The sequence below is a fragment of the Protomyctophum bolini genome, assembly GCF_963924005.1.
Source record: "Protomyctophum bolini genome assembly, chromosome: 18".
NCBI lineage: Eukaryota > Metazoa > Chordata > Actinopteri > Myctophiformes > Myctophidae > Protomyctophum > Protomyctophum bolini.
Window position 1 is genome coordinate 34,632,689 of NC_137879.1, and position 144,179 is coordinate 34,776,867.

The 144,179-nt window shown below is 45.5% G+C and overlaps 4 protein-coding genes across 7 annotated transcripts in view; 1 reads left to right on the forward strand and 3 right to left on the reverse strand.

Moving 5' to 3' along the window:
* The window catches only part of LOC308332878 (serine/threonine-protein kinase tousled-like 2), a 31,636-nt gene extending 28,152 nt beyond the window's left edge, over positions 1 to 3,484 (reverse strand). For both annotated transcript variants that reach the window (XR_013965761.1, XM_080789000.1), the window contains exon 1: positions 2,519 to 3,484. The gene's annotated coding sequence lies outside the window, so the exon portion shown is untranslated. The remainder of the gene's footprint in view (positions 1 to 2,518) is intronic.
* Positions 3,485 to 8,683: 5,199 nt separating this feature from the next.
* Positions 8,684 to 58,181, reverse strand: LOC308332876 (integrin beta-3-like). Of its 2 annotated transcripts, none has more exons than XM_080788998.1 (16): positions 58,063 to 58,181; positions 57,177 to 57,262; positions 52,140 to 52,347; positions 50,587 to 50,839; positions 46,217 to 46,379; positions 44,690 to 44,851; positions 43,643 to 43,738; positions 43,287 to 43,376; positions 40,416 to 40,547; positions 39,151 to 39,234; positions 37,253 to 37,634; positions 25,919 to 26,141; positions 24,651 to 24,751; positions 23,397 to 23,516; positions 12,939 to 13,105; positions 8,684 to 9,902 (listed from the first exon to the last, which is right to left on the reverse strand). In XM_080788998.1, the coding sequence occupies exons 1-16, from the start codon at positions 58,139 to 58,141 to the stop codon at positions 9,834 to 9,836; spliced, it is 2,415 nt and encodes an 804-aa protein (XP_080645124.1). In that variant the 5' UTR covers positions 58,142 to 58,181; the 3' UTR covers positions 8,684 to 9,833. The 2 variants fall into 2 exon arrangements, with proteins under 2 accessions (XP_080645124.1, XP_080645123.1); XM_080788997.1 differs by having other exon boundaries at positions 40,416 to 40,550.
* On the reverse strand, positions 15,188 to 17,064 carry LOC308333075 (heat shock 70 kDa protein 1-like; the record flags this gene model as incomplete). The annotated part of the gene is made up of 1 exon (XM_080789271.1): positions 15,188 to 17,064. The coding sequence occupies exon 1, from the start codon at positions 16,847 to 16,849 to the stop codon at positions 15,188 to 15,190; it is 1,662 nt and encodes a 553-aa protein (XP_080645397.1). The 5' UTR covers positions 16,850 to 17,064.
* Positions 58,182 to 74,766: 16,585 nt separating the features above from the next.
* cpn1 (carboxypeptidase N, polypeptide 1) lies at positions 74,767 to 113,529 on the forward strand. Of its 2 annotated transcripts, none has more exons than XM_080789525.1 (9): positions 74,767 to 75,414; positions 80,714 to 80,910; positions 83,626 to 83,781; positions 99,899 to 100,075; positions 102,032 to 102,143; positions 105,698 to 105,837; positions 109,581 to 109,680; positions 111,233 to 111,351; positions 112,532 to 113,529. In XM_080789525.1, exons 1-9 carry the CDS (start codon positions 75,174 to 75,176, stop codon positions 112,643 to 112,645), a joined length of 1,356 nt encoding a protein of 451 aa, XP_080645651.1. In that variant the 5' UTR covers positions 74,767 to 75,173; the 3' UTR covers positions 112,646 to 113,529. The 2 variants fall into 2 exon arrangements, with proteins under 2 accessions (XP_080645651.1, XP_080645650.1); XM_080789524.1 differs by having other exon boundaries at positions 74,768 to 75,414; positions 83,599 to 83,781.
* The last annotated feature ends 30,650 nt before the right edge of the window (positions 113,530 to 144,179 follow it).

The following is a 144,179-nucleotide window of genomic DNA, read 5'->3' on the forward strand; positions in this document are numbered from 1 at the left end:
CGTCTTAGTTTTAGTCGACGAAAACAACACTGCCTGGAACAACATATTTTCAGATGGGGGTCGGCGGCCAATAATTACAATAATCTTTGGGGGTCCTCGACATTAAAATGTCTGACATAGAAACAGGTTTTTTTCACAGGTCCAAATGCGTTAAAGGGCACCAATATAAAATAGATGGAACCAGGTTCAAGACTGTCTATTAGGCGGTGTTTTGGTTGCATTACTGTACATGCTGGAAACAGCAACACATACACAGCACAAGTCAAATCGCCCTACTGGGGTAACGTGGAATTCTGGAAAAATCTATCAATCACTCTTCTCGTTACCTACCAACTACTCTCTCCTCCCAGGAAGCATCTAAATATGGCTGGTAGGTCTGAAACAGTTAATCAAACTAATCGATGTACTCAATTATGGAAATATATATATTTTTATTTTTATTGTTGTTCCAGGGACCTCCCCAGAGGCAAAGATTTGAGTTAAAAACATTCGCCCTGAAGGAATATATATATATATATATATATACACACCGGTATTCAAAGATTTGCGCCACATTTTCACGATTTTTCAAAAATAGCAGACCTACAAGTTCCTAGCGCGGCACCTATGAGCTTGTAGATCTGCTATTTTTCAATAGCTAAAGTATAAAATAATGCTTAAAACACCAAAATGGGTTAACGATTCCTATATAGACAGTTCCAAATGGACCCTTTAGAGCTCTGTAAAGCTTTGAGACTTACAGGTCTGTAACTCAGAGAGTGTACAACTGGAACCAAATGGACCCGGTACAGTACACTCTCTTAAGGCTCATTCATAGTCTGGTATTTTCGGTGGTGAGGTGACCACCGCTCCGGTGGTGAGGTGACCACCGCTCCGGTGGTGAGGTGACCACCGCTCCGGTGGTGAGCTGACCACCGGAACTGAAATAACGTTGAGCGGTGTGGTGAGTAAAAACAGAGAGAAGGGCTGGGGGGTGGTGGCGGTGGTGGTGGTTTGCTCTTCACCGCGGCTCAGTGACGTCATGTTGTAGTTCGGTGGTCACCCCACCACCGAAAATCCAGACCCTGAATAACGCTTCAGGGTTATGATGGTCCTTGAAATGTTGAAGGTTTGTGAACCACCGTATTGCAAGAGTATAGCCGACATGAAGTTAGTCCACATGCCAGCTTCTGACAAACCGGATCAATTCTGATCAAACCGGTTCCAGAAACGGTCCCAGAAACGTGATGGAAACCGATTCCGGTTCCTCGATGTCGGATCCGGCTCCTCCCATTCCAGATCCCAACCCGGCCTACACATGTCATAAGTGAAATGTTTCCACCCGGAAAGAAATGCACCTTCTTTCAAGCATCGAGGTAGATTTTTGCACCGACCCTGTGCAAATAAGTATAGCATAATGCATAAGTGGAAACATGGACATATACCGGTATATATCTTCTTTTTTTTTATACAGGTTTAATGTTTGTTTTTAGTTCAATGTTGGTTTTAAAAACGCCATTGACAATGAAGGGAACATTTACGTCATCTTGTCTCTTTATTGTTAATGGCGTTTGATTGTTTGTTTTACATCACCACCATTACATCACCTAATCAACACGAGTTAGACTTTAATATATTAGCGCCCCTCACTTCACACGGGTGTGATTTTTGTATTTACAAACACGCTTCTCAATTATTAATTAAAAGGGTTACTCGATGGAATAATTCATCACTAAGGAAATCGATAGTTGCAGCCATAAATGAAAAATAAGCTTCTATTCTCTTTAGCATCTCTCAGTAACCTGACTGACACCAACACGAACAAGTACACAGTAGGCTACACAGCAGCATTTGGGCTGGCTTTCAATAAACAGTCATAGCAGCTTTCCTTTATTAATCTAGGAAGTAACTGAACCTTTAACAAATACTACATGTGACACTCACTGTAGTGTAGAGGATTATGAAGCTGTGTGAACACGCACGCTGCATGCACACAAAGTGTACTGGTCTACATGAGATGCTGTCGAGTTTGTGTACTAAAAGTTAACTCTAGTCTAAAAACCCAGTTCTTAGGCTAATGAATCAATAATCGTGGGAGTGGTGCATGTTCATGGGCTAGACTCTAGAGATATGGTTCTCAAAGTGGGGTCCGACAGGGCGGGGACCCCCAGTGGGGAGCCCCATGTGGTCCTTGAAGGGGTTCCAGGCAGCTAGACGAAAATAGACGATCCACAAGGAAAAGCACCTCATGGATTTGCCTCTAATAATAAGCTACACATCATCTATTTCTAGAAAGCTGGTCCATCCATGGCTGCAGTATAGGACCCCATGGCTGGCAACATCCTTTCAAAGGGGGGGAGGGAGGGTCCGTGGACAAATACATACATACACATGTTGGGGGTCCTTGACATAATGATACATGGCAATGTTTGAGAACCACTAGCCTAACTTCTAGCCTTGGACCAAGACGATCAAAGTCAGACTCGATAAAAAAAATACATCTTTGATAGTGTTGAGAAAGACTACAGTATCAACTCACCTAAAAGGGAGGTCGACTCGTGTCCAGGTACAGCAGAAACCCTCTCTCTCTCCTCCTTTATTATGATTATGACTCCTAAATCTCTCTCAAAAGGATCCTTCCTCCTCGCCGTGTTCAGATCATCATGATCCGCTGTGTTTTTCCAGACATCATGGTGGCCGTCCTGTCCTCTCCTCGTCTCTCTCTCTCTCTCTCTGATCTGATGTGATCTCCTCCTCCAAGGCTGCTAGCTGCGGGCTGCTGTCTCTCTGCTCTGTTCGGCTTCGGCTGCTGCTGGTGGCATCGGGGAGGCCGTTGATCCTCGGCCTTTCCTCGGCCCCACCGAGCGGGGTGAACCACCGCTTCCTCTCTGGAGGGAGGAGGAGAGGGAGGCCGACACGACCCGTCCCGTTGTGGTGGATGTAGTAGTTGTTGTTTTTCGGTGTGTGTGTGTGTGTGTGAGACTGTCTGCGAATCGTGATCACTATTTAAGAACGACTACAACAACAACAACAACAACAGTCACATCCCTGCTTTCTTTCGTTCCCCGTCCTCTTAACTTTTGATTCGTGTCCGTTTATGTATTATTATATATCGCGGTACAAACACGCACGCATGCCACGATGATCACTGACTGACTGACTGCACCGTGGCGGTGACACCTTTTTGTTAATGTTTTCGTCCCCCCCGTTACTACTTCACTTCCTCCCGGAGTTTTACGATAAAGGGCGGCGATCATGAACCGAACCTCAACCCCCTCCTCTGGGGGTGAGGGGTGCTGCCGACTGCTGCTCGCTTTGTGCGGATCATTTCACTGCTGAGTGGATCATCCACAACCTACCGGTGGAATACAATAAACTACACAATTCCACACACACACACGCGGTGCAAAATGGACAGCTTTGTGGAGAAAAAAAACTATTTCAGAAGTGTCAAGTTTGCCTAAAATGGGTTCGGAATCAGCCTCGCGACAGCGCAAAGCCCACCTACCTATACATCTCTATACACACCAATGTTTACAACGTTCACTCTCTCTCACTGACAACACTCTAGTTGCGAGTACATGTTCTGCCCAGCAGATGGAGCCAGTGCATTACTTTACAATACGTATACATACCGGTACACAAGTCCACTGACTGGACCTCTGCATTCTCAACCTTTATGAGTGGTGCTAGCCGCTCCTATGAACAGCTATGTGTGTCCCTATGTTTTTATGTTTTATTATTATTATTTTGATTTAAATATAATAATACATATAATTAAATCTACTTACGAGACTGTACAAATATAACGAAATGGACACTAAAAGGTGCCATTGTTACTCCATTTGGTTCCTAGCTGCTGTATCACTCTAGTCTACTGTATCCATGCAGGGACTGACCCAGGGGCCCTTGGCTATCAGGGGCCCTTCGGGAAAATTGGACCGTGAGGTACTAGGTTTGACGCCCTGAAAAGGGCTCCTGGGGCCCCTTCATTGGCTGTTGATTTAGTTAAATTTAGGTTAAAAGGTTGATAAAAACACGGAAATGCACTGAGGGGGCCCTGCAAATATTACCGGCACAGGGGCCCTCGTTGGGGTTAATCCGTCCCTGACTGTATATCCGCCATTCAGCTGGGGACGTCCCCCTGAAACCTCCCAGGACCCCATGGGTTTGAACTATAGTGATGAGAGATTCACCCATTCTGACCTGAGATCAGATTCATACGAGGTTTCCAACTGGACACACACTGGTCTGATTAACCCATTCTGACCTGAGATCAGATTCTAAAAAATGTCAGTCGTTCTTCGATTTTTCAAAAATATCATGCAGACCTACACAAGCTCGTAGCGCGCCACTCGGTGGCGCGCTATGAGAAGACATTGTGGATGTACATTTGTTTGACTTTTTTAAATAATATTTTCAATGTTTGTGCAGTAATCCCTATATACACCGGTAATAATCTATTCAAATTAGAATACAAAAAATGTATAATCCAAGGCCTTATGTTACAATTACAAAAATAAATTCTACACTGTCATTTGTATTCAGTAACTGAGTACTTACACAAACCTTGAGTTCCTACTGCCAACAGAATGATACGAGCATCTCATTTAGACCCACTTCAAACATAATTATTATTATTATTATTAAAAAAAAGAGACTTCCCTGGAAACAAGAGGTTTACATAAACAATACAAACTTTATTAAGGCAAAGAAATACGATTGTCAAAAAAACCCCACATTGGAATGTTAAAAGTAAAACATCAAAACATACAGTATTCACTGACTTGATGATGTGCATTAAGTCCAATTGTACAGTATGGGAGGAACTTCGGAAGTGAGACCTGCCCCGTGAAGGAGCTGTATATACTATTTACAACAGCAAGACAAATCGATCAGAAATATCACTACAAATATGCGGTCTTTTGCAGGGAAAAAAAGCCTTTCCATTCGAACACTGTTCTACTGTAGATGTATACAGATAAATATATTTCGAGAGACGTTATTTGAATACTGGCATCTTGACCACTTAAACCCTCATTGACTGGGGGCCTGCGTCACATTGCGAGAGCTTGGAGATCTGCTATTTTTTTTTGCAGAATGTCTGCCCACAGAATAGGGACAGTATAGTAAATGAAATGGTCTGCGAGTCTAAGATCTTCATCAAAGTGCTTTGCAATGTGTGTTACAGCCATCCGCGCACGCACGCACACACGCACGCACACACACATGGTGGCAGCCATGCATGACGGTCCATCGGGAGCAGTTAGGGCCTTGCTCAAGGGCACTTTGACACAAACCCCGAAAGAGCCCAGAGCTTGAACTTAGTCTAAACCTGGTCCCATCCTTCTTTGAGGGGCACGCATGTATGTATAGGCTACTACGAATGGACAATTTTGAGTGTTTGTGTAAACACAAACATTGTGTAACATTGTGCGACGACGAAGGTGAGGAGGACGCAAATTGTAATTGGCCGGAATGAGATGACGTACGATACTACGATGATAAGAGCGCCCCTCACTTCACACCGGTGTGATTTTTTCCCCTCTACACACCAAATGCCTTCGCTTGTAAAAAAATGACAATCTTCGCCGTTGTATACGTGTACGACATGCGTATAGGCGGGCTTAAGTGGTTATCAATCGTGCTTGGGAAAAAATCACACCCGTGTGAACCGAGTGGTGCAACTCCGTGTGGGCGGGGGTCCCCGGAACGTCCAGGCCCACAGGAACGCGCCCACGTCCGAAAACGGTCGAGAAATGACAGAGTTACTGTGTGGGGGAATTAGCATTTAGCAGACACCTCTCCCCCTCACTCTCTCTCTCTCTGTAATTAGCAGGCAACAGTGCAACAATATCTCTCTCTCTGTTTCTAGCACAAGAGCGCCACTTTTGCCCCTACTGGTAGGTACTCTAAACATAGGGACGGACATAGGGACAGGTACGTGGACAATAGGGACATTGCTGTTCCTTGGAGTGGTTGCACCACTCAAAAGGTGTGTGCATTCGCACAAGTATACATGTGAGCAGATATGGGGTGGTACGGGGGTGGGGGAGGTGTACTCCTATATAGCAGAAGGGTGGAGGAAAAGAGTTTGGGAACCGTCGTTGCTTTGGATTGGCCCTGATTACTGGCCATAATTCAGCTGCTTCCATCCTTCCATGTGTTGAACATACTGTTCCGTCCTGTATCAGAAGATGTCGGCTTTACATTTCCACGCAAAAAAACATTATACTCTTTATGGAAGCGGTGGTTCTGCACACAGGAAATGGCTTATCTTTGGGGGGGGGGGGCGTCTGTTCCTTAGACTCGGTTTCTTTTTTAGGACAGTGACAGACGGCGCTCTCAAAACCACATTTTTATCCATATTGAAATGCCACTTATCTGGAAGTTGGCAGAAAGCATTATCTCACCGTATAGTCCAAATAACAGGAAACCACAACAGCTTGATATAGGAAGGGAATTGTGAGTGTGTCACTTTATAATGTAGGCTATTATGTGTGTTTTTTGCACAACACTATCTGCTTCTGGTCATGAGCTAAAGAATGCGCTCGGCATTCCTCCAGTCAAAGTTGATTGGACTATTGGCATTCCCAGTCTCCCATATATCGTACGACGTTCAGGCAAAAATCTTTATCGCCGCCAATTGGAAGTGGAACGGCGGAAATCCCTTGTACATGTACATGTCATTGGAATCATTTTATACATATTTACAGGCACAAATAATTTTTTACATCTTCGTCCAGTGACAGTAGAGACCTGCACATGATATACACAAATCCACAGTGTTCATCTCAAAGCATTTGTATAACTCTGGAGAGTGTATAATGTTACATCTGTACACTCTCAGAGTTAACGGGAGGGAGTGTGTAAGTGATAGTCATTTTGTTAAAATAAGCTGAAACTATCTCGATATTCCGATCATTGAGTGTTTAGTCTATGGCAGGGTCTGTGTGTGTGTGTGTGTGTGTGTGTGTGTGTGTGTGTGTGTGTGTCAGTCTCTTGTCCGAAGTTAATCTCGCAAACCGCTGGAGAAGCTTATAATAGTTTTGGATTTTTCATTATAGTTTTATAAGTATAGTTTTGTTTTTGTTTTCTAAATTTTTATCCCACGATTTTGTAACCCAGTTTTCTTTTCACCCAGTGCCAATTATCTAATGTAATCCTGGGCGCTACACCTCCTCTGCCAACCTGGGGGGCAGCGGACTGACCTCATGCCTCCTTCTATGCATGAGGAGTCCAAGCTGCTTCTTTTCACCTGACAGAGGGGAATTTCCCCGGCCGGACGTAGCGCGTGGAAGGGACACGTTATTCCGACCAGTTCCTTTCCCCTCCATCAGGCGCCCCGGCTGGCCAGGGGGAGGCAGTTTAGAGACCAGGATTACGGCATGTTTTTGTGAGGGTATCTACCCTAGGGGACACGGGGAGAACATGCAAACTCCACACAGAAAGGCCCTTTCGCCAACCCCCGCCTCGGGTATGGGCACTGATGACGCGGAGGAGGGAACACGCCGCCGGTGCCCACAGCGTCCCCAGCGGGAATCGAACCCAGGACCTTCTAGCTGTGAGGCGACAGCACTACCAACTGTGCCACCGTGCCCCCTTATAGTTCAGTTTTAGTTATTATTAGTATAGTTTCGCAGTATGGGTCGGCGCCCCAGACTGTGTCTTCCGTGAGGAGGATCAGGCCCAACAGACCCACGCTGATCGAGGCCTTTAGGAGGGCCATTCAAGCCGCAAACGGAGCCCTTTGCAGCACCACCGTTGGCCCCCGGTGGAGCCTTGCGGGAACCATTGCGGAACACTCAGATCTTCATCCACTCCTCTATTAAAATGACCCAAAGCTCAACACAAGAACACCGGTGAGGCCGCTTTCTGGGTCTATGGCCCCAAGTTGTGGAACACCCTACCACTGCACCTTAAAAGGGCTTTCTGGGTCTATGGCCCCAAGTTGTGTAACACCCTACCACTGGTGGTAACACCCTACCACTGCACCTTAAAAGGGCTTTCTGGGTCTATGGCCCCAAGTTGTGTAACACCCTACCACTGGTGGTAACACCCTACCACTGCACCTTAAAAGGGCGACCTCCCTTGATGTTTTTATAAGAGCAAGCTGAAAACTTATTTTTTCAACTTGGCATTTGTTTAGTTTTATGTTGTGTTCTGGTACAAATGTCCTTACCATTTTTAATGTTCTATAGTTTTGTATTGCTATTTTTATTTGCTAATCGTATATACTGTGTATTGTAATGATTGACCTATACTTTTGTTTCCGGGCATTCCGCTGCTTGTTATTTTTATTTTATTTTATTTTTATGTGAAGCACTTTTGAGTTGCATTTTATGTATGAAAATGTGCTATATAAATAAAGTTATTATTATTATTATTATTATTATACGGCTCAAGAATCCGCCACTCCTGAACGAAAGTGTCTGGTGTTTTGGAGTCTGGTGTGTAACGCACAGGTCCTGGGCCTGGTGAGAGCAGGAGTGGACCTGGTTGAGACGTACTGCTAGGAGGGGCCCGGGACAGGAGTCAACCCACAGAGCCTATATAGTCCTTCCACATGCCAGGGTCACCACGAGTGAGGGGCATGATGTTGGGAGACCCGGAAACCCCGATGACCTCTGGATACGTCACTGAGGACACGTCCCAGGTGCATCCATGCAATGTTTTTTTTCCGTTCCTAGTTAGTGTTGACGTATTCTAATTCAGTTAGTTTTTCGTTCGTTTTTAGAGCGGGTTTGCTAGTTTTTATTTAGTTTTTTATTTATTTTGTTTTAGTTTTCAATCCTGCATCTGACGGATAAGTCAGTTGCAGGATTGAAATGTAATAAAAACTCAAGAAAAGATAGCATTTAAAAAATACATATATTCAGTTACAGATTAAGCTAAAAAGAAAAAAATTGACAAAAACTAAAACTAAGGCGTTTTTGTCTATTAGTTAGTTTTAGTTAGTTTTGTAAACACACAATACAGTGTTTAGTTATCGTTTTTCTTTTCTAGTTTTTATTTAGTTCGTTTTAGTTAACTATTAATAAGCTCGCGCCGGAACCGCTTAGTGCCAAACGTCGTATGCACACACTGCCAGTATAGGCCACAGAAGTACCTCCAAACTAATATTATTGTCCACATGTTTTATATATCTAAATATTTAACAGCAGTCAATGGGGCCGTGATCGAGCTGAAACCTCGCCCAGATGCGGCGTCAATACGTCAAAGATATGTCATATAGATGACCGACATCATAAGACGTCCGAGATCCACTGAGACACACCGTTCCCTTTTCCCATTTTGGTGCTATTGAAAACTAGCAGATCTACAAGCTCATAGCTCACGAGCTTGTAGGTCTGCTATTTTTCAAAAATCCGAAGAACGACTGACATAGAAACGTAGCTTTTTCAGAAAACTGTCAGGATGTAGAAGACAATTTGTAGAATCTGATCTCAGGTCAAAATGGGTTAAGGACCCCTGAAATCCACAATGTGTCCGAGCTTCTTCTTTTTTTTTTTGAGGCCCCCCTCCTATGTCCAGCTTTCGGTGTGTGTAACCCACATTTTGTCCCGACACAAAGATTGAATGCCATTGACAATGAATGGACAATTTTGAGTGTTTGTGTAAACACAAACATCGAAGACGAAGGTGAGGACGCAATTTCGGATTGGCCGGAATGAGATGACGTATGATGATGTACGATGATGATAAGAGCGCCCCTCACTTCACACTTTGACAAAAACATATCACTTACACCCCATTTAAATGAACACTGTGTGTTGTTCTTTTTACACTGTATGGTGCCATTCCAGATAGAACCAGCAGAGTCCATGGCAATGGTCCCTGGTCGTTTGTCGGCATCAGTCCTTGCCTCTGTACGTGATGTTTGTGAACGTGGACGTGGCTCCTTTGTACAGAGGGTTGTGTCCCTGTGGAGCAAAATGACAGAGAGTTATAGTTCAGTCAGACGACTCACGAACAGATTTAACCAATATTTGTCGTAGAATGAGTTCGCAGACGGTGTGTGACGGGCTTCAGTATATAGCCCGCCCGATTGGTCAGCTGAGTGCCGCATCAGCGAATGACGTGTGGGTCTTGCACACACGTATGCACCCACATAGAAATGCAGCATGTTAACCCCTTGAGTATATGTATGCGCCCTTGAGCACGGCATGGAACCCCTCGAGTATGTATAGCTGACTGAACTAACTCCGCAAGCTACGTATCCTTTAACCATTTAACGTCACCTATAGGGCCAGTGACAGGGACGTCGTGCACACATAGACATCAAAGGGGGCCCCCCTGCCCTTCCCCCCCCCCCCCCCCCCCCTGTCTGTAAAACAACTGACCAGACCATAAATGCAGCATTTACTACACGGTGAAAGAAATGCAAATGCCACTACCTTACCTTTCCGTGCCATGACGGAAGGCATGCATTCAGGAGAATTGCTTTTTTTCCCCCCAAAGTCTCCTGAACTTGAACACGCAGTATTTTGCGTTGAACAAATTTGTTTCGAAATCCATGTCGTCACACACACCATGGCATCTCCACTATAGCTAAAGAGTGCTGGGTTGCGCACCGAAAACAGCTGATCTGCAAGCTCTCAATGCGTCGCAGCACGACGCGTTGTGAGCTTGTAGATCCGCTATATTTCGCTATACGTCTGTCCAAAAGTGCCCTCTCACGGGATGTCAGCCCCTCTAACACTTGGAATTCGAGTGTACACATACAGTTACTTACTGTATGACTTTAAAGAATTTCAATATCTTCTAGGAGGGTCACGTCCCAATGTTATAACCATTTTTTAATCATCCCTTTTGTCTCCGTGTTGTCGCCTTTCCAGCACCCTATAGTATACGCCCTTGTAAGGGCCTATATAGTTCAGTTGTTACGAGTCCTTCTCTGACCACAGACGGTTCACGTCCTGTTCTATGGTGACAGGGTGTGGTCTACAGTAAAGACACGGTAAAGTCTACAGTAAAGACACAGTAAAGACTACAGTAAAGACACAGAGGAGAAAACGGCAGTGGTATACTTGACTTAAGGTACCGGTACACAAGTATTGGCATCAAAATGCACTTGAGGTACTCTGTGTGTGTGTGGCGTTTTGTATAGCACTGTATAACATGCGTATGTGCATATGTGCGTGTGACGCGTGTGCATATGTGTGTGTGTGTGTGTGCATAGTACTGTATGTGCGTGTGTGCGTGCCTGTGCGAGGCCACAGCTATACTACCAGTAAAGGAGGCTAATTAGCATCAGTTAATTTCAGAGACTCAGCCCTTCCCCCGGGGAGCCTTTTGTTCTTCTAACAGCATGGTAACAGCATGCCACAAAGAAATAATTCAAAACGTGTGTGTGTGTGTGTGCGTGTGCGTGTGCGTGTGCGTGTGTGTGTGCGTGCGATACAGACAGACAGACGGATAACACGGCAATTCCTTGAACTCAAAAAGGGTCAACAAAATGGACCTATAAGGTTTTTGTTACTCAAAATAAATGCTATATGTTTCCTCCCCCTAAGGGACTCAAACGTACAGAAATACATTATGATTGTTCTTTGATCTGATGTATTTATTTAGTTTGGAAAATGTTTTTCAAAAAACTAAAAGGATATTTCACTTGAATGTATAGTGAGAATGAACAGAGGGGGGGAGGGCTGTGGTATATACAGGTCGGGTATACATTCATAAAAAAGTCCAACATCAACAACCAGATGGTGTTACATGGTGTTGGCATGGTGACCAGATTTGACAGAGAGCCTGCCATCGGACAACCTCCAGCTTTTCACCAGAGGAGTTTTCTTTTTTGTTTGTTAATCCAAAATGAGTTAATAGCACAGGCAGACTCTTCACACACACAAGTACGTCTGAAATAAGTGTCAGAGCTGAAATCGACATGCAAATATGAAATAAATGCTTAGACATGTAGCTAGGGGTAATGTTAAGAGTCCACAGAAGTGAACCTTTCAAGCCTTTTTTCTCAACTCGCTGTTTTTACTCGCTGATGTTCTTACTATTACTCTATATAAGCCATATCTCCAAAACTGTTGGGTCAAACTGAACAACCAATATGTCAATTTGAAGCTATGATTCCCCTGAGAAACGAAAAAGATCCAAAATCCAAAATCCAATAGCAGCCCCATAGTCAAATTTGGCCACATAATATCCTCACACAGCATTCAGACATCACTTTCCTCAGTCATATTTGAGCTACAACCGTAAGTAGCAGAAGTAGCAACGAAAGGCAATGTGACAACGATGGAAATGGTCGTGTAAACACGTCAAAAGAACGATTTTTCCCCCCCTTCCCCCTTTTTTCCCCCAATTTAGTAGTCATGCCAATTTCCTGTATTCCTCCGCACACTTTACTGTTGTTACTGTGTCGTTGGATCCATACTGGCGCACCTGCCCGGTGAGGAGCCTCCAGTGGGAGGAGGACGCAGTGGTGTTAGTTTCCATCCAATTACTCCTGCCCGCTTCCCTCCCTCCAACACGCTTAGGGCCGATTCATACTCCTATTTTACCGCTGTAGTGCCGAAATGATTTCGGCTCGTCAGAAACTTTCAGTAGCACCGAAGAGGCGACTTTAGGACGGTACCCGCCCCCCCACCCCCGAACCTCAAATTACGTCACATTGTAGGCTCTACAGAGCCGAACCGACTTTTATTCGGCTCTAAAATAGGAGTATGAATCGCGCCTTAGGATTCGAACCCCTAGACTCATCCGCGATGGTGGACAACACCCCACCCCCTGTGCCACTATAGAGAACGTACTCAACAGGAAGCATCATTTGATCTGTATACAGCTAGATTCCTGTTCAAACATCTCAGTCGGATTCCTTCATTTCTTTTGCCAATAAAATAAAATTAAAACATAGAATCCAACGCCTCCAGATTCAGAGAAGAAAAAGAACCAAAACGATACACGGTGTACAGTACAGTACAGTAAGAAGCCGTCGACCTCACCGTGTCCCACTTGGCCCGAGCTCGCTCCTCCTCGAACTTGGCGAACTCGCGGCGGTCGTGGATGGTGACCAGCAGCTTCCAGATGAGCAGCGCGGCCAGGCCCAGGAACAAGATGGCGCCGGCCACCGACAACAGCACCACCAGGATGTCTGGGCCCTTGGGGCAGTCTGGTGGACATGGAAGAAGGAAGGAAGGCAAGGCAAGATGAGAGACTATACTTCAACTCAAGGTTCAAGAAGATTCAAGGCCTTGAATCCGTTTTTCCTCCCGGAATTTTCACCAGTGAGGGGGATAACTTTGTAATACGCTATTGGCTGTTTGAATTATTTTTGGAAAAATATAACAAGATACTCATGTGGAACGGCTATATTATTTTACTTATATTGACCCATATAAACAATTTAGTATTATTTAGTATTATGTAAGGTTTTGCCCACTCAAATGGTACCTCGTCAGATAATCCCCACATATCCTACACAACAACTTCTGTGAACAGACTTCACTGTAGTAGCTTTTCATAAATTATATTTGTACTTAGGCTGTTCTGCTGTCATGAAAGTGTTATAGTTAGAGAAATTCAAAGTCCAGCCGTCTGCTGTCCAGCCTCTCCCGCCCCTCACTGGGGAAGATTCTGGGAGGAAAACAGAAACGGGGTGAGTTGTCTTGTTACCTTTTTGAGGGGCTCTATAGGCCCTCCTATATGCACCACTTTGTGTGTTTGTGTGTACGAGCCGTGTCCGTGTTTGTAGCACGGTATGTGACGATTTGATTGGCATATAGCGAATAAACAGGAAATCATCATCTTAAAGGAGGTAAAAGGGGTTAAGAAAACATATACAGTGAGGGGGGGGGGGGGGGGGGAAGGGGTGGGTGGGGGATTGAACTAAAAGCTGGATATACTGTAGGAGGGGCTATAGCGCCCCTCAGAAATCACACTTGTGTGAAGCGAGGGGCGCCCTTATCATCACGCATCATCATACCACCAGCCAGCCAATCAAATCATCACATTCCGTGCTACACAAACACAAAGCTGTGTGTATAGCTTGTGTGAATTGAGCGGCGCTCAAAAATATAAAGAATACGTATGTATGCTTTGGAAAATTGTCAGAAAGTATACACGATTATAACACGCACGGTATATCATTATCAGACCTAAATGTACCCTTCAACTTCTTTGAAGTTTATTTATCCCCAAAGTGACCGGATATCACAGGTTGAGTAGCAATTATTATATGTAGTTGGCCCCTCATTTGTAAAAATAAATGTGGATATAAAATAAATAAAAAAGGCCTATTTAAAAACTATATGAAAATTCCCAACGATCTCAGGGGCCCACTGTTCTGGTATAGACCGACGATGATGAGCGCCGACACAGAAGAGTAAAGGGAAAATAATCTGATAAGCTTTTGATAAAACCTGTATACATTTTACTTTTCTTTTCCTAACTTATTGCACTCAAATCCGTTTGCCAACCACCTATAAGGGAGCGTAGATGATCGTATAGTAGACAGGTGCAGTGGAGAGCCGGTTTATATAGAAATACACCGGCATACATTAACTTAGACATTACATAATGAATTATTTCTCTATCCCTCCCAATTTAGCAAAAATATAAAGTACAGTAAATTATTCATGAACAACAACAGAACTCAAATTACAGTAATGGCAACAACCCATAATCAGATATTGGATTTACAATGTATGGATTCTTTAAAACGGTGAAATAATAATACATTATGTATAAATAATAATAATTAGACCGATTTGATCCCGCAAGGGGGATGGAATTAACCTGACGCTGCCAGATCCAAGAAGCTTGCTACACATGTTTGTTTCACAGCTTATTGGGATCTGGGATCGCGGAAGCAAATTCGATGACGGGGCTGTTCCTTTTTTTCAAGATACATGGTAGATGATTGGATGGGACCGTTTGTCTATCACCGTGTGGGCGTGAAAACACAACCAATCATATTGACGTGTCTGTATAGCTTCACATCCTGTTTCGCACATATCCCGCCCTTAGCTCACGCCGATTGGTTCGGTATGGAGCGGTTCGGCATTAGCTCAACTCCCTGCGAGATTCCAGATGGATGTGGTGTTGGGGAACATGGTGACCCAATACCGCCCCCAGCTGGCAAAGTCAGGTTAGGATGGAATGCTGCCCAAAATGATTAGAGATCAGACTTGAGCGCAAGGGGAGTGACCACTCGCAACTGAAGGAGCGTCAAGTGAAGTCCATCACTTCGTTTTTAGTCGACCTCCTCAATGGTCGGGCCCTGAGACGTCCCCTGTGCGTCGCCAGCGCTGTAGCTTCCGCCCGCGGGGGGCGCTGCTGCGCCCGCCTTGCTCGCGATGGGTCCGCACACCTTCTCCAGCTCTCTGAGCCGATGCTCGTACTCGTCCTTGTCGGCCAGCTGGTTGCTCTCCATCCAGGCGATGGCCTGGTCGCACAGCTCCACGACCCTCTTCCGATCCTCCTCGCCGATCTTCGCGGCGTCCTCCAGCACGGACTTCTTCGTCTGGTAGGCGTAGGACTCCAGGGAGTTCCGGGCGGTCACCCTCTCCCGCTGCGCGTCGTCCTCGGCCCGGTACGTCTCGGCGTCGCGCACCATCCTCTCGATGTCGTCCCGGCTGAGGCGGCCCTTGTCGTTGGTGACGGTGATGCTGTTCTTTTTCCCCGTGCGCTTGTCCAGCGCCGACACGTTCAGGATGCCGTTGGCGTCCACGTCGAAGGTGACCTCGATCTGCGGGACGCCGCGGGGCGCGGCGGGGAGCCCCGCCAGGTCGAACGTGCCCAGCAGGTTGTTGTCGCGGGTCATGCCGCGCTCGCCCTCGTACACCTGGACGTGGACGCCGGGCTGGTTGTCCACGTACGTGGTGAAGGTCTGCGTCTGCCGGGTGGGCACGGTGGTGTTCCGCCGGATGAGGCTCGTCATGACGCCGCCGGCCGTCTCGATGCCCAGGGACAGCGGCGCCACGTCCAGCAGCAGCAGGTCCCTCACGCTGCCCGACGTGTCGCCCGACAGCACGGCGGCCTGCACGGCGGCCCCGTAGGCCACCGCCTCGTCGGGGTTGATGCTCTGGTTCAGCTCCTTGCCGTTGAAGAAGTCCCGCAGGAGCCTCTGTATCCGGGGGATCCGGGTGGAGCCGCCCACCAGGACCACCTCGTGGACGCTTCCCTTGGCCAGCTTGGCGTCGCGGAGCGCCTTCTCCACGGGCTCCAGCGTCCCCCGGAAGAGGTCCGCGCACAGCTCCTCGAAGCGAGCTCGGGTGAGGGAGGTGTAGAAGTCGACGCCGTCGCAGAGGGAGTCGATCTCGATGCTCGCCTGGGAGCTGGAGGACAGCGTCCTCTTGGCCCGCTCGCCGGCCGTGCGCAGCCTCCGCAGGGCCCTCTTGTTCTGGCCGACGTCCTTCCCGTGCTTCCGCTTGAACTCGTCCGCGAGGTGGCCGACCACGCGGTTGTCGAAGTCCTCCCCGCCCAGGTGCGTGTCGCCGGCCGTGGACCGCACCTCGAAGATGCCGTCCTCGATGGTCAGCACGGACACGTCGAAGGTGCCGCCGCCCAGGTCGAAGATGAGCACGTTGCGCTCCTCCGCCCCCGAGCCGACCTTGTCCAGGCCGTACGCGATGGCGGCCGCCGTGGGCTCGTTGATCATCCGCAGCACGTTGAGCCCCGCGATGGCGCCGGCGTCCTTCGTGGCCTGCCGCTGCGAGTCGTTGAAGTACGCCGGCACCGTGACGACGGCGCTGCTCACCCCGTGGCCCAGGTAGGCCTCGGCGACCTCCTTCATCTTCGCCAGGACCATGGAGGAGATGGCCTCCGGGTCGAAGCGCCGCCGCTCGCCCTTGTACTCCACCTGGATTTTGGGCTTCCCGCCGTCGCTCACCACCGCGAAGGGCCAGAGCCGCATGTCCGACTGCACCACGGCGTCCTCGAACCGGCGGCCGATGAGCCGCTTGGCGTCGAACACGGTGTTGGCGGGGTTCACGGCCGCCTGGTTCTTGGCCGCGTCTCCCACGAGCCTCTCCGTGGCGGTGAACGCCACGTAGCTGGGCGTGGTGCGGTTGCCCTGGTCGTTGGCGATGATCTCCACCTTGCCGTGCTGGTAGACGCCCACGCAGGAGTAGGTGGTGCCCAGGTCGATGCCGATCGCGACGCCGCCTCCTCCTCTCGCGTCGGACATCTCGAGTGACTACACCTGAATTTAGACTTGAGCCGCACTACGACGCTCTATTTTAAAATAATAAACATCTAATTACTGCTATAGCTCCGTACCGTATAACGCATTAAAGCGGCACAAGCTTTTTATAAGTGTGACAGTGTGACATCACAGTTAAGTTTCCGACCTCGCAATTGTGATTGGCTGAGAGGCAGAGGGGCTGTATTTTGCGTGTCTTATAAGTACCAGGTCTTATTACCTAACTTGAGTAAACTAAAGACCTGGAGGCGTGATCAATGCTCTTTGGCCATTCTGAGTGGCCAAAGAGCATTGATCACGCCTCCAGGTCTTTAGTTTACTCAAGTTAGGGAATAAGACCTGGTACTTAAGACACGCAAAATACAGCCCAGAGAGTGTTATAGAGAGGCAGGGGCTGAAATCCCGTAAGTGGGCACTTTTTGGACCAAAACAGCGAAAATAGCAGATCTACAAGCTCACGACGAGTCACGCTGCGACGCATCGAGAGCTTCTCAACAGAACTCTTTAGCTGGTGGAGATGTGGCGTGTACGGTTTTGGGTTTTGAAACAAATCTGTTCAACACAAAAATGCTATACGTTTCCGAGTTCAGGAGACTTCGGAGAGAAAAAAAAGCAATTCTGAATGCTTTGCCTTCTTCCGGCATGGCATGGGAAAGGAGTGGCATGTTGCCATTTCTTTCACCGTATAGTAAAAATGCTGCATTTCGTGGTCTCTGGAGGAGAGGGCAGTCCCCTCAGTTCGTTGTTTTACAGACGGGTGTAAAAGGGCAGGGGCTGAAGGAGCCCCCTTTGATGTCCATGTGTGCACGTCCCTGGTCGTGCATATACCATACATCACCAAGTGAACTCGGAGGCCATCTGTGATGTGTAATATAAGAATCAGCAGCAGGAGTCACATCGAGTGAAGTTAAAGAAGAGGTTCTCGCGGCTGCAGGCACACAGTCAGCTTTGCCTTAGAGAGAGTGTGTGTGTGTGTGTGTGTGTGTGTGTGTGTGTGTGTGTGTGTCTGTCTGTCTGTCTGTGTGTGCGTGCGTGCGTGCGTGCGTATACTGCGTGTGTATGTGTTGTGGTTTCCGTTTGTCTGTAGCCAATGGCACAGCGGCACCATCGTTTATGGCCGACATCAAAGGCCCCACTCCTCCGGCTGGCCTCGCGCCATCACTCTTCTCCTCCTCCGTTATTGGCCTCTGTCCATCATTCTTCTCCTCCACTATACCTCCGTGAACGCTCTCTCTCTCTCTCTCTCTACCACCACTTCCTGATCTTCTGTCCCCCGGCGTCTCCTCCAGTTCACTGTCATTATTATGGCTGACATGTTGCAGTGGTGGAAAAAAGCTCTCAAATGTTTTTACTCAAGTAAAAGTTGAAATACCGGCAATGTAGATGTATTTACTCGTAGTTACAAGTATAGAAGTGCCGTGTTAAAAAAACTTACTCAAGTAAAAGTGCAAAAGTATAGCGGCATCAAAATGTACTTAAAGTACTAAAAGTAAAAGTGCTCATGTTGCAGAATGTTCAACAATGTGTACAAAACCTTTTGAAAATAGCCGATCTACAAGCTGCACAATGCAGATTTTGTAGATCTTGCCATTTTCGAGTAACTATAGTAACTAGTACGTTTTCAAATAAATGTATCGTGGAGTAAAAGTATACAATATTTGGATCCAAAATGTAAGTGAAGTAGAAGTAGAGGAAATTGGAAATACTCAAGTAGAAGTATTGGAAATTGGAAATACTCAAGTAAAGTACAAAATCCTGTACTTAGCAAATTGTACTTAAGCACAGTACTTAAGTACATTTATTTAGTTACTTTCCGCCACTGCCGACATGCTGTACTATACCAGGCCTTCCGAAACAAATCACTGCGACTGCCCGTGCGTTTTATCAACTAACACTTTCCACTTTCTTAAGTTTGTTTCCATTTTTAGACATATAGTCTAGAGCATTTATTTCTTGGCTTCAAATCTAACTAGGGATGTCCCTAATACCGAATACCGCGTGATCTCGTGTTGTGTTTATAGCTATCTAGCTATATTAAAAAAAAAAAAAACGGAAGACACGCGAGATGTTCTCCAGCGCACCGCTCTGCCCTGCAGCACACCTGATCCCAGTCCAAACACTGACCTGCAGTGCACCTGATCCCAGTCCAAACACTGACCTGCAGCACACCTGATCCCAGTCCAAACACTGACCCGCAGCGCACCTGATCCCAGTCCAAACACTGACCTGCAGTGCACCTGATCCCAGTCCAAACACTGACCTGCAGCACACCTGATCCCAGTCCAAACACTGACCTGCAGCGCACCTGATCCCAGTCCAAACACTGACCTGCAGCACACCTGATCCCAGTCCAAACACTGACCTGCAGCACACCTGATCCCAGTCCAAACACTGACCTGCAGCGCACCTGATCCCAGTCCAAACACTGACCTGCAGCGCACCTGATCCCAGTCCAAACACTGACCCGCAGCGCACCTGATCCCAGTCCAAACACTGACCCGCAGCGCACCTGATCCCAGTCCAAACACTGCAATGACCTCCATGAGCGTCTGACAATGTGCTCCGTCAGCCAAGCCTCATGCCCGAAAGAACGCTTTAATAGCGTTCTGCTCGTTTGTCTCCTCCTGCGCCACACTTCCTCTTCTATCACTCCAGTCCTCGCTATACGCCTCTGCCTTGTTCGGATACATTACTTTTAGAGAGGGTGTGGTTTAACGTGATTATTGCCACGACAGTGATGCGGTATAAGGAACGAGACGAAGTCGAGTTCCGCAAGCATCACTGAAGCGTCACTGAACAGTTACCCTTAAAACGAAGGAAATGGCTGAAAAAATATATTGTTTTAATGACAGATGTATAGTCACTATACGACCACAAATGTCCCAAGAAACTAGCTATAGCCTATAGCCACCGAGTTTGCTAAGCGCTCTGGGAGAACAGAGCAGCTGAATTCTTGTTCCGTTTTGATTAGGTGGTGAACGGTGCTGGTTTGACCCACGGCTAGAAGGCCGTTTCAACCAATCAGATTGCTTTTCCTCGAAACGACCCGTATGTTACAGTATGTTATCAATACAATCTTATCCCATTTTGAACGGGAACCCATTTTGGTGTTAGCATCATGTTATGCTTTAGCTATTGAAAAACAGCAGATCTACAAGCTCGTAGCGCGCCACCGAGTGGCGCGCTACGAGCTTGAAGGTCTGCTATTTTTGAGAAAATCGAAGAACGACTGACATTTTTTTTTAAATCTGATCTCAGGTCAGAATGGGTTAATCAGACCAGTGTGTGTCCAGTGGAAACCTCGTATGAATCTGATCTCAGGTCAGAATGGGATAATCCCCCCTCTATTCCCCCCCTCCTCTCCTCTCCTCCCTCCTCAGGATTGTGTGGCATCAGCGCGTTCGCTCCTCCATAGCGGGACACGGAGGAGCGACGCGCCTTTTTTTTTTTTACGACCGTCTTCTCCCCAGCGGGGGGCGCTATATATACCCACGTTCAATGGGATGTGCGTGGCGAGCTTCCTCCCTACCTAGGCGCTCCCTAAATGAAACCCACGCGTCCATTAAACCCCCCCCCAAAACCCTGGCCCATGCAGGACAGACTTTACCTATACCCCGCAGGCACCGGGGGTGATTAGACACACACACACACACACACACACACACACACACACACACACACACACACACACACACACACACACACACACACACACACACACACGCACACACACGCAAGCACACACACACACACACACACACACGCACGCACGCACGCTCGCGCGCACGCACGCTCCTCCTTAACAAGAAGAGGAAGGAGGTGAAGGGTGAAGAGGCACGCTCAACACTCAACAGGATGGAGTGGAGAGCAAGAATGCGGGGAGATGAAAGTTTGTGTTAACCCATTCTGAACGGGAACTCATTTTGGTGTTAGCATCATGTTTTGCTTTAGCTATTGAAAAATAGCAGATCTACAAGCTCATAGCGCGCCACTCGGTGGCGCGCTATGAGCTTGTAGGTCTGCTATTTTTTGAAAAATCGAAGAACGACTGACATTTTTTTAATCTGATCTCAGGTCAGAATGGGTTAATCAGACCAGTGTGTTGTCCAGTGGAAACCTCGTATGAATCTGATCTCAGGTCAGAATGGGTTAATGTCTGGTAATAATGAGGCCCAGGGTGGGCTTTCTGCCCGCGCTATATATTCACCGTGTTACCGCCAAGGCAACGCGGACGAGACAGGGTGGTTTTGTATACAGTGTTCTGTTGTTATCCAAACTATATAACCCGCCGTGGAAGATCTATTTTTTTGGGCATGGCATAAACAAACAATAAACACCCAATTGTCGTTTAGCCCCGAAGTATTAAAAAAAATAGGGTTCAGACTCATTGACATGAGTTTAACGACCCATTCTGACCTGAGATCAGATTCATATTCATAACGAGGTTTTCCACTGGACACACACTGCAGGTCTGATGAACCCATTCTGACCTGAGATCAGATTCTAAAAAAATGTCAGTCGCTCTTCGATTTTTCAAAAATAGCAGACCTACAAGCTCTTAGCGCGCCACTCGGTGGCGCGCTACGAGCTTGTAGATCTGCTATTTTTCAATAGCTAAAGTGTTCTTGCATACTGTACAATGTACTATAATGCAATAGTTCACAGTTCACACACACACAAACACACACACACACACACACACACACACACACACACACACACACACACACACGTCTGCTATTTTTGAAAAATCAAACTGTCAGGATGTAGAAGACATATTTTTTAGAATCTGATCTCAGGTCAGAATGGGTTCATCAGACCAGTGTGTACGTCCAGTGGAAACCTCGTATGAATCTGATCTCAGGTCAGAATGGGTCAAGGCGACGGGCGACCGAAGGGCTGACACACTGTATCCGGAATGATGTCACTTCGTTATGTCAGCACTGCAGCACCGTCATGGAAGTTTCATTTTAACCCATTCTGACCTGAGATCAGATTCATACGAGGTTTCCACTGGACACACACTGGTCTGATTAATCCATTCTGACCTGAGATCAGATTCTAAAAATGTCAGTCGACTCTTTCGATTTTCCAAAAATAGCAGATCCACAAGCTCGTAGCGCGCCACCGAGTGGCGCGCTACGAGCTTGTGGATCTGCTATTTTTCAATAGCTAAAGCATAACATAATGCTTACACCAAAAGGGGTTCCCGCACAAAATGGGTTAAATTGTCTCATATAAGCAGGGTATACTTATAATATCTATGAATCTGGCAAGACTCTCCTAAAAAGTATCCACCTTACAGGACACGGCTGTTCGCCTTTTTCATATTTGCGTTTGTGTGTGTGCATAAGTTCATCTTTCTCTTGCCGTGTTGCCAGTTTTGCAAGAGAAACAAGTGACCAGGTCTGTGAAAACATGAACCTGCACACATGAAAATAGCTGATCTATACAAGCTCACACAAGCGACACATTGTGAGGTTGTGTACATCTGTTATTTAAAAACACATTGAGAATAAATCGAAATATTTTGAATATTTTTTTTAAAATTAATTAAAAAAAAGGCACAGTTATATATGTTCAGATGGATGTCTGTGGACAATCACATATTAATCTGGGGTTCCTCGATGTGAAGAAATGTGGAAGCCAGCCCAAATAAGCAACTACTGTACACTCTAGAATCAAGCACCAAAAAAAAAAAACAATTCAAAGGTTGCTTATAATAAGCAGACATGGTAACGCGGCCTGAAGGAAGCAAAGCGCACACACACAAGGAGCCCCAGTGCCTTAAAGGGACACTTCACCCTTTTTGCAAAAATATATATGTTAATGACGTTTAGGAGCTTTAGAACACTTTCCTGGGGGTCTTTATGCGTGTAATATGTGGTTTTAGATATTTTAGATTGTAGCAGTGAGCCTGTTGTCTCTGATGTCATGGACACTGGGCTCACTTCCTTCCTGGACTACATGTTGTCTCAGTAAGACAGCTCTATCCACAAGGAGGAGCAGTGCACCAAAGAATTATGGGAATTGTAGTCCAGGAAGGTAGTGAGACCAGTGTCCATGCCATCAGAGACAACAGGCTCACTGCTACAATCTAAAATATCTAAAACCACATATTACACACATAAATACCCCCAGGAAAGTGATCTAAAGCTTCTAAACGTCATTAACATATATTCTTTTGCAAAAAGGGTGAAGTGTCCCTTTAAGTTGGCGAGGTAAAAAAGAAAACATGGATAATATCTGTGATTCTTACCAGGCTCTTTGACCACGAACAGGATGGACTTGCCGCTCGTGTCTTCGTAGTACTGGAAGCGTTCAACGCAGTCGTTCTCGTCTTTGTACGTACAGTTCACTGCATTGGTGTCATGGAACACTGGAAGGACGCAAGAAACATGAGATATAATGCTTAGAAATCATTTTAACTGGCATAAACATCCACTATACTATCTCCGCGGTCCAAAAGACTTGGAGCTATACGGCGAACAGCGAGGCTGCAAGTGGCTCCGGAGGTATAGAGCGACCGACTGGGAACCGGAAGTACGTTCCAGGTTCGATCTCACAGGCATCGCTTTTCCACCGGTTGGTTCCCAGTGGGGGAACCGGTTCAGTTATTTTTTTGGTTCTCTTAGTCCATGAGCCAGAGCTCCAAAAATATGCAAAAAAAAAAAAAAAAAACATGCAAAAAATAGAAAATATGAGAAAGCTACTATACTGTGGAAGGGTTATCATATATTAATGTACGTATATTGATCCTATAAACAATTTAATATAGGTGTTGTTTTAGCCCACTCAATTCATAATTAACGTTCCAATTTTGGAGCTCTGGCTCATGGACTATAAGAAACAAAAATAACTGAACCGGTTCCCACTGGGAACCGACCGGTGGAAAAGGGTCAAAGTGCCTCGCATGGCGCGTCCAATGAGAAGGTCGGTGCCTCGCATGGCGCGTCCAATGAGCAGGTCGGTGCCTCGCATGGCGTCCAATGAGCAGGACGGTGCCTCGCATGGCCATCCAATGAGAAGGTCAGTGCCTCGCATGGCGTCCAATGAGAAGGTCGGTGCCTCGCATGGCGCGTCCAATGAGCAGGTCGGTGCCTCGCACGGCGTCCAATGAGCAGGGCGGTGCCTCGCATGGCGTCCTATGCCGTTGGCGCGCGTCGTATGAATAAATAAATATAAAATGCTACATAAATGCGCCATCTATAATGGAATGGAATAACGACAACCAGCGAACATTCCCGGCGACCGAACCAGGGAACGCGCTGTCCTTTTTGGCCAATGAGCACCAACCCAACTATCGGGTCAGTTGGGTTAGTTAGTGCTCATTGGTTACACACGGCATGTCTGGGGGGGCAGCCCGTGTGTTGAACAAAGCCAAGGCATGGACACTGTACATGTTTTTAATAAATGATTATAGGGCATATACAGTATAGCCGTGTGCTTCCATGTGTGTTCTGGTTCCGTCAGGTCGGTCGGGTCACGTCGGGTCGGGTCAGAGTGCTCTTACCTATGTTGTCCACCAGCTCTATCTCGTCACGGCAGATTCGGGAGCAGCTGTTGTCCTCGAACAGTTTGCCTCTCTTGAAGTGCTTACACTCCACGCACTCCCTGCAGACGCGCGCACGCACGCAGACACACACACACACACACGCACGCACGCACGCACGCACGCACACACACACGCACGCACACACACACACACGCACACAAGGAGACCGTCAGTGCATGTCTATTATACATTTGAGAAGTTGTACCCAACATTTTTTTTAGTTTAGTTTAGTCGCACAATAAAAACAGTATACAAAGAGGTAACATCAATAAAAGAGAAGTGTGTGCAGGTGAGAAAAGAAACCCAGGGAGGGCTTATATGTTATATGTTGTACCCGACACACGGACAAGCTAGGACCCAAAGTCAACAGCTATACGCCATGCCGAGACCGCCCTATACTCACTACTGCAACGTCGTCCTTCACATGCGGCAGTGTGACGTCACACACTTATATACCCTCCGCGTCGTTCGTTCGTCCGCCGTCTCCTCGTGTCGCGCCGAACGCCGAGCCTCGACGCCACCCGCGGGAAAACAATGGTCATTGCACTGCCGCCAATGTCGCCTCCCTTCCACACTCACGCCGCGCCAATGCATTTGTTTACTACTAACACTATCGCCCCCCAAGCGCCCACACCCCCGCACGCACACGCTCACACGCGGAACACTCCAAAAGGATTAGTAGGCATGTAACGATGTATCGTATATCGCGATATATCTATATTATATCCCGACGATGTGTATCGATTTATTTTAAAAAAAAATCGATAAAAAAAAAAAAAAAAAAAAAAACCTAGTGTGTGATAAGAAATGTCAGCTGTAATCACATCATATTCACATGATTTTGGAGAGAAATGAGACAGTAGAGGCCTGGAGAGAGGGGAGCTGTATAATGTGTCTGTGACTGTGCCCCAGGTGATGGTCGTTATTGATGCTCATTAATACATCAAGGAAGGCAATTATCTTTGCAATGAAGTTAAATAAAAATTGTGAAAAAAGCTTTGGGGGGCGGGGGGAAGATAAATCTAAAAAAATAAAAATAAATTGGTCATTGGTCTGGAAAATCATTGTGTTGAAAATATCGTTAAAAAAATCGTATCGTGAACCTCATATCGTGATATACGTATCGTATCGTGAGTTGAGTGTATCGTTACATGCCTAGTAGTAGTACCGTACTCAGTGTGTGTGTGTGTGTGTGTGTGTGTGTGCGTGCGCGTGCACAGTCTCACTTCTTCATGGTGCAGGCGTCGGGGCAGGTGGGGCACTTGTCGCAGGTGGCCCCGTAGGCCCCCGGCTGCGTGCACTCGCAGGCGCCGCACACGCACTGGCCCCGGCCGCTGCACAGCAGGCCCAGGCCCGACATGCAGGTGTCCGTGCGCCGCGAGCAGTTGCAGTTCTCGCCCTGCCAGTCCGGAGCGCACTGGCAGAAGCCACAGTCGCACGCCCCGTGTCCTGTGTTGTGTTATATAAGGGAAATGATTCAATACAGTATATACCATGTTAACCCATTCTGACCTGAGATCAGATTCATACGAGGTTTCCACTGGACACACACTGGTCTGATTAAGCCATTCTGACCTGAGATCAGATTCTAAAAATGTCAGTCGTTCTTCGATTTTTCAAAAATAGCAGACCTACAAGCTCGTAGCGCGCCACTCGGTGGCGCGCTATGAGCTTGTAGATCTGCTATTTTTCAATAGCTAAAGCACGACATGATGAGAACACCAAAAGGGGTTCCCGTTCAGAATGGGTTAAAACCATTACCGTTAGCATTATGCTATGCTTTAGCTATTGAAAAATAGCAGATCTATACGAGAGAGATAGTTACATGACAAATAAGACACATGAAGTAGAATAAAATAGAATAATGTAATGGAGCAAGGTTAAAGGGGCGGCTGGAGTCCCCGGGAAAGATAAGAAATAGAACTGAATGGAATAGAATGTTCACACAAATAGGCTTTATATAGCCAGAGAAAAAGACAGAGATATCAGTGCATCCAGAACATAATAATTATTCTAGTTGATATTTACCAACGACCACTTCGACATGGACGAGAAGAGAACAGCATTACACACATTTTTAACCCATTCTGACCGGGCACCCATTTTGGTGTTAGCATCATGTTATGCTTTACCTATTGAAAAATAGCAGATCTACAAGCTCATAGCGCGCCACCGAGTGGCGCGCTACGAGCTTGTAGGTCTGCTATTTTTGAAAAATTCGAAGAACGACTGACATTTTTAGAATCTGATCTCAGGTCAGAATGGGTTAATCAGACCAGTGTGTGTCCAGTGGAAACCTCGTATGAATCTGATCTCAGGTCAGAATGGGAGTGGCCTCGCGGTGCCAAAACAAAACAGGGGTGGTTGTTACAGTATGGCCCCAGACATTACTCACAGCACAATCACGGGTGTTCATTCGACCCTTAAAGGGACACTTCACCCGTTTTGCAAAAACATATATGTTAATGACGTTTAGAAGCTTTAGAACACACTCCTGGGGGTCTTTATGTGTGTAATATGTGGTTTTAGATATGTCTCTGATGTCATGGTCTCACTACCTTCCTGGACTACAATTCCCATAATTATTTGGTGCACTGCTCCTCCTTGTGAATAGGTGGAGGGCTGTCTTACTGAGACAACATGTAGTCCAGGAAGGAAGTGAGCCCAGTGTCCATGACATCAGAGACACCCAGGCTCACTGCTACAATCTAAAATATCTAAAACCACATATTACACACATAAAGACCCCCCAGGAAAGTGTTCTAAAGCTTCTAAACGTCATTAACATATATTTTTTTGCAAAAAGGGTGAAGTGTCCCTTTAAGAGAGTGTGAAAATGGACCCATAAGGGTCCTTTTTCACAACCTTAAGAGTTAAATGAAAACTTATAGGATCAGTCCTGCATGGCCAAGTTACCCAGGAAAAGTAATAATATTACCTTACGTTTTACTTGGCATTCACAAAAGCAACACGTTACATCAGAAGTTATGTTACTGTATTAGTTTACACGGTACACGTTCCGTCATTCTCGCCATGGTTTTGATAATAACGCAGATGTTCTGTTGGTTATTTCTAATTAATGCTTCTAGAGAGACATACGACGAGGTAGCGTTATGGTACTAATTATGCCTCCCGGTTTTGGGAGTGTATAGCAAAAGAAGTGTTAAAAAGAACAGATCTACAAGCTAATAATAATACCGGTAATGTGTCAAAACGCAACGTGTTGATAGCTTGTAGATCTGTTATCTTTGGTAGGAGCCTATAGGAGGTAACACCCTCCTATTATGGATATATTGTACAATTGTACAAGTTATATTGGATCGACATATAATACTCTAAAAGTCTAAAGTAGTGTGTGGATCTGCTGAGAGTGTCAATTTAACCCATTCTTTCCTTTTGGTGTTTTAACTAAGCATTATGTTATTCTTTAACTATTGAGAAATAGCAGATCTACAAGCTCGTAGCGCGCCACTCGGTCTGCTCTTTTCGAAAAAATCGTAAAAGATGCGGCACAGATCTTTCAATATTATATTCTTTCGGAACGAACGTTTTTCTTATTTTGACGTCAGGCCTAAATGGGGGAAAAGGTTTCATGACATTTTTTTTTTTTTCCGTGTTTCTTTTATGACCTCAATTGAACCCACACAACCTGAACTTTGAATTGGGATTTTCTCAGCCTTTTTCTTCCGAAGCCTTTTGAGCTGCACTGAAAACAGGCAAAACAGGCCTCAACGGTGACATCTGCTGGCAAAGTCTTATGTCATATAATGGGATTTGTGGACTGTTACATCACAGTCCACAGGAAAATCTGAGCACTTGTTTTTTTTAAAATATATTTTTTATCCCACGATTTTGTAACCCATTTTTCACCCCTGTGTCAATCATCTAATGTGATCCTGGGCTCTACACACCCTCCACCAACCTAGTCCCCCATATATGGGGGACAAGGGGAGAGCAACGGACTTGAACTCATGCTTCCTTCATGCCCGAGTGTACTGAGCACTTGTTTGAGCGTATAATTATTTAAAACAAAACCCCAGACCACGGAAAATCTCGTACTGAATGTTCAAAGTTCAGGTTTCTTGGGTGCAATTGAGCTCAGAAAACATAAAAAAAATATATATATATATATACAAAAACTTTTTGTTACGTCGCGATCCCTTTAAAAACATGAAGATAAGAGCTTTTCTGCCCGACGACTATAGCGACGACGTCACTCAGTAAAGACCGTCCACCATGTGATTGTGCTCTCTCTCTCTCTAACGCGTCGCGCGCTATAGCTCCGTCTCCCTGGCGACGCCGCGTTAAACGTTGCGTGACCCGGGCCGTGGATTACATAAGTCTGGCTCGACGCGAGCATTCCACACGTCTGTGTTCACACGTTACGTTCATTCCCAGAGAGACACAGAGTACAAGCTTAGACGCTGAAGCTTTCTTCTTCCTTTCCACATGAAGAAAAAAAAAAAAAAAAAAAACGTTTAATCTCTCTCACACACACACACACACACACACACACACACACCGAGTCCTTTTCTATGTCTAAAAATGGGCCGATCTTGGCTAGACTGCACCACTCGCTTTGGCTTGGGAGGTCAGACAGACGCTTGGAAAGCAGAAGTGTATACGCACACCTCACAAACACACGCACGCACGCACGCACGCGCACACAGACACATACACAGAGCGGTGCGTTTGAGGAACTGTTGGTACAGATCTGGACTTAATTCCATTGTTTTGCTAAAAATGAGAATTCGTGTTTTTTCTTTTGTATGTGTGCATAATGTGTTCCACTTGTGGTGTCTGTCTTATACGGGTCTGGTTTTACTGCTCAGCATGATTCAGTGTTTCAATGTGTGACTCGCACTGTCTGTCTGTCTGTCTGCCTGCCTGCCTGCCTGCCTGTCCGTGTGCGTTCATAATTATGTGTGTATGCATGTGTGTAAGAATGTGTGGATTGTGCATGGATGTCTGAATGTGTGTGCGTATGTCTGTGTCAGGCTGTGTGTGTGTGTGTGTGTATGAGAGAGAGAGAGAGAGAGAGAGAGAGAGAGAGAGAGAGAGAGAGAGAGAGAGAGAGAGACATCTATTCTGAGTGTGTGATGCATGCAGTGACAGTGCTGTTGTGGCGTATACTCCACTGATAAAACAATGAGAAGCGGAACGCAGCCTCTGGAGCGCTTGATAAATGATTATCCACAAACAAACAGCCTGCAGACCACAGACCTCAGCACTGTAATTACACACCCCTTCTGACTGCGGAGAACACACACACACGCGCGCACACACACACACACACACACACACACACACACACACACACACACACACACACACACACACACACACACAACAGAACAAGACCCATTCGGCGGTGCCGTTTCTCTCTTGGCTCGTCTTTGACCAAACTTGGGGGTTTTATTTTTAGCACAGTGACACCCATCATGTCAGCCCTGCAGCCTAGTGAGTTAAGCACTGTGGTATTTTTCGTGATAATGTTTTGGGTTCTCGAGGGAGCACGGCAAAACATGGTGCTGTGACAGCACAGCACACAACAGAGAGGGGCTTTAAGCCATTCTGACCTGAGATCAGCTTCTAAAAAAAAAATGTCTTCTACGTCCTGACAGTTTTCCATTCTGACCCGAGATCAGATTCTAAAAAAAATGTCTTCTACGTCCTGACAGTTTTCCATTCTGACCCGAGATCGGATTCTAAAAAAAAATGTCTTCTACATCCTGACAGTTTTCCATTATGACCCGAGATCAGATTCTAAAAAAAAATGTCTTCTACATCCTGACAGTTTTCCATTCTGACCCGAGATCAGATTCTAAAAAATGTCTTCTATGTCAGTCGCTCTTCGATTTTTTAAAAAGATAGCAGACCTACAAGCTCGTAGCGCGCCACTCGGTGGCGCGCTATGAGCTTGTAGATCTGCTATTTTTCAATAGCTAAAGCATAACGTAATGCTAACACCAAAAGGGGTTCCCGCGCAAAATGGGTTAATGGTTTGGAGGAGGAGGAGGAGGAGGAGGAGGAGGACCAGCCTGAGGTTTGGGTGAAGTCATGTTAAGTTATGTGCCAGGCCAGGGAAACATTTCTGCGTGCCACTAGTAGTATAACAAAACAAAAAGAAAACCCCTTCTGTACGACCTGAGACATACAAAGAGCACCAGATGAACCCTGCTGGAGCCGTCCATGTTCTCTCGAAACCAGAAAGCAGCTAATTTTCAGATTTGAGTTTTCGGTCACAGTCTTTTGAATGGTTTCCGTCTAGTTTTATAGTCAATTTTTTTTAGTCACCGGGAATGTCTAGTTTTTAGTCGACTAAATGCGATAGGATTTCAGTCGACTATAAATCTACAGTTGATTCAGTCGACTGAAATGTGTTTTGGCGGTGCCTTGATGCCGTCGCAATGACTGTTTTCACACTCGCTGAAAATAGCCGATCTACAAGTCCACAACATGTCGCACTAATTGCAAAATGACTTACACTGGTCCACTCTTGTCCACTATAGTCCCTTCCCAACATTTTAGTCAAGTTTTTATTTGTTGACGAAATTGTCAGTATATTTAGTCTCATAGTTTTAGTCGTCATAGCTTAGCTTTTATTAGGTTTCCATTTCGTTTTGGTCAGTGGAAAAAGGTATAGTCGACGGACATGTTTCGGCTCAGTTCTAGTCGAAGAAATCAACACCGTCTCAAACATGTTCACGTCAAGGACCCTCCGAATGGAAAATAGCAGATCTACAAGCTCGTAGCGCGCCACCGAGTGGCGCGCTACGAGCTTGTAGGTCTGCAATTTTTGAAAAAATCCCAGAACCACTGACACAGAAACATATCTTTTTCAGAAAACTGTCAGGATGTGTAGAAGACATTTTTTTTTAGAATCTGATCTCAGGTCAAAATGGGTTATTTGAGGTCGACGTTCAACACTCATTCTGAACATTTTTCCACTTTTTTTGCAGTGACTCATGCGGTTGCACTGTTCCCGTGTCCCATATACTCTCCCCTCTGTCTTACATCCTCATATGGGAAAAACAAAAATATTCACACATACTGTAGAACACTGTACACACGGGGGAAGGGAACAGCGTCCTGACGAGACGGAACGTCGACCCCCCCCCCCGAGCAACCTACAATGAACCGAAAAGGTCTTGCTGTAAGGTTTCCGACAAACCGCCTGCGCCTTGCATGCATTCTTCGCTGACTAGGTCGGTCGAGGCGTCATGTCCGAAGCATGTGTACGCACGCCGGTGTTACGCTATATAGCAGCAGCAGCACAGCGTATACACCACAGCATGTGTCAAAGCATTTTAACCCATTTAGACCGGCTGAGGGCCGATTCTATAGGTTTCTGGAAGGAAAAAAAAACTCATGTTTCTATTATGTCAGTTGGTGCTCAACCTTTTTTTCATGCCAAGGACCCCCAGAATTGTCTGTATATTTGGCCACGGATCCACATCTGAAAATATGTCGTTTCAGGGACACCTATATATACACCAGATGCAAAGATTTGAGTTAAAAACGTTCGCTCCGAAAGTATATATTATTCAAAGATTTGCACCGCATTTTCAAGACTTTAAAAAAAATAGCAGATCCACAAGCTCATTATAGCGCGGTGCCGCGCTATATTGAGCTTGTAGATCTGCTATTTTTCAATAGCTAAAGTATGACATAATACACCAAAAAGGGGTTATATATATATATATATACCGTCCTGGATGGGTTAAGGGTTTTAAAATGGATGTTATATACGACAAAACGGTTTCGCCGTTAAACGACATTGACAAACCGAACCAAAAATGTAATTTCAGGAGCACGGCGTCCAGAAAGGTCGGAAGTTCAAATGCTCTCAACTCTCTGGCCTAGAGAGAGAGAGCTATAGATGAAAGGAAAAGCCCCTCCGAGGGGAGAACTCCAAGCACACTCAGGGATAAAGTTACAAAGCCGTGATTGTGTCTCAGGGCATACAAATTAAAATAAATTATACAAACGCCCAACAAGGACGCATGCTGCCCAATGGTTTTGACCCATACAGGGTCTATAACCCTGGGGCCATGTGGCTAAAGGGGTTGGCGTCGTGCTTATTCTATTCTATTCCTCAGGAGGAACTGCCGGACTTTTGATTTAAAAGTATATACTGTGATTGGATTGCTGTGATGTAATGCGGATTATGGATGTATCATGCACCTATGATTGTTTATAGGATGTTGTGTAGCCTACTGTCGTTTTGTCTGTTTTTGTCTGCCGTTTATTTTTCAACTTTTACTGATCCTGTATTTAAGGTTTGTTTGTCTCGTTTTCTGTTGTGTCCTTTTTCTTTGGGGTGAAAATTCAACGCGTTTACTCTTTTGTGTCATATACCTTTGGGGTTTATTTAAGAGAAGCTGTTAATGCCACCATTTATTATTTTTCAAACTCAGTATTTAAATAATGCTTCTGTGGAAAAAAAACAATAAACAAAGCAACAAAAAAAAGCAACGGAGGAAAAAACAAGGAAGCAAAAAGCCCCACATGGCATTTAAAAACAAATCCTCACCTTAAAGGTAGAGTAAGTGATTTCACTCAAAAAACCTTAGGTTTCGTTTTTGGCTGTGGGACCTATAAGCCTTCGTCCAATCAGGATAGAGAGTCAAAAACGAAACCTACGGTTTTTTGACCCCCAGGGGTTAACTGGGGACAGGGAGGAACTCCTTATATGGTCAGCACACTCTATAGTAGAGAGGATTATCACAACAAAACAAAAAAATAAGTGATATTTGAATTAAGTGAAATCACTTACTCTACCTTTAATGAACTGTAAAAAACCACAGCAGCGAATAGAGTGTATCTGTGCACCGGCATGCAGCCAGCGCATGTAGTGCAGCTGAAACTGGGATCATGTGCTCAGATCTCCACCGGTGACGCTTAGCCATATAGCTGCTGCATTCCGTGGCGCAACTGCAAGCGATGCAAAGAGCTTTGAAACCCATTTAAAAAAACTTTCACTTTGAAAGAATATATTAGATTCAAAGGTTTGCGCCACTTTTTTCTTTTTTTTACGATTTTTCAAAAATAGCAGACCTATACAAGCTCGGTGGCGCGCTATGAGCTTGTAGATCTGCTATTTTTTAAATAGCTAAATTATAACATAACGTTTAAAACACCAAAAGGGGTTCCCCCGGCCCCACCACCACCCTGACAAGCACTCGGGACTTGTAGGAGTCGAGGCTTTTAGATTTAGTTTGACTCGTTTCCCGCAGATGAATATCGCTGAAGATAGCTGATCTTACATGCTCACAGCGCCTCGCAACGCTGTGAGCTTATTAGGAATGTCCCGATCATGTTTTTTTTCCCACCGATTCTGATCATTTGATTTTGAGTAGGACCGTATCTGCCGATACCGATTTCCCCCCCCCCCCCCGATCCGATATCCAAAATCACAGACAATAATCCAGTCTAATATCATGATATTGGATAATAATAATATCGATTGACCGAGTTTTCTTTTGTGCTCCCGCCGCGATCCTTTGAAAATGACGTGATCGGACCAAAGGCTTCACTGAAGACGACGTCACTTTGCTGTCATCTATATAGGGACCCCCTCCAATATCATGTATAGGCCGGGTATAGGGTAACCCCCCCTGGGGGGGTCTCGACCCACAGGTTGAGAACCGCTGGTCTAAAGCAGAGAAGACTATAAAAGACATCTGGAGTACAGCAGGGCTTCAGTGTGTATCGGTAAAGTCATCTTCATGTAAGTCACTGGCTGGCTGCACATGACTCAACCTCTCTCTGTGTGTGTGTGTGTGTGTGTGTGTGTTGAACTCTGCTGAACTGGCTCACGTAAGCCAATGGCCTGGCCGGCACTCGCTCTGTCTGCACCTTGGTTCAAACACGAACACACAAAACTAACGCATGGCTGAAACCACACACACACACACACACACACACACACACACACACACACACACACACACACACACACACACACACTTTAAATACGCCTCTAAATTGACAAATCATGACAATGATGGCCTGTCACGTGTCACCCCCACTGTAGTGCGTGCATGTGCACATCTTGTTACCGGGGCGGACCGGAAGGGTTTTTCCAAATCACTGAATGCTCCTTTAAATAAATCTTTTTTTTTTTTTAAACGTCTATGGGGAAAAATGAACGGGAAATTATTTTGTGGTGCCTTCGCCGTTGAAAGTGGGGGCGGGACTGCGACGCTCTACAGAGCCTAACCTAAGCCCAGTCCCTAACCCATTCTGGGCAGGGAACTCCTTTTGGTGTTAGCATTATGTCGTGCTTCAGCTATTGAAAAATAGCAGATCTACAAGCTCATAGCGCGCCACCGAGTGGCTCCGCTCCTCTTTGCGAGGACGTTTTTGACCAGCTCACACATAACAGGGCCAGTAGTGTTTGTTTGTTATGAATTGCATGTTCCCCGAGGCAGAAGCATGGACTGTTGTTGTAATGTAATTCCAGCCAGATGAGGTGGCGGTGGTGCAGAGAGGGAGTGATGAGAGAGACTGCCAACACTGGCCGTCAGGCCAGGGCTACTCTCTCTCTCTCTCTCTCTCTCTGTCTCTCTTTCTCTCTCCGTCTTTCTGATTAACCCATTCTGACCTGAGATCAGATTCTAAAAATGTCAGTCGTTCTTCGATTTTTCAAAAATAGCAGACCTACAAGCTCCACTTGACTCGGTGGCCACTCGGTGGCCACTCGGTGGCCACTCGGTGGCGCGCTACGAGCTTGTAGATCTGCTATTTTTCAATAGCTAAAAGCACGACATGATGCCAAAACCACAATGGGTTCCCGTTCAGAATGGGTTTAAGTGGTTCAAATATCCGTGTAGGACGAAGCCGCTGCCTTCAAACGAAGTGAAATTGCGTTCATATTTGACCGGTGTGTATATAGAGCGTCGCAGTCCTTCCCCCCTTTCAGAACGACGAGTGGCCCAGGAAATGATTCTCCGTTCATTTTCTCCATAAAGGCTTTTCAAAAAGTATTTATCTAAAGACGGTTATACGCCGCGGACGAAGCCAACTCGGATCGGGACAAATCACGACAATAATTGCAATGTTTATTGCAATAATTTGTAGGAAGAAAAACTAAACAAATAAGTGTTGTGTATCCTGCCTTTATTTTCTTCTTTCAAATTATTTGATCGGCACAAAATGTTGTGTTTGTTGTCATGATTTGTCCCGATCCGAGTGGGCTTTATCCGCGCGGTGTAACCGTCTTTATATAAATACTTTTTGAAAAGCCTAATGGAGAAAATTAACGGAGAATCATGTCCTGCAGGGCCACTCGTCGTTCTGAAAGGGGGCGGGACTGCGACGCTCTGTATGTTTTTGTTTTTTGTTTTGTTTTGTTTTGTTTTGTCTTGTTTTTGTTTTGTTATGTTTTGTTTTTCTGTCTGTCTGTTTATTTTTATTTTTTTCCTTTTTATAGCTATTCTGAATATTAAAAGGGACTGGCATTATAAGCTGAGGCTTCTGCCAAACACTCCCTTTTGGTAAAAAAAAAAAAAACCCTGAATACATTGTATAAGGCGTGTGTATTTTAAATGACCAATAAACTTGAACTTGAACTATATGCGGCCGTGTTTGGGATACATTTGGGTATCACGGTTTCAACTCAGCCCCGCATGGACAAATATTGGACTGTTTTCACAAACACCTTGAACCACTTAGAGTTCTTTTAAGCTGGTTTTATCCGGTTTTTCCCCAAAAACCACCTCCTCTGGGAAATCACGTTATGTTCCCTGTAGCTTGTCCTATATGTTATTCCTGTTCCATAAAACAAACAACAAAAAACTCCAAAATAGCAGATAATGCGTGCTTGTATACATCTGCTATACTATTGAAAATGTTTTATCACGAATCTTAGGGGGGGTCCCTGAGTGACTCCCTGGCTGGCACGACACATTTTCAGATGGGATGGGCTTCGCGGCACGAGAACTATAACTGATTTATAGGAGGCATTTCGTAGAATCGGCCTCAGGTACTAAAAATGGGTTAACCCATTCTGGACACGGAACCCCTTTTGGTGTTTTAACTAAGCATTATGTTATGCTTCATGGCTATTTTCTTTGAAACATCGTGAAAATGTGGCACAAATCTTTGGATATAATATATTCTTTCAGAGCAAACTTTTTTTTTTTTTTTTTCATTTTGACGCCAGGCCGGTAGCACACAGCTTTCAGACAAGAATCTACCTCTGCAGTTTTGGTCTTTTAACTAAGCATTATGTTATGCTTTATGGCTATTGAAAAATAACAGATCTACAAGCTCATAGCTACGAGCTTGTAGGTCTGCTATTTTTTTTTTGAAAAATCGTGAAAATGTGGCACAAATCTTTGAATATATATATTCTTTCAGAGTGAACGTTTATTTTTTTGAGTGGTGCAACCACTCCTACAACCAGCAATGTCCGTGCACACCTATGTGTTCACCTATATGTATGTATGTGTTCACCTATGTATGTATGAGCACCAGTAGGGGCGCTGTTGTGCCACGCAGAAACAGAGAGAGAGAGAGACAGTGCAGGCCATCAGTCGACGGAAAGAACTCACCCGAGCACAGCTCGCCCTTGTAGCGCAGGCAGTTGAAGTCGTCGCACTCGCACAGCACGCCCCACACCTTGCCGAAGTCGTTGCCGTGGCACACGCACTGGCCGCACACGCAGTCGCCGCGCCCGCTGCACAGGCGCGGCTGCGGCTCGTCGCCCGAGGAGGCCGAGCCGCCGGCGGCCGCGGCGCCGGCGCAGCGGTCCTGCTCCGTGTGGCTGTAGTCGCCCTCGGCGCACTCGCAGCGCGGGCCCAGCCGCCCCGGGTGGCACAGGCACATGCCACACTCGTACGTGCCGTTCCCTTCGCTGCACACGGGGCTGTCCGGCTGCGCGGCCGCGGCGCACTTGCAGTCGCACTCGAAGGTGACCGCGATGGACAGGGAGTCCTTTTTTTGGGGGGGGGGGGGGGGGAATAGTAGAGAGAGAGAGAGAGAGAGAGAGAGAGAGAGGAGGGTTAGTTCCATTTAGAACAGACACTACGAACAGAAGATGTTTGATAAGATATGGGGAAAGTTTATTATATATATATTACGGTTAATGACTTATCTTATTTAATGGGGGAAATTGTCTAATTGTATTCTCTGCAGCTGTTTGGTTTTGGGTCTTGTTTGTTGTTTGACTCTGTTGTTACCATTCAAGTGCCATTATTATTATTATTATGTATGTACTGTATGTTATTGTTTTGTTTTTTGTTTGTTTTTCATTTTAAGTAATTGTATTGTCTGTATGTGTTGTTTTGTTGTATTGTCTGTTTGTCCAAAAAAAATGCAATAAATATATTGTTAAAAAAAAAAGAACAGACACTACGAAATGTCTTCTGAACACAGGAGAGGAGAGGAGAGGAGAGGAGGAAATCACACCTGTGTGAAACGAGGGGGCGCTCTTATCGCCGTGCGTCGTCATGACGTGACACGCCGATTTGACACTATATAAACGTAAATTCTCCGTTCATTGTCAAATGGGAATTTAACAAAATGACCAATTTGCTCGTCTACATATGACGTAAATCCTCCATTCACTGTCAATGGCATTTAATGTTTGGACAAAAGTCAACACTAGTCAGTATTTAAGTCCGACGTCATTTTTGTAGTGCTATACGTTCCAGTAGAATTATTAATGTTTTGTACAAGTGTCCATGACAACAAAAATATATGGTGTGGAGACAATGAAAACTATTATTATCATTATTATTGAAGGTGGCATTTGCTCGGCAAAATATTTCGGGGGGGATATTTAGAATGTGTGCAGGCTTTAGTATGTTGAATCTAGTTTGCATTAATGAGGATTTAGTGGACACAATAAAATAAAATGGCGATAGTATTCCGTGTGGGGCAGACGGCCTTATGTCACAGCCAGATTTGGGAGAGCGGCGCAGTTTTCTTGTTGCGAGGAAAGCGGTAAAATGAGACTTTCGTGGTTGTTTTCGCCTCAGATTTAGTCCGACGGAGCGCCACAGTATAACTCTATGGGGACACAAAAGCGACACAAAAGTAGGACCCGGAAGTATCTCAGGAGGGGGCGCTCACGTCACGGCTGAAATACTGAATAGCTGAATATAGGAGGGGCTAGCAGCCCCTATAGGAGGGGCTAGCTGAATATAGGAGGGGCTAGCAGCCCCTATAGGAGGGGCTAGCAGCCCCTATAGGAGGGGCTAGCTGAATATAGGAGGGGCTAGCTGAATATAGGAGGGGCTAGCAGCACCTATAGGAGGGGCTAGCTGAATATAGGAGGGGCTAGCTGAATATAGGAGGGGCTAGCAGCCCCTATAGGAGGGGCTAGCTGAATATAGGAGGGGCTAGCTGAATATAGGAGGGGCTAGCAGCCCCTATAGGAGGGGCTAGCTGAATATTGGAGGGACTAGCAGCCCCTCAGAAACAAAACAATGGATAGTTGAAGGCCCACCTTGAAGCCCACCGGCTTGATGACAAACGTCTTCTTCTTCTGCTTGGGGCAGCCGCGCGCTCGAGCCTCCACGCTGAAAGACACCTGGAGGACCCCGAGAAGGAGAGAGAGAGAGAGACGGGGCTTTAGAGCAAGTGCTTCTCAAACCTCTACACACTGTTTCGTGTCAAGGACCCCCAAATTGACACTAATTAGCCCACGGACCCCCCCCCCCCCCCCCCGTTTGAAAAGATATGCCAGGGACCCCTCCATATGTCTCTTGCAGTGATTTTTCAACCCGTTTAATTTCAAGGACCCCCAGTTTGACATGCATTAGTCTACGGACCCCCATTTAATAGCATTTCTATCTCTGGGAATATGAAATCAATGCTAGTTTAACTCCGAGAGCGTCCATGTGTACGCTCTCTGAGTTACAGACCCATAAGGGTCCATTTGGTTAACAACATGATCCCTACTATAGCGTCCAAATATGTGTGTGTGTGCAGTGTTTGTAGTTGTATTTCCTGCGTGCGTGCGTGCGTGCATGCGTGCGCGTGGTACTGTGCATACTGCCCTATTCACCCCTACCAGACACATGACCTACTTTGAGTCAGATACTCTCACATCAAGATAAGACATTTATTTATTGGTTATTGGAGGGTGTATAAGCATGGGAAAAACTGGAGCTCTGAGTACTTGCCAGATTTTCCAGACACACACACACACACACACACACACACACAAAAACACACAAAAACACATTTTGCACTTTTGAACAATACAAACGGGTTCCAGCAGTTTGCAATCACAGCAGTCCGTTGTTCCGCGGCGGGGAGAAAGAAGGAAAAGGCCTCCGTATGTACTTAGTCAACGTAATTATTCATTCAACATCGCATCTAAATCTGGTAAAAGTCCATGAGTGGGCAATTACAAGACTACTATAGTAGAACATGTGGGGAGACCACCATATATGGACACGCGCAAAGGGGGAGCAGAGACAGAGAGAAAGTGTGATTGTGTCACCCATGGCAAGAGACAGAGAAACACAGGAGAGGAGAGGAGAGGAGAGGAGAGGAGAGGAGAGGAGAGGAGAGGAGAGGAGAGGAATGTGGGCTGGCAGTGAAGTGTAATAGCAAACGTGCTAATATGCTCTTCCCCTGGTCCTTATCGAATGTTCTCCATCGGAGATAAGACGAATAAGGCCTTGATATCACGCACACGCGCGCACACACACACGCACGTGCACGCGCACAGTGTATACAGCTGCTTATGTGTGACTGTCTGACCGTGTCTCCGATCTTGAGTCCAGAGCAGGATTTGAGTCCCGGGATGAGCTCTCCGTTCAGGCAGGTGGCGTTGAAGGACAGGGACAGCTCCTCCGGCACCCCCAGCACCTCCAGTTCCACCTTGGAGCGGATCTTCTGGAACACACCAAAGACGTAACAACAACATCAAACACGAATTAGAAAGTTAAGTATTTAATAAAGAATAAGGCAGATCTTACTACTGAGTATAGTATAGGCATAGGAATCATGGGCAATTGCAAAATGACAAAGTATATAGTCAAAACAGGAATCCACAGACAAGCAACCATGACAACAAACTATATGAACTGACAATGAGGTGTCTGTGAAGAGTCCAGTTTTATAGGAGCAGGTTGATTGGCAAAGTGTTCACAGGTGGGCTGACGAGGGAGTTGAAGACAGGTGTGTAAATGGGACTGCAGTGTGGTGGACGTGAATGTTGGGAGTGGCCACGGTGGAGTCACATGACTGAGGGGGAGAGAGAACGTGACACGTACGTACGTATGTACACGGACAAATCACAGATGTGTCCGTGGCGGAGACAAATATTTAGATGTTCTACTTTTACACGTCATTAAAACCCATTTTGACCCGAGATCAGATTCTAAAAAAAATGTCTTCTACATCCTGAGGTAGAAGTATATGTTTCTGTGTCAGTCCACTGCATAATAGGTCCGTTTCCAGGTTTTCTTCACAATATTCATGACACTTATTTACTACCGACACTATATGACACATTAGGAAACACACATTTATGTGACATTTTTTCACGCACTTTCCTACCGTATAGGCTGAGGAATGTGTCCCAGTCCCCCCTTTTCACATTGGCCTGTTATAGCGCCACCATGAGGCCACAATAACCTGACCTATAGCCTGGTGGAGAGTGAGACTTCTTATAAGCTCACTATTATATGGGCTCACGATTCTGGGACAAACATTTGGCGGAAATAGACGATCAATAAGTCTCATCGTTGTAAAGCGTGTAATAAGATCAGCTATTTTTTTTTGCAAAATGTTCACCCCAGAATAGGCCACTATACAGTTTGATGCATGCGAAATACATGCCGACACATTTTTTTCAGATTATTTAGTATTCGTCACACTTGAACTGAAAAGTCTGTTATTTTGGGGTCTTTTCACTAGTTTATAGTCAAAACGAACCCAAACTGAGTCCTCTTCCCGTGAACCAAGAAGTGAGGACTGGGTTGTTTTATGGCGTTCACGTTCAGTTCATTTGCAAAAAAGAGGACTATCACACTATCACACGGGTTGGCACAGCAGGCGGCGATCTGTCTACGGCAAGCCTAGAGGGCTAAAATATACAATGGCAAAAAAAGGGTGACGCAAAGTTAGCGAACCTGGACTATACTTTGTGCTCACAATGCGCAGGTTAAGTGAACCGCAACGTGGACTAAAGTGCGAATAAGTAACTTTTTTGCATTTTCACGTAATGCACAAAACAACGTTGAGTCCGAGTCCACTTTGTGTGCTGAAAGGGTCGGCAAGCCTAGAGGGGGCTAGAATGCAAAAATGAAAAAAAAGGATGAAGCGAACCTGGACTACTTTTTGCTCACAAGTCATGAGTCTGAGTCCACTGTGTGTGTGTGTGTGCTGAAAGGGTCCGCACGTTTGAATCAGACAAAGAGATAATGTTAGTCATAATTGACGTGGTCATAGTTTCACACCTTGGTGACAGCGGGGCTGCACTTTTACAAGTCTGCATTACTCTACAGTTTGTATGATTCAGCGTGCTGCGAGAGTGTGTCTGCATGACTCAGCATATACTGTGGGAGTGTGTCAGCAAACACCTGCTGACGGTGCCATCTCCACACACACACACACACACACACACACACACACACACACACACACACACACACACACACACACACACACACACACACACACACACACACACACACACACACACACACACACACACACACACACACTTACTTACACTAACATTCACTACACTAAGAAGTGTTACAGTTCCTGATGAAACACTCGTAGAACTAATTCATGTGCTAAATCCAGTCTGAAAACTGCTGACTGTCAATTTGAAGAAAAAAAAAACACAAAACGAGCGTGTAACACTTCTACAGTCACGAAGAAGATGTTACTGGAGCAGCTCGGACATTAAAAGCCTCATTTATTGATGAAGGGACAGGAGTGACTTATAGCCTCGGAAAACCCAGACGTTTTTTATTTCCAGGGAGGGCAAAAAAAAAGTCTGGGAACCGAGTCCACTTTGATTCGGTATAGAGTATATAGCGCTCTGCTGTCGATCACGCTCTGCTGATTTCTGATCGCCTGCACCTTTGTTAAATTGACACACGCACACACACACTCCTCTCTCTCTCTCCGTCGCTCTAATTAATTAGTCTCATGTCGCACAGCTGCGTCTAGAATTGATTCTTAGTTCATTCGAATTGTTTTGTTATAGTCTTAAACAGACAGTGATTTGGTTTAAATGTCCCGTCATTTGCGCATATTCTTGTCTCAGGTACTATGTGTAAAGCTGTAGATAGTTTTGTATTATTATTTGTATCGATTGATCTCTCTTCCCCATTTGCCCCCGGTCTCCCCTTCTTCTTCCCTTTCTTTTTTATGGAAATATCAAAAGCGATGAAACGTTTACGCCAGTGTAAACCTGCGATGTAACAATAAAAGTCCATTCTGATTCCGATCATAAACACCCGTGTGTCTTTTTTGCGAATGTTTGCCGTCTGTGCGAGAACATAATGAAACTGCATTAAAGCATGCGTCCGTGCACCTGTTGCGTGCACGTGTGCGCGTGTGCGTGTGTGTGTGTGCGTGTGTGTGTGAGTGAGTGTGTGTGTGGTTACTCACGGCGTAGGCCTTCAGTATGAGCTGGACAACGTTGCCCGAGTCATTGGACAGAGTTCCCACTGCTGTGCCAGGAATCAGCTCACTGTAGTTCTACCACGCACGCACATGCACACGCACAAGCACACACGCACACACACACACACACACACACACACACACACACACACACACACACACACACACTTAACCCTAATTCACGGTCCGCGGTGCAAAGGTGTCACTTCGAAAATGACAGGTGTTCAAGTTCATCTCGAAACTCTATAGCTTGAGGAGTCAGTTTGACAAATATAAACTGTGACAGCGTAATAATGTGTAAAAGTGTAAAATTGACATTTTAAGAATGTGTCCATTCTCACCTGGTACAAGGGCACCACGGGGTAGGTGACGGCGAAGATCAAGTTGATGTTGTTTTCCGACATCTTCTCTGTTATCAGCGCTAGAGACGGATAGTCCTGAAAACACAAGGACACTGTATAAAGCCACTGAGCCGCCCCACACACACACACACACACACACACACACACACACACACACACACACACACACACACACACACACACACACACACACACACACACACACACACACACACACACACACACACACACACACACACACACACACACACACACACACACACACACACACACACACACACACACACACACACACACAGACGCTGGAAGATTCAAGAGGGCTGTATTTGTACAAAGTACAAAGCAGCTAAAACTGTGGTCTGACATGTTCTGCTGAGACTTACACACACGGTATACACTCGGACTCAATTTACAATCTGACCATTTAGCAGACGCTCTTTATCCATTAGTGACTTACTACAGTAAACCCCCTTCTGACCTGAGATCAGATTCTAAAAAATGTCTTCTACATCCTGACAGTTTTCTGGAAAAAGCCATGTTTCTATTATGTCAGTCGTTCTTCGATTTTTCGAAAATAGCAGACCTACAAGCTCGTAGCTTGTAGATCTGCTATTTTTCAATAGCTAAAGCATAACATGATGCTGACACCAAAACGGGTTCCCGGCCAGAATGGGGGTAAGCAAGGAAAACACAGATCAAAATCATGCATAGAGGCAGTAAGACTCAGCAATCGAGGATATACACAGTAGGTAAGCCAAGAACCTATACCGTCAGTCCAAACGGTATAATATGAATGAAATATATCTATATATATTGAAACCAATTGCAAACTACAGGATTCCAGGTCAACGAATGAACCTCACGTCTCGTCTATAAATACCTAACAAGACTTAATACCTTCGCATATAAGACTGCATGGTTCGTCAAGGTGCACTACAGGGCTAAGGTGGAGTCTGAAGAGGTGAGTCTTCAGATTGCGAGCGCATGCACTCACACACACACACACACACACACACACACACTGACCATAGTGCTAGACATGCTGTACATGTTCTGGGTGTCGAGGTGACACTGTCCGTCGTTGGGTTGCACGATGCCGGCCAGCCGGCCGTCCAGCGCCATGTGCGTCTTGGCGTCGGACGTGAAGATGAGCAGGTGAGAGGCGCCGGGACGCCATCCGATGTGGTCCTGTGTGTGTGTGTCCACAAACAAAACAAGACAGGACTTATAGGGTTAATGAGATCCGGACAAAACCACCCAGAGGAGAACCTGCAGGAAAAGAACCCGACATCCAAATATCGAGGAATTATAACCTCGATTCGGTTCCATCCACATTTTGGGACCCTGACGGTCCCTTTGATAGTATAGAGAGTTTCATGTTTTGTTCTATACGACATGAATTAAACCTGTTCATTATTTCCCGTTGTGGTTAAAACGTCTGTGAACAGTGTGTTGAAGCTGTGAAAGATTGTCTCTTGCTATAGTATTATTATAGCTTAACCCATTCTGACCTGAGATCAGATTCATACGAGGTTTCCACTGGACACACGCTGTTCTGATGAACCCATTCTGACCTGAGATCAGATTCTAAAAATGTCAGTCGCTCTTTGATTTTTCAAAAATAGCAGACCTACAAGCTCGTAGCGCGCCACTCGGTGGCGCGCTATGAGCTTGTAGATCTGCTATTTTTCAATAGCTAAAGCACAACATGATGCTATCACCAAAATGGGTTCCCGTTCAGAATGGCTTAACTTATCTACAAGCCAATGCAATGGAAAAGTGCAGTGGGAACTGCAAAAAGATTACATTAGAACTTACTTCTTCAACAGTAATAGGTTGTACAGTACTGCGTTAGTGTGCGTGTGTGTTTCCCCTGTGAGTGTTTATATACACGTTTGTGTCGTAATGTTTCCCGCAAATAACATTTCAAAATTGTTTATAATATTGGTGTCGTACAAAAATAGGCAATCTACAAGCTCAGAACAAGTCTCAATGCGACACGTTTTGATTGGCCGTTTTTTTGCAATTATTCTTATTTGAATCCTGAAAAGCCGGTTTTGGACATTATGAGGTTCCTCCGTACAGCGATATATATATATATATATAGCAGTGGTTCCCAAACGTTTTCATGTCAAGGACCCCCAAATTGACACCAATCAGCCCACGGACCCCCATTTGAAAAGATATGCCAGGGACGCACCATAAGAGAAGACTTTTTACCGCTCTAGCAGTGATTCTCAACCTTTTTTTTAATGTCAAGGACCCTCAGTGTGACCTGCATTAGTCTATACGGACCCCCATTTAATGACATTTCTGTCTCTGGAACCCCAATTTATACTGTAAAAATCACTGTTAATTTAACTCTGAGAGTGTACAAAAAACATTTGTATACACTCTCAGAGTTACAGACCCCATAAAGGTCCCATTTGGTTCCAAACTATCTTTTAGCTGCAGGGGACCCCTTGGAACTCCCTCAAGGACCCCCTGGGGGGGGGTCTCCGGACCCCACTTTGGGAACCACTGTTATGCAGTATGTGTGGCCTCCCTCTCCACCTTGCAGACGGCGGCCTGTACGATGGCGTCGAACCCGCCCTCGGGCGCGTCTCGGTTCCTGGACACCATCTGCTTCTTCACCTCCTCGGTGAAGCGGCCCACCTCCTCCGTCAGGGACAGCACGTGCTTGTAGCCAAACTGCGGCAGGCAGGTGGTGTTGATGCTGCCAATCAGTACACACAGAGACACATGTGTTATCCGTCAGTCCAATCAATGAGCCCACGTTAATAACACAATCAGCGCCCCCCCCCCCCCCGGGATTTTTCTTTCAAAATAGAAGCTCGGGGTGTGCCTGGAAGGTATAATATGGACGGTTTTACTCTGTAAAAAATAGTATGGTGGCCTTGGAGGAAAAAAAAAGAGGAAAGAATTCGGAATATTCTACTCTCGTTTAATGTCATTGGAAATGATTGCTTATGACGTGCCCACACGTCGTATACGAACCAGTCTGAACCAGTTAAAAGGGATGCCGACGTTTTTGTAGAACAAACATGGCCGCTACACTGTCTGGTCTTCTTTTTGTAATGCAGTTCATTATAGGTTCAGCACACAAGTACACAGAGACAGAGTCATACTCCATCCATTAAAAGCGTGTGTGAAACAATGAATTTCTTTAAAAAAAACTGGCCTGGAAGAGAAAAAAAAAGAAAAGAAAACACCTATATCACACGACGAGACCACAAGGGGGAGGTAAATGTAATTCATTTCAACATTCACCCATTCCCAAAAACCGACGGCAGAGGAAAACCATAGCACCCGGAATAACCGTCCTATATACCTTGACTTTTCACCCAAACATTCCTCTAGCATGTGAGCTCAGCAGAATGCTGAATGTGAGGAACTTTAAATAACCACCGAAAAACACAAGCCGGAGACAAGCCAAAGCCTAGAGGGCGGAGGAGGCGCTGCAGCAGCAGCGGCTGGCTCATTAACCCATTTTAGGCTGGGGAACCCCTTTTGGTGTTATAGCATCATGCTATGCTTTAGCGATTGAAAACAGCAGACCTACAAGCTCGTAGCGCGCCACCGAGTGGCGCGCTACGAGCTTGTAGGTCTGCTATTTTCGAAAAATCGAAAGAACGACGATTTTTCAAGAAAACTGTCAGGACGTAGAAGACACTTTTAGAATCTGATCTCAGGTCAGAATGGGTTAAGGACTCCAAAGAGTGCGTGCGCCGGATTACCTGCTTGCACTGACTCAGAGCATGCTGAGTCGGCACCGTCCAAATAGGCCCGTAAAGCCTTTAACGAGCACTCTTGACTGAACCTCCGGCGGCTTCCCAACACACGCGCACACACACACACACACACACACACACACACACACACACACACACACACACACACACACACACACACACACACACACACACACACACACACACACACACACACACACACACACACACACACACACACACAGCAACGTTTAACTGGTGCCCGGCCCCTCCACGTTATGACATCACGGCCACGCTTGCACGATGAGGTCACTTCCTCTTCCCAGGGTGTGAACACTTGCATGGCCACTCGAACCTCGTTATATAAGCTACTCTGGGCTGGGAACTCGTTTTTGTGTCTTAAGCATTATGTTATACTTTAGCTTTTAGCTATTGAAAGAAATAGCAGATCTACAAGCTCATAGCTATGAGCTTGTAGATCTGCTATTTCTTTTAAATCATGAAAATGTGGCGGAATGTTTTTATTCTTTCAGAGTGGACATTTTTAACTAAAATCTTTGCTTTTTTTTTGGGGGGGGGGGGGGGTGTCCCTTGAACAACATATTTTGAGATGGGGGTCAGAGGCCAAGTACATACAGTATATAAGTTTGGGTGTCCTTGACACGATATCCTGTATAGTTTGAGCACAACTGACATGGAAACATAGGTTTTTCAGAAAACTGTCATGATTTCGAAGATATTTGTATATAGAACCGAGCTCAGGTCGAAGTGGGTTAGTATAGACTAGATAGAAATTGGGCCCCTTCCTTTCATTTAACTGCAGGTCTTACCAACGACACTCATATAAGGCTCTGTTGCGTTTAGTGTAGCCCAGTGGTTCAACGGTTCTCAAACGTTCACATTTCAAGGACCCCCCCCCCCCCCATGCCTCTGTGTGTACAAATGGAACCAAATAATTGGACCTGTCATCACTATACACGCTCAAGTTACACACCCGCTAAAGGGCCATTTGTTCACTCTCAGAGTCACACGCCCATTTTGACCTGAGATCAGTGTCTTCTACATCCTGACAGTTTTCTGAAAAAGCTACGTTTCTATGTCAGTCGTTCTTCGATTTTTTCAAAAATAGCAGACCTACAAGCTCGTAGCGCGCCACTCGGTGGCGCGCTATGAGCTTGTAGATCTGCTATTTTTCAATAGCTATAGCATAGCATATAGGGGCCATTTGCACCACAATTTGAAACTCACTGGTGTAGTAGAGCGTTTCCAGTGAGCCAACCAACATGCACAATATCAGCATGCCAAACTCTGTTTGACCAGAATGGAACAGAGCCTTCTTTAGCATCATTGGTAACACCAATCTTTTTTGTTTTTTTTATATTAAAACCCTTTTACTGCTATCATTTATTGAAAAAATTAGGACCTAATTCACGCCAGCATTTTTTTAAATAATAATAATAGTTTTGATAATGTATATAGGTATAGCGCACGTACCACGTTTGGTAGAATATTTTGTCTCTGGACTCCAGGTTACACTATAAAAACAGTGTTAATTTAACTCTGACAGAGAGTTTATACAAGTGGAACCTAATTAACCCGTTTTGGGGCCCATTACCGTCCTAAAGTTGGCCCTTCGGTGCTACTGAAAAACGAGCCGAAATCATTTCGGCACTACAGCGCCGCAACAGCGGTTCAATAGGAGTATGAATCGGCCCTTAAGTACGGCATTTAGCACAAGTAGTAGTGACAGTATACCTTTCAACAGAACATAACATGGTAAACGTGTGCAAGCACTCAAACACAAGTGAATTGTGGTGGAAAAACCGGGACAACATTTGGTAATTAATGTCGACAACCGGCACGGGACATCAACGTTTTAAGAGACCGAGTGGACGTGAAACCGGGGAAATCGTCTGGTCACCAATAATGTGGTTCCATTTGTACACCGTCAAGAGTTACAGGCCCGCCCATAAGGGTTGATTTGGCCCCCCCTGAGAAACAGTTGATATACCAGAGATGACCTCTGGTATTGTATAGAGGGGGCCCCAGCATTTCGACAGCTGAAATCAATAAGTCATCTAAAAATCGTAGCGAGAGAAAGAACAGGCATTTTGAATTGTGAAATATCACAAACATGATTTTCCACATTTTATGACATTGCGACAGGTTAAAAAAAAACACACACAAACACACACACACACACACACACACACACACACACACACACACACACACACACACATTCAACCACATGCTTGCATGAGCCAGACGGAGCTATATAAGCAGAGAGATTAACGAGACAATAAAGGGAGAGCGAGAGGCGGCTCTTGGGGGCGAGGGAAACACGATGAGCCAACCGTATGACTGATGTGTTTGTGCCAGCGGATGCCAACGCCAATATGACGCAGACGTCGGCGTGATTCACTGGGAGGTGGACGGTGTTTCGGCGGAACTATATACATTTACCGCCAGCAGTGATCGGGCGCCCACACCTAAGGCCCACGGCACCGTCAAGAAGTCATTGGCTATTCTTCGAACCATGATATCGACGAACAACCGATTCTCAAAAGTGAAACACTGAGCTTGTTCCAGGGGGGCCCCCCGGGCTAAATGATTCATTATATAGACTGTGAAACTACGATTTTAATATATATTGTGGAACTTTTGGTCCAATAGTGGCGCATGAAGCTCGCAACACAGTGGCGTGCAATGCGCTTAGTGAGCATGCCACCGTTCACGACGAACTGTATATTGTCTCAACGTCATATGTCCAAAACTGTTACTTTTCAGTTTTCAGGATAACATTTTTCTATAAAATTTTGCAAAAGTAGCAGAGCTACAAGTTCAAAAACGAGCTTGTGGATCTGCTATACTTTTGATGCTTTTGTTTCTGCCCCGACAGCAACATAGAGCTCAAGTGGCTAATCATGCACTTTGTCTTGTCCGTCAGTCGACTTTGAGGCTTTTGGCCAGGACTATAGACTGAGCTGTGGACATTGCTCTGTGCCCTTATGTCTCGATGTATGCAACTATATTTTCATTTCTGTTTTTGTGTCATGTCAAATGTGTGTATATCTGCATACGAGGCCTCCGGGCCGCAAGACAAACTTCAGTGCGAACTGACAATAAAGTACTACATACTATATCATATCACTGGCAGCACCCCAGCATATTTTTTTCCCTTCATTTTACCTGTAGCAGGGGTTGCTGACGGCCTCCTCGGGCGAGATGTACATGTAGGGCGACAGGGGCTTGTCGACGAACGCCCCGAAGCCCATGCGCAGGTTGCTGGTGGTGCGGTTCATGGCGTCGGCCAGCGCCCGGCCCAGGGTGCGCAGGCGGAACAGGTCGTCCTTCATGGAGAAGGAGAGGTCCATGAGGTAGTAGAGGTCCACGGGGTAGTCCTCCACCTGCCGCACCTTCACCGTGAAGCGCTTGGAGTCATCTGGAACATGAGGGGGGGTGGGTGGGCTTTGATGATGGAGAGGGCCACTTATATGTCCACACTCCCTCCAGAGGGCCACTTATATGTCCACACTCCCTCCAGAGGGCCACTTATATGTCCACACTCCCTCCAGAGGGCCACTTATATGTCCACACTCCCTCCAGAGGGCCACTTATATGTCCACACTCACTCCAGAGGGCCACTTATATGTCCACACTCACTCCACAGGGCCACTGTAGTTCCACACTCACTCCAGAGGGCCACTGTATGTCCACACTCCCTCCAGCGGGCCACTGTATTTCCACACTCACTCCACAGGGCCACTGTAGTTCCACACTCACTCCAGAGGGCCACTATAGTTCCACACTCACTCCAGAGGGCCACTTATATGTCCACACTCACTCCAGAGGGCCACTGTAGTTCCACACTCACTCCAGAGGGCCACTGTATTTCCACACTCACTCCAGAGGGCCACTGTATTTCCACACTCACTCCAGAGGGCCACTGTATTTCCACACTCACTCCAGAGGGCCACTGTATTTCCACACTCACTCCAGAGGGCCACTGTATTTCCACACTCACTCCAGAGGGCAACTATATTTCAATTTCAATAAATCAATAATATATCAATATTAGGTGAAGGTGGGGGCTGCATGTCTGATCTAGAAGACGTGGTGGAGGAGGGGGAACTTTACTATACTTTGTTTGTGTAGTTACGGGATAGTGAATATCTAAAAGCCCTGGCAACCTGACGTGCTATCAGGCTCTGGAACTGACAGCACGTCGCTCGTTCGAGTCCCGTTCATGACGACCTTTGCTGCATGTCTCTATAATACCCATCTCTCCTTCCCTCTGTCCTGTCCATCTTCACTTTTAACTATCAATAAAGGCAAAGTGCACACATAGACATCAAAGGGGGCTTCAGCCCCTGCCCTTTTACCCGTCTGTAAAACAAGTGCCCTTTTTCCAGACCACGAATTACGATGGCGAAAGAAATGCAAATGCCACTCCTTTCCATGTCTCCTGAACTTGAACACAGCATTTTTGCGTCGAACAAATCTGTTTAGGAAATCCATGTCGTGTAGTACAACGCCTCCACTATATAGCTAAAGAGTGCTGGGTTGCGCTCCCCGGAAATAGCTGATCTACAAGCTCGCTATTTTCACCATTTTCTTTGTCCAAAAGTGCCCTCTTACTGCTGCATGCCTCTCTCTATAACACTCTCTGCAGTCACGTGCTGGCAGTGAGCAAGCTGCCAGCCACTCAGCCTTGATTGCGGGATTGGCAGGGTCAAACGCACCTGGTCTCAGGGTGACGTGGAGCCTCTGGGGCTGGATCTGCGTGACGTCGGCCGTGGCCCCCGACACCGCCTTGTCGCTGAGGGGCCGGTCCTCCAGGACCTGCAGCCGGCTGCTGGGGGACTCCAGGCCCGCCGGGGAGCAGCCCGCCGCCACCAGCTTGCTCCGCAGGTCACAGCGGGACGAGCTGGCCACCCCGTTCCCAAAGTCCTGCGTGATGGGAGAGAGAGAGAGAGAGGGGACAGGAGACAGACAAAAGGAGGAAGTGGTCAATCACAGCTATGAAACACACTCACACTCACTGTCACTGGTGAGCCAAGGGGGTATGTAGGACCCAAATGCAGGACGGAGAGGCCGAAGAGCTCAAAAATGCAAACAGTTTATTTAAACAGAGACTGGAACAGAACACTTACTATGACAATTTAAACAAATTTGATCTCACAAGGAACTGAAAAGACAGGGGAGTGTAAATGCACACATGGGGATATAACAGGGCACAGGTGAACAAGACTAACAATCAACACAGGGATTGGCTGGGAGACTAACAGGACACAGGTGGAGAAAACTAATAATCACAGGGAGGTGAGACAAGACAGGCAAACACAGCTAGGCAGAACAGGAAACACTAGGGCATCACTACATAATAAAAGTACACAAGAACAGAAAACATTAACCAAAACTAGGGACAAGGACCACTAGGTACCACGGATTGTGACACTCACAGCCACAGCCACTGCAAGCTGCAGGCCCTGGAACTTATGTAAAAAGTCACTAAAAATTCCATTGTTAATATTCGGGGGTTTGCCATCGGGAGGGGGGAGCCAAGGGGCCAGCTATGCACTCCAATGTTGAAGCGCTGGGCCCTAGTGGTAAGAGGAAGGACTGCAGGCGGTTGCCGTGCAACCGAGCGCCCAATGTAAAGCCCAGGTGCACTCTGGGTGCACTTCCGCATTTGGACACCAAAATTTGGTGTCCAAATGCGGAAGTGAAATGCTGAATCAGCGAAAAGACGGTACTTCCGGCAGCCTTCCGGGTGCTTCAAAACGCCACTGAGCAACTTCCACTGACATGAATAGCGGAGGGGGCGGAGCTTCGCGCTAGTTTAGTCTCTATCCTTTTAATACTCTATGGGGGGAGCCCAGCATCGAACTGGGAACCTTGCGGTTCCCATCAGGCCACTTTAACCGGCCACTCTACCTCTAATATACCCCTAATATAATATACAGTAAGTATCTGTCGCCCCAGTAGTATAAGCCTATGAATATTGACTGATGAACCAATTAAAAAGTCTATCAACGGAACCTATAGTTCACACTCTTTGGTCATGCTGTGCACGAGACAGATGGCCAAGTCCTAAACCAGACTTCACATCCAGGAACTTGGGAGGAAATGCTACACCATTTCCCTCTGCTTCTGTGCAAGTGTTAAATGCGATACTGTATTTGTTGAGTGCTGATGACCTTTTTTTTTTTTTCTTTTTTTTTTTTTACATTTTTTGTGTCAATCATTATATTGCTACAATTCTGCCCTTGTTCTGCATAGGAAGCCATGTCATCCTTTTGTCATTTCCATTCATGAAAATATATATTTAAAGTATTTTAAAAATGTACTTTTTCATCTCAATTTCTGGTACAGGCAGCAATTAAGCTACATATGTAGGGTTAAACTAAATTGATTTAAAGTAGGACTTATTGATTGATTGTTTTTGATTGATTATTTATTTAAGTGTCATGCTTCTGAAGAAGCCCAGCCCATATGGACTTACAGGACACTTTTTACAATTTACATAAACAATGACAATAAACCACTTATCTACGTAACTGCAAAGGCGAAACAGATGGAACATCCCCTTCTGAGAATTGTAGATATAGTTAGATAGCAGTCTGTCTCGATAGACTACCACAACCAGACTTATCATGAATCATTTTGTTTCGGGGGCACGGTGGCCTCCTCTCTAAACTAAATTACCTATAGCTATAGCCTTTGCAACAACATCTGTGGTTCAAATAAGATGAATTATGTAAGCATAAAAAGGGCACTTTCTCATTCCAAGGCAATTGGGCAGGTGCTCGGGCACTGCAGGTTGGCTCTGAATGTGTGTATAACTGTAGGAATATCCTACATTATATTATTTACTATATTGCACTCATTCTGTGTCTCAGTGTCTCTGTCATTCTGACAGATCAGAGTGTTTAATGTAGAAGGGAGTTCCAACCGCGCCTCTAGCCTATGGCAGGCCAGTCTGGTGCGTCTCAGAGGCAGCCTCTAGCCTATGGCAGGCCAGTCTGGTGCGTCTCAGAGGCAGCCTCTAGCCTATGGCAGGCCAGTCTGGTGCGTCTCAGAGGCAGCCTCTAGCCTATGGCAGGCCAGTCTGGTGCGTCTCAGAGGCAGCCTCTAGCCTATGGCAGGCCAGTCTGGTGCGTCTCAGAGGCAGCCTCTAGCCTATGGCAGGCCAGTCTGGTGCGTCTCAGAGGCAGCCTCTAGCCTATGGCAGGCCAGTCTGGTGCATCTCAGAGGCAGCCTCTAGCCTATGGCAGGCCAGTCTGGTGCGTCTCAGAGGCAGCCTCTAAGCCTATGGCAGGCCAGTCTGGTGCGTCTCAGAGGCAGCCTCTAGCCTATGGCAGGCCAGTCTGGTGCGTCTCAGAGGCAGCCTCTAGCCTATGGCAGGCCAGTCTGGTGCGTCTCAGAGGCAGCCTCTAGCCTATGGCAGGCCAGTGTGGTGCGTCTCAGAGGCAGCCTCTAAGCCTATGGCAGGCCAGTCTGGTGCGTCTCAGAGGCAGCCTCTAGCCTATGGCAGGCCAGTGTGGTGCGTCTCAGAGGCAGGCTCTAGCCTATGGCAGGCCAGTATGGTGCGTCTCAGAGGCAGCCTCTAGCCTATGGCAGGCCAGTGTGGTGCGTCTCAGAGGCAGCCTCTAGCCTATGGCAGGCCAGTCTTGTGCGTCTCAGAGGCAGCCTCTAGCCTATGGCAGGCCAGTCTGGTGCGTCTCAGAGGCAGCCTCTAGCCTATGGCAGGCCAGTCTGGTGCGTCTCAGAAGCTGACCTGACGAAGATGTAACTTAAACATCCAAATGTTGTCACCTTTTACCTGCACCCTGTTATTAAACTAAGGGCCTAAATTGTCTGAGCTGCTCCAGTGCCTTCTTGTTGTTCGCAGATCAGAGTGTTTACTTTCCTAGCAGTATTACAGCTGCATTCAGTTCTAGGGTGGATTTCCCCTTTAAAAGACGTGCATGCCACTGCTCACTGTGCTGCAGGGAGAGGTCTTGTGGTCAACTTTTCACTTAGCTGTGCTAAATGTCTAAATTGTAAGTGTAATTGTATAGCTGTCGCGGGCTGCTTAGGCTGCTGTATTGCGTTATTGTCTACACTGCAGTCGACATGTTGTGACCTGAAAAGGCCTATTCCGCTTTATTCACTATCTTAAAGTAGCACTTTGCACGCACTTTCAACCTTATCTTCATGTATTTGGTTCCCAATAATGTTATGAGATGGCACCATGTCCGTGGTGTGTCTCATTGGTGGGCTCAGGCTGTGGACATAGTTCAGAAACCTCCCTAATAATGACATCGTCAAGCTAATAGAAACGACAGCCTTTTTTCTCCTGGAAAGTTCATATACTGAAATAGCCCCTGTTCTTGCATAGGCTATGTATATATTTTTTTATTTTTTTCCCAAAGCTTATGTCACTCACTGCGGTTTTCGGAGCTATGTCCACCCTCCTCTGAGACACGGAGCCAGTATAGACAGAAAAGGAAGTCATCGTTCAAGATCAAATATCGAGGTTCAATTTGAGCTCTTATGAGAGCTCAAATTGAGAGCTCAAGCTATATCCCACAACATCATCAAAAAATACACAAAGAACAGTAATTTCATTACAGCTTAACAATACTTTTAAACGACACGGGCTGAGTATGGAGCAGAGATGTTCCACTTGTTTGTACAATGGGACCTATACCTATAAGGGCCGATTCATACTCCTATTTTAGAGCCGAATCATTTCGGCACTACAGCGCCGAAACAGCGGTAAAATAGGAGTATGAATCGGCCCTTAGGATTACACACCCAAGTTTTGTATTGAGTTGCTTGAGTTGAAATGTACTGTAATTCTTTAATCCGTTAATAAATACTTCAATCAATCATTCATAAGTGGCTTTAAAGGACGACAAGATCAACATAAAGTTGTCCCTTCTGTTAGGGAAAATGAGAGAGCGTCATCAGGACAGTATTTTTTTTTTTCTATAATTTTTATCCCACGATTTTGTAACCCATTTCTCACCCCTGTGTCAATTATGGGTAATCCTGGGGTCTGCACAGCCACCGCCAACCTATTCCCCATATATGGGGACATGGGGAGAGCAACGGACTTGAACTCATGCTTCCTTCATGAGTGTCCAAGTTGCTCCTTTAGGGAGTTTCCCTGGTTGGACTTAGCGTGTGGATGGAACACGTTATTCCAACCAGTTCCTTCCCCCTTCATCAGGCGCCCCGCCAGGGGGAGGCAGTTTAGAGACCAGGATTACTGCATGTTTTTTGTGAGGGTACCTACCCTATAGGGAAAAAAGGAAAGGTACTATGTTTACCCAGGGTAACTGGACTAAGCATCAGATACTTGTTTACAGCCAGGCCCTGCTTATTTCATAGAACATTTCATGGTAGTGGTTCAATGCCTTGTCCAAGGGCACTTCAGTGGTGGTAATAATTCTTAACGTGTCGGACCGCTGATTCGAACTGGCGACCTTCCGCTATCAAGACCGCAATCCGTTCAGCCACCGCTGCCACAAACACAGGGAGAACATGCAAACTCAACACAGAAAGGCCCTATCGCCAACCCCGCCTCAGGCATGGGCATGGGGAGGTGGAAACACGCCACCAGCACCCACAGCGCCCCGAGCGGGAATCGAACCCAGGAGCCTCACAGGAGCTGTGAGGCGACAGCACTACTACCAACTGTGCCAACCCTGCCCCCATTATCAGGACAGTTCTTGCGGTCTCCTCCTGGCAGAGAAACACTTTTCCGTAAGAAGAACCAATCAACCCACCTCTTGGAAGCACCAGGCACAGCTGGGATGAACCGCCAGACACTGCTTACATGTGCTGACCCCTCTGCTGGTGCACACGTTGGAGCCTGGGCAGTGACACACACACACACACACACACACACACACACACACACACAGTGTTAGTCAGAACAGTCTACAAAGAACCTATAGAACCCCCCCCACAAGAGCACAATGGGTTAGAAAAACAAATTAAGCCACCAGTTATCACAGAAAAGAGGAATTGCTATAGTTTTATAGGCCATTAGAGGGGAGGACTGGGCACATTCCATGTTATAACATTTAGAACACATTTCCAATCACTCACTCTTGCATTTTGGCAGGCAGTAATATGTAAATACAACGAAAATGGCTGAGACAAAGATAGAAAGATGCCCAGGCCAGTTAGCTTAGTATACGTACATAGGCTTAATTCCTCTTCACCAATATAAGCCTGATTTTTAGGCTAATTAAAACTTAATAGCCAATTACAGATCATCATACCCAGCAGTGTAAATAGTGTCAATCCACTGATTGCATGGGTAAGTGCATTTTTTTGTTTCTGTTTTTCTTGTTAAAACAGTCGCATGTTTTGTGTTCTTCCATTATAAAGTAGGCATAGGCTATAGCCTATAAGAAAAAAGCACTGCTATTAAGTTTTTCATTATGGCTATTATAATTTGTTTTAGACTTAATTTAGCTAAATTGATACTCCACCGCACAAGGCTGGGGGGGGGGGTGTTCAATTAGCGACACTAAGCTAAGAAAGCTACTGGAAATATACCTTAATTTGTACCCTACAACATTGTGTGTTCATGCCAGCTGAACACACAATGTTGTAGGGTACACATTAATTGGTACACACAATGTTGTAACTTTGTAAACTTACCACAAACACCTGTTATTCCGCTAAACAGTACAATATAAATCCACGGTGTCTTCACGAGGAGTAGCTGCTGGGCACCCATCCTGCACGGGACACCTGATGGAAGACTGTCTCGGTGGTGGTGGAGTCAGCTCTGGTAGGAAACATTTATCTCTCTCTCTCGCTCTCTCTCGCTCTCTCGCTCTCTCTCTCTCTCACACACACACACACGCACGCACGCACGCACACACACAAACACGCACACGCACTGTCTGCAACACCAAATACAGTCAAGACTAAAGTCACATTATAATGCTACTGGGTGGTGCAATGGGTGGAGCTGCTGGGCATTCGCTTCAGGTGCAGCATCCGCTAGCACTATTAGTCTATTACATTATAATAATTATTATTATTAATATTATTACGATGATTTAATACGTGTTTATTTGTGCCTTTCTGTATTAACATGGTTTTAACTAGTTTCCGAGGTTTTGTTTTTTCTTTCTTTGCTATGCACTGCCCCCTCGTGGAGACTTTCAGTAAGACAACGCTATGTTGTCAATAGTTATTATTGTCTTGTGGTGTGGATTATTAATGTGTTTAAGGTATATAATTCTTCCACATTGAAGCCAAAAATGAAAATGAACCCATTTATTATATTTTAACTTTTGTTTTGTTATGTTATGGTTGCGAACACTACAGTACGATGCATATTGCTATCCTAACTTTTAATGAATCCATACTGTATATATCTAGGTTCACACTTTTTGGACTTGAGAGCTACTTTCACAATGACCAGCTGAACAAGATCAACCAACCAATTCGAATTGCTGAAAATAGTTCAAAAATGTACCCGAGGAGGGCTTTGGAATAATGGTGCTGGGGTTACATAAAGACAAAACCCACTTGGAATGGGAAATTGAGGTGGAAAAAATAATTGGTATTTTTTTGTTTTATTTTTTTGTACAATTTACAATTTAGGCATTTAGCAGACGCTCTTAATCCAGAGCGACTTACATTAAGCAAGAACAAAAAAGCATGGGAATACATCACATAAAAACATTTATCATGAAACATGCGTAAGCTAAGAAAGTAACAGTGGAATATCTATAATGAAACTATACATACTGTAAGGAGGCCGACAGTGCAGGGAGAGCATGGCATCGGGGTAAAAAAAAAGTCTTTAATGTTCATTTAAATTGAGATATTATATAAGTTGACGTAAAAAAAAAAGGCAAAAAAAATTATAATAAAAAATCACGACAAAACCTAATTTCCTACCCCTGACCTGACCTGACAGGCAACACAGCCAGATGACTAGGAAAATAGCCAAGATGCTGAATTAAGACAGATCTGAAAACAAGACAACATACATACAGTAACAAAATAACAACAACACAACACAACATGATTATACCCAATACATCCCAATAATCCCATGAGGAACAGTAAACCAAGCGTTAACGGCACTGAATGAGAAGCAAGAGTGACATCTAGAGGACATACGCAGTGAACCACAGGTGTGTTACAAAGCAGAACCATGTTTTCAGCCTTTTCATTTCCAGATGAAATGATTTGGCATTATACTATACTTTGATTCATATTTATAGTAATGTCTTGTAGACCTCCAGTGTGCAATCAATCACCTGCATGTAACGGCACTGCCCTCCTGTCCACCCAGAGCTGCTAACTAAACACTTGGAAACCTAGCATCCATATTCTGGAACACTATAGCCAAAAATAGCTGTGAGCCAACTCCAGTTTACTAAGTCTAGAATAGATAGAGGGTGTAATTGGTGCTAATGGTTGCTTTCAGATTCCGCAGTGATAGAAGAAGCAGTACTCACATGTTTTACTTTATATGTAAACGTATTTAATACCTTATTGTAGAAATCGTCTGCTGCAAGTACAAGTTCAGTATTCAAAATTGACTTGAGTACAACACTTAACGAAAGTATATTTAGCACAAAGATATCTCTACTGAGCATTATTTTTGTCTATATATATATATAGACGTTTAAAAAACTGCTAATCAACGTCTAGGCTGAGCTGATTTTTAGCCCATTTTTAGACGGACGACTAATAAACGACTATTGTCAAGTATATAGTATACCAAAAGTAAAAGTACACATTATGCAGAAGGTCCCATTTCAAGTATAAAAATGTATAAATCGACACGTTGTGAGCTAAGTATAGATCGGCTATTTTCAAATAGCTGAAGGGCTGAAGTGGTTAATGTACCTGTATGTGTTGTGATAATCAAGAAAAAGTTCACAACAATTATAGCTTGTGAACTTGTAGATCTGCTATTTTACTGAGCACCATCACACAACAACTAGGGGTTACGTATGTAACCAAAGTTATATAACAGCGAGCAAGGCTGCTCACTTATGGGAGTTTGCGCCCCCTAGCGTAAACACAGAAGCATTATATAAACTCACAGACAATTTTGGCTGGGACTTTGAGACGTGATGACGTTGAGAACCGCCCACCGGTGCGCTAGTATAAAAGCGCGTCAACGTCCCTTAGTCTCCATTCGATAACAATTGTTCTCTTCTCAAGCAACAAGAAGGGAATCCTAGTGAGCAGCCTTGCTCGCTGTTATATAACTTTGGTTACATACGTAACCCCTAGTTATATTAATCAGCTTAGCAAGGCTGCTCACTTATGGGAGACTTTATTAACTCCCTTATTGTCATCGCGAAGTCTGGACCCTTAGGGCCCGTACCATCTGTGAGCAAGGACCACAGTACGTCCCCAAAAGGACTACTGCCCCTCCTTGGGAAAGCCAACCAGGCCCAGGTCTGTCATAAGCGCCTAAGAGGAGCCGACAGAACAACCAGCTCAGCACCCTGGAGAAGACCAATGTCCCCCCAGGGAGCCGAGTCACTCCACTAACTGGAGGCCACGCTCAGGACCGCATGCGCCATCGGCGCTGCTGTCACATCCAGCCTATAGAAGGTGGCAAAAGTGGAAGACGATGCCCAACTTGCAGCGGAACAAACATCCTGAACAGAGACCCCCCTACAGAGGGCCCAGGATGACGCCATACCCCTCGTGGAATGCGCCTTCAACCCTATGGGAGGCACTATATTCCTACCAGAGTAAGCCCGCTCTATAGCCTCCACGATCCACTGGGAAAGCCTAATCTTCGAGATAGGCAGTCCCACAGTCTTGGGATCCCAGGAGACAAACAGCTGTGTAGTCTTCCTTGTCGCCTTAGTTTTGTCCAAATACAACCTCAATGCCCTCACCGGACAGAGGTTATGCCTCCTCCTCTCCTCCTCAGAGGCAAAGGGGGGCAGACAGAACGCCACCAGGTCCATCGGTACCGGGGTAGCCAGGCGGTTCTTAGGTAAAAACGCCGGATTGGTCTTCATGACCACCCTAGCATCCCCATTAAACCTCATGCATTCCGCACTCGTGGACAGCGCATGGATATCACCGACCCTCTTAGCGGTCACCAAAGCTATTAACAACGCTGTCTTCAGCGACAATAGCTTCATACTCAACCCCTCCAAGGGCTCAAACGGTGGTCGGGACAGAGAGTCCAGAACCAAAGCAAGGTCCCATGAAGGGACCAGAGACTTAGTCACCGGAAGGAGACGACTAGCTCCCTTCATGAACTGGCGTACCAGCGGGAGCTGGCCCACCGTCCTGTCCTCAAAACCGATGTGGCAGGCAGAGACAGCAGCCAGATACACCTTGACAGTACTAAAGGCTCTGCCTTTATCCAAGAGGTCCTGGAGGAACGACAGAACGACCCTCACTGGCGCTTGAAAAGGCACCACTTGAGCTGGTGAACACCAGTCCTCAAACAACCGCCACCTCAAATCATAGGCATCCCTGGTCGACTGCGTCCTCGCACACTGAATAGTGTTGATGACACTCTGGGGAAGACCCTCCGCGCCAAGATTCAGCCTTTCACGGGCCAGGCCCAGAGGTCTAGATCTTCCGGCCGCGGGTGGAATATCCCGCCCCCCGCCTGAGTCAATAGGTCCCTGCGTACTGGAAGCTGCCAGGGCCGATCGTACAGGAGAGGGACAATGTCCGACCTCCAAGGGCCCCATCCTGGGGCCACTAAGATCACCGACAGGCACTGCGTCCTCACCCTCTCCAGTGTGGGAAGGGTGAGAGACAGCGGGGGGAAAGCGTAAAGAAGGCCCCAGGGCCAACGGTGCGCCAAGGCATCCAGACCTAGCGGAACCGTCCCTGCTATGAAGAAGAACAGAGGACACTTGCTGTTCTCTTCCGACGCAAACAGATCCACCCGTGGCTCGCCGAACCTCCCCCACATCCGCCTGGCCACTGTCTTGTGCAGTGACCAAGCCGCGTAGAGGTATCGGCCCCTGGATAACGGATCCGCCCCCGTGTTCTGGAGTCCCGGAACGTGGGAGGCTCTGACCGAAAGAAGGTGCTCGTCGCACCATAGCGTCAGCCTGTGTGCTAACGCATGCAGTTTGGTGGACCGTAGGACCCCTTGCTTGTTGATATAGCACATCGTCTGTGTACACTTCACAAAAGTCCTTGGACTTAGTGACAGTCCGAACGGAAGGACCAGATATTTGTATATCTGTCCCTTGAAGCCGAACCGCAGGAATTTTCTGTGTGGTGGGTAGATGGGAATGTGGAAATACGCGTCTCTGAGATCGAGAGTTGTATACCAGTCCCCTCGACGCATCATGAGCAGCAGAGCCTTGCTCGTGAGCATTTTGAAGCGAAACACTTTCAAATAGCCGTTCAGAGCACGTAGGTCTAGAATGGGCCGCATGCCCCCCCCTTTCTTCTTCACGAGAAAGTAGCGGGAGTAAACCCCGGCGTTGCTCTGCTCCATAGACACCACACGTATAGCCTTCTTCTCCAGCAGAGACGTTATCTCGTCCTGGAGAACCTCGGCTGACTGACCACTCGCTTGCGAAAACAGAACGCTCCCACAAGTGGGAGGTCTCCTGGCAAACTGTAGTTTGTTACCCTTCGAGGTGGTGTTCAACCCCCAAGGATGAACACCACAACGATTCCAGTCCTGTAGACAGAGGGGCCAGAGGGGTTGAAGCCAGCTCCGAACCTTTTCGTGGTAGAGCGGCGTCCCTTCCGGTCTGGCGCGTGGAAGCTGAGAGTAGGGCCATCTATAGCCATCATCACAGACCGTCACACAGCGCGGAAACCAAACCGTTTCCTGAGGTCGCCCATTTGTGGGGGACCGAGTTGGCATTGTCTAGGTGGAAGCCGGGGCAAAGCCGTCAGGCTGGGGTTAGCCACTTTCCCCTGTAGACCAGGAAACACGTGACTGGAACCGTAGACCAAGCTCGCCGGTGTCATAGGCATGTGGAAGCTGAGAATAGGGCCATCTATGGCCGTTATCACAGACCGTCACACAGCATGGAAACAGGCTGTTTCCTAAGGTCGCCCACTTGTGGGAAACCGAGGCGCGCGAAACCGTCACTTTATCTTGTAAGGTCAAGAAATACGTGGACAAGCAAGCCGCAGGCCGGGCTCGCTGATTATGGAGCTCTAGTTACGCAAGTAACCTCCATAGCGGCTTTCGAGGCTGGGTGCCTACAGTAGCCGAGTCGGCAGGCAGCCACGTTAGAGTGAGGGTCTAACCTGGAGCAAAGTTGACAAGTCGGAGGCAGCCACCTTCCCCTGGAAACCAGGAGGCACGTGACGGGAGCCGTAGACCAGACTCGCCGGTGTCACATGAGAACAGGGCCTTCCATGGCCGTTCTCACAGACCGTCACTCGGCATGGAACCAAGGCGGCGACTTCTAAGTGGAAGCCGGGGCGAAGCCGTCAAGCGCCATTCATTCCTGTCAGCCAGGAAACACGCGACGGAGGCGGTAGCCAAACATTCGCCGGCCCATAGAACGAGGGGTTACGAACGTAACCATCGTTCTAGCCATAAGCGAGCGGCCCTGCCAAGCCGATCAGTAGAACTCCGGTTACGCTAGTAACCTCATGTTCTCGCAGGCCGTTTAGCGACGCCGCACGTAACGCGCCCGTGACGAGCCGAGCTGGCAGGTAGTCTCGGTAGAGAGAGGTCTCGTCGTAGGAGAACGTCACTCAATTAGGACTTAAACCGACAATTGTCGGCAACCTATGAGGAGCCATGTGCGTGAGGTGCCAGCCTCATCGCAGACCGTCATGCAACGTCGAGACCCGGGGTCTCGCAGGTTGCCCACCTTCGAGAGACTGAGCTGGCAGCGTCTGAGTGGTATTCTCAGGGCAGGGCCAGCTCCCGCTGCTGCGAGAACGGTCGCTTTACCCTGCAGGGCCAAGAAGCGTGGACGAACGGGCCGCAGGTAGGGCCTGCCGATTATAGGGCTCGGTTACACACGTAACCTCTAGTGGCGGCCAACCGGCAGCCACGTTTAGTGAGGGTCCAGGCAGGAAGTGGCATGCCGCTGCGAGCAGCCGCCTCATCTTGTAAGGTCAAGAGAGGCGTGGGAGGACAGGTCGCAGGCAGGGCTCGCCGATTAAGGAGCCCTAGTTACGTCAGTAACCTCCGCTTCAATGGCCGCTCTTACAAGCTAAGTGCAGCGATAGCTGAGTCGCAGACCGCCACATCAGTGGGGTGCGAAGCAGCAGCCCGAGCCATCAGCCACGTAGGCGGAGGCTCCGTGGGCGAACACGCTACCTGCATGGTTCGCTGATTCATGCCACCCGGGTTACTAACAGTACCCTCGAGTTTTATTAATCAGTTTTACAGGGCTGTAAGTTTCAGACCAACACGCTGCCGTGGGCTCGAAGGGCCGCGGGACGTCGTGTGTGGAAGCTGGGGAAAGAGCTATCACTAGCTGTTCACCCAGACCGTCAACACAGCGTGAGAGCTAAACAGGCATATCACTATATGCTGTTTGAATCATCGGGGCGTCGGAGAGCGGCGCCTCCATGTCAGGGGACCAGTGCCTGGCTCCTTGTTTCAGAGCGGCAGTGTAGGCCTTCTGTGCAATAGAGGTTGCCATAGCCCAGGCAGTAGAGACACTCGTCATGCAAGTCGTCATGGGCGAGCAGGCCCTTGCAGGTCTTGCACGCCCCTTGTATGCACTGGCCGTGAGCGTCCGCCCGGGCGCGGCGGCGTTGGCGACGGGTTGTCGGGGACTCTGCCATCACACGAGGCTTAGAAGCACGTGGAAACGAAGAGCAGAGTTACAAGCAGCCACGTAGGTGGAGGCTTCGTGGGCGAACACGTTACAGGCAAGGCTCGCTGGTTCATATAACCCTGGTTACAACAGTAACTGCGAGTTTTAATCAACCAGTTTCACAAGGCTGCGCGTTTCAGATCACCACGCTGCCGCGGGCTCGAAAGGCCGCGGGACGTTGTATGTGGAGGCCCGAGAAAAGAGCTATTACTAGCTGTTAACGCAGGCCGTCAACACAAACGTGAGAGCTAAACAGAAATATTACTATATGCTGTTTAGAATACACGGCGCCACGGGCTAGAAGGCCGCGGGGCGTTGTATGTGGAGGGCGAGAAAAGAGCTATTATTAGCTGTTAATGCAGGCCGTCAAACAGACGTGAGAGCTAAGCAGAAATATTACTATATTTCGTGCAGCTCGCCACGCCGTCACGGGCTTCGGGGCCGCGGGACGTGCGTGTGCTGTGTCGGCTACACTAGCTGTTAAAGCAGGCCGTCAACACAGACGTGAGAGCTAAGCAAAAATATTACTATATTTTATGCAGCTCACCACGCCGTCACGGGCTTCGGGGCCGCGGGACGTGCGTGTGCTGTGTCGGCTACACTAGCTGTTAAAGCAGGCCGTCAACACAGACGTGAGAGCTAAGCAGAAATATTACTATATCTTGTGCAGCTCACCACGCCGTCACGGGCTTCGGGGCCGCGGGACGTGCGTGTGCTGTGTCGGTTACACTAGCTGTTAAGCAGGCCGTCAACACAGACGTGAGAGCTAAGCAGAAATATTACCATATTTTGTGCAGCTCACCACGCCGTCACGGGCTTCGGGGCCGCGGGACGTGCGTGCGCTGTGTCGGCTACACTAGCTGTTAAGCAGGCCGTCAACACAGACGTGAGAGCTAAGCAGAAATATTACTATATTTCGTGCAGCTCACCACGCCGTCACGGGCTTCGGGGCCGCGGGACGTGCGTGTGCTGTGTCGGCTACAGCGGGCTATGGTAGCAGCCACCGATGCCGGCACACGTGTGGAAACTAGCAAAGGGTCGAGACCGTTTCTAGCCCGTCACCGAAGTTTGTGTGGAAGCAAAAAACACGCTATTGTTAGCCGTGTCAAAGACCGTCACACGGGTAAAGAAACTTAGCAGGGCTCGAGCCACCACACAAGTTACATTACCCACCAAGTTATTATTAACCTTGGTTAAGGAAAACGGACTTACCGTTTTTCTTTACTTCTCGAAGCCTCTAGGAAAGCAGTTTCCGCGGTACCGAGAAGTTTTCTCGTCCTTATGGAAATAACTCAGATGCTAAACCTTAGGGAGACTTCGCTTGCGCTGTGTTACACACATGAGAAGAAACAAATGAATGGAGACTAAGGGACGTTGACGCGCTTTTATACTAGCGCACCGGTGGGCGGTTCTCAACGTCATCACGTCTCAAAGTCCCAGCCAAAATTGTCTGTGAGTTTATATAATGCTTCTGTGTTTACGCTAGGGGGCGCAAACTCCCATAAGTGAGCAGCCTTGCTAAGCTGATTAATATAACTATAGGCTAAGTATAACTGAGGCTATACAGCCCCAGACCACATGGGGCCAGACGTCACACAGCAGTGGGTCGTGTACATTTGTGTGCAGGCCTTTCGCAGCCGTGTTGATTTTGACAGCCAACTTTGATTTTAGTTTTAGTCATAGACTTTTGAATAGTTTTAGTCACCTGGAATGTTGTAGTGTGTTGTTGTTGGTCTCGTTTAAGAGTGTGAACTTAGGTTAGTAGGGTTGGTAGAGGAGAGGAAACAGTGTTGACAAGGTTGTAGAGGCATTCGACATCCAAACCTCTAACTCCACATGGTTGAGGGCCCTGGGGTGTTTTGACTCGTACTCCATCCAACAGAAAAAAGGTGCAGAGAGCATTTGTAGTTCAACTGAAGACTCTTTATTATCTCCAAATATATCTCCAAACAAAACTATGAAATAATAAGTGAGTAAGCGGTCAAAAACTGTATGCCTTCCTGGCCTCACCAAACATTTTCTATTGTTCCCAAAATGCATGTCAAGTGACCTTAAACAAGCAACGGTGCTTCCTGGCTGCCAGTGAACCTTTCAAAATAAAAGTTACAAATAACTGTTCCACAATCACTGCAGGGGAGCTTTTACTTTGAAGGGGAGAAATTATACAGGAAGTGCACTAAATTGACATGACATACCAGGGATTCTAATTAGAGGTGGAGGCTTCTAATAATCCAAATGAACAAATAAAGAAAACATAAAACTGGCTCCAACAAAGGTTATGGTCGGGGCAATGAATGGAGGAATGGGCACTAAATAATAAAACACTAACCGTGGTACGGTAGGAAACGTCAGACAGGCTTGTCGCTTGTGTGAGGAATGTCAGGAAGAGGAGTCAGTGGAGTACATAGTTCCTCCTTGTGTGAGGAATGTCAGGAAGAGGAGTCAGTGGAGTACATAGTTCCTCCTTGTGTGAGGAATGTCAGGAAGAGGAGTCAGTGGAGTACATAGTTCCTTCTTGTGTGAGGAATGTCAGGAAGAGGAGTCAGTGGAGTACATAGTTCCTTCTTGTGTGAGGAATGTCAGGAAGAGGAGTCAGTGGAGTACATAGTTCCTCCTTGTGTGAGGAATGTCAGGAAGAGGAGTCAGTGGAGTACATAGTTCCTCCTTGTGTGAGGAATGTCAGGAAGAGGAGTCAGTGGAGTACATAGTTCCTTCTTGTGTGAGGAATGTCAGGAAGAGGAGTCAGTGGAGTACATAGTTCCTCCTTGTGTGAGGAATGTCAGGAAGAGGAGTCAGTGGAGTACATAGTTCCTTCTTGTGTAAGGAATGTCAGGAAGAGGAGTCAGTGGAGTACATAGTTCCTTCTTGTGTGAGGAATGTCAGGAAGAGGAGTCAGTGGAGTACATAGTTCCTTCTTGCGTGAGGAATGTCAGGAAGAGGAGTCAGTGGAGTACATAGTTCCTCCTTGTGTGAGGAATGTCAGGAAGAGGAGTCAGTGGAGTACATAGTTCCTTCTTGTGTGAGGAATGTCAGGAAGAGGAGTCAGTGGAGTACATAGTTCCGAGTTGCAGAAGGTACTTCGATGGGACAGAGACAGACGTCGAAGGATAATCTAGTGATTTAGGGCAGTAGTTTCCCGGGGACCACCAGTGGTCCTTGAGGGGGATTCAGGTGGTCCCATAGCTAAATGATGGAGAGTTGGTGACCAAATATGGACCCTTCTAGATCTTTCTTGGCTCAAATGCCGAATAAATAACGGGCCTTGATACAAAAAGGGTTGAAAACCACTGATTTAGGGAGTGAAGAAATTCACATTCAAATTATTACCGAGTATGTGAGAGAGAGAGAGCAAGGTACAGTACAGGCAAGACATACAACATACTGCATGTACAGTAAAACTATATAATATGCGAGAGAGATAATTAGATTGTAGTATTTTGTATATAAGGCATGTGATAATGCACCAATAAACTGGATGCCAACCAGATCTACAAGCTCACAGCTATATAGTCACAATGAAATGCAGTGTTAGCTTGTAGATTGGCTATTTCTACAGTGTGGCGGTGCCTATATAGACCTTTTAGTTTTGACCAGCAGTTACACATAATATCACGTGTCGAGAGATAATTGCTTTATACACAACAGAAAATTGCAAATTCTGATTTCACTCAAAAATGTACTCAAAAAAATGCCAAAGACAAAAGGAATACTTGTACACCACAGTACAAAACACAATAAAGGGAATGCCCGCCAGTGGTGGAAATTGTTTTACTTAAGTAAAAGTACCAATACTGCAATTCAGAAGTACTTTGTTGCAAGTAAAAGTACGGAGTTGAAAATGTACTTTGTAAAAGTACAAAAAGTATCAGCATCAAAATGTACTTAAAGTACTAAAAGTAAAGTGGAAGTGGTTAATGTATGTTTTCTAATCAAAATCTCCAAAGTAGTAGTAGTGAAGTAAAAGTACACATTTCGGCGCTGAGAAAGTACTGGAAATTGGAAATACTCAAGTAAGTGCAAATACCTCAAAATTGTACTTAAGTACAGTACTTAAGTAAAAGTACTTAATTACTTTCCACCACTGATGCCCACAGAGATGCAAAAATATTATTCTTTAATGACCATTAGTGACAAAGAATTGCGATCAAAAGAGTGTATACCCTTTAGTGTTCTTGGTCTTTTGTTTGGCGTTATACAGTATCACCTGACTGATACCTTTTCGGACAATTCAACAAGAATGCAAACCTTTCCTCTCATCTCTGTTGAGTCGAGACTCAAAATATACTCTCCCACTCCTTCACACACATCAGTTTCCAAGACCAAGAGTGCTCTTCCATCTTTTCCATAACCCGTCTGTTCCTTTGCCCAAAGCATGTTTGATTTCTACATTTATTGGGCCTATAGTTTCGGTTTCTAAGTTTCTATTTTCAAATACCTTCTGCTTTGCAGCCATGTCTGCTCTGGTGCCGCGTGCAGTTGGTAGAAGCACATTCCTGTATACTTCGGGGCCTCGTTCTTCCCTTTCTTCTGTTCCAAAGCTTTGGAACTTGCTTTTCTTTTCCGTTGTCAGCTTCTCTTTCTCTTACCAGTGAGCACACTCACCGTTTTCTTCCCCACTCACGTCGTTTTGTTCTTCTGTTGCCGCTGTCATGGCGGCCAGTTCCCACCTGATGTTGTGTGGGAGTCCTTGGATGTCCAAAGCGGGCCTTTACCCTTGGGTTCGACATTCGTCCAGGTGAAGGTGGCGGAATTGAATTTCCACATGTCGTTGAATGGCCGAGTCATGTTGTGGCCGCCGAATATGTACAGCTCTCCGTTGTGGGCAACGGCCGAATGACAACAGCGTCCTTCCGGACGAAGCCGTGCAGAGGGAATGCTCAGCCAGAGGTCGGTCTCCGTGTCAAAGACTCGGATGTTGTCGTCGTCGTCGTAGTCAAAGCCGTGGCTGTATAGCCCCCGAATACAAACATCTTTGTCCCGATGACGGTGGCGGAGTGCTCACACGATATGACGGCCAGAGCGCCGACACTTTGTGCGGCAAGAAAAACATTTTAGTCTAGTATTTGATACACAGGTTTAATTTTTGTCTTTAGTTTATAAAGTTTGTTTAGTAAACGCATTGGCAATGAAGGGAAAATGTACGTCATAATGTGTCGTTGCGTCATATTGTCTGTTTATTGTTAATGGCTTTTATTGTTTGTTTGCACCGTTTGTTTCACATCACCATTACATCACCTAACCATCACGAGTTAGACTTTAATAGATTAGCGCCCCTCACTTCACACGGGTGTGATTTTTTTATTTGTCGATGAAATTGCCAATATTATTTAGTCTTAGTGATCATAGCTTAGTTTACCGGTATTTCGTTTTCGTCTGTGAAAAAAGGTCGAACGTATTTCATCAATGAAATCAACACTGAATGATATTTGGAACAACGGTGTGCCTGTGGCCCCCGCGGGCCCCTGGTGTGACTCCAACACTGCTGCTAGTGTTGTTGCAGCCGAAATGGCTGAACTGGGGGGGGGGGGTCCTTGAGATGAAGACGTTTGAGAATAACTCAGGTCGCTAAAACCCCACAAATTCTCAGAAGACATACCGAGGACATCATGCATGTCCTCAGTGCTATAGTTACTATAGCATGCATGTTTTGAGGCTCACGCAGAAGACAGTATTCACAATAATCACTAAATGCACTCCACATGAAGGCCTATAGTGTCTGCGAGCCCTCCTTTATCTTTGTTTTTTTGTTATGCCTCTTGTATTGTTCTATTGAGAGATACTTAGTCTTATACCTATAAGCCTATAGGGCCCCAAATACCACCGTTACAAGGTTCCTATACACTGATAAATAATAAATAACAAACAAGTCATGGCGTGCTTTCTAGCGATTTAAAATAAAAAACAAAAAACTCAACCAAGCTTGTATGTATGGAATTGTGTAGAATTGAATCCAGAACCCAATTTGATTACTGAGCTGGATCGTGGCCCTGAAGCGCACTTTTGCCACAAGTGGTTCAGGACACAACAAACGGCAAGGACTTCGGTTCCGTCTGAGATTCAGTTCAAGGCTGTTTAAGGAGCTCTAGTCTACAAGGTCTGACAGAGGAATCAACATGGCATGTATATAGTACAACGTCGATAACCCACTGAGGTCGTTTCAGAATAGAATGATATCCATATGCCAGAGATAAAAAGCTATACTGTACATGTATGCACGACACGCGCACGCATCGCTCATTTGTGGCCCTTCTCTCGTCCCCTCCTCTCTCCCTCTGTACTCCTCCTTTCTTCAGTTCTCTCTCTTTTTTCATCTCCGCTGTGTCTTTCTCTCCCACCAGCAGCTGTCAAACACAACCAAAGCTCGTCCTTTGTAGAGCTGTGTGCGTGTGTGCGTGTGTGTGTGTGCGTGCGTGTGTGCGTGTGTGCGTGCGTGCATACGTGTGTGGACACATTAGTTCCGGAATTTACATGTCACTTTAGCACTGTAATTCAAGGCCTAAGCGTTCTGTCTTGCATAAGACCACTGAGTAGTGTGTGTGTGTGCGCGTGTGCGTGTGTGTTTTGCGAATCCTCATGTGTCAGAGCAACATTGCAAACAAACTGCGGTCTAAAGTACACGTGCGTACACACCGTATACACACGCGCAGAGCGAGAGAGAGAAGGAGAGAGAATGGCAGAATTTAAGAGAAAGAGAAAGTACATAGTGTTGACTTAAGGGTTGATGACTGAGGGAATGGAGGGGGGGGGTCGGGGGGTGGTAGGAAACACTCCTCTTTTCCCAGAAAGGGAGTCGATCGGTCTTCAACCCGTCCCGTAGACGACACACGCCTTTATTCACTTATTACTAACAGACAGACAGAACGGAAGAAACACATGCAGAGAAAGATAAGTAGATGGAGAGAGAGAGAGAGAGAGAGAGAGAGAGAGAGAGGGGAGGGGAGCTTTGAGATACCATGTGGTTCTCAAAGCGACAAACACTATACAGTACACACAACTAACTGCATGAGCTCTGCGAGTATACTGCAACACATGTAACCTAAATGGATACAGTATATTGGATACTGTCCATGTGGTTACACGTTGGCTAAAGGTTGATACATTATAAATTATAACACTGTTGTGTTGACCCACAGATTCACCCAAACACAGATTTGGAAAACATGACTAATAGCAAAAAAAAACCCTGCAATATATCTGGCTGGAGTGCAGACACACAGCAAGATATAAGATGCTGTGACAGGAGAAGAATACAACCACCATAATACCAGTGTTGATTTTGACAGCACATTTTGATTTTAGTCTCTTGAGTAGTATTAATTTAGTTCACATTTTAGTCACCTGGAATGTTTTTTGTTAAGTCTATAGTTTTAGTCGACTAAATATCATACGATTTTAGTCGACCTAAATCTACAGTTGATTTAGTCGACTAAAATGTATTTTGACGGTGCCTTGATGGTGTCGTAATGACTCATTTTACACCGATCTACAAGCTTGTACATCTGCTACAGTATATGTTCAGCATGCAACCAAGTGTAAAATGACTTATACCGGATCTCTTGTCCACTAGTAGTCCCAGCTTCCTAAAGTTTTTATTTGTCGACAAAATTGTCAATATACTTTGTCTTAGTTTTAGTCATCATATAGCTTCATTCGTTCAGCTTCGTTCAGCTTTCATTTAGTTTCCATTTAGGTTTCGTCAGTGAACAAAGGTATAGTCGATGAACGTCTTTTTTTGGTCATAGTTTTAGTCGACAAAATCCACACTGTAACATAATACTAATACTACCATATTTCCTGCACCTTTACAGATCTGAACCTCACCGATCTAAATCCGGACGACCCCGGAACGGTCTCTATACTGTACCTGCCATAATTCCTATACACATAACCTCCGTAAACTATATGCCGAAAAACCTAACCTTATTCCTATAACCTTATATAACCTCAGTAAAACGGTGCCCAAAACCTATACATTCATAAACGTATAGACCTCGGTAATGCCTATAACTCCTTATCCTCAGTAAAACAAATATACACATAAGAATATATACAAGAACCGCACCAGCGTGCGTTTGGCGGGGAAGAAATGGGTGAGCCTTCCGGTTATACCATCTCTTTAGAGCTTTCATGACGACGCCATGGCCCGGGAAATAATTCCCAACCTTTTAAGCGTCGTACAAAGAGTCGTGACAAATCATGACAATAAACACAATATTTTGGACCAAACAAATAATTACAAAGAAGAAAAATCAAGAAAAAAAAGTGTTGTAACCTGCCTGTAAAGTTGCCCGAACGGCCCAAGGCTCCAAGAATCGACAGTCCAAGAATGTAGATCTTTTCTGGTATTTTATATTTACCTCAAAACACAGAGTGAACGACCCATGCTGGATTTGACTGCGCAGGCAAAAAGAATACTTCCCGAATAAAGACTTAACAATACACTTTCAAATAACAGAAAGTATGACATGAACACTTGACAACTCAACTAAGGAAAAACAACAAACCAAGAACTTAAGAAACTGAAAACAGGCTATGTGCCTTCCTGGCCCTGTCAGCTCTGCTCTCCCCTGGAGTTGTCTCCTTTGTTAGTCTCAAGCAAAACTGAACATTGTCCACTCAGGATTCCCTCACAAACTTTTTCCACAAGCCTCCCTTATATACCAGGTGAGACCCACCCACAATGATTAGTAATTGGACCAATCTACTCAAACCCATGAGTTAGACCAACTATACAATTACATATTTAGAGTGACTGTTTTCCAAGGCATCACATCAAACACAAAACAATTATGATAGCATTATAGGCAACACAGATAAGTAGTATAAGATGCCACACATAGCCACACCTCCAAGGAGCTTGATGACAGTCAATTAATGGAAGCAGCTGTGCAGTGTGCGTTTGTAATGTTCAGTTTCACATTGTGGAGTCTTCTAGTGTCTATATAGGGCACGGGTTGCCCCGTGACACTGCCGTATTCTTCTTCTTTCTAATTATTTGTTCGTCCATGATTGTTGTCATGATTTGTCACAACTCCAGTTGGCTTTGTACGAACAGGTTTAAAAAGGTCTTTAAATAAATACTTTTTGAAATGAACGGGGAATCATTTCCTGGGCCCCCTGGTAGGGGGCGGGACAGCGACGCTCTATAGACTGATATAGATATAGATTGAACATACAAAAAAAGCATTTGACCAAAAGAAAAAGGACATTTCTCCCTTCTATTGCTATTATGATTGCTATATGTAGTATATGGTATATGCAAATGTTACACACAGCTCTGTTTACACTATATTTAATTGTGCGTACTGTTCACACTTGCTCTGTGGACATGCAAATGTATGTTTGAATTGAAATAAAAATGAATTGACACAGCTGTTGGAGGAAAGAGAGAGAGACAGAGAGACAGAGAGAGCAGTGTGAGACAAAGAAGGAGTCGGGGGCTGTCCTTGTTTGCTCTCTCAGTGTGAGTGTTGTATGTGGGAGGAGGCAGAGAGACTGAGTGAGAGAGAGAGAGAGAGGTAGAGAGAGATGTTGAGAGGGAGAGAAGTTGAGAGAGAGAGAGAGAGAGAGAGAGAGAGAGAGAGAGAGAGAGAGAGTGTGATTGGGGGGGATGTGAGCAGGAGGGACATGCAGTCAGAGAGCAGGAGAAAAGAGAGTTTAGTCAAAGCCAGAGGAGCACTATGGTTTGAAGTGAGAGTGTAGATCCACACAGGCTCAAAGAGAGAGAGAGAGAGAGAGAGAGAGAGAGAGAGAGAGAAGGGAGGGCTTGGACTCGGACTGACTCGGGGTGAGAGAGAGAGAGAGAGAGAGAGAGAGAGTCAGGTATAGCCTCAGGGCAGTCCAGCAGCAGCTCCTGTTCTTCTCCTCTCCTCTCCTCTCCTGTCCTGTACTGTCCTGTCCTGTCCAGCCCAGCCCTGTCCAGTCCAGTCCGGCCCTGTAACCAGCACCGTTGGGCCAGGGGTGTGTGTGTGTGTGTGTGGAGCGAGGAGCCACAGCATGCTGCAGTGGGGCGGCTGGCTGGGTGCTCTGCTGCTGGGCCAGCTGGCCGGCCTGCACCTGGCCCGCGCCTCGGGGCCCGAGTTCCAGCACCACCGCTACGAGGACATGGTGCGCGCGCTGTTCGCCGTGCAGAGCGAGTGCCCCTACATCAGCCGCATCTACAGCATCGGCCGCAGCGTCCAGGGGCGCCACCTCTACGTGCTGGAGTTCAGCGACAGCCCGGGCATCCACGAAGCGCGTAAGGAGAGAGAGAGAGAGAGAGAGAGAGAGAGAGAGAGAGGGAGAGAGCACCCTATAGCTGTCTCGTTTGACTCTATTGCATGAGTCGATGGTGTATACTGTATAGCCCCCCTTAACTTGTCTGTATTTGGGACGGTGTTATAACCGCTGTCCCCCAATACAGAAAAGGTAACCGAGGGTCCCGAAAGGGAGGCTATATATAGAGATGATGAAAGGTGTGTATGAATTAAACCTGACCCCCATTGAGGCTCGAAGCCGATTCTATACGAATGCCTTCTACTGTATGTCAGTGGTTCTCACCTTTTTCAAGATTCTTCTAAAAATGTTTTATTTTAAATAGCAGCTGTACAAAGCTTGTATAGCTTGCATATTTGTTTGTGTATAGTTTTTGAATAACCGACGCAAATATCCAAAAAATGTAATCGTCATTCATTCATTGATATATGCATATACCTGGAAGGAGTTATAGGGACGTCTGTACATGCATGAATGCACTGTTCAAGGCTGCCGAGATGTGTATATATAGCAGCTCTTTATACTTTTCCCCTTGGATCAGAACTTAGTATTGGAAAGTAAATTGAAATAGGTTTTAAAAAGGGCAGCCCTATATAACGTTATGGGGTCAGTGTGAACCCGCCATATATTTTCACCGTGGTGACATTATGCAGGGCCGATTCCTCATGTCCTCGAAACATCAACAAACAATACCAGCTCTTGTATAGGCTGTTAAAAGTGCATTCCTTTGTCGAATGGATCTTTTTGCCCTTTTCTTGCCTGTGTGGGGTGTGAGAACTGCTGCTGGCTGGCTGGCTGCTGGCTGCCTGGAGACAAGAGCTGGGGGGCGGGGGGGGGGGGGGTCGACAAGATGAAATACAAGATTGTGGCTCTTTTGGCTCCACGAAGTTTAGATTCTGCGGGGTGTGTGTTATTATTCTGTGGGGCTTTAATAGCGGAGGAGTAGGAAAAAGCAGAGCAGGCCGCGCGGCGCGCGGGGCCCAAGCTGGCTCCTTGCCCCTCGCTATTACTAGGAAAACATTTGTGGAAAAAACGCTCAGGATATATACTTCATTAGGGAGTGAGGGTTTTCGGGGGGTTTCTTCTCAGAAAGGGGGTACATAGCAACAAAAGAACATGTCGGCTGTATATATACCCCTTATAAGGACATCTGTGATTCATTCGAAGCTTTTGTAAGATCTGTTTCAAACATGCCCCCGACCGACCGACGGCGATGCTTTCAACAGCTGCAAGAGGATATTATGACAATTAAGCTTCACAGTTTTTTACAAAGTGTCACTTTGAGTCAACATGTTGCGGCTCTGCATGGACCCCAAAAATTCGTATTATTTGCTTTTCCTTTTAGTTCTGGCCATACACACACACACACACAGACGGGAAGAATGACAAACATTTTGTATGTGATGCAATTGCATGTACCGCAAAATGTGGAAAAGTTCATATAGCTCACGGCGTCATGACATGCAACTTTGTGAAGAAAAAAAACATCTCTCGCTTTTCCTACCAGTGAAGGCGAGGAGGTGGAGGAGGAGGAGGAGGAGGAGGTAGAGGAGGAGGAGGAGGTAGAGGAGGAGGAGGGGGGAAAAAATCTGAGAGAGAGAGGAGAAAAAAAAAAAGCTTGATGATGTCTGCGAGATTTCTACACGGATCATGTTGTGCCTTTTGGCAGCTGAGAGCTGAACTTGCGCTTTTCTTTTTTTCTTTTTCTCCAAGCTCCATTTCTCTTGCACAAGTATATTATAGCCTTGGCTTCCTCTGCCAGAATAGAAGGATGTGTGCCGTACACGTGTTCCATGGCGGCAAAGGTGACCGCCGGGGTCTGAAAAACAGGAACCGATGCCGCTGACAGAGTTGAACCACCAGAGAGAGAGAGAGAGAGAGAGAGAGAGAGAGAGAGAGAGAGAGAGAGAGAGGTCGCTGGCGTGGGTTGACCCTTCCGCTGTCGCACACAGTCAGGAAGTCAATGTCGTTCACATGCTGCTGAGTCTAGGCTTTCTTTATATATATATATATATATATATAAGAGGAGAGAGTGGGATATCACCTTTTGCCTTGTTGTTTCCCTGTTTGATTTGTTGACGCGAACAATACACTCCTTTACCAATATATATAGGACAGAGTGTATATAAAGGGAGACGGGCAGTAGGAAAAGCTGAGAGATAAGACAATTTAGCATAAACAGATAGTAGGAAAGCTGATATAGGGAGACAGTGTTGGAGAGACAGATAGTTGGAAAGCTGAGAGATAAGACAATTTAGGAGAGAAAAACAGTATAGGAATGCTTAATTGGAGATAGTGTATATTGGTGGGAAACACACTTTAGGCAAGCTGAGAAGGAGACAGGCTTGTATAGGGACAGACAGTACACCACAGCTGACAGAGAGACATTGTAGAAGAGACAGGTATAGTGCAGGACAGCCGAGAGGGAGACATAGGAGTGCATATAGGAGAGACAGACTATAAGAAAGCTGAGAGGGAGACAATGTACAGGAGAGACAGGAAAGCCGAGAGGGAGACAGTGTACTATAGGAGAGACAAGACTACAGAAAAGCTGAGAGGGAGACAGTGTAGGAGAGACCGACAACATGAATAGGGCAGCATGAGAGTGAGACAGTGTAGGACAGGCCGACAGTACTACTATAGGGCAGCTGAGAGTGAGACAGCGTAGGACAGGCCGACAGTACTACTATAGGGCAGCTGAGAGCGAGACAGTGTATAGGAGACGACAGACACACTGCAGGCAGGACAGAGGAAGAGAGGATGTGGTGAGATGTGGTGAGGCGGAGGAGAGGATACATGCGTTTCTTTCCAGAGACCAGTGCAACATGTACACTGGGCACAGAGCTGCCTGCTGTCTCCCCAGGGCACCCTCTCTCTCTCTCTCTCTCTCCCATTCCTCCAACAGACCGACGCTGTCCGCCAGAGACCTCCTATCTCCATATTTCGTCACACTATACAGCAGCGGTTGGTTTCCCAAACTTGTTATAAGCTTGAGACCCAAAAAGGGGAATTTTCCCCCTCATCTTTCCCGGGGACCGCGAGACCCCTAAACTATACAATGAAATAGATTCGATACGTTTTGTGAGCTTGTAGATCAGCTATTTTCGTAGCTCCTTAAAAAGTTTCATAATACGAATAGTTCTTTTGAAGAAAAAGTTTGAAGTTTGAAAATCTCTGGGGAAAAATAAAATAATAATCATTCATCTTTTTTTTTTTAATAATTGAAATACAAATTTGAATTCTGTGTCCGCGACCCACAAATGAGTCCCGACTCCCGACCCAGTGTTTGGGAAATGCGGTACTACAACAGTGTCACACTGTAAAGTTAGCAAAAATAGCAGCTCTGCAAGCTCACAATGCGTGCCGCGTGTTGTGTGCAGCTTGTAGATCTGCTATTTTATGGAGAAAGACAATTTAAAGTAAGAGAAAGAAGCTTGTGACAAAGTTATAACGACCCCCAAAGTTACTACGACTCAGTTGGGCTCTCGTTGTACAAAGGTTGCTGGAGGTGCAGTTTTTTGGGGGGGGGGGTTTTTTTTTTTTTTTTTTTACAGTTATGAATGATTCTCATTCACAAGGCCAATTAAAAAAGCTCCCCCAAAGCCACAGCCTTTAGGAGGAATGTGAATTAATCAGGCTGTCACCACTTTCTTGGCACAGGGATCTTTTTTGGAAAGCAAACACGGTCGAGGCCGCATGGACGGTAGGGTTTTCCCTCTCTGCGTCGAAGAGGCACCAAATCACTATCCTGTCGGACAGAAAGCCATTAATCACCCTGACCAAAACACACAGCGCGTTACTGGATCAGGGGCAAGGCCACAGACAAGGTCCTGCGTCAGAGTCTGCTAGGCCTGGCTATATACTGTATCATCACTGTTGGCTGGAAATCTGGCATGTTCAACAACAAGAAAAATGATGATATATTCTGAAAAGATAAAACAATGCCCCAACAGTGAGGACATCCAGTCAATGGTCTTGGTCCAGCTGCATGAAGCCCTCGTTGGTCGTTTGTCTGACTCCAATCAGGCGAAACCCCAGGACTGTTTTGATAGCCGTCTATACGCCAATCAGTGGCAGAGACCCCCATAGAATGACCCCATGGCAGTTTCCCCCAATCCAACCCCAATCAGTCTCATCTTGAATATGTATTGTATTCAGAATGTCGTCGTTAATTGCTGACCAGTGGTGCAACGTTAATAAGTACATTTACTTGAGTACTATTGTTACTTGAGTACTACATTTGAGATTTAGATTGCGGTATATATACACGAGATGTTATAAGCCCGCCCAGCTTGCTTTTCAAGCAGCTGAAAAAGAACCACATTGAGCTTGTAGATGCTGCCATTTTCAAAAGACGTTTTGAACATTAGAAAACCTGAAATGGGTCATTCTGCACAATGAGTATACGTTCTACTTTTGTAAGTATATATATGCCAATACTTTATTTAGAAGTACAAAATTTGAATCCCAGACTTTTACTTGTAACGGAGTAGTTCTACAGTACATTGCAGTATTGATTATTTTTCTCAAATAAAACATACTGTAAGTATACATTTCCACCACTGTTGCTGACCGGGGTGTATTCCAGTGTATCTATAGGCTGCAGCTTGTTGGTGGTGTTTCCCTGGAATTAGTAGTAACCTGTGAGCAGAAACATTGTGTATAGAGAGGCCCATGCAGGCTCTAAGGCTTACATATAAGGGTTATGTGGAGCGTTGACCCTTTGAGGGCACGCGTAAACGCACGCACGCACGCACACACACACACACACACACACACACACACACACACACAGAGGCCTTTTTTGGGGTGTGTGTGTGACACCTTAGTATACATAACGCTAAACCCTAAACCTATATTACCTCAAAATGCCTAACCCGACAGAATTCCTTAATTGTAAACCTAATTCCACCAAATCCCTTTTTTGAACCGTGTAAAAACAACCAACATGGTTCTCACAACGTCTATTTCTTGAATCCTATACTATATATATATACACGTTGGCTCTCACGAGTGTAGTAAAAAATACAAGTGCGCAGACTGCACACACGCACACACACATGCACGCACTCGCGCACACACACTCACAGAACCTCTCTGTAAAAATGTGATTGATTTCATGCTTTAACAGCACTTCTAGGAAAACGAAGCGCTGCGTATACGTGTGCTATGGGTTCGGTTTGGTCCCTTTTAACCCTTTGCTCTCTCTCTCCCCCCGTCTCTCGCTGCTTCCTCCTCCTTTTCCTCTCTCTCTCTATCTCTCTCTCCCTCTCCCTCCCCAGTGGAGCCGGAGTTCAAGTACGTGGGCAACATGCACGGCAACGAGGTCCTGGGCCGCGAGCTGCTCATCCAGTTCTCGCAGTTCCTGTGCCAGGAGTACGCGGCGGGGAACCAGCGCATCACGCGCCTCGTGCACGACACGCGCATCCACATCCTGCCCTCCATGAACCCCGACGGGTACGAGGTGGCCGCCAATCAGGTGACTCAATGTAGTGACCACGTGGGTTCTCATTAACGACGTGGCGTGGGGGTGTGTACGGTACCCCCGTATACCCGCCCGGGGACCGACAATGGACTACAATTCCCATAATTCTTTGGTGCACTGCTCCTCCTTGTTGATAGGGGGGGAGAGCTGTCTTACTGAGACAACATGTAGTCCAGGAAGGAAGAGAGCCCAGTGTCCATGACATCAGAGACAACAGGCTCACTGCTACAATCTAAAATATCTAAAACCACATATTACATACATAAAGACCCCCAGGAAAGTGTTCTAAAGCTCCTAAACGTCATTAACATATATTTTTTTGCAAAAAGGGTGAAGTGTCCCTTTAAGTACCAGGTCTTATTCCCTAACTTGAGTAAACTAAAGACCTGGAGGCGTGGTCAATGCTCTTTGGCCACTCAGAATAGCCAAATGGCATTGATCACGCCTCCAGGTCTTTAGTTTACTCAAGTTAGGTAATAAGACCTGGTACTTAAGACACGCAAAATACAGCCCATAGTGTCTTGAATAGTTTTCACTTAGTTTTTAGTCACATTTTATTAGTCACCTGGAATGTTCTATATAGTGTTTAGTCTAGTTTTAGTCGACTAAATGTCATACGATTTTTATAGTCGACTAAATCTACAGTTGATTTAGTCGACTAAAGTGTGTTTTGACTATACTTGATATAGTGACATATTTTACACTTTGGTTGCATGCTGAAAATATAGCAGATCTACAATCTCACGACTGCGACGCGTTGTGAGATTGTATAGATCTGCTATTTTCAGCATGCAACCCAGCATACAACTGGATATCTTGTCCACTAGTCTACCTTCCTAACATTTTAGTCTAGTTTTTATTTGTTGACGGAATTGTCAGTATATTTAGTCTTAGTTTTAGTCATCATAGATTCGTTTTTATTTAGTCTTAGTCAGTGAAACAAGGTAGTCGACGAACATTTTTCGTCTTAGTTTTAGTCGACGATAACAACACTGCCCAGACGGGTCCATTTGGTTCCATGTGTGTACACTCTCTGAGTTCAATTATCGTTGATTTTTACAATATAAAAATTGGGTCCCGTTAAATTGAGGTCCGTCCGTATAGCCCTAATGCATGTCAAACTACGGGTCCTTGAAATGAAAATGGTTGAAAATCACTATCTAGAAGTCTATAGAACTGTGGAAATCTTCTCTTATGGAGGTCCCCAGCATGGCATAACTTGCGCGCGCGTGCGTGTGCATGTGTGTGTGTGTGTGTGTGTGTGTGTGGGTGGGTGTGTGTGCGCGCATACGTGTGCGCATGTGAAAGGTTACAAACATTCCAAGAGTCCTGGAACAAAACATGTTTGTCTTGTATGTGTGTTGTTTATCTGGGTATTATTGTTCTTGTCCACAGATGTGTAGTACAGTATGTCATTTAGGACAGATTCTAGGTTTGATATCATTGTTCTGTCAATGTCTGTTATTACCTAGTGTCTCTGGGGAAAAACAACTGCTGCTATGCTAGGGATAATTACGGTATATGGACGCACGCACACACACACACACACACACACACACACACACACACACACACACACACACACACACACACACACACACACACACACACACACACACACACACACACACACACACACACAATAATGTGTAAAAGAATCACACACGTATACATTACATGAATACGATTGGGCATTTTAAACGTGCTCGTGCGCACATACATTTAAGTCAGTGTTTGGGCATATACGAGGCATGAACCTATACTACAAACTAGCAAGTACGCACATATAGTGTTTCAGTCTATTCACTTAAACTTCAGGACCTATAGTTATTTGGAGACAAGAAAAATATGGTTAAGTAAAATAAATCAAAACGTATATGGTATGGGACTGTGTTCTGTAATTGTTTTAATCATTACTGTATTGGTGTTTTCCCTCACACTGAGCATATTTGCACTTATAGCTTAATTCTTACATGTGGTTTATGTTTTGCGTTTGTGTTGTAAATTATGTTTAATGCAGCCCCTCGTAGCCAAGTCTTTCTATCAAAAATATTTTCAATTTCAATGGAGCGAGCCCGGTTAAAATATAGGTTGAATAAAAACTATACAATTTTACAGCTACGACCTACAGTATAAACTGTATAATCCTATGACAAAAGATCCTATTAGAATTTGGAACAGATCCTATTGGATGTTCTTATAGGACACTAATCCTAAAAGGGTATTAAAGTTGGTCCGTAGAAATAATTACAATGCACTGCGATGTATTTTGGCTCATTGGCTAATTGCGAACGCATTGAGCACTTACTATGAGACCTAGCAGATCATGTCTGTCCGTGTGTCCGTGTCCCCCCCCCCCCCTTTGTGCCCATATATGGAGCTGAGTGATTTGTTTGTGATTTATGCAACACACTCCATATTTGGACGTATAGCTGCTTTGGGGACTCCTTATATGGTTATGGCCAAGTTAAAAACTTAACTTGAAAATAACTTAACTTAAAAAAAGAATAACTTAAAAATAAATCTTAAAAAAACCCAAATATGTATGAGCTGCGTTCGCTTCCCGCGTCTTACCGGTTTATATATATACACACATAGAGAGAGTATGCTACTGTGCATAATATGTATATACGACATAACTCTCCTCTCTCCTTTCCTTCCTCTCTAATACATCTACCTCAGCATGTGTTGTCGTCTGTGGGCCGACAGGGTCCCGAGTTCAACGGCTACCTGGTGGGCCGCGGCAACTCCCGGGAGCAGGACTTGAACCGCAACTTCCCCGACCTCAATGCCCTCATGTACTACTACGAGAAGAGCAGCGGGCGCAACCACCACCTGCCGCTCCCGGACAACTGGGAACAACAGGTATGGGCTTCATTCACTGTTCACACTAACACATTCATTAAGCCTAAGGGCTGTATTTTGCGTGTCTTATATAAAGTACCAGGTCTTATTGCTTATAACTTAAGACCTGGAGGCGTGGTCCAGGTCTTAAGTTAAGTAATAAGACCTGGTACTTATAAGACACGCAAAATACAGCCCTTGGCTTAGACTGTACGACGTGTGGGAATGTCATAACGAATCCAACCGACGGGTTGCTAGGATGTGTCCTATAGCGCATCTTCATTGATATCAAACGAGAGAAAAATATTCTGATTTTCTTTATTTAGTTTGCCTCTCCATACTCCTTGCTCTTTTGCGCATGCGCGCTGCCGTTCAGCTCTCTGTGGTTTTGACCAGATGGATAGATACTAAGCTCTTCATTTCTGACTTCAACATGCCTCTCGTTCAAAATATGAAGCGAGCGATCATCAGCGACTTATATCGTAAGCAAGCAAAAATAGGTCTCCCGATTTTTGTCGGAAACAAAATGCTGCAAATCATGAACGCAGGGCCCAAGTACAGTGAAACTGTGCACGCATTATTCCCACTATAGGCTAAGGAAGCAATGCCACTTGACATTTTTAAAATCAGCCTCATGATGGCGCTATAACAGGCCAAGACAAGTCTTGGGCATAAAAACGTTGTATGCCCAAAACGTTCATGTGCCACACTCCCTATACAGCCTTAAGGAAAAACATCTGGCCTGGCCTGCAATTTTCAATTCTGCCTTTTCGAGCGCCATGCAGTTACGTACGTATGTGAAACACTCTTTTTTTATATTAGTATTTTATATATTTTATCCAAATATCAATCCTAGTGGAGACCAGCTGTGCCTTCTACTATAGTTCACTGTTCATTTCGTCAGTGGTGGTAAGATGCGTTCATGAAGGAAGCGAGGGGAAATGGGAACGCGTGCAAACCCAAACCGTCGGTCGACTGAAGTGGAAATTGAAATTCAGCTTAAAAAATGTCCATGTTTTGTTTCTGCCTACCCAACCCCCCCCTAAACAAACATGTGTAACCCTAACCACATAGTAGTACGTGTGAAAATATTGAACCACTTACATACTTTGTGCCAATGAAAACATATTTATGTGTTCATGTATCGTGTGTGTCAGTGTGTGTGTGTGTGTGTGTGTGTGTGTGTGTGTGTGTGTGTGTGTGTGTGTGTGTGTGTGTAATGTACAAGCATGTTTCCCGGCCACCTGTGCGTTTACTTGGCTTACTACTTGGAATCAACTTTAATCTCCCTGTACGATGTGTTTTTCTTCAACTGGGGACCGCGCACGCACACACGCACGCGCACACACACACACACACACACACACACACACACACACACACACACACACACACACACACACACACACACACACACACACACACACACACACACACACACACACACACACACACACACACACACACACACACACACACACACACACACACACACACACACACAACATGCCAACGCAGTGTGAGGAGAAAAGAATGCCGTGACCTTGACCGTGTGCAGCAAGACGATAAAGGCAGACATAACAGGCTGTTGGAGCTGGAGGTGAAAACAATGGCACTGCCTTGCCTTGCACTGGGGATGTGTTTACCAAGCTGCTATTTATAGATGACTGTGGAAAGGAAAGGAAAGGAAAGGAAAGGAAAGGAAAGGAAAGGAAAGGAAAGGAAAGGAAAGGAAAGGAAAGGTAGGAAAGGTTGGCACTGCAGATATAGCAGTGCGCACACTCAGTGTTGTTTTTGTCGACTAAAACTATAAGACGAAAAATGTTCATCGACTACCTTTTCTCACTGACGAAAACTAAATGGAAACTAAGCTACGATGACTAAAACTAAGACTAAATATTTCGTTGACGAATATAAAAAAACTAGACTAAAATGTTAGGAATGGACTAGTGGACAAGAGATCCAGTATATAAGTCATTTTACACTATTTTTACACTGCTCGCGCCGTGACGCGTTGCGAGCTTGCAGATCGGCTATTTTCAGCAAGTGTAATGACAGTCACTAAACTTTGACTTTGACTAACGCTACACTACACATTCCAGGTGACTAAAATGTGACTAAAACTAAACGGAAACTATTCAAGAGACTTTGACTAAAACTAAAATAGACATTTGCTGCCAAAAACAACACTATAGCACACTGTAAAACCATGGTTCTACATCTCAAACAATGGGTCAAGGTTAGAAAAAAATATATATATACAAAATCGGAAAAAGGCAAACATTTAAACAAATGCCTAAACAATGTTTTGTGATGGGGGTCGGCGGCCAATTGCATATCATTTTTGGTGTTCTTGACATGAAATAGTTTGAAAACCACCGATATAGAAACACAATGTGTGGAAAAACAGCGCCCTAAGTTTGGTCTGAGGACCTCAAGGGGTCCTTGAGGAAGTTCCAGGCAGTCCACAGCAAAATAATATGGAACATTTTTTACCACTTTAATCCCATTTTATACTTTGAAAATAGCCCCACAAACACGTCCCATTACTGCCCATTTTGAGCTTGTAGATCTGCTATTTGGATAAATCTTCAAAACATTTCCCTATAGCAGAAAATATTTTCATATGGGGGTCTGCATGAAAATGTTTGAGAACCACTGGTTTAGAGTTTACAACCCAACCCAAACAAAATACACGCCCACACCATATATACCGACAGCCCCACCACCTCCATTTTCCTGTAAGCTTCCTACATGCAAGCCACCCTATCCCCACCCCTTGCACCACCATTTCACCCTCAACACCACATATACCAAGCAGTTGCTGCCTTAAAATTATTTAACAAAACGTTTTATTTTTTTTATATCAACAAATATGACATCTAGGGATGCGCCGTTTTGGCAATTTTGGCCTTATGTATGTCGATACTGAACCGATTTTTGAATGTGAAGCTGAAAAAGCCTTTTGTGATGATGATGATGATGATGATGATGATGATGAAGGCTGCAGATATACAATCAGAATTGTATGTTGAAGCTTTCAAAAGGGTCAACAAGTTGGAACCATGTTAAATAGAAATACATATATAAAATATGGAAATTTCTGTTCACTTCAGTACCTCCACAGTACTATTGATTTTTAATGTTTGGAGTCTGGTGTTCCACCATATTCAGACTGTAGTTTAGGTTTGACTTTCTGTGTGCTGCAATCACACACAGGTGTGACTGCAGGCAAGGCCAGGGAGTCATGCAAGACCACACCCACCTGGGTGAACACAGGTCGAAAAGTGAATTCCCAATGCCTTATATGGGATTGGTGGGGCGGTTCCCTATATGGTAATTAGGATGCTAATTAGGATATGTGGGGCGTCTACCCTTGATATTTTGAATGAACTAGCACACCCCTTCAAGTTACGAGGATTTGGATTCATCATCATAAGAACATGCTTAGTAAGCATGTTCTTATGATGATTTACGAACAATTCTGCCTATACTTAAGAACGTTTCATGAATCTGACTGGACTTCACTTAGGAAGAAATGTAAGAGGAAAAGTTAAGAACGTATCGGCGCATGAGGCAAGGTTATAATAGTTTTTTTCTCCCATTATAGTTTAGTTTTGGTAATAGTCATGACTTTTTTTCCTTCTAATTCAGTTAGTTTTAGTTCGTTTTTAGAGCGGGTTTGCTAGTTTTTATTTTGGTGAAATGCTTAGTTGAAGCTTAGTGAAAACAGCCGTAAAACCTGTTGGAGAAATGAGGAAATGAATCGAATGAATTTAAAAGGTTTATATTATAAATTTCCCGAAATGCATAATTATAAATATTGATATAAAAACTATAACTAAGGGTATTTTTTTCTATAATTTCAGTTAGTTTTAGTTAGTTTTGTGAACACACAATACAGTTTCAGTTTAGTTATATCATTTTTTATTTATTTTTAGTTTTTATTTAGTTTCAGTTAACTAAAATGTTTTTTAATCCTAGTTTTCGTTTTTTAGTTCGTTTAATAGTAACTATTATAACCTTGGCATGAGGCCCATAGTTTTTTCAGAAAGCTATATCTTTTTTGCTATTTGACATACAACAAAGTATATAGGGTTTATTTAAGTGGTTATAAGGCCGAGAGTGTATACAAAAGGGAATCGAGTGTGTATATACCTTTTTTGCCTTAGCTAGAGACTCGCATGGGTCCAAAAAGTGCAAAGTGGAGTAAATAGCACAACATTTCCCCCCCGATAATATGTAAAGGAGTAGAAGCACATGGTGTTCTGTCCATGAGGGACACGGCCATGAAACAGAGAATTAAACTGAATATACACACACATACAGAGATACAGAACGTCAGCTTATTAACCCATTTAGACCTGAGGACGATTCTTTAAAAAATGTCTTCTAAATCCTACGTTTCTATGTCAGTGGTGCGCGAACTATATTTCATGTCAAGGACCCCAGAAATGATGTATAATTACCGTATGTATTATGTATTTCACCACCGACCCCATCCCCCAAAATATGTTGTTCCAGGGACCCCCCCCCCAAAAGCAAAGATTTTAGTTAAAAATGTTTGCTCTGAAAGAATATATATTCCAAATCTGCGCGACATTTTTACGATTTTTCTAAAAGTAGCAGATCTACAATCTCGAGCTAGCTTGTAGATCTGCTACTATTTTTCAATATGCTAAAGCATAACAGAATGCTTAAAACACAAAAATGTGTTTCCCGGCCAGAATATGCCACACCCCCATTGTCAAATAGTTGACTAGGCGTTTTAGCCTGGTTTCCAGACAGTCCACTGAGTGAACTGCTTCAGAGTCTGAGAAATCAGGCTAGAGGCTTTTTTTTCAGTCAGTCAGTTTACATTAGTTTCATTTCATTTTTCGTTTTCTCTCCAATACTTGCTGGTTGACGTTTTTGGATTCCTGGTTGGACCAGGTATATATTTTCAAATCAGCAACACACAAATCATATGAAGCGCTGTTTATTTGACCCTAAACAAACAGTAAACGTTATAATAGACTTGGCTGGCCTATGACGTAATTCATCGGAAAGCCATGCATTGGAGGCAGTGTTGTTTTTGGCAGCAAATTTTGATTTCAGTTTTAGTCAGTCTTTTGAATAGTTTTCATTTCGTTTTAGTCACATTTTAGTCACCTGGAATGTGTTAGTTTTAGTCTAGTTTTAGTCGACTAAATGTCATGAGATTTTAGTCGACTAAATCTACAGTTGATTTAGTCGACTAAAATGTATTTTGCGTGGGCATTGATGCCGTCGTAAGGACTATTTTTTACACTTGCTGAAAATAGCCGATCTACAAGCTCACAACGGCGCTTGTAGATCGACTATTCTAAGCATGCAACCAAGTGTAAAAATACTGGATATCTTGTCCACTAGTCCCTTCCTAACATTTTAGTCTTTAGTTTTTATTTGTCGACGAAATTGTCAGTATATATTTAGTCTCATAGTTTTAGTCATCATAGCACAGTTTTCATTTAGTTTCCATTTAAGTTTTCCTCAGTGGAAAAAGGTATAGTCGATGAACATTTATTTTCGTCTTAAGTTTTAGTCGACGGAAACAACACTGATTGGAGGCCCTCAAAAACAAAACAAGCTCAGTCGGCGACTCGGCGCCCGGCTTCATCCTCCTATATAGTCCTCGCCAGCTTAACCTGCTCGTCCAGCTTGTCCACGAGGCGTTCCTGGGAGACCGAATAGACGGTGTAGCCGTATATCGCCGCCGCCGCGGCTCCGACGGCCAGACCGGTGAGAGCGTTCCTGCCCCGGAGCGCCGACGACGGGGCCTTCCTCCTCTTCCACTGCTCCAGCTCCGTCCGTCGGATGAAGCGGACCTGCTCCGCGCTGAGGCCCTCCTCGTGGCGGCTGGAGGACGACGAGGCGTCGTCCATCACGATCCTCGTGGCGTACGGAGCTTCTGGAGCACGCTGCGTGTCGTTGTTGTTGTTGTTGTCGGCCATTGCTGCGGTCGGTCGGTCGGTCGCTCGGTCAGTCGCTCGGTTCCAGTCGACAGGGTGTAGTCGTCTTTAAAACATCTTGGCGGGAACCGTGCGCACTGCGAGTGATATCATGTAAAGTAACCTATAGCATGGCTAACGTCATGACGTCGCTCATTATGACATCGGTATACCGTGACGTCAAGACGGTGATTCGGCGTCGTCTCCATATTTGGGCCGATGTTTCAGCTGTTCAGTGTTTCAGTGTTAAAGGGATAGAGACTGAGACCGACAGCGACAGCGGCCACTTTGCTATTCATTTCAGTGGGCGTTGTTGTTGCTCAGTGGCGTTTTATGAAGCATGCACCCGGAAAGAACCGCCTATACTTCCGCATTTCTTTGCGATTTCGATTTCAAAAAATTCGGAAAGTGCAAACGAGCGCTCAATGTTAAACTCCAGCTGCACGGGGTTTCCTCGTCATAACTCCACGGGTCCCCCGCCTGCAAGTCCCACGTCTGACCAGCAGGGGCCCAGTGCTTCAACGTTGGAGAGCCTCACTATGGGGGGCCGCCCCCATCCCCACCCCCAATACAAATTGACCGCTACAATGACCTTAATAATATAGAATACACAGCGATGCAGAACTTCAGCTTTTTAATATGGCACGCTCCCATTGTGAAATAGTCGAAGATGATTTTCTTTTAGTTTTTCCGTTTGTTTCACATTATTATATATTAAAGGATAATAACAAGCCCAGAACACAAGACAGACAGACCTATAGACACCACCATGTTGTTTGTTCCAGGTTATATTGCTTGCTCTGGGTGGATCTTTGTTGGTTGTAAAGTGTCTTGAGACAACTTGTTGTGATTTGACACTATTCAATTGAATTGAATTGAATTGAATTGAATTGAATTGAACTGCAGCTGCGGTGCTCTCAAAGACACAATGGAAACCTGGCAGAAACAGACTCGCTTGCTGCATGCAAAATCATAAGGAAGAGTCCTTACCCTCCCCCGCACCATTGTGATAAATACTACAGTACGTCGGTTCCATTGATAAAAGTCTATGAAACAGGGAAACAAGAGCAGTGTTATCTTTGGCAGCAGATTTTGATTTTACTTTTAGTCATTAGTCTCTTGAATAGTTTTCACTTAGTTTAGTCACATTTTAGTCACCTGGAATGTTTTAGTGTTAGTCTAGTTTTAGTCGACTAAATATCTTAAGATTTTAGTCGACTAAAATTTATTTTGGCGGTGCCTTGATGCTGTCGTAATGACTTGCTGAAAATACCTCATCTACAAGCTCACAACGCATGCAACTAATTGTAAAGTGACTTATCTCTTGTCCACTAGTCCCTTCCTATTACATTTTAGTCTAGTTTTTATTTGTTCACGAAATTGTCAGTGTATTTAGTCTCAGTTTTAGTCATCGTAGCTTAGTTTTCATTTAGTTTCAATTTCGTTTTCCTCAGTGGAAAAAGGTAGTCGACGAACATTTTTCGTCTTAGTTTTATAGTCGACGAAAACAACACTGAACAAGAGGCATGGCCAGGCAGGCACGCGTCGCTGCTTCTCGGCCCCCGTCTTTTAAACCAAACCGCCAAGTGGTTGTTATGTTTCTCGTCATGCCTATAATTCCAGGGTCCTCCATTTGGAGAAGGTCTCAAGCGGAACCAAACCTCCCCGCGTGCTGCAGCCAGCGGGAGTTCAGTTCTTAGAAAAGCCCTTTGTTTAAATACTTTACGCAGCCTCTCGTTGGAGGCCGCCGTTGCAAGCCTGTGTTTTTGCAGCAGGCCACAGAGTGGCAATCAATGGCTCAGTTCCACTTCCAAGTAGCAGGTGTGTGAATATTAGCCTTTATATAGCAGTGGCTCTGTCGGAACCAAACACATGAACCCGCCAAAAAAGGACCTCCAAATACATATGGATTTGGCCACCCATCCAGGGAAGTGCACACATGCTGTAGATATCAAAGGGGGCTTCAGCCCCCTGCCCATGTCGCAGCCCTAGTGGTCTGTAGATGTATGTGTGTGTGTGTGACGTGTGCACATTTCTCTGTCTCACATCTGTTCAGGCTATTTGTCCATGTCTAGTCTGCGTGTGTTGTTCTAGTTGTCTGTGTCCTTCACTTGTAACCCGACACCCCGGGAGTCTACAAAGGAAGTATATACGGTCACACACGTATAAAAGATCCACACATAATAAACACCTCCTGTGCCGTAAATCATATATTTATAGCCCCAGCGTCTGCCCTGCATGGGGAGTTGGGGGACACCTCTACAGATTTCAACTTGAACCCATTTAGGACTGAAGAGACCATGCAGATTCTACAAAATGCCTTCTAAAATCATGACAGTTTTCTGGAAAACTATATGTTTCCCTGTCAGTGGTTCTCAAACTATTTCATGTCAAGGACCCCAAAAATGATCTGTATTTGGCCGCAGACCCTCATCTGAAAAGTTGTTCCAGGGACCCCCCCCCTGAAGCAAAGATTTGAGTTAAAAACGTTAAAATAATATATATCGAACGATTTGCACCACATCAAATAGCACTAGCAGATCTACAAGCTCTCACATTTTCAAAGTCTTTCATGATTGGCTATTGTCATGGTTTGTCCTCATCCGAGTCGGCTTTGTCCGAGGCTTTCTGAAACGTTCTGACATTCTCTTCCAGTGCCCTCGAAAAGGGGGGCAGGACTGCGACTATTGGCTCAGAAATGCGACACAAAACAAAAGTATTCGTCTAAGGGTTATTGACCGACCTTAAAGGGACACTTCACCCTTTTTGCAAAAAAATATACGTTAATGACGTTTAGAAGCTTTAGAACACTTTCCTGGGGGTCTTTATGTGTGTAATATGTGGTTTTAGATATTTTAGATTGTAGCAGTGAGCCTGTTGTCTCTGATGTCATGGACACTGGGCTCACTTCCTTCCTGGACTACATGTTGTCTCAGTAAGACAGCTCTCACCCCCATCCACAAGGGGGAGCAGTGCACCAAAGAATTATGGGAAATGTAGTCCAGGAAGGTAGTGAGACCAGTGTCCATGACATCAGAGACAACAGGCTCACTGCTACAATCTAAAATATCTAAAACCACATATTACACACATAAATACCCCCAGGAAAGTGATCTAAAGCTTCTAAACGTCATTAACATATATTTTTTTGCAAAAAGGGTGAAGTGTCCCTTTAAGACAAAGAGATGGCTGGCTATAGTGTTTATTTGCAGTGGTGGAAGAAGTACTCAGATACAGTACTTGGGGCGGCTGTGGCTCAGGAGTAGCCTGGCTAAATAAGCCAGACTCAAATCACATTCGGTCTGGCTTATTAGCCAGGCTATAGCTCAGGAGGTAGAGCAGGTCGTCCAATGACCCCTGGGTCGGCGGTTCGAAACCCCGGTTCCTCCTGTCTTTACATGTCGAAGTGTCCTCGGGCAAGACACTGAACCCATACATTGCCTCCAATGAGTCGGTCGGTGTGAGCTCGCCACCGTCGGTGTGTGAATGTGAGAAGTGAGGACGCTGGCGTCGACTGTTCGCCGCCTCACCTCACAATGTATGAATGAATGAACCGTTGCGCTTTGAGCACTTGGAAAAGCGCTATAAAAATGCAATGCATTACTTGAGTAAATGTATACTTGGTTACTTCCAAGTTCCCACCGCTGTTTTTAAGCCAGCGAGCTGGCTGGCTACTTAGCCTATAGTGTTTATTTGCCTCCCGTAGCCTAGCCCTGCACAGGGAGAATTATTACTACATGTCACCATGATGTATGGCTATTGGCTATAGGACTGAGTGAGGATGTGCTTTAGTGGTTTAGTGTCCACCAAACCAATGTTTGGCTGGCAGCCTAAACCTGCAATTTGAACATTCCACATATCTGTAAACTACCATGTCATGTGTCACAAACGAGGAGAGGAGAGGAGAGGAGAGGAGAGGAGAGGAGAGGAGAGGAGAGGAGAGGACCACTCACTCCACTCACACACTCACTCCAGCATGGCAGCTATAGTGTTACGGTGAAATGAGTGACCTGCCAAAAAATATGTGACCATCTTGTTGACTTCACGTAACTTACATGGAGGTCTTTAAATATGTGGCCTAAATGCAGCTATAGCCTATAGGCTGAACTCTGCTAATATAAACAAACCGTAATGATTTTCATTCGGACACTGACATGTGATGGCGGCTATATATACGCGATTGTCAGCAGGTCACCAATTTCACCGGAACACCGCCATATATGCTGGAGTGACCAAGTGAGTTTACATGGAGCTTTTTCAGCTTGGAATAATTATGCTCCATTTAAATCTGAGACAAACCAGAAGCAGTCCTTTTTTCCTATTTGTTGTATACCTTATTCTTATTGTATTTTTTTAACACTGTATTTGTTACTATTGGTCGTTGTTGCCTCTGTTAAATGCAGAGCGACTTCACTGTTTTAGCTGAGAACTATAGATCTTGTCCGTTTTAGATTTCAATCATCCGTTTTTGTTATACATTATACATTTTTGTGTGGAAGCTAATGGGGATCCGAATAAAGAATGAGTGGCCGAGATTTTGGGTATTGGAATTTGACCAGATTTGACTGAGAGACTGCCATCGCGCAAATTCCAGCATTTCACCAGAGGAGAAACTTTTTTTTTAACTTTTTTTTTAAATGAGTTAATAGCACAGGCAGACTCTTCACATACAAGAGCATGTCTGAAATAAGTGTCAGAGCTGAAATCGACATGTAAACATGAAATAAATGCCCAAACATGTATAGCTATAGGTGTAATGTTAGAGACCACAGAAGTGAACCTTCCAAGCCCGTTTCTTCAAACTCGCTGTTTTCCGCAAGACATTACTCTATGAGCCATATCTCCAAACTGAACAACCAATATGTCAATTTGAAGCTATGATTCCCTGCTTTTCATAGGAAAAAAGAAAATTCTAAAAAAATCCAATGGCAGTCCCACAGTCCAATTTAGTCACATACCGTAATAATAGGCAGACCCCATGACCTTTCCTCTAGTCTAGCGCCCTGGCACGCTTCAAATGTCCACCGGTCGGATTGCCATGAAGCTTCGCTGAATGCATTCATATATACTCCCAAGTGGATGAACCCTAGAGAAGGCCGATATTAAACCACACATGCACGTAATAGGCAGCTTGCCATTTTAGTCTCGTGTTTAGATAGTATATAAAAGGCTTATATTCCTTCAGTCTGTTTGCTGACGGACTGAGGTTTCTGAATGACCGCTCTAATTGATACCGCAGCGTCACACACTAGAAGTATCCAAAGTCCAACCAAGCTCGAAACATGGCGCCAAAAAAAAAAAAAGCCATAGATCTGTGGGTTTTGTACGAAAAGTATGTAAAGTATAAGCTAAAACAGGAGCTTGTGTCTAAATAGACCTAATACGGTACATTATGCATTGAAATGTAGTGTATTATTCTTTTTGAGTGGTGCAACCACTCCAAGGAACAGCAATGTCCGTGTCCGCCTATGTACAGTATGTGTTGATGAGCACCAGAGGGGCGCTGTTGTACAGAAACAGAGAGAGAGAGAGAGAGAGAGAGAGAGGAGGGGTGTGACTTTTTTTTCCCCATTTCCTGGAATGTAACGGTTTTGGACATGCAAGGTTTCCACCTCACAGCGATAATATTGGTATATCGTTGCTGACGGGCAGAATCCTATATAGATTATAACCTTCTCATAAATTAACACCCTATACTTGATGATCATAATACTAAACTATAGCATGAACACAAAAGTATAGGCTATCAAAGGTATACAGCAGATCCACAAGCTCATATATAGCTCGGTGTGAAGCGACGCGTTTTCAGCTTGTCGATCAGCTTTTGACTTTTAAATCGGGGGGGGGGTTGTTCAAGTCCCGACCCCCGACGACCTTTGCTGTGTCTCCACACACCCCCCCCCCCCCCCATCTCTCTTCCCATTTCCTGTCAACTTACTCAATAAAATCAATAAAAGTATGAAAATATCTTTAAAAGAATTTGAATCCTGAAAAGTAACAGTTTTCGGGACTCAATTATGCCGTTTATGTTTCCGCCCCGACTATAGTGACGACACGCTGCATTGTTATGTCTATATACCATCGTTGTTTTCGTCGACTAAAACTAAAGACGAAAAATGTTCGTCGACTACCTTTTTTCACTGACTAAAACTAAATAAAAACTAAATAAAAACGAATCTATGACGACTAAAACTATAAGACTAAATATACTGACAATTTCGTCAACAAATAAAAACTAGACTAAAATGTTAGTAAGGGACTATAAGATATCCAGTTTTTATGCTGGGCTGCATGCTGAAAATAGCAGATCTACAATCTCACGACCAAAGTGTAAAATATGTCATTACAAACGACACCAAGGCCTGTCAAAACACATTTCAGTCGACTGAATCAACCGTAGATTTAGCCGACTAAAATCGTACGACATTTAGTCGACTAAAACTAGACCAAACACTAGAGCATTCCAAGGTGACTAAAATGTGACTCAAAACTAAGTGAAAACTATTCAAGAGACTATAATTATGACTAAAAACTAAAATAGTGAAATTTGCTGCAAAAAACAACACTGGTCCCTATATCTTATATATATGGGAGAAGTGGTACCCATACTCAGAAGACACACCCCAAGGCAGAAAACCAAAGCCACGAACAGCTACGTCGCTACTGCAACGCCCACAACACCATCTTACACACTAGACTCACGCACACTCACTTCTCACACACACTCACACGGGCAGTGACGTCACACACTTACCCTTCGCAGTCTCTTTGCAGTGTGTGTAAGCGATCTCTTCATTACACGGCCCACGCCAACCCCAACGCAGACCACCAGCCAAATAGACTTTTCATTGGCACTAACACTGGCTCCCTTCCACACTCACGCCGGCAATGCATTTGTTTAATACAAACATTTTCTTCCCAAAGTACCCACACCCCCCAGGCAACAGCCTACGCTGTTGCCACAACACGCCGAGAAACAAGGACTTTAACCACGCTACTTACATACACTGCAACTCGCTTACAATTCGCAAACCTGGCAACACTGCCCTCTTTTACCAGGCCCGCCCCCACACTAGCTTGACAATGTCATCTCGCGCAGCACAGAATCTGATCTCGCGCAGGACATTGATGAGAGAAAGAAGGAACAGGAGAGATTATACGATCGCTATTTCGCTTATTCCATCTAAATCTCTTTATTTACAAAATAAATGACTCGACGATTCCCTTAGTTACATCAACATTGTTCTTTGTCATTAATCGGATTGTGCCAAAATATCACCCTTACACCGATCACTTTGCCTATTTTCGCCACACAGCCAACTGCCCAGTACACTGTACACATGCATACATACGCCTGCACGCACACGCACGCCTGACGTGCACACACACACACACACACACACACACACACACACACACACACACACACACACACACCAACATGCGACTCATTAAATAACTCTATTTCTCCGCACGCGCGCACACAACATTATTCACGTGAAATGCGTCACGCCAATATTGAGATAGGCTACCAATATGTGGGTATAGCCTACAGGGAATTACCGACGGAGTGTATATATACACACACACACACACACACACACACACACACACACACACACAGTCCCGGCTCCCCAAGAAATAGATTAGAATTTATAGATGCGCGATTACATAACAGCTGTGCGTCATTATAGCCACACACGTCTCTAACTTGCGCTCACAGTCGCGATACTTTTCAGTTGTGTGGTACTTTTAGATTGATTTAACTGTAACAGAAAGTTCCCATCTCCCAGTCACGGAGCTGCAACAAAAAGCAACTGGTCGTTTCTGACCAGTGTTGCCAAATAAGCGATTAGTAAGTAATGTAATTTAATTTATCAGCGATTTTGGGATTATTTTTGTAGATTGAAAAAATATTGGGCCTCCTTTGCTCTTGCCATGACAATGTTTGAGAACCACTGCTCTAAAACAATATTAGACAAAGTTTGAGCCACAAACACATTGCTCTCTCTCTCTCTCTCTCTCTCTCTTCTCCTTTTGTATAAATTAAATAGGCCTATTCATGATTCTGCTTATAGAGAAGTAGCCTATGTTAGTTTGTTTTATGGACTTGAGAGCTACTTTCAAAACGACCAGCTCAACATACCCACCAAATAAAACTATCATCCCATTGCTGAAAATAGTGACACAATGTAATTGAGGGGCCTTTCATATAGGCTACATATAAGACAAACGCACATGGAATGGGAAATAGAGGGGGGGAAATGCAAATCGTAGGCTTTTATTTTTGTTGGTATTTGACTTTGCTACTGATGATTGTAAGCAACAACAAGTATTGCATTGTGTGTTTGAGCTGACAGGCCCTTTTTTATGTCAATCACTCAAGTAATCTCAGGTCATCTAAAGCGGAAGATGCAAAAATCGTTTTTTATATTAAAATTATATATATTTTTACTGCCATGTCATGTGGTCTACCTGCAAAGCCTTTGTAGATCGTGATCTACCATTTGGGCACCACTTAACGTCAGATCAGGGTTTTTTGTCGGCCAGCGCCAACAATGCTCCCCGAAAGCATAATCGCAGCAAATACCGGGCAGTGTGTATGAGCCTTAACATGTTGACTACACTACACTACACATCATAACTAATAACCTGTTTTCAGCTTAAAGCAATTATATTTCATTGAAGCAACTCCTTAGCATTGTTTTCATACCATGGATGTGATAAGAAAATATCAAACATAAGGGAAATATTAAATAGTATCGGGTGTACCAGTTTGGCCTTTTCTTTTTTTTCAATGGGGCAATACATTGATTAAACAAACGTTTGATTGATTGAGTTGTACAATGTTATACAACCCTAAACTACTTTTAGAATACACTACACAATACAATACAATTTCAGAACATATAATATTGGCCAATATGTCAAATATGTAAATATTACATATCGCATTGAATGGAAGCGGACCATTTGTAACACATGTTACAAATGACCCGCTTTTGCAAGTTTTCTTTGCAGTTGCTTACAGACCAGAATGAACGTGAATTCCGTCTAAACACGATGCAAACTAATGAAGAACATAAGCATGAACACATCCATGTGGATTTTTATTCACCAACACCAAAGACAAAAATTGTAGCACACATATACTCCAGGTGTAAAATTATACGCATTTTGAAGGTAAACACTTCAAACTTCCTCGCCACGTAGAGTACGTTGCTGTACACATACTGACGCGATGGCGTCATGGTGGCGTTGACCAATCAAGATATAACGTCCATGTTACAACCGTGAAGCGTTACAACCTTGGCGGCTCTCCCCTACATTTGTTACTAACATTAGGTTGTGGCGAAGTAGAAACGTGGCCAGCAGATACTGTGTTTTGGACAAACAGGCTAGGTATTGGTGTTGATTTGGGTCAACTGGACAAACAGCGTGGTGTTGTTTTGTGTCTGTGTTTGTGTTGCAGCGCCTCAGTGTGGCCGTACAGGTCATGTGCAACCTCTTCCACAGAGAGATGGAGACACTAAATCTCAGCTGGACAAACATGTTTGCATGCATGCATCGCTGCCTTGCATGCTGTGTGCTACTGTTGAGTCTGTCACTTACTTTGACTGATTTATGGCATTGTCTTTCTGTTAAAATCCAACTATGTTAATTTAAGAACTCTGGGCATATAGGTCATTGTTTATTCACTGTGCACACGTGTAGCCTATTGTATGTCAGACTGTATGTCTGTCCCACAGTCACAATCCTTTAGTAATTAGGCTGTGGAAATATTCAGGACAAAACAATGGTACATTTCCAATAACCCATCCGTTACTACATGTGGAGTCAACTCCCGCCATTTATTTCTTCCCATAGTGCGTGGCGAAGTAGCTCTAGTATATATATATATATCCTCCAGGGACGGATTAACCCGCACGAGGGCCCCTGGGCCGGTAATATTTGAAGGGCCCCCATTTTCGTGTTTTTATGTGTTTTTATCATCTTTTTAACCTAGATTTTACAAAATCAACAGCCAATGAAGGGCCCCAGGAGCCCTTTTCAGGGTGTCAAACCTAGTACCTATACGGTCTAATTTCCCTGAAGGTCCCCTGAGAGCCAAGGGCCCCTGGGCCACGGCCCCACTGGCCCAATGGCTAATTTGTCCCTGATATCCTCAGGTGGAGCCGGAGACGCTGGCGGTCATCAAGTGGATGCAGAACTACAACTTCGTCCTCTCGGCCAACCTCCATGGCGGAGCGGTGGTGGCCAACTACCCCTTCGACAAGGCCAGGGACCCCCGCGTGCGAGGGAGGACCACCTACGCCGCCACGGCCGACGATAAGATCTTTAAGAAGGTATATATAATATCCCATTCTGACCCGAGATCAGATTCATACGAGGTTTCCACTGGGACACACAATGGTCTGATGAACCCCATTCTGACCTGAGATCAGATTCTAAAAATGTCAGTTGTTGTTCGATTTTTCAAAAATAGCAGACCTACAAGCTCGTAGCGCGCCACTCGGTGGCGCGCTACGAGCTTGTAGATCTGCTATTTTTCAATACCTAAAGCATAACATAGTGCTAAAAATGGGTTCCCGTTCAGAATGGGATATACACACATGCACACTCCGCCCGCCCGCCGCACATTATAGGAAACCATTTCCAGATGGTGATAATATTTTTACCACCAAAGTAATGTGTGTGTGTGGTGTTTGGTGTGTGGCGTGTGTGCGTGCGTGCGTGTGTTGTTCAGGTTCTCTCAGGAGAGTAATGGTTGATTCGTGGTTGGGGAGTCAGGCTTATATTAGGAATAGGTTCAGGCTAAGGTTATGGTTATAAGGCCTGATTATGTACTTTGTTGTAAAGTCGCCTTGTGAGCTCGTATGGATGGACTATTTCCCATGGTACACTGGACACTGGCACGAACCTACTGTATGTATACAGTATATTATCTCAGGGTTAGGTCTCAAAACGGGGGGGAAAGGAGGGGCTAAAAATGGCATTTACAAAATCGCCGTTCCTAAAACTCTTCAGGGAAGCTGCAGTTAATTGGCCTTGTGAATACAGTGTCTCTGATGTCTGGGTTAATTCAATGCTCTGCGGAGTCATACCGACGACTATAAAAAAATGGTATGTATACTGTAATGCATCCCTGCTCAAGGGTTGGATTTTTTTTGGGGGGGGGGGGGGGGGGGGGGGTGGGTTACAGTAAGTCCCTGCGACATACTGTACTAGTACCATGGGGTAGTCGGACGTCAAGCAACCCTTTCAAGCCGCTATACAGGAAACAGGAGATATAGGCTCCTGACCTGACTCTATGGGCCACAACATGGCTCAGGGAAACGTTGGTTCCCATTTCCCAAAGGCTACCTATACTTAACCCATTAAGACCTGAGGCCGATTCTATAACTTAACCAGTTACAATTGTGTCGGCTCATTTCTTTGTGCCATCACTTACAATTTCACTTGTTTAAAATCTGTATCCCGACTATGCGTTCTCTGTCCTGATTGGATAAAAAGTTGTATATCTCCAGACCTGAAAATGCACGTTCTGTGTAATAGAAGACTTGAAGACTCCACTTACTGAACAAACACTATAGCCACGAGTATACTATCACAATATAGGGCTTTTTAAACACTTATTTTAACCAATGAAAATCACTTACCCTACCTTTTAAATGGATTGACGCTACAGTATATTATCTAATTTGGCTGGGGATCCCACTTTGAGAACCAATGATATAGACACGTGTGTGTGTGTGTGTGTGTGTGTGTGTGTGTGTGTGTGTGTGTGTGTGTGTGTGTGTGTGTGTGTGTGTGTGTGTGTGTGTGTGTGTGTGTGTGTGTCAGTGTTGTTTTTCATGGCAGCAAATTTCTATTTTAGTTTAGTCATAGTCTTTGGACTGAAACTTCATTTAGTTTTAGTCACATTTTAGTCACCTGGAATGTCTTAGTGTTAGTCTAGTTAGTTTTGTGAGCTTGTAGATCAGCTATTTTCAGCGTGCAACCAAGTGTAAAATGACTTATACTGGATATCTTGTCCACTAGTCCCTTCCTAACATTTTAGTCTAGTTTTTATTCGCCAACAAAAGTATATTTTTAGTCTTAGTTTTAGTCATCGTAGCTTAGTTTTCATTTAGTTTCCATTTGTTTTTGTCAGTGAAAATAGGTAGTCGACGAACATTTTTCGTCTTAGTTTTAGTCGACGAAAACAACACTGGTGTGTGTGCACGTGTGTGCACGTGCGTGCATGCGTGCGTAATGTCTCCACTGACCTAACGCTCTGTATGAATGGGTGTTGTGTTCAGCTGGCGCGGACCTACTCGTACGCTCACAGCTGGATGCACAAGGGCTGGAACTGCGGAGACTTCTTTGAAGAGGGAATCACCAACGGCGCCAGCTGGTACTCACTGTCCAAAGGTATGTACGAGGAGAGCCAATAAGAACCTCCGCTCTGTCAGCACGTCCCACTCGTTCTGTCTGCCAATCGGAACTGTGTATAGGATGTGAAAGGAAATGTTAATCAGACAACAAGTCTGATGACAGTGTTATAGGTTTCCCAGATTTGGGAAGACTAAAAAATGATTCATTTGGTATTCTCCCCTGGAGGCAAACTAGTGAAAATGACAGATGTAGTTCCATTGTCTTTGCTTTTTTATATAAATACTAATGAAAACAAACAATGGAAACATAAAAAAGTGATTTTGAGTCCGCAATCCAAAAATGGGTCCACTGGTTGACAAGAAAGATAAATAGTAATAAAGAACATGGTTCACAGTAGAGGTTCAAAGGGGATTCAGACAGTTGTTTTCCCCACAGCATTCCAATTCTTAATCTACGCTCCATCATATACGACATCATACGAAACAAGTAGCAAATCTACAAGGATTCTTATAGAACAAGAAGTGCTATTTCTGGTTTACAAGTATAAATTGGGTCTCTAAATGTTTAGTTTGGTGTGAACTGGTTATTGCCAAATGGACCTGATGGGTCCATTTAGTTTCATTTTAAGAGTTTAATTAAGCAATATTACACGAGAGGGTGTGGGTTAACGTGATTATTGCCACGACAGTGATGCGGTCAGGAACGAGACGGAGTCGAGTTCCGCAAGCATCACTGGGGTCCAAGGCAAGGCACTCTGTTCCAGTCAAGTTGAAAAATCCTTTATTTTATGGCATGGCAAAGATCATTAAAAATGGACCAACGCGTTTTACAAGCCTTCGTCAGGGTCCCACATGGGACCCCCTATTTTTATCTTAAAATATTCAAAGTTTTGGGTCAGTAGTACAGACTAAATCTCAGATGGTGGTCTGTGGCTCAATTGTGCCAAATAAATAGTGAGCCTCGATATCAAAAAGGGTTGAAAACCCACTGCTTTAAACTAACCCCCCGAGGGAATCAGTTGAGGGTCGGGCATGTCTTCAGGTCGTCATATTCGTACATCATGCAGCCTGAGAACTTCAGAGAATCCCGCAGAGGTACATACTTGTTATATTGGAGTGTTGTTGACTCTTCAGAGGTACATACTTGTTATATTGGGAGTGTTATCACTCTTCAGAGAGGAACTCATGCCACCGTTTGAATCCCCACCCTATAGCCACACTCTTCTCATTTAGCGAGGACACGTTATGTTTGCTTTAACTGTTTGCTCCGAGAATTATGTCATAGTTCCACCAGGTTTGTTTCCCCCCGCCTTTCCCCAACAGCCAGTCCGAGGACGCTTTGACATGTTCTTACAGTATATCCAGGGTGTCTGGACTGGAAGTACAGGTTAATGTCTACTGTCTCCTTTCCAATATGAAGGGTATAAACCCCAGGACAATTTACAATTACAATTTAGGCATTTCGCAGACGCTCTTAATGCAGAGCGATTAGGCAAGAACAAAAAAAGCATGGCAATACATCGCATACATAAAAAGTAGTATTCATGAAAACATGCATAAGGTAACAACGTAACAGTGGAGTATGTATATAATTAAACTATACATATATACACTATACATATACCGGTATAATATAAAGTGCTATGACTACATACAATGCAATTCTAGTGCTGTCTATATGTAACATGCTATAAGTCTGTATACAATGTAATCTAAGTCTACAAAAGTGCTATCTATTCTAAGGGGTAAGTGCTAAGGGCAATGAAGGAGTACTAAAAGAAAGAAATATCCAGTAATTAAAATCTTCATTCGGTGTGTAATTGATTGAAAATAATTGTTTGGGAGAACTATACTCCTTTAACCCATTCTGTACGGGAACCTCTTTAGGTGTTGTAAGCATTATGTTATACTTTATCTATGGAAAAAATAGCAGAGTTGTAGATCTGCTATTTTTGAAGAATCGTGAAAATGTGCCTCAAATCATTGAATATATATTCTTTCAATATTATATTATATTATATTATATTATATTATATTATATTATATTTTATATTATATTATATTCAGTGTCAACGTTTTTAACTCAAATCTTTACTTCTGGGGGGTCCCTGGAACTACATATTTTGAGATGGGCCAATCACATATAATTCTGGGGGTCCTTGACATGAAAAAGGTTGAGCACCACTGACACAGAAAAAAAGGTTTTTCAGTAAGCTGTAAGGATTTAGAAGACATTTTGTTCCCTGCAGAACTCAGGCCAGGTTTATAGTACATTGTCCTGAGTGGGACCCAAATCTGAAACCAAGCCGCAGACGTCGTAGACTAGAGTATATGGATTGGAAACCAATCCAGAACGTGTGAAATACGCTGCACCACACACGCCACGGTTCACTATGGGTTCTCCTAGTCCAACAGAGCCATATAAGCTTCAAATCCCAGTACAGCCAGTGTGTGTAATACTTAATGTCTCCGTTATTATTGTTACGGCCAAGGCCCAGAGACTGTAATGGCCGTAAACCCCCTAGACAGATGATTATAATAAAAAGAGAAATAAACGTACCCCGAAGTGTAGCACTAATCAAACCAAACGAGGTAGGAGCTCGGAGGAGGGTATATCCCTCCCGGGCCAATAAGGAGGGGGGAAAGCTACAGGGCTGTATAACCTTGCCGTCCGTCGAACGCTACCGTTCCTCCCGAAACTAAACTATACCCAAACAAAACATTAAGTCTAAACCAAAACCAAAACATGACCCACCAAAATGGACTACTGGAGGTCAGAACTAACAATAACAAAACTCAATACCATGGTATGCTATGAGTATATTGGGGAGGGGGACAAAAAGAAAGAAATAAGTGGCACAAAACAATCCCCTGAGCTGCAGGTTAGCTCCTTTTAGCCTGATAGCTAATGGGCTGCAGGTGTTCCACTCCTAAAGCAGGTAGGGGAGAGAGAGAGAGAGAGAGAGAGAGAGAGAGGTGTAGAAGAGACAAACGGACAGACAGACAGAATGTTCAGGCCAGCTAGTGCTTTAACACAGCCACATGAATTATACATAGTACCTAGTTTGCAAGCAGAGCAAAAGACACCCAGCCCCTCCAAGTAGCTCGATCTGCTCCTCAAAAATTCACAGCTGGAAGAAACTGCAGTCACTCAATGTTAATCGTATTCGTAGTAGATACAATTTGAAATTTGCACCCCAGGAAATTCACGAAGTCTGTGTGTTTGACTTGACTCACTGGATTGCTGAATTCCTACAATGCCCATAATGCTTTAGTGCCCTTCCCCCTCCTTACCTTGTGGAGAGGGGGGGGGGGGGGGAGGCTGCATGGAGGTGTGACTTTGTAGTCCAGGGAAGGGAGTGAGACCACATTTTCATGACAGGTATTTGGTCATAAACATGGTGTCATGACTAAAAAAATATATAAAAAATACATATTAAAAATCCCAGGAAAGTGTTTCCTTTGTCCTAAACATCACCTTTGTCCTAAACAAACACCTTTAATTTAGCGCTCGAATAAGCCACTACTGTCTGGGGTCAATGCAGACCATGCCATAACTAATAGCACATTTTTCACCACCTTCCATTGCAGGCATGCAGGACTTCAACTACCTGTACACCAACTGTTACGAGATCACCCTGGAGCTCAGCTGTGACAAGTTCCCTCCAGCGTCAGCCCTGCAGAGAGAGTGGCTGGGGAACAGGGAGGCTCTGGTGTCCTACCTGGAGCAGGTTGGAGAAACACGCATGCACGCACGCCGCACGCACGCCGCGCACACACACACACACACACACACACACACACACACACACACACACACACACACACACACACACACACACGGAAACAGAGAGGCTCTGATGCCGTGCACTCAACTCTCCTATTTAGCCCATTCTGTACGGGAACCCCTTTTGGTGTTTTAAGCATTATGTTATGCTTTAGCTGTTGGAAAAATAGCAGATCTACAAGCTCATAGCGCGGCACAGAGTGCCGCGCTATGAACTTGTAGGTCTGCTACCTTTTGAAAAATCTTTGAGTATATTCTTTCGGAGCCAACGTTTTTAACTCAAATTTGGGAGGGTCCCTATAGAACTACATATCTTCAGATGGGGGTCGGCGGCCGAATGCAGATAATTCTGGGGGTCCTTGACATGAAAGTGTTTGAACACCACTGACAGAAACATATCGGGTTTTCCAGAAAACCGTCAGGATTTAGAAGGCATTTGTAGAATCGGCCTCTCAGGTCTAAATGGTTGAAGTTATATAGTTGGTCGGACCTTAAATCTTCGAGATGCGTGAAACTATACAGTCGGATGAACAAACATCATGTACAGAGATGTTGTGCATTTATTGGATGATACTAACAAGTAAGACGCGCAAACGCGGGAAGCGAACGCAGCTCGTACATATTTGGGTTTTGGACGTATTAGTTGCTTTGGGGACTCCTTATATGGTTATGGCTGAGTCATGGTGACGTAACAGCGGGACAGACAGACAGACACACAGACAGACAGACAGACAGACAGACAGACAGACATGATCTGCTAGGGTCTCATAGTTAGTGCTCACTGCGTTCGCAACTAGACCTAGCGGCCTAGCTCGGTATAGGAACAATGCAAGTTCAGGTCTGCAGGTGTCCCTTTTATGCCCATATGTGGAGATCCCTGATGTCATCAGTGCTATAGTTGTTGATACAGAGACTGTTGTCGTACGGTATACATTGGCACCTATTGAACGTCTTCCTGCCTAACCCATCCTGGGCCGGGAATCGAACCCAGTCAGGTGGCGGGAGTGCAAAATCATCAGGCATCAGGGATATGAATCGATTGAGCTTTTAGGACTTTTAGGAATCAAGGCAACTGGCAGGACTGTGCTATTTTGTGACTTTAAAACCCATTTTGGGTGGAAACCCCTTTTGGTGTTAGGATTGTATTATGCTTTAGCTATTGAGAAATAGCAGCTCATAGCGTGCCACTCCACGAGCTTGTATAGGTCTGCTATTTTTTTTGAATCGACTGACATAGAAACATAGCTTTTTCAGAAAACTGTCAGGATGTAGAAGACATTTTTCGAATCTGATCTCAGGTCAAAATGGTTAATTACCCTTGTCGATCATGAAGAGAAGCCTTCTATTCAGAAGGTGTGTGTGGGATGGTGATAGGTGTGAATGAATGACCTACACAATGTGTTAAATTAAGTAGGCTTCTGACATCTGTTTTCAACTATAGCAGTACTGAGTCATAGTACAGGGAGATTAGCTTGAGAGCTGGGAGACAAAAAACAAAATAAATCGTGATAGGCTATCTGGACGCCCAGCAATTCATGCAGAGACAAAGTTGGGGTCAACATGATGCACAACCGAAAGACAGGATGAAATTGTTATCCCGAGCTGAAAATTAATTCTCTTAAAAACTGGAGAGACAGGGATCGAGCCCCTGTTAACACTATATGTTCATGATTGCTATGGGAATATAAAGCAATTTAATGACATTTTTCACCAAAAAAATTACTGAAACCAGATATAATCATTAGGGTAGGTGTATGCATGTACTGTACTACCGTATGTTAACTCTTCATTTCCATTTTCCAGCCATTCAGTTGCAAAACAAGAAAAAAAAGATAAAACTCTTTTTTCTTTTTGGGACCCCCCAAAATAACCCACGGGTTGAGAACCCCTGACTTACACAACCTTTAAATGTATTTTGTGATACTGTAAGTGTATGATCAGATTACTTTTTTTGGAGGGTAAATGCTGAACTACGTTGTTCAGCATTGTTCAGGCTCCCCTGTAGCCTGTTGTGTAACAACCAGAAGGAAATATAATCCAAGCTGACAGAGGCTACAGAGCAGCGGACCAGTGGCGCAATGGATAACGCGTCTGCCTACGGAGCAGAAGATTCCAGGTTCGAGTCCTGGCTGGTTCGAACTTTTGCGTTTTTTGGAAATAATTGTTTTAAATACGGAATACTTTAGTATTCTTTTTGAGGGCGGTGCCAGAACCACGGGTTATGTAAAACTCAGCATGCGCTGACAGACAACACGGAGGGATTTTAGTGCACAGCGTGGAGTTATTTTCTCCACCAGGCCGAAGGCATGGGGATAGAGTACTGTATGTTTTGAACTCCGTGTGTGAGTATGTCTGTCTGTAATATGTGTCCGTCTGTTACCAGCTAATCTCGGTACTCGGTACCGTCGATGCCAAATTTTGCACACCCTGGATGCCAACGATGAACCTCTGCCCCAAATTTTCGAGAACGGCTGTTATAGCGCCACCAGGAGGCCGACTTTTGTAAAACACATTTCTTGATATTACTCCTCCAGATTGCAGCATGCAATTTACGTGAAATCTTTCACATACTTTTCTACTAGACTGAGGAATATATCCCACCCTTTTCACATTGGCCTAGGCTATTATAGTGCCACCAACAGACACATTTTTGGAACAAATCTTTCACGGACTTTCCTACTAGGCTGAGGAATATATCCCACCCTTTTCACATTGGCCTGTTATAGCGCCACCAACAGGTGGATTTTTGCAGTCAGACAGATGTGTAGTGGCACACAGTGAGATTATATATATATCTATCGGCTATTTTTGAATAGCCAAATCTAAAATGGCACGTGACGCTTTCCCGGTTTTAATGGGGTGAATAAAAGGTGCACTCTGTAAAGCACAGAATCTCCGCCAGGAGGCATGACCTAATAATAATAATAATGACATACAGTACATCGTCTGTACTTCCTCCCGGGATGTTCTGAGCACCAGAACACGGACGTTACACGACGTCACACGTGTTATTTATTTCAAATCAGAGCAGGTCGGCCAATGACCCGGGGTTCGCCATGGGACTTTCAGACTGCGGCCTGGACCGCTCGGCCACTCCAGGCCGCCCAGTATAACACTGACCACTATTTTGAAAATCATTTTAACGCATTTAGGCCTGACCTAAAAAAAAAAAAAAAAAAAATCTTCTAAATAAATAATTTCACGATGAAAAATAAATAAATAGCAGACCTATACAAGCTCGTAGCGCGCCACTCGGTGGCGCGCTATATGAGCTTGTAGATCTGCTATTTTTCAATAGCTAAATTATAACGTAATGTTTAAAACACCAAAAGGGGTCCCCCGCCCCAAAATGGCTATATACATGTAGATGTAGCCGATCCACATCTACATGTAGTGAGCTTGTAGATCAGCTATTGGAACCATTTTAAAAGGTTTTTTTTGTTGGAAATAGTAAAAAAAAAAAAGGAAAATACGTTTAGGGATAAGCGGGGTGTGGCATAACCCCTTAGTGTCTTGCTCACGTCAAGGACACTTGGACATGATGCCTGAAGGTGGCGCTGGTGGGATAGAAGGGGAAAAAATAAGTGGACCACGTACAGACTCCTGCAGGGGGACCCAAAGTATAAAAGGCTTCAAGTGTTTTTGAATGGCCCGCGGCGGTAAACCAAAGTGTTCTCTGTTCTCCAGGTGCATCATGGGATAAAAGGCATGGTCTATGACGAGAACAACAACGCCATCGCCAACGCCGAGATCTCTGTGGGCGGAGTCAACCATGACGTGACCAGTGGTGAGAGAGACGCGGGGCCTTAAAACTCTTAAAGCACTAGAATTGCATTTTACGTAGTCATATTGCACTGTATAGTAGGCATATATATGAATAGTAAAGTATGTATAGTGTATATGTATAGTTTCATTATATAGATACAGTATAGGCTACTCCAATGTTACGTTCTTAGCTTACGCATGTTTCATGATAACTACTTTTTATGTATGTGATGTATGCCTCGCTTTCTGTTCTTGCTTAATGTAAATCGCTCTGGATTAAGAGCGTCTGCTAAATGCCTAAATTGTAAACTCAATGTATACTTCCTCCTACAACTGTGACACTCGCGCAATTAGCAGATTTTCACGTTTTAAAATGATACAATATCTATAAATTAAGATTCTAGCTGAGGAAAGCGCTTCCGTTTTGACAAGACGGACCACTTTATAGTTACAGGAAAATGTAAGGGCACTAAAATGCTTATCCAACACACAAATCATTGTGTTGGATAAGCATTTTAGTGCCCTTACATTTTGTGTTGGATAAGGTTGCCATCTAGAGGTGATTAGATGGAAGTGCACATGGAACATGGTACTCTGAAGGCCATACTAAAGTCTGTATTATAAACTGCCTGCAAACCCCCAGCCTGCCGCAGTGGTGGGCATAGGAACTTTACCATTGCGCCACCCGAGCACCCATCATAAACAATTGTTAGAAAAGATTACACACTTTGAAAATAGCAAGCTTTTTCTTTTTTTTACCTATTTAAAATACAGTATACTGCACGCTGTTATAACAATCCTGGACAGAATCGGTGTCATATTAGTAGTTGTGGCAACAACAATTCCGTCGTACACAAATCTGAAGTTTTACAGAACATTTCGTATATTGGATTAGAATTTAGAAGCCGTTAGAATCAGCCTGTTGGTCTAAATGGGTTGGACGTTTTTTTTTGTTGACCTGAGGACGATTCTACAAATGTCTTCTAAATCATGACATTTTTCTGGAAAACCTCATGTTTCTGTCAGTCGTTCTCAAACATTTTCATGTCAAAAATATACGTAATTGGCCGCTGACCCACATCTGAAAATATGTTGTTCCAGGGACACCCCCCCCCCCCCCCCCGAAGCAAAGATTTGAGTTAAAAACGTTTGCTCGGAAAGAATATACATTCAAAGATTTCTGCCACATTTTCACGATTTCTCAAAAATAGCAGACCCATACAAGCTCGTATAAGCTTGTAGATCTGCTATTTTTCAATGGCTAAAGTATAACATAATGATAATGATTGCGTTCAACCCATTTTAGGAGGGATCCCCTTTTGGTGTAATAGCATTTCGTTATGCTTTAGCTATTTAAAAATAGCAGATCTACAAGCTCATAGCGCGCCACCGAGTGGCGCGCTACGTGTGTGTGTAGGTCTGCTATTTTTGTAAAAATCGAAGAGCGACTGACATAGAAGACATTTTTAGAATCTGATCTCAGGTCAGAATGAAAACTGTCAGGATTGTAGAAGACATTTTTAGAATCTGATCTCAGGTCAGAATGGGTGACAATGACAGTGATGTTCTTGTAGGAGTGGACGGAGACTACTTCCGGTTGTTACTGCCTGGAACCTACAGTGTGACCACGTCCGCCCCTGGATACCTCCCCTCAACCAGAAGCGTCACTGTGGGGCCTGCTGAGGCCATACAGGTAGATCCAAGTGATAACCGTGAAAAACTGTAACAAAAACCACATAATATACTTTTATATACAATGAAACAATGAAATATGAACGTCCTTGTCAGCTAAACAAACATTAAAATGTACACAAACAATAAACACAAACAATGGCAATACAACTTTTACAGACAAACAAAACAATTGGGAACGTACCGTATGCGCCTTCTGCACAGATTATTCAGGAGTTCAGTTAAGTTCTTTCATATTATATTATTTTCTCTTATCTTTGTCATGTCATGTCAGACTCTCTGACATGAGAGAGCTCCTCTCTGCAGCTCTGCTCTGTTTGTTCTGATCTGACATGCCCAAGACCCAACAGGTGATTTAAATGAGGTAATCAGAGCAGGTGAGCCTAATTCAACCTGCCCAGGAACCAGACAGACCACCAAACCAGAGCACAGTAGATGGCACTATATCACCATGCATTTACCATATGTACCCAAATAACATACATATAATGTTCACATATACATTTTCGAAAGGTAAGCAATAAAATAGACTAGAAAATAGAAATAGAAAAATAGAAATGGAATTGTGTGTGTGTGTGTGTGTGTGTGTGTGTGTGTGTGTGTGTGTGTGTGTGTGTGTGTGTGTGTGTGTGTGTGTGTGTGTGTGTGTGTGTGTGTGTACGTGTGCGTGTGTGTGTGCTTTTTAGAGCTAGTGTTACAATTAGTAAAAGATGCAGGTTGGGCTAGGTTTAGGATTCGTTTTAGGGTGGGATTAGGATTATATTTACGTTTACAGTAAAAAAAGTAAAAGGTTAAAAACAGGAAAATAAATTCATGCATATTAATACTGTGCAGGAGAAGTTAAAAGCCAAAAGGCTTAGAGAACTTCCCCTAATTTGAAGAATCAGACATTAAATATAAACTAAACAATACCAGTAAATAGATATGCTTAAATTAAGGGGTTAAGGTTGGCGATAAAAATGGTAAGAAATGTCTTTCTTTTTTTTTTTTTTTTTTTTTTTACAAACAATACAAATGCTAGGAAGAAACAAAAGCATTGTTTAGCATCGTTTTCCCCGTTTATTTCCCAGTTGATTCCTGGGTTGTTCAGACAAAAGGTACCCCGACAAGGTCCATTTGATGGAGTTAAATAAACACTCGGTAAAGTAAACTGTTGCTCTCTCCCTTCTCTAAACTCACAGCTGCATTTTTACTTGAAGCCGGCGCCAAAACAGAACCAGAACATCAAGAACCAGAACCTCCACGGAAAGAGGAACCACGCGTCCAAGTTGCCCGTGAACCTGGGGCCCAGATGAGACACGGACAGAGAGGCACGCACGCACCCACACATCACCAGAGTCATCTTTTAAGAGAGTGGTGACATGCTTTGATCTCGCCGCAAAGCGGGTGGCCCAGTGGCGTGCACAGACATTTAGTGGAACAGGCCCGGTTGCCTTAATAGTGTGAAATTTATAGATTTTGGAGCATAGATAATATATTAGAAGCTTTTTTTTTTTTAAATCAATAATTGATCAATGTCACCATGGTCCACATACTTATTATGTACACACAAAAAAAAGTTTTTTTTTTTTTTTTTTTCAAAAGGGCACATTGCTGTCCAGAGGGCAAGGGCAGGTGGTGCTCTAGCACCCCCTAGTGTGTATCTGTGCACGCCACTGCGGGTGCCTATGGGCTACAGTTGCAAACATTGCCCCTATGGCTGGAACTATCCCATTGAGATGGAATGAGCACTTCCGCATTCCATCGTTACAATGCGAGTCAACGGGAGTGTCATTACTCTCTTACTAGATTACTCTGCACATGACTCATCACACACGCGTGCAACACACACACACACACACACACACACACACACACACACACACACACACACGAATGAGAGGAAAGAACATTAGCATAATATATAACTTTGAAATTATATTCCTATAATTATCTTTTGTCGGACCTCATTGGTGTGTGACATGTGTGTGTGTGTGTGTGTGTGTGTGTGTGTGGGAGGGGGGGGATATCAACTCTAATATGAGAGATGTGACAAAACTTGATGTATTTTGTATATAAGTCTGGATTTGGAAAGGAGAACAGACATTCTGTATTTTGTAAAGGACATTATTTTTTAAACTTTCACAAGACAAGTATACTTGTATTGAAAATACAATAAAAAAAAACCCTATAAAACCTTTTTTTTTGCTGCCCGTCTGCCTTCATTAGCGATAGATAGTATTATGGTGGAAACGTCATATGTTCAACAAAGTGGTTTTGAGGATTCAAATTGAAAAATAGCAACGTTTTGTGTGACGCTGTGGGGTATTCATTTACAGAAAATAAAAATAGAATACGGTATGGAGATACCAGGTTTCTGCCCCACAACAAGGTCTGTCTAACTAATCTGTTAACCCAATTAGACCCGAGGACGATTCTACGAAAATGTCTTCTAAAATCAGGCAGTTTTCTGAAATACCTGTTTCTATATCAGTGTTGCCTAATATTTATATGTCAAGGACCCCCAGAATTATATGTAATTGGCCCATGTTGTTCCAGGGACACCCCCAGAAGCAAAGATTTGAGTTGAAAACGTTCGCTCTGAAAGAATATATTTTCAAAGATTTGCGCAACAATAAAAAGAAAAAAAAAATCTAAAATAGCAGATCTACAAGCTCGTGGCGCGGCACTCGGTGCTTGTAGATCTGCTATCTTTGAATAGTCCCGAAACAAACTTTTTTTGCTTCCGAAACGATACCTCAATTCCTGTGTTAGCCGATACCGACACAGAATACCGATACCAGTGTCGTGATTTCATGTTGTGTTTACAGCAGGGGGGCAGTCAGACAGATATTTTGTGAAGCCACTAAGAAAATTGGGACTTCCTGAAAGTTCATATAATGGCCTGTTGTGGCGCTGTCATTGGGCCCAAAAAACCCCCATATCTCCATTGAGGTCCATGTATTTGGGTCCAACTTCACCTCAGACTGTATTACCTTAATAAACATGGTCGTGAATACTTTCCGCTTCCAGTCACTAGTTTAAAGTCTCATTTATCATGTCATAATGTTCTTTTTGGAAAATTATGGTCCCATTTATTAAATAAATTACCATAAAGTTGCGTATGTTCTGAGGGGTGTGGCTACCGTTACAGTCTATGATCGGGAGCCACCCCCCCGTTCGAGTCCAAAAAAAAAGGGGAAAAAAAGGGGAGAAGTCCCGCCTCGTTGTCTGGGCCAGCCAATGGCCAGTTGGGCCCAAACAGAGCCAGCTAGCTATCTAGCTATATATATCTTGTGTTGTGTTTATAGCAGACTCCTCACTCAAGGGCAACTCCAAAGCAAAGTCCACATGTCCCAACATTTTATTTACCTGCCATAGTGTCAACCCCTTACCCCTGTGTCGGATCTGTGGTTAGACTGGCATATTCACACATACCGATATGACAAATATGGGCCGATCCGATACCGATACAGTATCGAGACATCTCTACTTAAAACCTTATACTTCTACAACTACAATAAACAAATAAAAACATAAATATTGTATTTTTTTCATAGATAGAGAATCTTTCACTCAATAGGAGCTGCTCCTGTCGCAAGTTGATGATGTCATATGCCCATATGGTCTAGCCCTATGGAATGTATGGAGTGCATATATGCTAATAAAAAACTACTGTATGCTTCCTAAGGATAATATGAGCATCAAAGCAATATTTTAAATACTTTTCATTAGCATGTGCATTCCATATATTCCATAGGGCTGGACCATGCACAGACATATGACATCATCATCAATAGAAACGGCAGGCTTTCTATTCCTGGGAAAGTTAGCATGCTATAATGGAAGCCATTGTTCTCACGTTAATAAAAATGCCAAATGCCAAACGATGGGGTCTGCTTTGAGACACAGAGCGAGTATACAGAAATAGTGCCATAACACAATGAGTGCTACTGAGGACAAATCAGTGTCGTTTTTGACAGCACATTTTTATTTTAGCTTTAGGGCCGATTCATACTCCTATTTTACTGTTGTTTCGGTGCTGTAGTGCCGAAATCATTTTGGCTCGTCAGACATTTTCAGTAGCACCGAAGAGACGACTTTAGGACGGTACCCGCCCCCCCCCCCCCCCCCCGACTAAATCTACAATTGTTTTAGTCGACTAAAATGTATTTTGGCATGTGTGGTCCAGCCCTATATGGAATTGTGGAATGCATATGCTAATAAAAAAACAACTTAATACTTCCTAGAGTTAATATTAGCATCAAAGCAATATTTAAAATATTCTTTATTAGCACGTGCAATCGTGCATTCCATATATGCCATAGGGCTGGACCACACAGGAACATCTAACATCATCAACCTGCGACAGGAGCAGTCCCTATTGAGTGAAAGATTTATGAAAGAAATAAAATATTTAAGGTGTTTTTATTTATTTTTTATTAAGTATAATGTTTTAAGACATATTTGTCTCATTATCCTTTTCACGCACGCCTCACCAACCTTAATCCAGTCGAACCAATGCTATGTCTAACCAAAGTATGCCTCCCGATTAGCGTTAGTCTGGCAGCCCGCCAACAGCGTAGCCTACGTTTTCTAGGCTTTATATTCTTTAATCCGTGTTTTGATGGCATGAAACCACAAGACGGAATCGGTACTACAAATGGCGGAATTCCTATTCCGCCTTGTGGTTTTCCTGCCTAACGGACTACAAATCAGTGACTACAACAAATTACCATCCGCTCCAGACCGGTTGGAACACAGACTAAGAAGGCCTTTCCTCCGAGGTGGAAAGCCTGGTGACGCGAGGTTAGCTGGGCCCGATGCTGTGACGCGAGGTTTTAATATGAATTAATTAATAGAAGAACGATCCAATGAGGCAGGTAATGATGAGCGTAGAAGTGGGTCTTAACCCATTCTGACCTGAGATCAGATTCATACGAGGTTTCCACGGGACACACACTGGTCTGATTAACCCATTCTGACCTGAGATCAGATTCTAAAAATGTCAGTCGTTCTTCGAATTAAAAAAAAATAGCAGACCTACAAGCTCGTATCGCGCCACTCGGTGGCGCGATATGAGCTTGTAGATCTGCTATTTTTCAATAGCTAAAGCATAACATGATGCCAACACCAAAATGGGTGCCCGGTCAGAATGGGTTAAGCTGTGCTTAAAAATGTCTACAGAGGCTGCCTGTCGAAGGTACAGTGGGAGCTTGTTCCACGCCGTCGGCCCGTAGAAGCAAAACGCTGCTTCCCCGTATTTTTTAGTTGCCATTTTTTTTGTCAAAGCGAGCAGGCCAGCAGTGGAAGACCTTAGGGGGGCGGTTTGGGACATATTTAAGCAGGCAGTCATGTAGGTATGAAGGTGACCATTGAGAGCTTTATAAACAAGTAAAATAAGCTTTAGAAGCCGGGAACGACTGCTTGTAGGACTGGGGGGGGGGGGGGGGGGTTAAAAGTCGTTCAATGGTAGAGAATAAGAACCGATTCATACTCCTATTTTAGAGCCGAATAAAAGTCGGTTCGGCGCTGTAGAGCCTACAATGTGATGTAATTTGAGGTTCGGGAAGGCGGTTACCGTCCTAAAGTCGGCTCTTTGGTGCTACTGAAATTTTCTGACGAGCCGAAATCATTTCGGCACTACAGCGCCTAAACAGTGGTAAAATAGGAGTATGAATCGGCCCTAAGTCTCTGGCATTTTTCTTGTTCTCATTAATAATGCCAGAGAAATATGCCTGCCATGCAAGACGCAAGGCTTTGTTATAGGAGACTGTTGACTTTTTAAGAATCTCTAGGTGGATGGTGAGTTTGGTTTTTCTCCAAGCTCGCTCAGCTCTACGACATTCTTGCTTCAGTGAACGTGTATGCTCAAATGTATTCATTTATTTTTGAAGTAGCCGTGTAGTAAGTGGTTCATGGAGGTGTTTAATCATTCTAAAGGGAGTTATTTCTAAACAACAACCGGCGCGGGCGTCAATTATCCCTTGCATAACTTATAGAATTGGGGTGGTTGCATTTTGTCTCCCTGCTCTTCTATTGAGACATTTAGTGTCAACGGTCATATCTCACTTGGACCCATGGATGTCAGCTCTAATAGTTCAGTTGTAAAAATGTTAGCTCTTGTGCAAGAAACCGGGTTCAAATCCTGGGTAGAAGAGGAAAGTTACATAGTGCAGCTTTAAGGCAAGCCCCATTGAGAAATGTAAATCCAATTTAAAGACCCACCTTTTTTCTCTAGCTTTAAACACGGTTTGAGGTCAATGTATGTTGTTGTTGTTTTTTGTGTTTTCTGATTGTGTTATAAGCTTTATTATTGCTTTGTAAATGGACTAGGATCCATATGTTTCTATTGTCTCTTGGAATGCACTTTGGGTCAACTGCTGTTGTTTTTAAAAGTGCTATATAAATTAACTTGACTTTTGTGGTAAATCCTTTTCTTAGTAATCCAGTTTTATTGTTTTGTATTGATTTTATATTGTTACGTTCCACGTAGGTTTGTGTGGGATTTCTGTATTCCTCCCTTGTCTATCTCTCCTTCCCCTGTCACTCACTACAGGTCTCATCAGGTGTCAATCAACCTGTTACCTGGCCACACCCTCATCCAATCACCACCATCTGCTGTCTATAAAAGGCTGGGTCCCACCTCTGCTCAGTCTCTCTCAACCATTTCCTGTTTGTAGCCCTGTCCTTGTAGCCTTGTTCGTAGCCCTTATGTTCCCAGAGCAAACTTTAGGTATTTATTAGGTATTTGTTCTACTTCCTGTTTTGTATGCTGCTGCCTTGGGACAGGAAAGACAGAGGCCTCTCTACATAGACACCACATAGGCAGAACCTTTGTTAAGCACACTAGGTAAAAGGGGTGGTTGCCACTTATGTATTTTTGAACAATGTTTGGTTAGAGTAGTTAGGTATAGGCAGGCTTTTGTTTTCACTATACTACGTAGTTAGTTAGTCTGTCTTTTGTTTACCTGTAGCTGCTTCTTTTGTTAATAAATAAAATACGTTGTGGCTGTGAGTTCAAAGTAGTATTTCTGCATGAAAACGTTTCGATGTCCTCTGACGACAGGAGAGAAGTTATAGATAAGACTCAAGAGTCTTCCCCAAGAGGACTGGAGAACTGGTGATTACTCTTCATGGCTGGAAGGAGAGAGAGGGAGAGAGAGAGAGAGAGCTTAATGTGGCTTCTATTCTAAAACATAGAAGTTGTGGGTGTGTCAGCTGGGCTCAAGTACTGTGTGGACATGCCTGACGTCACAAAAATACTGACGTCGTCTGTGATGTCAGTCGACATTATGAATAATGCTTATTATCGATCGAGCGACAGTGAAGGAACGACGTATTTCTGACTTTACACCGTTAGCAAGAAAGTGACAATTACAGAAAGGACGGACGATGAGTCTCACGCGGCAGCTTGGTTTGCTGCTGTGGAAGAACTATGTGCTGCGGAAACGTCAGATCCTGGTGACTGTGTTGGAAATGGCCTTGCCTTTGCTGTTCTCAGCCATCATAGTTTTTCAACCGACATATATATTTATATATCCACTGCTGCTGGTGCTCAGCTTCAGCTACAGCTCGGGTTTCATAGTAGTGGCCGTGGTGCAGGAGAAGGAGAAAAGGCTCAAGGAGTACATGCGCATGATGGGTCTCAGCAACTGGCTCCACTGGAGTGCCTGGTTCCTCACGTACCTCCTCAGCCTCTCCATCTCCGTCTTATTTGTCACTCTGCTCTTGTGCGTTCCTCTTAATGATTGCTGCGCGCAACGGCCGATCCCTGGCTGTAGTGAACAAATGTGTGCTGTTCTGTACAACAGTGACCCCACACTGGTGTTTGTCTTCCTGCTGGTCTTTGCCGTAGCCACCATCAACTTCAGCTTCATGATCAGTACCTTCTTCTCACGGTCCCAATTAGCAGCAATGGCAAGCGGCTTTATCTATATCCTGGCCTACTTCCCTCAACCAATCCTGTACCTTTGGCGTAATAATACTGTTGCCCAGAAGACATCTGCCTGCCTTCTTTCCAACGTGGCCATGGCTATGGGAGTCGACCTCATTGCATGGTTTGAAAGTTTAGAAACGGGAATCCAGTGGTCCAACCTGTTTGAATCGGTGAACGTAAGGGAGTTCAGGTTATTGTCACTGGCCCAGGTCATGGGGATGCTGCTGCTGGACGCCTTGCTGTACGGCCTGGTGGCGTGGTACATTGAGGCCGTTTTCCCTGGCGAGTACGGAGTACCGCTGCCATACTACTTCTTCATCCTGCCCTCCTACTGGCGCAGCAGCCCCCACACGGCTCCCGTCAGCGGGAAAGAGGAAGAGGAGGTCGCTGGGAGCGCTGTGAAGGGTGAGTTCATGGAGGAGGAACCGACCGGCCTCGTCTCCGGGGTCAAGATCAAACATCTGACCAAGGAATTCAAAGTGGGCAACGAGACGCTGCAGGCTGTACGGGACCTCACGGTAAACATGTTTGAGGGACAGATCACCGTACTGCTGGGTCACAACGGGGCCGGAAAGACAACCCTGCTGTCAATGCTGACCGGTCTGTTCCCGCCCACCAGTGGACGGGCTTACATCAACGGTTATGACATCTGTCACGATATGGCTCTGATCCGCCGCAGCCTGGGTGTCTGTCCTCAACACAACATCCTGTTTGATTACCTGACAGTCAGCGAGCACCTGCTCTTCTACGCACAACTGAAAGGCTTCCCCAGAGACCGGATCCCGGCCGAAGTGGATCACATCATCGGAATCCTAAACCTGGAGGACAAGCGCCATGCCCGCACAAAGACCCTCTCTGGTGGCATGATGAGAAAGCTGTCGGTTGGCATTGCCCTGACCGGCGACTCCAAAGTGGTGATGCTGGACGAGCCCACATCGGGCATGGACTCCTCGGCGCGACGCGCCACCTGGGACCTGCTGCAGGGGGAGAAGCGCGGGCGCACCATCTTGATCATCACGCACTTAATGAACGAGGCCGAGCAACAGGGCGACCGCGTGGCCATCTTGGCCGGAGGAGAGCTGAAGTGCTGCGGCTCGCCTCTCTTCCTCAAGAACAAATACGGGCCAGTTACCACATGGTAATTGTGAAGGACGCTCTCTGTAACATGTCTGATATCACCCATCGGGTCCACATGCATGTCCCTAATGCCATGCTGGAGATTAACGTGGGAGCGGAACTGTCCTACAATGACGGACAACACAGACCTCACAGACAGCCGGATGCTCAGCTCAGAGGACTTCTCCAACATGAAGCTCAACACAGGGCTCAGATTATGCATGCTGCAGTTCTACGCTACAGCGGTGGCAACAAGAGGAAGCCGTCAACAGGAAGCTTGGCTCTGATTGAAGGGCCTCTGGTCATCTTCCTGGACGAGCCATCCACCGGTATGGACCCCGTGGTTAGACGACTGCTGTGGGATGCCGTCACGCGCGCCTGTGAGTCCGGCACGGCCGTGGTCATCACGACACATGACAATGGAGTAGTGTGAAGCCCTGTGCACCAGGCTGGCTGTTATGGTCAACGGTCAGCTGAAGTGTCTGGGCAGTCCCCAGCATCTCAAGAGCAAGTTTAGCAGCGGCTACACCCTGCTGGCAAAGGTGGCGCACTACGTAGAGGAGGTGGACCTGGAGGAGGAGAAGGCAACCTGCAGCGCTTCAAACGTTTCATTTAAAGCACCTTCCCAGTCTACTGAAGGACGAAGAAGTTGTATGTGGGGAGGAAACTCAGCCATTTGCACAAAAAACTGATCTTGGCTGGAGTATTCTAAGTTATGGTGGGAGGAGTGTTTGCAACGAGGAAGGAGCATCGGAAACGTAAAGAGAAGGCAACAAGAAGCCCAGCAGGAGGGCAAAATCTACTGTTTACCAGCGTTGCCATGTCTGCTTGTAATATACAATTTGGGGCTTTTTTTTAAGTGTAGTTGCTTAATTGGGCTAGCTTTTTAATGTTTTTTAAAACCGATGGTTCCCATATCTTTTCATGTCGAGCACCCCCAGATTAATATGTATTCGTCCACAGAGTCGCAGACCCCTATTTGAAAATATGTGGTGCCAGGGACCCCCATACAAGATTTGTGTTGTTAAAATGTTTCAAAAATATTCAACATTTTACTTTTTTTCCCCAAGATTTCTTTGAAAATAGCAGATCTACAAACTCACAATGTGTTGTGATGTGACACATTGTGGCCTTGTTGATCTGCTATTTTCAAATGGCAAAGGTAAAACGGAGCCTATTTACTTCTTCTGGGCTTGTTTTCATAGACCTGACCGCTTGTTTCTTTTGGAAATTCTGGCAACGCACTGATTACCTGCAATACACCACCTGCAATAGCCTGCTAGGAAGGAAGTGAACAGATATTGAATGAAGCAGCACACAGAAAAAAACTCAATTGTGCCCCCTGTAAGAGGCAATGCGGCGCCCTGGAGAAAGCCAGGAATAAGGTGAATACAGTCAGTAACCGACTCTTAAGTTCTCATAAATTCTAGTTTGGTTTTGAAGCCTGATGATGATTGCAGATTGCAGGCCCAAAGGACATCAATATCCTACTTAAAGACCTCCAAATCATGCCGACTATGTAATGTACATGCACAATATTATAGGTTATTACAGTTATAGGCTCTAGACGTTTACATGCCTGAAACTTGCTTAAGATCCATAGAAACAAATACAGGGACACTTACGTACATTTAATTTAACACGTACCAGTAATGTTATTGCAAATAGAGCTGTTTTTGATTCCCCCCTAGCAGCATAAATGGTCTATCTAAACAATAGGAATTCCCCAAACTGTTGTCATACTGCTTGTGTAATGCTACCTGTTAAGTGCTTTTCACACATGGAGCGACAAAACGCCTGTGTTCTCTCTTGGTTGTGTGAGGTCGCACTGCACTCCTGGTGTGAATAAACATCTTCTCACTGAAAATGAATCACTAATGGCATCTGTCGCAACCGGTGCGTGTTGGAAATGTTTTATGAATGAAAACATTTCATGCAGAAATAAGACAGGAGAGAAGTTATAGATAAGAGTCTTTCTCAAGAGGACTGGAGAACTGGTGGTTATTCTTCATGGCTGGAGAGAGAGAGAGAGAGAGAGCTTAATGTGGCTTCTATTCTACAACATAGAGTTATGGGTGTGTCAGTTGAGCTCAATAACTGTATGGACATGCCTGACGTCACAAGAATACTGACGTTGTCTGTGATGTCAGTCGGCATTATGAATAATGCTTATTATCGATCGAGTGACAGTGAAGGAAGAAGCGCGACAACATATTTCCGTTCTTACACCGTTCACAAGAAAGCAAAAATGACATAAAGGACGGCAGACCGATGAGTCTCACGCGGCAGCTTGGCTTGCTGCTGTGGAAGAACTATGTGCTGCGGAAACGTCGGATCCTGGTGACTGTGTTGGAAATAGCCTTGCCTTTGCTGTTCGTAGGAATCCTCATTGTTACTAACAAGTACAACTCTGCTTCTATAGATATTCTGCCAATAATGCTGGTGCTCAGCTTCATCTACACCTCGGGCAACATGGTAGGGGCAGTGGTGCAGGAGAATGAGAAAAGGCTCAAGGAGTACATGCGCATGATGGGTCTCAGCAACTGGCTCCACTGGAGTGCCTGGTTCCTCACGTACCTCCTCAGCTTCTCCATCTCTGTCTTCTTCGTCACTCTGCTCTTGTGCATTCATGTTAGGGGCGACTCGGCTGTGGTGATCTACAGTGACCCCACACTGGTGTTTGTCTTCCTGCTGGTCTTTGGTGTAGCCACCATCAACTTCAGCTTCATGATCAGTACCTACTTCTCACGGGCTGATGTAGCAGCAATAGTAAGCCCCTTTATCTACATCTACACCTACTTGATCTACTTGATCTACTACTTCTACGTCGATAGAAGCCTTTTCAGGAAGCATGACTGCCTTATTTCCAACGTGGCCATGGGTATGGGAGCCGAGCTCATTGGAAAGTTTGAAGACAACCACACAGGAATCCAGTGGTCCAACCTGTTTGAATCGGTGACCTTTAATGACAGGATGTCATTGTCCATGGCCGAGGTCCTGGGGATGCTGCTGCTGGACGCCTTGCTGTACGGCCTGGTGGCGTGGTACAATGAGGCCGTTTTCCCTGGCGAGTACGGAGTACCGCTGCCATACTACTTCTTCATCCTGCCCTCCTACTGGCGCAGCAGCCCCCATACGGCTCCCGTCAGCGGGAAAGAGGAAGAGGAGGTTGCTGGGAGCACTGTGAATGGTGAGTTCATGGAGGAGGAACCGACCGGACTCGTCTCCGGGGTCAAGATCAAACATCTGACAAAGGAATTCAAGTGGTTCAAGTGGTGGAAAGTGGCCTACGAGACGCTGCAGGCTGTACGGGACCTCACGGTAAACATGTTTGAGGGACAGATCACCGTACTGCTGGGTCACAACGGGGCCGGAAAGACAACCCTGCTGTCAATGCTGACCGGTCTGTTCCCGCCCACCAGTGGACGGGCTTACATCAACGGTTATGACATCTGTCACGATATGGCTCTGATCCGCCGCAGCCTGGGTGTCTGTCCTCAACACAACATCCTGTTTGATTACCTGACAGTCAGCGAGCACCTGCTCTTCTACGCACAACTGAAAGGCTTCCCCAGAGACCGGATCCCGGCCGAAGTGGATCACATCATCGGAATCCTAAACCTGGAGGACAAGCGTCATGCCCGCACAAAGACCCTCTCTGGTGGCATGATGAGAAAGCTGTCGGTTGGCATTGCCCTGACCGGCGACTCCAAAGTGGTGATGCTGGACGAGCCCACATCGGGCATGGACTCCTCGGCGCGACGCGCCACCTGGGACCTGCTGCAGGGGGAGAAGCGCGGGCGCACCATCTTGATCATCACGCACTTGAAGAACGAGGCCGAGCAACAGGGCGACCGCGTGGCCATCTTGGCCGGAGGAGAGCTGAAGTGCTGCGGCTCGCCTCTCTTCCTCAAGAACAAATACGGACCGGTTACCGAATGGTAATTGTGAAGGACGCTCTCTGTAACGTGTCTGATATCACCCATCTGGTCCACATGCATGTCCCTAAGGCCTAAGCCATTTATGGGCTGAGTAGGTAGGGAATTTATTTTATTTTATATTTTTATTTTCGTGAGAAGGATGGGTAGCAAGGAATTTATTTTATTTTATTATATTTATTTATTTTTTCGTGGGAAGGATGGGTAGCAAGGATTGTTTTCCTTTTTTTCCCTACGGCAATGATGGATAGGCTTCTTTTTTAATAACTTCAATATTTGCCTGAAATACCATCTTTTAAATAATTAATGGTTCAAGTACACATACTGTAACACTGTAGTGTATGCCTACAGCTAAACATTTGAAAGTTTTAAGTTTTAATTCAACTCCAAACCAAAGTAAAGTGCTGCATCACTCACATACCAAAAATAAATACAAATGTAAAAAAATAAAAATAAAGCTGAAACATGAACTTGTGTTTTGAAGCAGAGAGCTACTGGCTATCCCTGGATCAAACAAATTAACTTAAACCAACCAATGGCATGAGGAGTTGGAAAACCAAGAATACTGACTGGTGAATGAATTTTACCAGGATTTGAAAATAATAAAACATTTTACCCCAGGGTATGAGATGAGCTCAATTCAGAATGAGGAGCTTTAACAATTAAGTCCATTCTAAATACTGATATACAGATTAGAACGGTGGTTGTTGAACTTGCTACCGCTGTCTGGCCTCTGGTTTGCGAACCAAATTAATTGCTCAGGCACAGATTTGCTGTTTTTCTTGCATACCCCAAAAAATGGTTGACGGCTGTCACTTTTTGGCACAAAGTAACCACAGTATACTGCTAATCAAATTACAACTACATACTCTATATCTATACGTATGTATACCAGAGTACGTGGTGTGTATATGTATGACTAGCTCTCAATGATGACGTAAGAAAAATGGTCATCTGTGTAATCTGGTCCCAGCAAACCAGGCACAGATTTGCTGTTTTTCTTGCATACCCAAAAAAATGGTTGACGGCTGTCACTTTTTGGCACAAAGTAACCACAGTATACTGCTAATCAAATTACAACTACATACTCTATATAGTATATGTATACATGTGTCTAGTCATAAGCTGTCGAGACACGCCATGAGCGGGTGCATGGATGGTTTGTAAACTTTGTAGGCTATGTTTGTTCTTTTGGACACCGAACGGGGACGATACTTGGGGTCTTGGACATAGCTTCACTTCAGATGGGAAAAAAGAACGCCACTTAAATGCATGGCCAGCACAGCAGCACGCGCCGTCGGGAGCTACTCACCACCACTGGAAATGGAATCCATTAGAATGATATGGAAATGGTACATTAACAGTCTAACGTGTTTAAATCCTTTATTTCGGCGATAAGTCCCATTGAACTCCGTTCTCACTCTCTCACAGACACACACTGAACCACTGACGGCGCATGCTGCTGCGCTGGCCATGCATTAAAGTGGCGTTCTTTTTTTTCTTTGTCGGGCTTTATCGGGCTTCGGGCCTAACATTATGATAACTTTTAGGGTCGGGCCGAGCTTCGGGCTGACCCAGTTAGGGCCGGGCCGGGCTTCAAATTTCGGGCCCGAAATGTCTGTCGAAGTAGGCGCTCCCGGAAGTGACACTCTCGTCCCCGGTCAGCATCTTAAAGTGCCACGATTTTTTCCCACCCTAAAACATGATCATCAGGTATTATTATAATATAAGGAGGAAGAACTTTTTCCAAAAAGTGTACAGTATTTGTTAAAATCATGCTTTTATGTGGACACGCCCACCAGTTAACTGAACTGAAGCCGCACCCACAGCTGTAGTTGTATGATAAAGGGGGGGGGGGGAGTTAGGGGAGGGACTGATAATGTGATGTCACTATATTACTGTTTATTTCATTGGCCCGTTTGACTGTCAAGGGTTCAGCCTCCAGGAAGAAACCCTAAATACAAAGTTAATACACCATTGCACATAAAAACGACTCCAAGTACTGTCACCTCATAGACAAAAAAAAATGGAAAAAATAAAAAAATTGTGGCACTCCATCTTTAAAGGTGGTGGTTTTCCCTGCGCCGTTGAAGCTCAGCAGACCAAAGCACTCTCCTTGCCCCACAGCTAGAGACAGCCAGTCCACGGCCAGCAGAGTCCCCTGTCACAAGTTTGAACAGTGCGTTGTCCACCATCACAAGGCCCGTAGCCAGTGTGTGGTAGCCCGCAATGTTGAAGTACGCATGTGGACCAGATGGGCGATATCAGACACGTTACAGAGAGCGTCCTTCACAATTACCATGTGGTAACCGGCCCGTATTTGTTCTTGAGGAAGAGAGGCGAGCCGCAGCACTTCAGCTCTCCTCCGGCCAAGATGGCCACGCGGTCGCCCTGTTGCTCGGCCTCGTCCATTAAGTGCGTGATGATCAAGATGGTGCGCCCGCGCTTCTCCCCCTGCAGCAGGTCCCAGGTGGCGCGTCGCGCCGAGGAGTCCATGCCCGATGTGGGCTCGTCCAGCATCACCACTTTGGAGTCGCCGGGGCAATGCCAACCGACAGCTTTCTCATCATGCCACCAGAGAGGGTCTTTGTGCGGGCATGGCGCTTGTCCTCCAGGTTTAGGATTCCGATGATGTGATCCACTTCGGCCGGGATCCGGTCTCTGGGGAAGCCTTTCAGTTGTGCGTAGAAGAGCAGGTGCTCGCTGACTGTCAGGTAATCAAACAGGATGTTGTGTTGAGGACAGACACCCAGGCTGCGGCGGATCAGAGCCATATCGTGACAGATGTCATAACCGTTGATGTAAGCCCGTCCACTGGTGGGCGGGAACAGACCGGTCAGCATTGACAGCAGCTATAACTGTAAACCTATAATATTGTAGCGGCCAGCTATGGCTGCAGCCAATGGGACTGTCTTGGGGGTGGGACTTGTAGAGTGAGTGACGGGGCTCCTAGGTAGAGGCTCTCTGTGCCGGGTAGTTTGGTTGAGAGTGCACGTTTACCTAAGAGGAATATCAATGCTGTTGTTATATGAGTGTTCTACAAAGGAATAAAGAGGGATCTTTATCGTTCATGGTAACTACGTCTCTGCCTCCTGTTCCTGGGATCGTTACATTGGTGTCTGAAGTGGGATCTGGTCTGACAAGGACGTTGTGAATTGTGAAAAAAAAACAAAAAAAAAACAAGAGTTGTGAACTGTATTTGGGATGTGGGGGATGTATTTGATTTCTAGGCTGTTGCCGTGGTGTACGTTGGCTGTTTATCTTGCCTGTTGGCCCGGTCCTCGGGGTCGAGGACTTTTGTGAGGGGGGGGTAGTGTAGCGGCCAGCTATGGCTGCAGCCAATGGGACTGTCTTGGGGGTGGGACTTGTAGAGTGAGTGACGGGGGTCCTAGGTAGAGGCTCTCTGTGCCGGGTAGTTTGGTTGAGAGTGCACGTTTACCTAAGAGGAATATCAATGCTGTTGTTATATGAGTGTTCTACAAAGGAATAAAGAGGGATCTTTATCGTTCATGGTAACTACGTCTCTGCCTCCTGTTCCTGGGATCGTTACAATATTGTGCATGTACATTACATAGTCGGCATGATTTGGAGGTCTTTAAGTAGGATATTGATGTCCTTTGGGCCTGCATTCTGCAATCATCATCAGGCTTCAAAACCAAACTAGAATTTATGAGAACTTAAGAGTCGGTTACTGACTGTATTCACCTTATTCCTGGCTTTCTCCAGGGCGCCGCATTGCCTCTTACAGGGGGCACAATTGAGTTTTTTTCTGTGTGCTGCTTCATTCAATATCTGTTCACTTCCTTCCTAGCAGGCTATTGCAGGTGGTGTATTGCAGGTAATCAGTGCGTTGCCAGAATTTCCAAAAGAAAAAAGCGGTCAGGTCTATGAAAACAAGCCCAGAAGAAGTAAATAGGCTCAGTTTTACCTTTGCCATTTGAAAATAGCAGATCAACAAGGCCACAATGTGTCACATCACAACACATTGTGAGTTTGTAGATCTGCTATTTTCAAAGAAATCTTGGGAAAAAAAGTAAAATGTTGAATATTTTTGAAACATTTTAACAACACAAATCTTGTATGGGGGTCCCTGGCACCACATATTTTCAAATAGGGGTCTGCGACTCTGTGGACGAATACATATTAATCTGGGGGTGCTCGACATGAAAAGATATGGGAACCACCGGTTTTAAAAAACATTAAAAAGCTAGCCCAATTAAGCAACTACACTTAAAAAAAAGCCCCAAATTGTATATTACAAGCAGACATGGCAACGCTGGTAAACAGTAGATTTTGCCCTCCTGCTGGGCTTCTAGTTGCCTTCTCTTTACGTTTCCGATGCTCCTTCCTCGTTGCAAACACTCCTCCCACCATAACTTAGAATACTCCAGCCAAGATCAGTTTTTTGTGCAAATGGCTGAGTTTCCTCCCCACATACAACTTCTTCGTCCTTCAGTAGACTGGGAAGGTGCTTTAAATGAAACGTTTGAAGCGCTGCAGGTTGCCTTCTCCTCCTCCAGGTCCACCTCCTCTACGTAGTGCGCCACCTTTGCCAGCAGGGTGTAGCCGCTGCTAAACTTGCTCTTGAGATGCTGGGGACTGCCCAGACACTTCAGCTGACCGTTGACCATAACAGCCAGCCTGGTGCACAGGGCTTCACACTACTCCATGGTCATGTGTCGTGATGACCACGGCCGTGCCGGACTCACAGGCGCGCGTGACGGCATCCCACAGCAGTCGTCTAACCACGGGGTCCATACCGGTGGATGGCTCGTCCAGGAAGATGACCAGAGGCCCTTCAATCAGAGCCAAGCTTCCTGTTGACGGCTTCCTCTTGTTGCCGCCGCTGTAGCGTAGAACTGCTGCATGCATAATCTGAGCCCTGTGTTGAGCTTCATGTTGGAGAAGTCCTCTGAGCTGAGCATCCGGCTGTCTGTGAGGTCTGTGTTGTCCTTCATTGTAGGACAGTTCCGCTCCCACGTTAATCTCCAGCATGGCATTAGGGACATGCATGTGGACCCGATGGGTGATATCAGACATGTTACAGAGAGCGTCCTTCACAATTACCATGTGGTAACCGGTCCGTATTTGTTCTTGAGGAAGGGAGGCGAGCCGCAGCACTTCAGCTCTCCTCCAGCCAAGATGGCCACGCGGTCGCCCTGTTGCTCGGCCTCGTCCATTAAGTGCGTGATGATCAAGATGGTGCGCCCGCGCTTCTCCCCCTGCAGCAGGTCCCAGGTGGCGCGTCGCGCCGAGGAGTCCATGCCCGATGTGGGCTCGTCCAGCATCACCACTTTGGAGTCGCCGGTCAGGGCAATGCCAACCGACAGCTTTCTCATCATGCCACCAGAGAGGGTCTTTGTGCGGGCATGGCGCTTGTCCTCCAGTTTTAGGATTCCGATGATGTGATCCACTTCGGCCGGGATCCGGTCTCTGGGGAAGCCTTTCAGTTGTGCGTAGAAGAGCAGGTGCTCGCTGACTGTCAGGTAATCAAACAGGATGTTGTGTTGAGGACAGACACCCAGGCTGCGGCGGATCAGAGCCATATCGTGACAGATGTCATAACCGTTGATGTAAGCCCGTCCACTGGTGGGCGGGAACAGACCGGTCAGCATTGACAGCAGGGTTGTCTTTCCGGCCCCGTTGTGACCCAGCAGCACGGTGATCTGTCCCTCAAACATGTTTACCGTGAGGTCCCGTACAGCCTGCAGCGTCTCGTTGCCCACTTTGAATTCCTTGGTCAGATGTTTGATCTTGACCCCGGAGACGAGTCCGGTCGGTTCCTCCTCCATGAACTCACCCTTCACAGCGCTCCCAGCGACCTCCTCTTCCTCTTTCCCGCTGACGGGAGCCGTATGGGGGCTGCTGCGCCAGTAGGAGGGCAGGATGAAGAAGTAGTATGGCAGCGGTACTCCATACTCGCCAGGGAAAACGGCCTCAATGTACCACGCCACCAGGCCGTACAGCAAGGCGTCCAGCAGCAGCATCCCCAGGACCTCGGCCATGGACAATGACAACTCATATTTAGTTTCCTCCCATAAGGTCACCGATTCAAACAGGTTGGACCACTGGCTTCCTGTGTGTTTTTCAAACTTTGCAATGACCTCGGCTCCCATACCCATGGCCAAGTTGGAAATAACTAGAGATGTCCTCCCGGCATTGTTCAAAATCCATAACATGTAGGTCAAGATGTAGATAAAGGGGCTTGCTATTGCTGCTACATTAGCCCGTGAGAAGAAGGTACTGATCATGAAGCTGAAGTTGATGGTGGCTGCACCAAAGACCAGCAGGAAGACAAACACCAATGTGGGGTCACTGTATCTCACCACAGCCGAGTCGCCCCTAACATGAATGCACAAGAGCAGAGTGACGAAGAAGACAGAGATGGCGAGGCTGAGGAGGTACGTGAGGAACCAGGCACTCCAGTGGAGCCAGTTGCTGAGACCCATCATGCGCATGTACTCCTTGAGCCTTTTCTCCTTCTCCTGCGCCACGGCCACTACTATGAAACCCAAGGCGTAGCTGAAGCCGAGCACCAGCATTATTGGCAGAACAACTATAGCGGTAGAGTTTTCAGTATCAAGTAGGATGAGGATTCCTACGAACAGCAAAGGCAAGGCTATTTCCAACACGGTCACCAGGATCTGACGTTTCCGCAGCACATAGTTCTTCCACAGCAGCAAGCCAAGCTGCCGCGTGAGACTCATCGGTCTGCCGTCCTTTATGTAATTTTTGCTTTCTTGTGAACGGTGTAAGGACGGAAATATGTTGTCGCGCTTCTTCCTTCACTGTCACTCGATCGATAATAAGCATTATTCATAATGCCGACTGACATCACAGACAACGTCAGTATTCTTGTGACGTCAGGCATGTCCATACAGTTATTGAGCTCAACTGACACACCCATAACTCTATGTTGTAGAATAGAAGCCACATTAAGCTCTCTCTCTCTCTCTCTCTCTCTCTCCAGCCATGAAGAATAATCACCAGTTCTCCAGTCCTCTTGAGAAAGACTCTTATCTATAACTTCTCTCCTGTCTTATTTCTGCATGAAATGCTTTCATTCATAAAACATTTCCAACACGCACAGATGCCATTAGTGATTCATTTTCAGTGAGAAGATGTTCATTCACACCAGGAGTGCAGTGCGACCTCACATAACCAAGAGAGAACACAGGCGTTTTGTCGCTCCATGTGTGAAAAGCACTTAATGACAAGCACATACACGTAAGAGCCATTTAAATCATTGGGTGCTGCTGGATCCTCCAAAAGATTAAATAAATACTGTAGATGTCAGGGTCTGCAATCCAATTATATGAGTTTATTGACTCTCAAATGTTTTGGGAAGGACGGCCTCCTTTAATGTGCTACTTGGCAACAAACCAATGTTCACGTGCAGTGTTTTATAAAAATCACACCAGTGTGAACCGAGTGGTGCAACTCCCGTCTATTGGTTCTCTGTATCGTTCCAATTTGTATCGTCCAATTTCTTCTCTGTATCGTTCCAATTTCTTCTCTGTATCGTTCCAATTTCACGCATGCGCACAGTCGCACACCACTCGTGCTCATGACAACAGGATACAGGTACACGGACATTGCTGGTTGTATGGTTGTAGCAGACACAGCACTACCCCTCTCTCTGTTTCTGGCGCCCCCTACTGCTATTAATAAGTCGCATACTCGCTCACTTATACAGGTAAACAGGCAGGCAGGTACACGGACATTGCTGGTTGTAGGAGTGGTTGCACCACAAGTGTGTTGAGAGACAACATCAGGAACCTGCTGTTCCAGATACGAAAAACAGTCTAAGTCCACACTATTGATCCATAATGTATAAATGATAGATACGGGTTCAGGACAACAAGGCCTTTTCGTGGAGGGGTCAGAATGAAATTTGGACTTAGACTGTTTTTCGTCTGTGGTACTATATATCAATATCGCACCCCTACAAGCCAGTACCGGGGGGATGAGGCGAGCTGGCAGGCTCACCTATCCAGGGTGGTGGTAATATGCGACACAGCAACTCAAAATAAAGCACAACACAATAACAAACTCAAGGAAAGGGGCTTTACCACCACCACTGGACGGCTGTACACTGCTCCAGCGTGGCTGTCCCCGGCACCGGTCCTGCAAGAAGGATAGATATATTATCACTTCGCAGGGGAAGGTAGGATACAGGGTAATAATAATGACAGTACTCTCTCTCCAGCCTATAGTGGGCCTAGTTGTATCCAGATTAGATGTAATATATATATATAATACAGCACTAAGTATATATATATATTTACACAAGCAAAGATAGAGAGGAATATGTTATAATACAGGAGGAATATAGATGACGCCCGCTATGGGCTACAATCAACAGGGCACCGAGTCAAACGACCAACGAGAGGACCACTCGTGGCCGTGTGATGCGCCCTCTCAAACACTGCGGTCAGAGTGTGGGTGGAATGGATAGGTTCAGCAAAGCAGCAGGTGTGGTGCCAGCCCTGAAAGCACAACGGCTGTATTCAAATAGGCTACTACTCTTATACTACTAGTCACTGAGGCAGGAACACAGAGACACACAAACTCACCCGCTTTAATGAGGCCAACGTGCACCGGTGTTGTAGCCTACCCACTGCAGCGGTAGCCAGGTAAAGAAGTATAACTGTAAACAACAAGAGCCCATGTTTATACTCCCATGGCATCACCGACACCAAATGAAATATAAATACTGCGGAGAGGGAGGGACACCAACCTAGGTGGCGCGGTGCTGTTTCACCACACGCCAAACAGGACGCAGGAAAGCGTACGTAGCTCCAAGGCTAAAACACAACAAGTGCTCACAGTCAAGTTCACAGTCAGCTGCTAAATGCAGGCGATCGTAACAGCAACGTGTAGAAACATACCTGCACTGAAGTGCGGACTAAACACGCTGTACCCGATGGGACAGCTTGTTTCGGAGATCACTCAATGCGGGAGGACTAACTCACAACCCGTGGAATGCGTGTCACCCACCAGCAGTGTGGAAGAGAGAGACAGACAGCTGACAAACACGGCCGACACGTCACCTTATAACGCCGCTGGGACAATCATCAAGCCCTAATCAGTGGGCGGAGGATGGGCCGTGACAGCGTGGGAACGCTCCGCCCATCCTGCCACACGTGGTTGAATTCCTAAAGCAATTCAAAGAAACCACCAATGAGCTCGAGGGAAACAACTACACAACCGCACCGCTTGCCCTGCCATGGTCGATCAAACTCATTGAACATTGCCAAGCGCACACAACGTCACCCTTGCTCTCTGAAGTCGCCAAAGTGTGTGTTAAACGCCTGCAAGAACTCATGGGCACCAACACATATAGGCTACACCAAATAAATCTCTCCACAGCCTGTTTAGGCTGGCAACATTCCTGACGCCTAAACTGCGACTAGCTACTACGGATGCTGGGCCATGATGCAAGAGATGTCATGTATTGTATGTATGTAAGTATGTATTATATGTAATGTGCAAATGTAATATGAATGAATTATGTGAACTAGACAGATAATATTAAAGGCATATAATTTATTGGCATTATTTTTGTTAACGTGTCGCCCTTTTTACCCATGTTTATATCTAGGCCTATATGAAAAGGCCAGGCCTATTAATAATCAATAATTTTAATCCAAAGGTGCAAAGGAAAGGAATACATCCTAAAGATGGATTTTGACCAGGTCCCACAAACGGAGGAGGATACGCCAACCCCACCACCAGCGAAAAAGCAGGACAGATTTGCTGATTGGGAAGATGACCCAGCCTTGATCGTGAACAAAACTGTGGACGATGAAATAACGGAATATATCAGCACCCGACTCGCGGAGAAGCCAGACCCAGAGAACGTTCTTCTGTGGTGGGGGTTCAATAAGGATCACTTGCCAGCGCTCTCAAAACTGGCACGATTTATCCTGTGCATCCGTGCATCCTCTGCGCCCTCGGAGAGGGCTTTTAGTGTCGTTATTCTGTCTCCTCCGTGTGTGGCTCCACGGAGTAACAGATAGCTAAACAGAACTTGTACTAGGCATTGAAAGACTTGACGAGACATGGATGTAGAATTGTTGGTTGTTTACTTCACCCTTCTCCATAAACTTTACAATGATTTTCCAGCAATTTGTGAAACTGAAAATAAATGCACAAGAAAAGCTCTTAATAAAACATAGGTGTAATGCCTAAATCAGCTAGATAAGAATACTGCATTACAAATGACAAACCAGTAGTCTCAAATGGCATGGTAAACAATTTACCATAAAACTCACAAACGTAAAATAAAACAGTGTAATATGCATCAATACTTGTTCTTAAAGATGAAACATATAACATAACTCACAGACAAAGCTTCTCCAAGGCTCAAAACAGGTGGATGGCAAGAGATGCAATAATTCTGTCACATCTGTAGAACATACTGTGTTTTGTGAAACAAAATGGCTGACCAGGAAGTAAAGGCTTGTGACATGTGATCACAGCTACCAATAACAACACAGGGAAAACTAGAACACATTAGCTGACAGCAGTCTTCAAAGTAACCACTAGATGATGCTAAATACCCTTTTCCGTCGAAGGGCATGACAGTCGTTGTATCGTTTATTTCATGTTCTTGCATTTCATAATTGCATTGTGTGTGAGTGTGCGCTATAGCGGTGGATACTGCATGGATATAGGCTACTGTGATTTAGATAGGCCTATATATTTTGTGTTAAAGTTCGGCCTTATAGGCCTATATTTGGGCCTATATTTGTAGGCTATTTTGGCTGCTGCGCTCAGTGCACTGCCTTCACTCAGTGCCTTGTTAGACTACTCGCTATATGTGATGCGTTTTAATTGGCCTTATATAGGCCTATTTGTATTTGGCTGCTGGCTCGTCCGCTGCCTTGTTAGGCTATAATAAAAAAGGCCAACGTTATTTAATCTGTTTGTGTGGTCACTGGTCTTGCTTTTACATTTGTTATAGAGGAATCATTTTAAATGTTCCCGACAGGTATAGGTTATAGCCAATGTGAATAATATGCTACGAATATTTGGGCTAATAACCACAGTTAGCGGTCAATATGGTTGTTAACTTGTTGCTGTCCAGTGTCCAATCTGTTTCTGTCTGTTTTTCGATCACAATAGAAATTTTGCGGGTTTAGCGGGACTAAACGATAGAATTGCGTGATGGTGCGGGACTAAATCGGATACATTTTTTTGTGGCGGGCGGGAGCGGCGGACAGGCCGTCACCGCGGGAGGTCAAAAATAAAATCAATGCGGGCGCGGGAGGGAGTGGGCTGAAATTCCACGGGAGCGGGATCAATAAATCACTCCCGCGCAGGGCTCTACACCAGACCACACTTTCATTCTCTCTCTTGTATGAACTTGTACTTAATCTGGGGTACATTATTCATAAACACAAACCCACCACCACAAAGCAGAAGACACCCTAGATCCTCATCCCTTTAAAACCCTGGCATTCAAGCAACATGCAGCGCATGCTGGCCTGTCCATCAGCTGAAGGACACATATATCCTACTCACAGATCAACCTCGACTGAGCCTGTGAATGTCTCCCCATTGCTCTACAATCCCCCCTCCCTATAGTTTTGCTCTTTTCAGTGTATCTCTACGTTCAAACCCGTCTGCTTTTGTCGTCATTTACTCCTGTCTAGTATGTCCGTCTACAACACCAAAATCTCCTGGCTGAAAATAGTCCTGATGTGACGCGTTTGTGAGCCTGTAGATTGTGTTATTTCCACGTCGTGTTCACCCCAGAATAGGGATGGTGCCAATGTTTTGCTCATCATGGTCCGGTGCCAAAAATAGAAAGAGCACGCATTCCAGTATAGCCTACTCTACATTGCAGAATTGACTTAAATACAAATTGTTGGTATTTTTCTACCACAATGGAAACAATAAAGCCCTCAGGGTTTTTTGAGTTATCCTTTTATTTAGCATTGTTGTAGAACTGTACCTCTATTTTCACAAAATGTTTTCAATCAAGTATTCAATCATTAAATCAAACCAAAAACAGCAGATCTACAAGCTCATAACACATTGCATCACGACAAGCTTGTACAGTAGCTATTTTTGGCTAGAACATTGAATTAATTCTTAAATGTACTATTTGAATATTCTACAACATAGATGTCTAGCTTCCTACAGAGCCGTGACATAAGGGTAACCGACCTTAGTCTGGTCCATTACTAAAGGTGCGTTCAGACTTTAAATATTCACCTCGGTTCGTCCCGTTTGTGCTGCGGCATGTCGCGCCACGCCCGTTCGCAGCGGTCGTGCAACTTCTCGTCTTTGCATTGAATTTGTATGTAAATCGCGCTGCTCTAACCATCCAAGTCTGAACGCAGCTTTACACTATCCCAAATCGGAAGTGTTTAGCACCGCTCCAAAAACTGAGTAATATTTCCACCACCGGCCTTACAGTTACTCTGTAAATACGAATAGGCCCACTTGATCTCCTACCATATATGGGAATCATTATGTCAACATTATGTCCAATTAAGGGCACGGCTGTGATGGGATCGTTTTGGGTATAAATATCGTCGCTTATCTCATTGAAGCCGAGTTCAGTCTTAAATAGTAAACTTTTAATTTTTAAATAGTTTTAACTTTTTCAGTTTGTTTCCTGAATTTCCCTGATTTGCATTTGTAAAAACTAAAAATGCTAAAGATTGTGCTACTCTGCATATTGCTTGTGGCCAGCATTGCTGGCATCACAGAGGAAGTCGATGTCCAGCTGGTCCCCACGAACAGTAACTTCAACGTTGACGGCAAGCTCGAGCCCGACTTCAAGAGCCAGGCGGTTCCCGACGTGCTGGTAGGCAAGAATTTTCAACACAACACAAGCCAACGACATGAAAGGAGCATATTCAATTTTCGAAAAATGATTGCAAGCTGTTGTCGGACTTGTCCGACGGTAGGGACCCTATTGGATTATGGATGTTTCTGTGGTAGGGCAGGAGAAGGCAAGCCAGTTTGTGCTCTGGACAAATGTTGTGAGGAACATGACAAGTGTTGGGCCAAATACCCTAAGGATTGTTGGTGGCCTCCCATGATGAGAGATTATGCGTGGGACTGTCATAAGAACAAACCCCGTTGTGATTCTTCTTGGAACAATTCGTGTCAGCAACATCTGTGTCAATGTGACCGCACCGCTGTTTTATGTTTTGCGAAGAATAAATCGCATCAGGGACATTATGACATGGACCAGAATTTGTGTAGATAGGTCTCTGTCCTCAAATAACCTTTACAGTCAGCGAGCACCTGCAAAGGAATACAGCCCTGCCTGGGACTGTGACAGTGCCCCCCCCTCACGGAACGCCTCCAGGAGTTCCACCAGGCTTGTCAGGGTGTTGCCGATGGTAATCGGTGATTAGGGATGGATCCAGAATGAAGCGACGTGGTACCCAACATCTCTCCTCAGGACCATAGCCCTCCCAATCCACCAGGTACTGGAATCCCTTCCCTCTGCGACGCACATCTAGCAGCCGCCGGACGGTGTACGCTGGATGGTCGTCAATGATACGGGGGGGAGGAGGGGGCGCATCCGGAGGAGACAGCGGACTCGTCAACACCGGTTTCAACAGAGAGACATGGAATGTGGGGTGGACCTTCATGTGACGAGGGAGCCTGAGCTTGACAGTTGAAGGGTTGATGATGGAGAGCACCTCATAAGGACCCACATAACGGGGGGAGAGCTTCCTTGAGTCAGTGTTCAGGGGGAGGTCCTTAGTAGATAGCCACACACGCTGACCTGGCTGGTACGTTGGGGCTGGGGTCCGATGGCGATCGGCAAATTTTCTGTTCCGTTCCACGGAACTGAGCAAGGCAGCTCGTGCATCCTTCCACACCTTGCGACAGCGTCGTAGGTGAGCCTGAACTGATGGGACGGCGATGTCATCCTCCTCGGCTGGAAAGAGAGGTGGCTGGTACCCCAACGAACCCTCAAATGGAGACTTGCCCGTGGCAGCACAGGTCAGAGAATTGTGGGCGTATTCGATCCACAGCAGGTGGGTGCTCCAGGAGGAGGGATTCTTGGCCGCCACACAACGCAGCGCAGCTTCTAGGTCCTGGTTGGCGCGCTCCGTCTGTCCGTTAGTTTGTGGGTGGTAACCAGAAGATAGACTCACAGATGCTCCGAGGGCACGACAGAAAGCTCTCCATACATGTGAGATGAACTGAGGTCCCCTGTCGGAAACAATATCCACAGGGACACCATGGAGCCGAAAGACATGGTAAGCAAGGAGGTCAGCTGTTTCAAGCGATGTGGGCAGTTTAGGGAGAGCCACAAAATGCACAGCCTTAGAGAATCTGTCCACAATCGTCAGAATGACCGTGTTGCCTTGGGATGGAGGAAGGCCTGTGACGAAGTCCAACGCCATGTGCGACCAGGGTCGACTAGGGACAGGCAGGGGACGGAGCAAACCAGCAGGCGGCTGATTAGAAGCTTTCCCACGAGCGCACACAGCGCAAGCAGACACAAAAGCACGGGTGTCACGGGCAATGGAGGGCCACCAGAAGTGCCGTTTGAGGAGAGACAGTGCGGCCGACCCCCGGATGGCAGGCAATGCGGGAAGCATGTGCCCAGAGGAGGACCCGTGAGCGAACAGACTCGGGGACGAAGAGACGGTTTGCGGGTCCGTTGCCTGGATCCGGTTGGACCCGTTGAGCCTCTCGCACCAGTGACTCAATCTCCCACCTCACAGCTGCCACCACACAGGAAGAGGGAAGGATCGACTCCGGCCGGCCAGTGGATTCTTCAGCGGAGAACTGGCGTGACAGGGAATCCGCCTTCAAGTTACGAGAACCAGGACGGTAAGTCAGGGTGAATCGGAACCGACCAAAATACAGGGCCCATCGAGCCTGGCGGGAGTTGAGGCGTTTTGCAGACTGGATGTAAGCAAGGTTCTTATGGTCCGTCCACACAATGAACGGATGTTCAGCACCCTCCAGCCAGTGCCTCCATTCCTCCAAGGCGAGCTTCACAGCCAACAGCTCCCTGTTCCCCACATCATAGTTGCGCTTAGCAGAGTTCAAAGGATAAGAATAGAAGGCACAGGGGTGGAGCTTCCCATCTGTAGCGGACCTCTGGGACAGGATTGCCCCCACCCCGGTGTCTGAAGCGTCGACTTCTACGACAAACTGGCGGGATGAGTCCGGGTGGACGAGAACCGGTGCCGTGGTGAACCGCCTCTTCAACTCCTTAAACGCAGCCTCAGCCTCCGCGTTCCAGGTAAAAGGCGTCAACGAGGATGTCAGCTTGTTAAGGGGGGCTGCAACACTGCTGTAGTTTCTGATGAACCTTCTGTAGAAGTTGGCAAACCCAAGGAACCGTTGAAGATGCTTTAAAGATGCGGATCGAGGCCAGTTCTCCACCGCCTGCACCTTCTCAGGGTCCGCCTTCACCTGGCCATTCTCAACGATGAACCCGAGGAATGTGGTAGACTGGACATGGAATTCACATTTCTCCGCTTTAACAAAGAGCTGGTTCTCCAAAAGACGCTGCAACACTTGCCGGACATGCACCACGTGTTCCTCATGGTTGCGGGAGTAAATCAAGATGTCATCTAGGTAAACAAATACAGTACGGTTGATTAGGTCACGGAGGACATCATTGACCAGTGCTTGGAATATACCTGGAGCATTAGTGAGCCCAAAAGGCATGACAAGATATTCAAAATGGCCGATGGGTGTCTTAAAAGCAGTTTTCCACTCATCTTCAGCCCGGATACGAACAAGGTGGTATGCATTACGCAGGTCTAGCTTGGAAAAAATAGTTGCCTCCTGAATGGGCTCAAAAGCGGATGCAAGCAATGGTAATGGATATTTGTTTTTAACAGTGATGTCATTGAGGCCTCGATAGTCAATGCAGGGGCGTAATGAACCATCCTTCTTACCCACGAAGAAGAACCCAGCACCAACTGGGGAAGAAGAGGGCCGAATGATGCCAGCTGCCAATGACTCGTGGATGTATTTCTCCATGCTCTCTCTCTCTGGGCGAGACACGTTGTAGAGACGACTAGTAGGCAGTGGAGCTCCTTCATGCAGGTTGATGGCACAGTCATATGGGCGGTGCGGAGGTAATGACAGGGCACGTTGCTTACTGAAAACCTCTCCAAGGTTATGGTACTCAGCAGGAACACCAGAAAGGTCTGGAGGCTTCATAATAGCTGGGGAGCTGGCACCCTCAGATGGAGAACGAGCAGACCGTAAGCAGGTTGAGAGACAATATGGACTCCAGCTCACCACCTTGCCTGCCGCCCAGTCAATATGTGGATTGTGTAGTTGTAGCCATGGCTGACCTAGAACGATAGGTACATTAGGAGAGGAAATGACATAGAACTGAATTTGTTCATGATGATTACCGGACACAAGGAGGTGGACGGGTTCGGTACGGTGAGTCACACGGGCCAGAGGATTGCCATTGAGAGCATTAGCTTGCATAGGTGAGGTGAGTGGTTCGAGTGAAATGCCCAACTGGGAGACTACAGACATGTCTAGGAAGCTTTCGTCTGCTCCTGAATCAACAAGAGCAAGCAGTGACAATGACTTAGTACGCAAACTAAGAGTGGCATGAAATTCCATACGGGATCGGGTTTTGGGGGAATATGAAACATGACTCACCAGAACCCCCACTGCTACTGATGAGTCATCTCTTTTGGCCGTGTAGGACATGTGGCGATGTGGTGGTCTGGCTGGCCACAGTAGAAACACACCCCCATCTTCCTTCGGCGGAGGCGCTCATCTGGTGTGAGATGGGCCCGGCCCAATTGCATAGGTTCCTCCCCAGAAAACTCAGCAGGAGGGGGAGGACGTCCAAACTCAGCAGGCGGGGCTCTGTAGTTTCCTCCGACAGAGGGCGCTGTAGGACTAGGTGGAGAGGGTTCTGCCTGCCACTGAGCCATCTGGTCCGACATCTTGATGGCAGTGGTAATTGCCTCATCCAGGGAAGGCTGTTCCTTCCTCAAGGCCATCTCTCTGCCAATGCTGCGGGTGAGCCCACTCTGAAATGCGGTTAGCAGTGCCGGCTCATTCCACCCTGACTCAATTGCTAAGGCTCTGAACTCACAGGCAAACTCTCTCACTGTTCGCCTGCCCTGCCGAAGTCTTAACAGTTGTTGACCAGCCTGCTGCCCTCTGATTGGATGATCATAAATACGCTTTAACTCAGCAGTAAACAAGGCAAAAGTCTGAACAGTAGGTGAATGCTGCTCATGCAAAGCATTAAAATAGCTGAGAGGAGGTCCCTCCAATAGGCTGGCTACATAAGCAATTTTAGCTGCCTCATAAGTGAAACGAGAAGGCTGAGCATTGAAAACTAGCTGGATTTGAGTGACAAACTGACGACAAGTGTTTGGATTACCAGAGTACTTTGCAGGTGGAGGAATATGGGGCTCTGCAGCAGGAGCGACTGGAAGCATGGGGGCAACAGCGTCAGCAGCAGGTTGTTGAAGGATCTGAGGTGGAGGTGTGTGGCTGATGGCAGTCAGTTGGTTTGAGATCTCAGCCACACTATCCAGGAGAGACTTTAGCATTTGCTCGTGAGTTCCCAAACACTGCCCCTGTTTGATAATGGCCTCCTTAACTCTGTCATAGTCTGCTGGGTCCATTCTGGCCAGATTGTTCTGTCTGAATATAAACTGGCAGGCAGGCAGAGCAGGGTCCAAACAGGCTGGTCAGAGCATGGGCTGGCAGGCAGGCAGGCAGGTGTGGTCTGAGGAGGAGGAGAGGAGAGCGGTGAGTACAGGCACAAAGTAAACACTAGAAAATACAACAAAACTGAAGTTCACTGGGAACAAACACTGGCAAAGCTGGCTAGAAGGTCTACTACCACTGTGGGTGATTTAACAATCTGGCGCTGGTGATGTGGGAAGGCTGGGTCTTTATGGGCTGGAGTTGATGAGCTGATGTCAGGCAGGAGTGTAGATTGGAGACTGGAACCAGGTGAGCCAAGTGATAAATGGAGCCAAGCCACGCCCAAACACACGCCCACACATAACACAGACACTGACAAGACAGAGACAGCAGAATAACACAGCCCTGCCTGGGACTGTGACAGCGTCATAGTCCGTATCGGGCTCAGTTTCCAGCGTCCCGAGCACCCGTTGACCCTCCGTTCCCAGACAGTATTGCAACAGCGCCTTTTTGCGCGCCACGCCGACGCCGACGCCGGCTAGCCCCATAGCAACCAGCCATGTTTTAAAGGATTGTTTCCAGCGAGTCCAGGGCACTGGAGACTCGCCCGGTGATTCCAGGAAGGGGTTAGGTGGTAGGAGAGAAAAAGAGCCATCCTCGTCGCGAATATTGTGTTTGTAAATCAGTGGACCATGACACAGGTTAACACAACTCTTCTTTACTTTCAAACTCAGAGTAAATATAACAACCACGGGAGAAGCAGCAACATCACACACTCATCCTGTATATCAGACTGAAGTACTTTTTTTTTTAAACAGCTACATTAATTAATCATACAAGACGTACATACGTACAAGCTTTGTTGTGACCAGTATTGCCAGGACGGCCTGGAGGTTGAGACGAAGGAGCGATGTCATCCGGCGGACGGCCTGGAGGTGCTTGGCAACACTGTGCTGGGCATGCTGGGCAGCGGGGAGCTGGATGGCGGAAAGCTGGGCGGGCTGGACGGCAGAGAGCTGGGAAAGCTGGACGGCGGAGAGCTGGGCAGTAGGCTACGGCAGTCTGGATGCCGGGCAGTGTAAAAAAAAAAATTGAATTTTCTTTTCAAAAGGATAAAATTCACAAGAAAGCTGTTAGGCTTGTTTCCATTGTGGTCCTCTTGGGGAAAGGGGAAGGGGAGCAACAAACAAACGGTACAATACAGACAAAAACAGGAGGCAAAAAACAAGAAACAGGACAAAATGCATATAAACTAACCAATAAAACTGGATTTCTTTTCTTATTTTCCCCTTACTTTTTTTTCCTTTTTTCATTTATGCCATTTATCTATTCTACACTATATTTACATGTTTTCGGCCAACCATCTTTTTAATGTGGATTTAAAAATATCAAAGGAACTGGTCACCTTGAGCCTGGAAGGCAAGCCATTCCACTGAACTGCTGCCGAGTACAGGAATGATGTTTTTCCCATATTGTTATGAAAAAGGCAGGGTTTAAAATCAGTAGGGCTCCCTCTGGTGTAGTGCCTGTGAGTATCACTAACTGTTGAAAAATAGTTACTGAAATATTTGGGTGCTATATTATTCCTAATTTTGTGAACTAGACACATTTTAAATTGGGATACTCGCTCCTCCACTTTAAGCCACCCCAGACTGGTGAAGTGGGCAGGGAGAAGGTGAGTTCTAGGATGCAACTTCAGGATCACTCTAACCAATTTATTTTGAGAGGTCTGGAGTTTCTTCTTGAGGGTCATAGAAATGCCAGTATACCAAGATGTACAGGCATAGTCAAATTGACATTGTACAAGAGCCCCAGCCAGGATCTTTAGGGTGTTTGTATCTAAAAGGCTAGATATTCTAGCTAAAAATTTTGTTCTTTGGCTTACCTTTGAAACTACTTTTTGTGCCATATTTTCTCCTGAAAGCTTATTGTCCAAAATGCCCCCCCCAAAGTCCCCCACCACTATTTTAAACCCAGGAGACTTCTTCAGTTTGTAATTTGACCCAAAGAGAATGGACTCAGTTTTACCAAGATGAAGAGACATGTGTGGTGATGCTGGACGAGCCCACATCGGGCATGGACCCCTCTGCGTGATGCGCCACTTGGGACCTGCTGCAGGGGGAGTAGCACACCATCTTCATCAGACCTGGGCATTGTACGGCCTTGGGCCGTATTTGACTCTGACCGGCCCGTGAAAGATTACTTGATAATTAGAAA

What these genes read in the sequence shown, in the direction of transcription:
- LOC308332876 (XM_080788997.1), bottom strand. Translation starts at nt 58,141, where the DNA reads ATGGGTGCCCAGCAGCTACTCCTCGTGAAGACACCGTGGATTTATATT. An exon ending in TACAGGCCGCCGTCTGCAAG is followed by an intron (nt 44,852 to 46,216) that starts GTGGAGAGGGAG and finishes ACACACACACAG; the next exon opens with GACCACATCGGATGGCGTCC. An exon ending in GACGCCTGCACCATGAAGAA is followed by an intron (nt 24,752 to 25,918) that starts GTGAGACTGTGC and finishes GCGCGTCTGCAG; the next exon opens with GGAGTGCGTGGAGTGTAAGC.
- cpn1 (XM_080789524.1), top strand. Translation starts at nt 75,174, where the DNA reads ATGCTGCAGTGGGGCGGCTGGCTGGGTGCTCTGCTGCTGGGCCAGCTG. An exon ending in TGGTGTCCTACCTGGAGCAG is followed by an intron (nt 105,838 to 109,580) that starts GTTGGAGAAACA and finishes TCTGTTCTCCAG; the next exon opens with GTGCATCATGGGATAAAAGG. An exon ending in GGCCTGCTGAGGCCATACAG is followed by an intron (nt 111,352 to 112,531) that starts GTAGATCCAAGT and finishes CTAAACTCACAG; the next exon opens with CTGCATTTTTACTTGAAGCC.